Consider the following 144,179-nt stretch of genomic DNA (forward strand, 5'->3'; position numbering starts at 1 on the left):
TGCTCCCTGGCATTACTGTAGAACAAACCATAGTAAATGTTTAAAAATGTGCTCCTAAAATAAGCCCTGACTGAGCTTTGATGTCACTTTATTTAATTCACATTGGCATTGCATACACAGCTCAGTTTACCAGAGAGGATTCATTCTTTACTGAAGCATAATTACATTATCAGATATTCAGTAGAGGCCATAAACCACAAAATGGAAATTAGACTGTCAATGGCCATTTTATACTACAAGGATTATTGTATTTTAACGTTTGTGTTGTCAACCACTGTGCTGGCAATCTAGCATGTGGACCCCAATTTTCAACATCACTCTAACCTGAATAAAATTTAAATATATGAACACCAAATTGAACAATCAATAACAATCTTTTAAGCTATATGAGCTTCTGACTGGCAGCAAACTAAGCAATAGCACAGAGGCAAATCAATCAGGAAGCTCTGTTTTCCTTCCTAGTCCTGTGCATTTCAGGCTGAGGGAAACTTCTTTGGGGCAGCTTCCCAATCTCCAATATATTAAAAAAAAAAAAGAAATTTAAAAATTAAGCTCCAGCTTTCTCTCTCTTGCCCACTCAGATTTGTAAATGGAATTTATTGCACGCAGTGTCCTCTTATAGATTAAATTAATGTTATTGTAAAGAGGTTTAATGCTCAAAGATATTTATGGCTCATGCTGAGAAAGAAGCTGTACTCAGTTATGATGATTAATATAATTTTCCCAAGTTCTCACAGATGAAATTGCTCCATGTGCATATTTTGAGTACAAAACAGATAACCATAACTCTAAGAAAAGGCAGCCATGATTGTGTTATTGATGCATCATTTGGAATTAGTGAATTGCTTGTGGAGCACATGAAGTGTTTCTGCTGGATTTAGTTTCTGCTTGATGGGCAGCAGGAGAAGCAGTATTCACACCACCCCAACCTGTGTTTGTGGTTTTGATCCTAGCATAACAAAAGTTTGTGCTTATAAAGAGGTTGTTTTTATGGTCAACCACTAATAAGACAGGCTGTGATTTAAAACTTATATCCTCTGTCCAGGATGAAAACTAAATGAGATAGGATTTGACAACTTGTATCAAGGAACTGAAGATTTACCAACTCCACAGGCACACAGGTCAGAAAATGGCACAATCTCAGCACTGTTGCAGTTAAGGCTGGAAATGATCAAATTGTCTGATCACAAGAGCTCTCCAACAGCTCTGCAAGGTCAGGGGAGATTAAACTAAACATTTCCCAACACAAGAAAGATGTTGGTCTGTTGGAGCAAGACCACAGGAGGAAATGGGGATGCCCTGGAGCCAGGCTGGGAGAGTTGGGAATGTTCCCCTGGAGAAGGGAGGGATCCAGGGAGAGCTCAGAGCTCCTGAAGGGGCTCCAGGAGAGCTGGAGAGGGACTGGGGACAAGGGATGGAGGGACAGGACACAGGGAATGGCTCCACTGCCAGAGGGCAGGGATGGGTGGGATACTGGGATTTGGGAATTCCTGGCTGGGAGGGAATTGCCAGAGCAGCTGTTGCTGCCCCTGGATCCCTGGAATGTCCAAGGCCAGGCTGGATGAGCTTGGATCATCCTGGGATAGTGGAAGGTGTCCCTGCCATAGCAGGGGTGGCACTGGATGAGTTTTAAGATCCTTTCCATCCCATTCTGGGATTCCATGGATTCTCTTATCTCCATTCCTTCCCTTTTGGAGGGTCAGCCCTCACTAACAGCAAACATTACAAATGTTCATTTAACAACCTCCCTCCCATGGACTAAGCTTTACTATAATTAGATGGAAGCGCTGTGACTGTTACACACTCCAGTTCCAAACTGTGAAATTTCCTTTCAGATTTTAGCTAATCTATTTGTTGTCCTGTGAGAATAGCAAACTAGAGACTGTGAGAAAAATGAGGAAATTCTTCATATTCAATAGACCACAATAATTGAAGGCAATAATTTCTTGAAATAGAAATATGTTGATTCCTAGTATTTCCCCTTCTTCTGCCTAAGGATCTGAGCAGGTTGCTAAACTCGATAAATCAATATTAAATGTAATCTGAGTTGAAACAATTCCATAATTTAAGTTTGATGATACCATGTTATAGATATTAGGGGACTCAATATCCTTTCTGCCCAAATCACACTTTCCAACCAAAGAGGACAGAATTTGGTCTGAAAGTGTAGTGGACAATGCACAGCCACAAAGAGACTCACAAAATCAATGTCAGACAATCATGGGACTGATGTACATTTTAAAAAGGCATTAAAAAGCACCAGAAAAATTTTCTCAAAACTTTTCACACACTTCAGTTAAACCTGCTGCTTAAAAAATTTTTTTCTGTCCTTTAAGTAATATTTAATATTATAACCGCCTTTGAAATAAACATTTCTTCAAGGAAACACAAATATATTTCTCTCTCACTTCATCAGATCATTGGCCCCATGCTTCAATTTCCACAGCCCTTTTGAAAACCACACACTCCAAGTTAATTGGTTTAATCTGGTTGTGGGGATTAGCTATTTTTACCTACAGTTACATATGAAACAATTATATATGAAATATTGATTGTTCATTAATGTGGGGGATATCTCCCTTAATGTATTTTGTAAAGAGTTCATGCTCCTGGAGTATGGAAACTCTGGAGAGGTCTAGGGAATTTTTATTAGTTTTGAAAGTTGTAAATGTTATTTTAAGTTGCTCAACATCTGAAGTCAATATGAAGGTGTTGTATAGATTAAGAAAAGGCATAAAATGCATTTAAATAAAACAGCAGCATCACTGTACTCATAAATATAGGTTATATTTTTTACAGATATTCCTTTCAATTTCTGATCAGTTAAAATGAGAATATTGTAGTGTTTACAAAGACATTATCACTATTGGCTTGTCTGGGAGCTGATCTGTATTTAGGGTGCTCAAGATTGTTCATCATTCTAAATGAGAGTCAAATCATTTGGGGTATAGATTCAAATAAATATAAAAACATTTTTTAATAATGATATCAGGTAATACAAATACCAGTTTTCAAAATTTGCAGCAGTTACAGCTTCAGAAACCAAAAAAAATTCTCAACTCCCAAGTGAATTCAGTCCAAAGACTGAATATTATAGTACAGAATTGCAAACGTGGTGGATTTTAGCTCCCAGAAAGCAAGAGATGATTTGTTATAAAGTGCATTATTTGTAGCCAGTTTAAGCACTTAAAGTCATTGGTGAAGGTTGAGAACTAAGTGAGGTGTCCATACAACCATTGTTGCTTCTGGAGAGGTTTAGGTCACAATGGAATTTCTGATATTCTGTTAAAATACAGGAATTCCAATCTCAGCAGCAAAAATTCACAAAATTTGCAAAGCCAATGTGCTGTAATCATGATTTTTGAAGGAGAATAATATGAAATAGTCAAAGTTCTCCATGGTGAGTAGACCCATGTGAATCCATTCAGCCTAAAAAATAAGTAGTTCTGCTTTCCCAAATCCTGCCATCTCAGGTCCTAAATCCCCTTTAATCATAAACCCCAGACTCTCATATTGAGAACAATACACACTTGTAAAAAGGTTAAAAAGGAAAAAAAAATATTTTTTAAGAGTCTTTTAAAAAACAGGTTGAATTTCTCCAAAAGGACATTGAAAAATTTGAACAACACACATTCTTCCAAATTCTTTCATAACCTGATTGCTACAGAAATCCATGCAAAATACAAAATTATCAGGGGTCTATACATTGCATCCACCATTTTTTTCAAGAATTACTATAGATGTTAATCCAAACAAAAAAATTCCCAGAAATCTTTCTTCACTTGACAATTTATTCCAGTCTCCATCCTCCTCCCTCTTTATGATAACTCTTGTCAGCTATCATTATAAGTGAACAACACAAAGGCTTAAAGACATACCCTCTGGTTAAAAATGAAAAAAATTTAAAAAACCCCACAGCTTTCAAGTGTGAACAGGATTAATCACACATAATAATTATACAAAGTGATAACACTCATTATAAGATCACATAAACACCGTTAAACCAACAGTGGCAGTAACCTTTAGGAAGGAAAAATAAAGCCACCAAAAATAATACAAATCAAAGTTTCTGTTGGGAAGACTCACTGGCTGAGGCTTCTCTAAAAGCCTTAATGAAACAAATGTGCAGCATTTCAAAGCAAATGACAGTCACAGCTGATTTACATGGTCCACACATCTTCAAAATGCAGCATAAAAACCAGAGACAAAAATAGGGGTGGGGAAAATCCGCGGTCCCCAATCTCTCATCCCTCAGCACTCCTCAACAAGGCACAAACCTCGTTTCCTAAGCTTGTTTTCTAGATTTTCAGTGTAATTATCCAACAATTCCTACTCTCCATATTAGCAATTCTTTGTTGAGCTTCATGCAGCTCTAAACCAATGCTTTCAAAGACTTTTTTAAATTATTTTTTTTTCCTTATTGCATTAGCTGTGGCTTCAAACACATCAGCCTTTTCCTTCCAACTCCTTTGTTTTTCCTTAAGAAACTCCACTCTGTTGAAAGTTTCATTTTGATCTCAAATTATCACTCATTTTTATAATTCCCACTAAGTATCTGAGGAGCAGTTTCCAACAAATTCTTCATGGACAACCACACTTTTTTTTTTTTTTTTTTTTTTTTTTTTAAGCATGAGCAAATCCTTGTGAATTCTGGTACCAAGGAGAGGATTTGCTACTTCAAGTAAGGGTGAGCAGAAGATTTTGAGGCACTTCCACAGGGGCAGAATGTAATCCATGGGTTGGAGGATAATTCAGGCCACAAACCTGTTACAGCTTTCCCTTTCCAAGTCAACCAGTAATAGAAATTTTCTAATGGGAGGAACAATGATCTGGTTGACAGGGTGTGATCAGTCAAAAGCTGGACTTGATGATCTCAGAGGTCTTTTCAAATCCAAATAATCCTGCAAGGATCGAGGTCAGGCAAAGAGGAAAGTAGCAGAGCAACATATGAGGTATAGAAAGTTATGACGAAACATAAGAAATTTTACTCTACAGGCAGGTAAAAGATGAAATATCTGGCAATTTTTCAATCTCTAATTATATTCAAAGTGCAAACACATAAGATTATCAAGTGCTATTGAGAAGATAGGTTTCGGGCATTGAAATGGGTGTATGAAATTACTGAGAGCACAGAAAATAAGTATTCATTTAAATAAAAGCAAGATAATTAGGGATGGCAGGAAATTCTGGAGGTCATGATCAGAACTGGTTTTAGGCAATGTTCTCAGTGTGACAGAAATGAGAGAGGGCTTGAACCTGGACTGCCCAACATCACAACAAGAGGTGGAATTGATGTTGGTGAAACGAAGGGTCTGAGCTGCTGACAGAACCTCTAATGAGAATGATAGCCAAAAAAAAAAAATATCACAGAAATTCTCAGAGAAACCTTCATCCTGAAAAAAAAAATCAGAAACAAAAGCACACCTGGCCTTGTTAAATATCTGTACAAATGTAGCCCTAAAATGAAGTGGGTTTAGCCTTCATATTAATTAACAACCTGTAACAGCCACTACAAGAAAAATGACTGCAAATAGAAGAAAGGAACAGCTTGTTCATGATTTTTCTTCCTCTCCTCTTCCAAACAAGTGACATTTTGCTATTTGCCTATTGTCCAAGAAATTGTTTGGGATCATTAAATATATAAGGGGTTCAGATATCTATATTTTACCTTTCTGTCAAATATTTACACGTCATACACAGGACCTCACCAAGGAGTTGTTGTGATTAGTTGCCAAGAAGCATCAAGAATCAAACAGGATTGTTAGTGTTTAAGGGTTTTCCTGTTTATTTCTACAAACATTCAGGATAAACACTGTCAGACCAAAGTAAACTATAGAGTACACATTTTTTTCCAAAACTAATACCCTATAAAAGCCCAGGATGGTTGAAAACCACATTTCAACCAATTCATTCTGATGACTTGTACCATGCATGAAGGTTCAAGGATATTTTATAACCTTGTTATGAGACCCTGTTAATTAATTAAAATTATAATTAAAAGCCACCCTTGGTTTAGACCTAATAGTTGATGAACTTCCTCCTAAACACACCAAAAATATGGTCAACATTTGGAACTGATCAAAGTAAGTTAAAGATATGGGATACAGTTTTATGAAACAAAACCTCAACTTCAGCTTGGATTGAAAGGAAAAAACAACCCAGCACCACATATGTACAGTGTTATAAAATCTGAACCACCACGCCAAGGACTGAATTTTGAGTGACATTCAAAAGATTTTTGTTAAAGTATCCATTTGTTTCAGGCATTGGAGAACTATTTAGTCACTTAACTCTCGCTGCTGAATTTCTTTCAGATGCCAATTGACAGAGAAAATTCATTCCAACTCAAGATAAATCCCTACTACCACTGCCAAGGGTTTTCCTGCCATAGACAATTACAAGTCTAGAGGGGACTTTTTCCTTCTTGAAATTTAGCTCCTTCTGAGAAACCTATGTTCAATTAAGTACTTCATTAAACTGACAGACTGGTAAGTCTACCTTTGTGCTTTGTTTCTTCTGAAGCAAAATTAAATAACATGAAATGGAAGAAACATTCATATCTAGAGATCAAAGATAAGAATTTGTTCTCCAATTCGGTAGCTAAAGCAGCAAAATAGGGTGAAAAATACAATTTAGGCCAAATAAGAACTTATTTTATTAATTGTTTGGGGTTTTTTTAAATATTCAAAACTAAAGCATTCATTTTTAAGTGGAACAAGTGCAATTACATCTCCTGCCTTCCTGTTTGTTTTCAAATTACAGCACACTGTTACCCATGAAAGTATTGAATTCATCCCTGTTTGTCCCCTGTGCTGTGTCCTTATGTTTTAAGTGGCCAATTTATTCTGAAGCATCTGAAAATTCGCTGTGAAAAAAAGTCAATTAAAAGGGCAGAAGTGAATGAGAAATGTCATCATTTAAAACACTTAAAATCAAGTGGCAGATTAAGGATAACTCACCAAAATTGCTCAGAATTAGGTTCAGAATTTACTTTGGTGAGAATTTTTCAGATAATCACCATATTCTTGAAAAACAGGATAGTCGAAGTAATAAAAATATGGCAATGAAAAGGAGAAATATTATAATAGTCTACAAAATACAGGTAGAAACTTTGTTTGGTGAAATACATAATTTACTATATCTTCCAGTGAGGACTAATTGATGTGCAATATAAAATATAAAATTGTGGCTAAAAAACTTTGTGTCATCAAAAATTTGTAAGAAGTAATTTGAAAACAAGGTTTTGCTACTCAAAAAGTCATGTGGAGCAAGAGCCATTTTCAACATGGCAGGACAACATATTTAAATAAACATTAGGAGGTCCACAAAATTAATTTTTTCCCAGTATGGTTATGGCAGAAATGAAGACTTCAGCATTTGTGACCTGTGCTTTGCATTTGAAATATCAGAAAGAAAAAATGATAGTGCTGCATTTTGTGTTGATCTTTACATCTAAAAAACTAATCATCATGTCATAAGAAAGGATCTAGAAGAAAAATTAGGGATTTTTGCCTCATGGCATCACACCATTATTGCATCTCACAAAGGGCAGTGTGGGTTTTACTCATTAATTTGCCAATTTGTTAATAGCATGGAAAAAAATTCTCTCAAACCCAGATTCTGGAGGTTCATCTATTTTTTGGTTTGGGACGCCAATACAAGAGCAATGAATTGTTTTAGATGTTGCCAAGAGATGTCTTTGCATCCAAAGTGAGAGCCTGTGTCAGTCATGGAAAATCTCATTTTAATGTTGGTGATCTCCAGCCCAAAATGAGTCAGTATCACCACAGGATCCACACACTCTGTGCTCAAACCCCAAAACCCCATCCAAGAAGGGCCCATTCTGTGTCCTGCACTATTCCAGAATTGTCATTAACAGAGAAATTAATCTTTCTACATTTTTCTCATCGTAGAGGAAAATTGATTAGAAATGTGAGGAAAAAAACCCTGTGGACAAGGAAAGCTTAAAGCAAAAATAGGGTTCAGTCCTAAATCCCTTGTGTGCCTGGAATTCCCACTGCACTTTTCCCATCTTGGTGCTTAATAATTAGTCATTAACTCGTGTCCTGCAATGAACAGAGCTCACTCATCCCCCCTCACTTGACAAGATTGGGCTCGTGTTGATTATTTTAACAGACTAATTTAATTCAGGTTTCTGTAGTTTCTCTAGGAATTTGCCAAGCAGAAATTTATCAGATTCCATATAAATCTATGTCAGGGGGAACTTTAATGGAAATGACTACATTAAGAATTCAGGATTGGGCCCTTAATAGCTGCTATAATTTATCATCTTTTTAATACGGAGAAATCAGTAAAATGAAATATTCGAAAGACGTAAAAGTAATAACCCAATCATTTAATATGAAAGAATAACTAGACAATACTCTGAAGAACTATAGATAGCCTGACAGAAAGGCACTGAATATGAAAGACAGAAAAGCATTGGTAATAATTCCAAGGAAATTCAGGAAGTATTCCTGAAAAAAATACCTGTGAAAAGAAAACAAAACAAATCCATTCTTCTACATTCTGGTCCTTGTTTTGGAGGCCTTCAGACGTGGCTTTGGGGGCATTTTGAGGACAGAAATTGTTATCCTGACTCAGAATGTAGGAGAGAAAAGGAAGATCCTGGTCAAATGCAAAAGAAGATTAATTTCTTGGGAAAGTTTGCAATTTTGATAGGTTATGAGCAAGAAAAATGCATAAATTTGCAGTAGGTAACTATAGCTGCGTTTTCATCTCCAGTCATTATAACTCCATAAAAACATGTTTTGAAGATAATATAACCTTAATAAAAACTGGGAATGAAAGCAGAAATGTATGAAAATGAGAGGCTGTCATTTCAGTCATAATATTAAAACTAAAAACTAATTCTAATAAAAAGGAAAATAGTCTGGTTTACATTTGGTACCAAACCACTGCACTGCTTCCAACGAGGGATGTCAAATCCCTCTGGAAAGGAGATGAATATTTACAGCTTGCTTCCATCTCCAGGGAAACTGAGGCTTGGAATTTTTCCTCCAGTGGTCGTAGAGGGCAGAGGCAGAACCCTGCTGGAAGGGGAGCAGCCCAGGGCGATGGATTTTGGAATGGGCTGGTGGGAGGGGACACAGGGACATCCTGCAGGTCTGGGCACACCCTGAACAGCAGCTGGTCTCTCCCTCTTTGTGACTTAAACTCAGATTTATTTCCTTTCATTGATGATTCCCAAGAAAGAATGGAGAGCTGAGCTTCAAAGGTTGCTTGTCCCTGTGGGTTTGGTGTAATCATGGTGCTCCTGAAGCTTCTCAACACTGTAAAGACAAAAATCCCACCCCAGCTGCTGTCAGACTCTGAGAAACTTCCAGGCACCTCCAGATTTTCATTCATAAGGCGGGATATGGCCTTAAATGTCTTCAAATATGAAAAAAGGTGGCTTTTTGTAGTTATTAACAAAACAGAAGGTCGTTTAGTTATCCCTGTGCAGTGATAAGGATTTCAAGTTAAATATATTTAAATGCAACAAAAATACCTTAAATCACAGCATAGAATAGAAAGGCTCTTTTTTGGTTGTTTCTTTTTCTTTTCTGCAATGGCAAATTACCATTTGTCTTTTTTACTATTACATGATCAGTGATAAATTTATCTTTATTTACCCAAGAAAAAAATAAAAGCCCTCACCCAATTAAAAGCGTGTGTGCTTCATGCTACAGGGACAGGATGCAAACTTCCATCTGTAACTGCCAAAAAAAATGGTTGTGTACCTCTGGAGATGCTTTGCTGAACTCCAGAAACACTATTTAACAATTTAGCTAACTGATAAAAATAAAAATGCTGCTAATTCCCACTTGTAATATGCTAAATTAACTACAACAAATTTAAACAATAAGCAAGCCAGACTTTGAGCTGTTATCTGTGGCCAGTTGAGCAAAATATTTTATTTTCCATCTCTTCATAGGCATAGATTAGCTCCTAAAACCTATTCTGCAAGTGGACAGCCTGTGTGGCCTCAGAAGAGTTAAATTCTGCAGAGATTTCACCACCTGAGCTTGCTAAACTTGCCGTTTTCTGATAAAATATTCATATGCAAAACTTTTAGTTTCACACTGCACGTTTTTCTTTTTTTTTTTTTTTTTTCCTTTTTGATTTTCTTCTAAAGCTTAAAAGTTTCCTTTGGGTTGAGGTATTTCTAAAGGTGTAATGAAAGCACAACCTTGAAACAACAACAACAAAAAAAAAACAACAGAGTGTAGGATGTGCTCTGGTTGCTTCCTTCACTGCTAAAAAAATTAGCTCAAATCCCAAGATCCATCCTCAGGAGCTTAATTGCTTCAAAGAATAGGAATCTTGTCAAATTCAAGTCCAAACAAACATAATCAGTAGCTTTCAAAGCTTGTTTGACATTGAGGAGGCAGAGAAAACAACCCAGGAACCAAAGAAACGCACATCGACGGTCTGTCAAAATTTTTTGTCAGACATGATGCTATTATCAAGGCACATCAGGATGAAATAAAGTGACCTGGCTGACCAGGGGCTTACAAATGTCTTGGGAAGGGAAGGGAAAACGGTGAATCAAAAGGTAGCTTTGTTGAACGTCCCCCCAGGCCTTCTTATTGACAGGGATGACAATGGTCCCAGGATGCACCATTATCTATGACCAGCAAGCAGACATCAAATGCTACCGAGCTGTCTCTGTCAGAATAGAAAATGCTGCTCAAAATACACAGGGCTTGTTACATTTTGTTCAGCAAAGGTTTGTCAAAAGCCAGGGTCACTCTGTGTGTGCACTGCCCTGAAGGGTAATTTTAAAAGGCAAGGAGAGATGCACTTGATTCTTCAGTGTTTCTCCTGGAAGGAGACTTGGAGTCTGTGGATGACCAAAATGTTTTGAAAATCAAAGAGTGACTCAGAAAAAAAAAAAACACGAAGGAAAACAAAGTAAAGCAAAGCTAATAGATGTTCGCCACGGCCGTGTTGTTAGAAGGCAAAGCACTTTTCAAAATAAACAGGTTAGGGAATTATTCCCATATTTAGATGTTTTTTTCAATAAAAATTGAGTTGATTTCTAATACATTAGGGGTGGGTGCTACTGTAAAGGGATGACTCAAATTGTAGTGGATAAGTACACCCTCTTCAAGTATCTGTGTTGCACCATTATGCAGTTAATTGCAGGAAAAATATTTATACTGGCGAGAAAAGAATTGTTAATATGGTACCCTTTGGAAAGAAAAGAGAGAGGCTGTATATACAAACTCCAACCTCAGAAATGTTTGGGTAAACTTTGCTTTTCTGTGAACATCTGCTAAGCACACACTGAGGGACCAAAGTCCAAATGCACCCCACTAATTGACACAGAAATCTTTGTTTAAGGACTATGTGGCTAAAAAACCCCCAAATTTTAAAACAAAACAACTGCAGGGTGAAAAGAATATTTTGGTGGGGTGAAAGGAATTATTAATGCAGACATTATGGAAGTTGTCCACTTCTTCTTGCTTATGGGCCAGCTCTTCCTTTCTCATTTTGTTGTCATTTCTAGGGTACAAATTTACCAAGAGAGCAAAAAAGGAGCCATAAAATCTCCCTGGCGCTGCCCTAGAGACCAGGAAACACAAATTGACCCTCCACTGTTAATTTTATGGTCATATCCTGCCTTAAAATGTTAATTTAATGCCATCATCTGAACTTTTGTGCCATGCCCCCCAGACCTGGTGCCACGTAGGGGTCTGGGCTGCCCAGCCCTGCTGCTCATCCCCAAAATCTGAGTGTCCTGAAAGCATCGTGTTCCTCCCCCCAGGCCTCAGCTATCCAGACCCATTTCCCTGCTGGCTTCTGCTATTGATTATTGTGACTCCTCAGAGCATGTAATTGTCTTGTTTACTCTCCTTCTTAAGGAGAAATAACACAATAAAAAAAATAAAAGAAGAACCCAGTTACAGCCTTTTACTTCAGGTTTGCGACTCCGAGGTAACAGCTGATGCTCCACTGTCCATGGCCCATGATTTTCAGGACAGAAATTAGGATAATAGTCTATCAAATGCACTTTCTCTCCTCCTAGGCCAATCTCAAGATGATAGATAAGATCCTTCTGCGTCTCATGGGATGTGCTCAAACACAAAGCTATTAATTCAATGCAATGGTTTCTTTTTCCTTGCCCTGGAAGTCACAATATGCTGAGAGCAAGGCTGGCTTGGCTCTCCTCTGTTTGGAGTACTCATGAGTGCCATGAGAGGCTCTGCACACCAGGGATTTGTCCACAAGTAGTTCAGCAATTTCCTCAAAGCCTTTACTCCTCCCTCCTTGCCCTTTTCCTCCCATTTCTCACTGTTTTTGTGGACTCATCAACAAGGTCCATCAGTTGTGGTGTCCTTGGGTTAAAAAAAGCCTCTATTTTTTTTTCAGCTGTCAATTATTGATATAGACATAAATAAAGGAGGAAAAAAAAGGAAAGTAGTATCTTCCTCATCAATATATTTGCTTAAAACACCTGCATTAATATTCTTGTACATTCTAGCCCTGAAAACCAGGATTTCTTCCTGGTGACTTCTGTGCTGTAATACTCCATGGGGAATTTAGAGCTTTAAGGTATCTTTAGCATTTCAACATCAAAGCCTTCACAGAAAAAGAGTTGCCAGATGCCATCTGGAAGGAAAAGAAGGCACAAATACATCTGCAGCCCTTTTAGCCCCCCATTCAGTCCTGCATCAAACAGCTCCCTGAGACCAGAGACACTGGACCAAATCTACCTGAACAGGGTGTGGGTTCGTTGTCTTCTGGGACAGGTTTCAGATGTACCATGGAGGCAAAAGAGTTGGCAACTAAAAAATTCTATGAAATCCTATTTATTAAATAAACCCTGTTCTAGCCACCACATGATTCATTTCCATGATTTCTCACCGCGGCAACATCCTCAGTCTTCACAGTGTTTCACATTTGTTTAGAATCAAATTAAATTGGAAAATAAAAAATAAAAAATAAATAAAGGCAGTGTTGACGCTATTTAATTGTGCATCCCCAGGGTGACCAAAACAAACAACCTGAGGCTGAGGGATTTACCTCTCACATGAAGTTACTCTGTGTGGAATGAGGTAACACACACAGGTGTGAGATTCCCACCCCAAAAATCAGGAGCACGATATCACCTCAGATTGGATGCCCTCAGCAAGAAATTTGAGCAGCACCTGTGATTCTCCAATGCTTGTCTGGCCCTGAAATAACCCTCTTAATTTCTGAGCTACAGAGGGTTTACCATTAATGACAGCTACGTTCTTGCTCTAAGGACAGACACCAAGCAAACGAGGATGATTGCAGATGTTAAAGAGTAAATGTGAAAGGAAAGGAATGAGCATTAAAAAAAAAAAAAGGGAGCGAGGGAGTATTGATTCAGTGTGACTGATGTGAATGAGTTAAATGATTGACTATGAAGTGTGAATTCAAATTTACTGTGAATGGAATTTACTGTGAGTGGAACAGAGTATGCATGACCATGACTGAGTGTGACTAGGTATCATTAGGAAGAACTAAGTGAATATGAGTGGAAAGCACTGATTATCTCCCCTGTAATCTATAAATAAACAGTAGTGCAGGAAGTTTTGAAAAATGTATTTAATAAGGGATTTCCACTGCCTGAATAAACTTGCTGAGGCCAGACAGCCTGATCTGGAGGAAAATGTATCATTTTACTCAGAGGTCTGTCATGTAATAATAATACGTGAGCTCATATCTGACAGGAACAAAACAGGCCTGAATTTACAGCAAAATGGAACCTCTGGACTGATAATAAACGTCCTTCCAATTACAAATTTACCTACTCATATGATGCCAATTATCCTCTCTTCTGCTTACAGATATTTTCCTAACACACACGTATAAATTCTGAAATATGGACATTCAGGTCCAGCACATTTGGGGACCAATGCTGTCTCCTGCAGATCAATATAATAAAGTTTTATTAGCACAAAATAAATTCCCAGTGACCAAATACCTCATTTGCACCCTTGTGCAGTTACAGAGCTGAGCCTGCAGCTGCTCCAGTTTAATTCAGTGAGATCCAAGTTTACATCCCAGGATCTCAGACCTCTGAGTAAAAAGTGTCTCATCTCTTCTCAGCTGCTGCCCTTTCTCCACAAATATCTCTGCTTGCTTTCCTAAGTTTTAGTACAAATCCAAGTTTAGGCCAACAAAGTCTTTGTCCCCAAAGGTCTGTGCAAATAAATGTTGATTTTAAGGGTGGTTTAAAGCAATGACTAAATCCTAGAGGCTGGTGTAACAAACATGAGTTTTACTACTTAACTCAGCTTTTTTGCCTTAATTAGGTAATTTCTTCTCCCTAAATATTCTGCATTCCTTACCAATCAAACATTCATCAGAATTCATGGGGATTTTTGTTTCAGCCTCTCCTTTCACTGAAGAAGACAAGAGGAAAACATTGAGCTGTGTTTGGAGTAGAAAATCAATAATCAAAACCAAAAAAATTGGGAAAGAGCAGAGAAGCCATTTCAGAATTTCTTGGGGAACCTGCTCCTTTCCTCTGCTTGTGATTAATTTTCTGGGGTGCAGAAATTCCCCAGAAGTTCTTGAACCAGCTGGGGCTTAATCTCAGCCGTGCATGGGAGCATCCATGGGGTTCATTTTAAACTGATGTTCAGTGGATTTACACCCTTAGAACTTTACAGGCTTGAAGTTATCTCTGACAATCACCTGTGGCTGACAATGCGGCCCAAAGTTCTGTATGAGCTTTTATTTGCATTAAATTTTGGGTTAGGTGTATTTCCCTTCTACAAAGACTAAGACACAAGCTGTTACTATTTCACTTTTACTGCCTGACCAGTTTCAAAATGAAAAAATTATTCTTGTTTAGATCTTCTTGAGCATCAAGGAATATCTCAAAAATGTTGGAATTGTCACCCTACAATGAGCTTGTAGAATATGCAACAGAACTTAATAAAAAAAAATTCAATTAAGAAAAATTTTAAAAGGTTATGGGGTGTACCCTAACCCATTAAAACAAAGAAAATATATTTCTTGAGATCATGAAACCTCTTTCTCCCTTCTTGCTAACTCTCCTCAGGAGTCAGGTCAGAGTCAGGGTGTCTGCACAGTCTGAGCAATCCTCTCTGGATGTGCCTCTCCTCAGCAAGGCAGAAAGCATTGACAGGAAACAGTGGGGGATTTACACCCCTCGTGCCAGAGCTGCACACGTTCTGTCGATAAATGGAAGACTTAATTCTCCAGGATAGCAATCCAAGCATTTTAAAGGATTTCCTAATGAGGTAAAATTCATTAATAAGATACAGGGGGAAAAAAAAACCATAAAAAGAAAAAACCCACCTTTTTCACTTGGAATTGCTGACATGCAGAGTAAGTAAATTCCAAATTTTTCACAGAGTTATATGATAGAAGTGGGCAAGAATGAGATCATTAGGACTTTGCCCTCTTTTGCCCACTCAGTATGAAAACCTGCTTATAACAGCTATGCTGATTTACCTTTATTGCTACAAAGGGCCTGCTATTAGAGAAAAACACAAACACCCTGCATTCTGCTTCCCTGCACTGCAGAATTTCTAAGGAAAGGATGTCCCAGCTTTTCACTTTTCTGCAGAAGCAGCATTTCCAGACACAGCCAGGAAAGCACTGGCCACTCAAACAGGCTCATAATTCCTGTTTATTCTCCATGCACCTCTTGCTCCTTCCAACAGTGTTCCAAGAGCTCAGAAGATGTGTGGGGAAAAATCCAGGACCCACATCCCCCCTGGATAACCAAGGACTAACAGAATCATTCCATGGTGGGGTTAAAAGAGACCTTAAAGATCACCTAATTCCAGCTCCCAAAATACATTCCACTCCTAGTTTTAGCCTAGGAAAACAGAGGATCTCTCTGGGTTGGTTTTTTTAAAAGATTTTTCCTACCTTGAACAAAATGTCTTATTTTTGTTTTTCGAAACAAATATTTGCTGGTGGTGCAGCTCACGGAAAGGTATTGAGTGGACAATTATCCCCCAATATGCTCAAAGACCTGATTTTTCAGCTGAGCCCCTAAAGACTGAGCTAAAGGGAATATTTTCCAGTGCTTTCTTCCCTCCTACCTCCCCCTGAGTTACAAAATCAGCTGGGACCACATCTGAGCTGCACGTCACGTTGATGAGGGCAGAGGCTTCTGGTTTGCAGCAGGACAGGAGGGAAGGATGCTCTGGTAAAAGCACAGTTAGGGGCCATTTTTAGCAGTCAAACCAAATCTGACACACTCAGGGCTCTGCATTGCCTCAGCAAAGCCAGGTTGTCTGTTCACCTCACATTATAGTCCCAATTTTTAACATAGCTTCAGGTTATCCTGCTTTATTTAGCTGCCAACAGAAGGACTTTTACCATTGTGGATCAAGGCAACTGTCTCTGGAATTGATCTCATTAGCAAAGTTTCCAAAGGAAAGGAGATTAGAGAAAGCAACTGATTTTCTTGACTTGTACTGGTATTTCTGTGGCAGCCAAGCAATTTCATCTCCCTTAAAGGCATTGGTTTCAGGTCACATTTTAACTATAGTTAAGTCCTCAAATAATTCAGAAGACAATCAAGGATTAGTGACCACTCTCCCCTGCAACAAAGCAAATGTTCAGCATGGCCAAGCCGTAGCTTTTGATGAATGTCAGGTTTTCTTCTTGGGCTTTGTAAATAGCATTCAAAATAAAGAATGTTCTGGATTTCTGTGCATACTGTATCCCTCCAGGTCAGCAACTCAGGATGCACATCCAAAGATAAAATTTGCCCCTAAACTCAGCAGATGGACTCCAAAAAGTTTTCAATGTCGGAAAAGAACTGCCTTCCACTTAACAAACCTGGGATGCTAAGGAATAAGCAATTCTGTATTTTTTTGGGGATATATTTTAACATCCATTATGTTTTTAGCATAATTTAAATATCTGTTAAAAACTCTAAAGCTTTCGCAGAAAAATCCTTCAAGAAAAATGTAAAGAAATTATTTAATTTTTTGAATCAGTCAGTTCTGGCTCATTTTATTTTTTCCAAAGTTAATACCTTGTTCAGTGTCAGAGTGGGAACACCCTGGACCCACGAAGAGGAGGAAAGGCAGCGATCTCCACGTTTCCCAAGCAGAAGTTTGAGCACAGGGCATGGACAGGAGAAAATTAATGTGTCAATTCCAAGGATTCCCTGTTCCAAATCCCCTCTTTCGGAGAGAACTAAGGGGCTTAGCAATATCTACAAAGCAGCTCTGATGTGCTTCTGCCTCCTGCAAACAGCATCCCTGCAAATCCCCGGCCAGGCAGCCTCCATGCAAGGGTCCAGATTTGGCCAGCAGTCATTATTTTTGTCTCCAAATCGCAGCAAATTTTACTGAAGTCACATTCCGAGTTGAAGCTGTCATCCCCAAGGAGAAAATCACTGTGGGGTTTTTTTTTGTTCTGTATATGCACATTATATAATTCTGACTGTTGTCTCTGGGGCCTCTCTGGCAAACTTTCCACTGTTCTTTCTCTGTTAGGACTCGAAGTTATCAGAGTCAGAGTTCATTTGTACTTCTGATCACTGGTTCCACAATGTCCCCAGGGTTGGGAACTCTGCTGTGGCAGAGCAGAAACATAATTTTATAGCCCTTATACTCTAATTCATTTAATTAGGGGTTTTCTTCGATGTCTGGGTGGGGGCAGGGGGGTTGTCCTTTCATGTTTAGAGGTTTTTGTAGAAAATCTATCTCCACTCCAAAAGTCGTGGGCAAAGTTCTCCTGCAAGTGCAGATCTTGTTTGCTGTGCACCAAATTAATATTCATCACATCAGGAGCAGAATGTACCTCTCCATCTTCCCTTTGCCATTATTAGTTAGGAGGAAGAATTATTGCACATCAACCCACAAAGAAATGCACATAATTTAGATACACTAATAATGGGGGGAGAAATTAAAAGAATATGGCAGATGGGAGACCCTGACTAAATTTAAATCTAAATGGTTAAAAAGAAGTCGACTGATAAGAAGAGCTCTAATTAAGGCACATCTTGCTGCTAAAAATGTGAACTTTTACACTTATTTCATACCTCAGGCAGAGCTCAAGCAGAGGTAGATTGTATCTTCTTTAAAGAAATGAAAGAGGGGAAAAAAATATATTAATCTGCATTGTAGTAATGCTGATGTGCCCGGAGCCGAACTTCCAATTCATTGTGAGACGTTCTCTGCACAGACACAGCCCAGGCAGCTCTGCCTTGAGAAATCTTCAGTCAAACCAAGAAAAAGAGAGACAAATAATGTGTTATCTTCATCTCCCAGAGACGTGGGGAGGTTGCACGATTTCTCCAGGCGGGTGAGAGAATTCTCTGATAAATCTGAGTTTTGGGGGATTGTTTGCTCTCTGAGGTGGCGGGTACAGGTGGACGCACACAGAGTGAAACTGAATCCAAGTTTTCCATATTTTCTCCAATGTGATGTACATGGAAAAAAGGAAGAAGAGGGAGGACATCCTACCTAAATATTTAGTATTTCAAGTGTAACTATAACAGCACAGCTAAGAGCAGAAAGGAATCTTACTGTGCACTTCCTATGTCTGAACTAGGGCACATATTCTGGAGCAAACAAAATTATATTAAATGGTAACTACAATTTAGGATGCAAATCACTAAAATAATTGCTGATACCTTATTAAAAATGTAGTTTCAAAAAGGAATATTTTTAATACAGGAAACTGAAGGAAAAAAATTAAAGTCAAATACTTCATTTAACCTTACAGTGATCTTTTAACCTTCCATTTCTGTGAAAAAACAAATAACAAGAATTCAAAAGGCATCATTCAAAGTGCTACATTTATAAATTTTCTTTTCTTCTTTAAGAACCTACTTGAGAAACTCTGGTTTGATAGCTATGGGAATGAAAGAATTTTTAACAGTCCAGACATGCATGGCAATGTCTGCCACCCAAAACCTCAAGTGTGTACTCTAACGACTTCCTGCAAAAATCATCCACTAATTTACTATTAATGAGTGATAGAGTTTATACACTTAGCTAAGTGGAAAGAGATTTTTTAAGGATATTATATTCTCTTCCCTCAGTCACCATGGTATAATTACAGCCAGGAGAAGGCTTTTTAAAGCAGTTACAAATCACAGCTGGTCGTGTTTCTTGTGGTCTTCCAGGCCACAACGTCTGCAGGAAAGATAATTAGAACAGTCCAATCAAAGAATCACAGAATTATTTGGATTGAAGGGACCTTAAAGTTCATCTCCTTCCAATCTCCTGCCATGGGCAGGGAATCTTCCACTAGACCAGGTTGCTCCGATTCCCACCCAACCTTTCTTTGAACTCTTCCAAAATTTACACCAACTTAATTATCTGGAAAATGCCACAATGATATCCTGGAACTTGAGCAAGCAGCAGCTGTGATTTACTTTATTCCTGATATTTTCATGATAGAAAAATAACAAAACACAGGACAGCCCCCTCACCTTTTGCTGGCCAAACCTCTTTTGGGAGTGGTGGTAAGGTTCCTACAAAGGTTTTGGTTGTTAAATGGTGGGGGAAAGAGGAAACAAGGAAAATTGGGAAGTTCTGAATGAGGATACCATGCTAAAATTCACGTAGAAAGAAAACTTATTTTAATCTAGCAGAATCAGGGAAACTCCTCCAGGGTGCTCTCATTAAACACTCAGAACTAGAGAAATATTATGTGGGCAGGGGGAGTATCCAAGGCTTTTCTACGCCTCTCACACAACCAGAATCATAATTTGCCCAAATATCCCGACACAGAAATACCACTCATCATTTTGCCTTTGTCTGGCAAAACAGTAAGAGGAAACTGCAGAAAATGTTAACTGGAGCAATGATAAATAGACAGCTTTTTTTTTTCCCCCACATTTATCAGAGCAATGAATCTGAACAGAGAGTTTGGGGTTTCCCTTAAAACAAAGCTTTTGATGATTTTTAAATTCATTCAATAAAATAAGAGAAAATAGTTCATTTTTAATTAACTTTTTTTTCTTTTTTTTTTTTTTTCTTTTTTTTTTTTTTTTTTTAATTCTGGGTGCCCAAGTCTTATTTCTTCATTTATATAGACACATGTATATATTCCTTTATGTCCTCTACATTCATAATTAATATTTACCTTTCATTTTGCTTTATACCAAATTTCTGCCATCACTGTGAGACATGGGGAATGCACAGGCATGGAATCAAATTTTTTTTTTACCCATTCCTGTGTTACCATCACACAGCCACGTTTCAGGACACTCTGGAGCCTCACCCAGCTTTTATCCTCTCCCTGCTTGTCAGGACTCTCAGCCTTTCCAGGTCCCAGCATCAGCTCTGGTGTTGAAGCCAGAGGAAGCCAAATGGCTGATAAAACTTTTTTTTATCATCACAACTATTTCAAATCATCATTAAAGCATCTTAAACTCATTTCAGGGGGAAAATCTTTCAAGAGCTGTTTGCACTGCTGAGGTAGATCACGATCTGCCCCACAGGTTATGGAATCCCAGACTGGTTTGGGCTGGGAGGGAACATAAATATTATCCAGTTCCACCTCTGGAACAGCCCTACCCAGGCTGTGGCTCCAGCCCTGACTCAGCCAGCCAGGTGAGCCAAAAGTTGATTATTTCTACAAAATAAGCTCACCATGCTGTCCAGGGAACTCTTCCTCAACTCCTGTCAAGAAGAATGCCTCACTTTGTTATTATAAACTTGAAATATTCACAGTAAGGCGCTTACAACCAAAACCTGACAATTTAGCAGGAAGTTTTTAGATGCTTAATCATATATCTTAATAAAAAATCATACATTTCCTGACGAAGTGAGACGGATTCTGATTGCTTGTCTTTGAGGGAAGGGCCTGCTTGAGAAAATGATGTGGAGTACTCTACTATTGTACCTGTCATACACTTTTAATTAAAAATGTATTGATGCATGACTAAATTGTGCACAGTGAAAAACAGACCTATTTTAGCTCAATTGCAATAATGTCCACATAACCCAATGAAGAAGCCCATACAATTACAACAGGAAGACAGCCCTGGCATGGTTATACTTTTTCAGGTCAGATGTATATTCCATGGAACCAATCATCACAAATCAATGTGGCCTCAATCAGCACAAATGAATTTACTAATCTACTCTAAATACCTGCAATGAAGTCAGTGCACTAATCTATTGTAAATTAAATATGTGGCGAAACGAAGGAAGAATAATGATTAACATTATTTTCAGGAGTATTTCCTGACAAAGTCTGCTAACTAAGGCAATCTACACCCAATATTTGAATACAAGAACTACGTGCAAGCAGAAATAAATTGGTTACAGCCAGGAGGTTGAAATCAATGCACTGTGGACAAAAAAATGCCTCGTGAGGCCTCTGCTAAAGGAATATTTAGTTTAGAATGACAAGAGGTAAATGTGTTTAGAAGAGAAAGAGAAGGAATTCAGAATAAAAAAGTTATCACACAGCAAAGATAACACCCCTACAGCAGTGTCCCAAATTTTACCCCTAAATGCCTAATTTTAATTCATTTTTAGATTTTTTAAGACATTAAAGATATCAAGGTAGAAATAAGAGTTTTTGTTTGCACACAGGGATGTGGAGCTGCTTGAGAAAGTGTTGATAAACGTGTTTAATGAGGAAAGATTAATTATAATTCCGAGAACTGGCATCATGATTAGGATTTTGAATATTTGATTGGTGGGCTTAGCTGCTTTCTCCACCAGAGGATTTTTCTTTGAAAGCAAAGGTGCATGTTTAGGTAAATGGTTGGACTCAAAAAAAGATCTTTTCCAAACTTAACAATTCCACAATTCTATCCTAAATTCATGGAATTTTGTGCTCAGAACTGAACAAAGAAATACAAAGAAGAAAATAAATCTGAATTATTCAGATATCACAGAAACAGGAAGTCTAAAACAGTTAATTTTTTTAAAGTATTGTCAAGATAGGTAATTCCTCTTTTGCAACTAAATATTTCATTTCTGCAATCGAGATTTTATTTATATTTCTCCCTCTTTTCTCTCCTTTTCCATGGCAGAATCTGCACTGACTTTGCACTTGCATCACCCACCACGACTCTTCCAGCGACAGACAAAAATAGTTAAAAAATGCAGACAGTTTCTTGAACACTGTGGGCTGAATTTCATCAAATAAGACTCCTTGCATGTGAAAAATAGGAAAAAAAAAAAGGTATTAAATGAATCAGTCTCTGCATCACTGTTTTCATTCTTTTTGCGTTAAGTGCATAAAGATTTTTCCAGCAAAACGGCTGAAAATGCCAAACCATCGAAATCAAAACTTTACCATGGGAATAAACGCGGAAAGTTTTCATACTCAGAATCAAATTTTCACCAAACTCACAGACAGACATATGGAGAACAGGGAGAAAGAAGTGTAAAAAGACACTCTGGAAAAAACTGAAAAATTTAACTCAAATTCATCCTAAAGAGCAATTTTTAATGCACTCCTCAGTTTTCTTATTAAAATATCTTTTTATTCCTCCAGTGTAGTGCATGAAGTTTTCGGGCTGTGAGGAAGAAACAAAATTTAATTTCAGGTCTTTTAACCTCCTTTAGGAGGGAAATAGAGAATTTTTTAAATAGCAAAATTTATATTGCCCAAATTTAAATGATTTTAAAATGGCCATTTCAGAAGCTTGTACAAACTCAGCCTGAATTTTGGCGGCAGGCTGAGGAGTTATAAGTTGGATAAAATGGTTCTCCAAAGGAATTCATTCTCCAAAGGAATTCCAGTTGGGTTTATCCTCCAGAGCGACCAGAGAAGCAGCCCTGTAAGTAACATCACTCCTTGTTACAAGATCTCTGCTACAGCGAGGAACAACACCATGAATTTTAGATGTAAATCTGAATTTCATGACCTTTCAAGTCACATCCTTAAACCTCATTTGAGCAGCGTTTTCTCTTTATGAATATGCAGTTGAACTGAAGAGCCAGAACTGACACAATTTTTTTTTCCCCTCATTTTTAGGCCCTCTTCAGGTGTAAATTAGATTTTTCCAGTGTCATCCTTATTTACTTTATTCTCTGCAAAGTTAGCAATCACTCCATTATATTTTTGGTGCATTACATGAAGATGTTTCTGCCTGATAGGTAATGCTTGCACTTGAACAGAAGAGACTGAACAATTGTAAAGCTACTGAAATACAAATGAACACTAAAAAAGATCCTTGAACCCACTGGAATCACTCAATTTTAAATGCGTGCCTTATTTTTAAATTAAAAAAAAAAAAAAAAAAAAAAAAGACTGCTTTTCTATAATAAGGAAATAGAAACATAAAAATTAAAGCACAGCTTAAATAAAGAAGAACAAATAGTCTTGTAAAGAAATGCTGGATTTGTATATTATAAACTAAGTGTATAAGCCAAAAAAAATTAAAGCATATAATATAATAATTTTTAAATGTATGGTAACAGATTTTTTTTTTTTTAAGGAGTGTCACTTCTAATGATTGATTACTTTCAGGTGATTTTCCTGAAATTACTGCATAGTGTTATCTATAAACAAATCTCCCAAATATAGGTGGGTCACCCTAAAACTATAGCACAAAAATTATCTACAAATTGAGAAATTAAACTCAGGTTGTTTTCTTAAGTACACCATGTTGTAATAATAATAAGAATTTAAAAATTTTTAATCTTCAGATCACACCAAGCAGGATTGCAGGTTTCAAAGCCTGAATATATCTGGTTTTGCAAAGAAGACAGTGACAAAATGGGAATAACAGCGTTTTCCACATCCCAAAAGACACAAATTGGGGGTGTATTCCCACTTCTGCTCCTAATTCACTCGGACACTTGGAAGATCTTACCTTTCCAAAAGGTTAAAAAGAAAAAAGCAGCATTTTTAAAGTGCCTTTCCAGCCTGCCTCTTCGATTGCAAATCTCTCCTTAGTTAGGAAAATTCAGCACCAACTCTTTTTTTTTTGGAAGATTATCATATACATTGCACAGAGCATCTTCCTACTGAAAATAAATGTATGATCTGGAAAAGTAGGAGCGAAGCAGGGCTTGCAGATTATGGGGTTGGGTTTCTTTCTCTATTTCTGAAAGTAACTTACTTTAAAGTCCCTGAAACGGGGTAACATCCATCACACTCTATTTCATTAGTCTTTAAGGCAGCCTTAAATAACTGGGCCTAAAAACAGATCTTGGTTGATATGGCAAATATCTAAAAAGGATAACTCTGAAAATATCCTCTGCTGGGTTCAACTTGGATTTTGCCCAAATAAATGCAATCACCTCTCATTATGATTGAGGGGAGGAGGGAAGAAGAGAGGGGGGGAAAAGAAAAAAAAAGGAAATAAAAAAACCTCAGGAAAGCAAAGTGCAGCTCTGTTTAATCCATATAGACATGTCTACCCAAATCCCTTTGCTAATGTATATCTAATTCGGATAGGCTAACTCATCCTGGAATAATGAGAATCTGAAAATGTGGTGCATTTTTAGTATTCAAGTGTATTAATGTACTTCTATAGGGGCTTTAGCAGGGAAAAAAAATTAAAATATCTATGTATATATGTGTGTGTGTATATATATATTTAAGATACACATGCAGCTTTCTGAGCTAGGCAAGATGATTTCTCTCTAGAAATTGTGCAGTTGTGAGGTTATTTAGGAGAAATAAGTAGCTGCTGGACAAAGCCACACAATAAACAATATTTACAAGTCAGGTGGAGCTCCACAAAGGGCATTTCATCTCCCCCCTGCCCCTCGAGCATCCTGAGTACCTTGCTAATGCTGACAGCTACCACAGGGTGCTAAATTCTGCCTTTTTACAGCTGCAAACAGACCCACCGTATCTGTAGGCAAGAAATGGGAAAGAAAAGTGCTTGGAAATAAATATTTTTCTTTTAACATTCAACACAATCCTGCCTCATCCTGCCAGCTATGCGTGACAATTGCAAATCCAGCCCCAGCAGCAGAAATGTGGGGAGAAATGGGGAGGGATGGGGATTTTGTGCATTTTACAGCTGTGGCCTCCTTCCACGTGTGCTCCACTCACATCCCCACTTCCCAGCCCTCCTGCTCTGTCCCAACCAACATTAACTTCCCATGGCAAAGTCCCACAGCCCCAAATCTGCCAAACCCACACTTCAGTGCTGGAATCAGGCTGTGAAATAAGCACTGGTGTCCAGGTTATAAAGCATAACATTGAAATCCTCCCGTTTCAGGGCTTTACCCTTTATTTACACAAAGCTGAAGGAGTTTTAAAGTTTTCCTTTGAAGGAGGGACCTTGTGATTTTTTTTAGCCCCACAACAGTAAGAGTTTGGTGGGTTCTTCACACAGAACTGCATTTATCCCACGGTTAAAGCAAGATTCAGCTTCCTGCACATCCTTCCTGTGTCCTCCAGCTTGTTTCAGCCTCTCACCTTCCCAGACATGCTCCAGTCTCAGCTCAGCACAGGTTGTTGTTCACTTTAAACATCCCCTGCTTTTTCTTACCACCTACCGTTCATTTATTTCTAATCCTTTTCTTACAGCAGCACAGTACAGTAAAGAATGCATAAGGTTTGTGTTTATATATGGTTCATCAGACATTTTAACTGGATTTAAATTAGCAAATTAGTGATGGAGTGACACTTTTCCTCTCCAACCACATGGCCACAAAGTTTATACTTCCATTTTAAAACTAAGATGCATATTATTACCTGAGAATAATGATGCTTTGAAGCTCACCAAGTAGCTGATGCTATTTGCATCCCTGATTAAGGAATGGATATTCCATAATCAGATACCCAGTTCAAAGCGCCTTCTTCATACACCACTCTTATTTTTATTCATTTTATTGTGTCATTGTTTAGTTGATTTAATTCTGAGAAATGCAAGGAAATGAGTAATGTCACTGAAAGGCAGAATAAAAGTGTATTTCTAGACAAGATAGGGCAGATGACTGAAATGGGAAATTAGAATTACACAGGTTTTTCTAGATGAAAAAACACATGGAAAATGTTGTGTTCAAGGGGTCCTGTTTAATAATTTTACATCACTGTGACACAATAAAATTCTCAAGATGATTGTTGCTCCACAGTAATTATAATATCTCACCTACTTCACAAAAAAGATTTGCTTGCACTACGATACAAACTGCTTTTGATGAGCTCCAAATTATGTAGGTTATAGAAGATTTCATGAGATCCTGTAAACTAAAAGTTCCACATTCAAATGGATGTTTGGAAAACAGCACTAAAAAACTGAAGGATCTTCTCTGCAGACATTTGAGCAAACCAAACCACGGATTTGCAATAAAATTATGGTTATCCATTATTACCATCATTTTAAGTGCAGTTGCAATGGCAGATATTAGTGGTGCATCATGGAATGAAAGGTGCTGGGCACAAAAAGGTTCTGGGAGGAAAAAGGTTCCTTTTCCAGCCCCACAAAAGCAGCAGGGATGGATGGAGCTTTCCTCCATCCCTGGTAAAACTCCAAGTATATAAAACAGGGCATAAGCTCATGTCTGTGTGCAATCAGGACATAATAAATCTCACTATTAAGTTAATGCCTTTCCACAAAACTAGATTTTGGGAACAAAAAGGACAAATGGACAATTTTAAAAACCCCTTGTATATGGAGGCTTGAACACTAAGATGCAATGGCCTTAAAACTGAGCAGTGTAAATAAATGTTAGCTGCCTGACCTTTCTAAGCGACAAATATCTTTCCTAATTTAAAAATATGCTGGCACATTCCCCTTCCCAAGCTGAGCCCTCCACAAAACACCAGTTTAAAAGGTAGTTTAGTTTTTAATGGCTCAGTAACGATCTACAACCCCATGAAAACAGGGGTTTACGATGGCCTTTAGCTACAGAAACCTGAATGGCGCCGCTAGGATTTTATTTGGTTGGAAAATAAAAAAAAGCAAACACTTGCTCAAGTGATGTAAGAGACCTTCCCATCACATTTCCCTCCCTGCTTCACAGAACTGCACATTGGGTTTTTTATATGCCAATGAGTTTGGTGGTGATAAAATGCTGCCAAAAGCCAGTTTTGATGAATTGTAATAAATTCAAATGCCTCATATTACAATGAGCCTTTTTTTTTTAAGGAGAAACCTAAAGATTCATCATAATTTATACTATTTGACCCTGTGTGACTAAACAGTTATAATATTTTTAAAAAACAAAAAAAAAGTAAAAAATTCCAGCAAGTTATCCTTTTTATCGTTATTTCACAAATCTCTTACCACAAAATAAAGAATAACACATTGATGCTTGTTAAGCCATGAAACATGAATGGGAAATAAAAATTAAATTTCTTCTCCTCCAGTTCCCCCCTCCTCTTCCAAATGAAAGCACTCTGGTAAAAAAATTCATTTGCATTGTGAAAGTTTTCTAAGGGCTTGGGTAAAAGAGAGCAACCCCCAAGAGAGAAGCCTGAATTCAGAGTGGAGCTGCTGTTATTTGGGAATGGGAAGAGGATTTCCTACATGCTCAGCCTGTCAGATTTGCACTGGAGGTTTGGGAAAAGAAGCCAATTCCAAGGTAGTGACACATCCTGACTCCATCTCTTCCTGGTGGGATGCTCTGGCCCTCACTTTTAAACCATCATTTTCGAGCTCAAACCTTCTACTTTTAACAAAAACTCTAGAAAGTCTCTCCTCACTCAGAGAAATTCCACTGCCTTATTTTTTCCTGCAAATGACTCAAGTTCAGGTCTTCTAAGTGATTTTCAGACCAAGATTTTATTTCTATGCAATATCTTCCTTACCTTCCCTCTGAAATTGTGTCTCCATGAGCTGCTCTGAATATATTTGGCTTACACACACCTGTGTCTCAAGTGTTATTTATCTCAGGGAAAAAAACAATTATAAAATTGTCCATAAATTGACCCAACTCTTTCCATACTCCCCATGTCTAGAGCAGCAACACATGTGGCCAATCCAATTTCTCAGTCCAGCAGAAATGTTTCACCATCAAGATATTTAAGGAACATTAATCAATACCATGATATCATTTTTAATACCTTATTGACTGGCTATATACTAAATATGGATGAGTGTAAAGCCAAGAAGAGATTCTGTTTCAAAAAGCCCATGATGACCTGTGTAAGCACAGCCCAGGAATGATTTAGAGGGGGAGAAAAGTGTCTGATAAATAAGAGATGCTCGAAGTGGGGTGGTGTAAAGGCTAAAACCACATCAAAAACAGGGATTATTTTAATATAAAGTGTTTTCCTTCCACCTCTTGGGGTTCCTTGGCTGTTCCCTGACACAACCATGCACAGGGCACATTTTTACCTGACTTTTTGACATCTATTTATATCAATTTCCACTGGAGCTGGCTGCATCCCTCTCACTTGGGCATCCCTGTCTGGCAGCAGAACCTGTGCAGAGGTCATTAAGCAGCAAATATGTTAAATAGCCTTCAGCACACTTTCAGCATCATCTTCTAATTGCTCTTCTCTCTGTAGGTAGGTACAAACCACTTGCCTTAAAAGAGAGAGAGAGAAATCTCCTGTTTTTTAATGACTTTTATTGATAGTTTTGTTTTGCTCCTACTTTGGGCCCAGACCTCCCTATCTATGCTGGCATTTTAAAGCAGTAATTTATGTCATAGGTTGAATCACATAATAATGGCATTTTATGGTTTATCATCCTCAGCTTTCTGGGTGTGTACCTTGGAGGCAAAAGAAGCAAATTTTTATTAACACATGTTTATACATAATTGACCATTTGGGAAGTAGGAAGGAGAAATGGCTGTGATTTACATAGTTTAAGAAATGTCTTAGAGCACCTCACCCAGTCTGGAGCTCCCACTGTGACAGATGAGCAAATGCCCATGGGAGATGACAGCATGGTATTTATGGTATTTCCTTCTGAGACAATTAAGTAACATATGCCAAGACCATAGGGATTATCTCTGAGCTACACAGTATGTAACTCTAGCTGAAGAGAAATATAATATTTTAGAAATTTGACAAACCATAGGAAAAGGAAAAAAATATTCACCCGCTTTAATAATGCAGTAACTTTTCCCTGACTTAATCAGACGTTTCTTGATTATATTTTTTGGTGTAATGAAATGGTGACAAGCTGCATCCCCCACATTACACACACAAAGTACACTCTGCTGTCCCAGGATTAAAGGATTGGACAGCCCACTTGGTCTAGAACAGCACTGGATTTTACACCTACAGTAAAGAATAAAGCAAACTTTAAATTCCACACACTTTTCCTCATTAATGCTATTAATACCACTCCTAAAATTATTATTCTGTGCTTGGAAAAGCCCATGGTCCTGGGTCTTCACTGACTTTCACTGTATGCAGCCATTTATTCTTTTGTAAAGTAGATTCAAAATTACATGTAATATTCAAAACTATAATAACATTCATGATTCTCTATTATTTTATGCCAGCAAGGTATAACAGCTTATTAATGAATGCACTTACATCCTCAGTTATTCCTCAATTCCATGTACTGTGCCAACATTCTGCATCCATTGGACCAGAAGGGTATAGATGATAATATCATGCTTTTTATAAGTATTAGCAACAGTGCAACCATCCCAAGAACGCATTTTTGGGTTTTTATTTTAATAAACTTATCAACATTTTAGAATAATGACTTTTTCTTGCACTGCAATAAAAAGAATTTCTTCACAGGAGTACTTAGTGAACATCATTCTACATAGATTTGCTTGACAAGCAGTAGGAAATAACATTTGCTCACATGTTTAACGTGGAATCAGATAATGGGTGAATGACTGCAAGTGCAATCAGATCCATGGCACAGCATTTAAAAGGTCACTTGAACCACTTCAGGCACTCTCACAACTGAATTCAAAATTTCTCATGCTCAGATAAGAGAATGGAATGGGAATCAAAAGATTTCTGATTTACCAAAAGATTAGACTGCATAAAATTTCTTCACAAATATAAAAAATTATAAAAAATATTGCTTTATAGGTGCAGATTCTTTCAGTTTTATATAATTTCTAATGAACTTAAATTTTAAAAATCCTGATTGCTTTAAAAGCTGCAGCAGACACCATTTATTCAACTGTGCGCTGTTCTTCTGCAGCCCCTCATGTAACAGGATACTGGCTCATGGCTCTGAAACAATAATATGACTTTTCCCAAATTTGTAATCAAGTTTTCTGCATTGTGTGTTCAAGAGGTGATAACCTTCCAACCATTCCTGCTGAAAGAAAACTCCCAAACAGGGATTTTATGCCAATTTTTTTGTTTCACTTCACAAACCTGTGCCAAATTTATTATCTATTTTACATTTAACCCAGAGATTTCCATTAACATGGGAATAAATATCATGGGTTTTACTTCAGAAATTACCTAATGGAGAGGGAAACAAAATAAAAAGCAAAATAAAATAATACATAAATCTCAGCAGATATATTGATTTATTCCTCCAATAATTGTAAAACTCAGGTCAAAAGTATAATAAAGATATTAATTATAAAATAGCCAAGATGTCAAGGCTACTTTTTCTTTCAACAGTCCTGAGTTGAAAGCTTAAGTTCCCTCACTACAGATATCATGTGATAAGAAAATAATGCTCCAGAGGGGACATTACTGAAAGTTATGGATGGACCAGTTGGGCAACTAATAGGTCCTTAATGGCTTTCCAAAGTAGCCCATAATCTCTGGCAAAGCCATCTCTGGAGGGTCTGCATGATGTATTATGTAATAATTGTGGTGCTTCTAAATATAGTTTGTGCTGCACTGATTGCAGCACTGTCCCATCCATTTTGTGAGATTACAGTGGAATTCCTGGGGTCTGCTCCATCACCCCTGAGCCCTTCTACAGCTGTCAACGTTTGTGATTATGGAATTCTCTTTACTCCAAAGCACGTGGAGCAGCCATGATTTGGGGAGAAGGGGAATATTGACTTGGAAAAGGAAGTCTGGGCCTTTTTCTCCTGCTGCTCTTCTCGAGCTAGTTTGGATATTTGAAATAGTGACAAGAAACCAGAGGGCATTGGAAGAGCTGCAGGTCCAGACACGAGTTTATGTTTCACTGCTGCTCAGCTGTCCCTGGAGCTGAAGTTACACGTGCTCACCAGCACCTCATGGTGAAAGATGCTCACCAGCATCTCTAAGAAAGTCAAATGTTCTCAGCACATAGGAAAAACTGCACCCAGTAGTGAATTCCTCCTCAATTAATCTGATTTCACCCTTTGCTCCAAGTCTCTCTTAGCCTTTTCCAGGGAAATGCTCCTTTTTAATTTTTTTAAAATTATTTTTCTCAGGAAAAACCTTTTCCAGGGATAGGAAATGGTTTAGCACAGACCAACACCTGGTAGCAGCATCCAGCCTCTGTCACAATAGTCTTAGAATAATCCACACCTTCTGTTCCCTCCTTTTTCCCCACTCCAACAGACACTGGAGCCTCCCAGACACACAGGCAACAAATTTACAAAGAACCAGAAGTTTGGATCTGCCTCAGTCTGGCTGTTCCACCTCATGGGACTGATGTGCAATGGCCAGAGTGAAGAAAATCTTGGACAATCTGTTTTTTTTGTGCTGAACATCACTGTAAAGTAATAAATTCAGTTGCAATTGTGTCCGTTCAACTATTTTTTATACAATTATGTTGTTATAGTTTGGCCACATCACTTCCTAGATACAAGATAAAATATGAGCCATATATGTTTAATACAGAAAATTCATGTTATTGAGTAGGTTCAGTGGGTTTTGCTGTTCCCCTGCCCCAGGAACTCTTCTTTTAACATTTTGGGAATGCCATCATCAGCAGTACAAACTGGCAAAGCACCACAGCTGGATCAGAAACTGCAAATCCACCATGAAGGGGTAAATTCACGAGCTCCAGTGGCTGCTGCAGGCAGAAATCTCTGTTGGAGGCATTTGAACATCCAAAAAAAGGAGGTTCAGACAGCAGAACATCTTGTCCTGCCTCTTCTTGCATGGCTTTAGAAGGTGTGGTCTCTGAGATTGGTCACAGCACAGTAACTCACATGGAAGGTCCAGCTCTCCTCTCAATTCCAAGATATTTTCATCCCAAGCAGTGATGATGTCAAAATACAGCACAGGATTTTTTGCTTAAGTGTTTGAGGTTTTTTTTTTCCTTTTTCCAAGAATCCAGTATGGGTTGAGCACTACTGTAAAAAAAAAAATTAATAAAAATCACACGTTGCTATTACAGGAGGGAGCTTGGGATGAGTGCAATTACATCAATATTATTGTAATTAATGATTACATCATGCTTTAGAAAAGGAGCACAGAAAAGGTTGGTATTAACATGCAAGACACGGCAGAGTGATATCAATACTCATTTTACTGTTCAGGTTTTTTTTTTAAAAGCTAATAGCTGTCAAAAATACCCATTATAGGCTAGTCTATAATTTGTAGAAGTCAAGTAATACATTTTTTCTGAAGGTATAATGGATGCTCCATGGAGCAATTATTTTAGAAAGACAACTTCATCTCAGCTGTCTCATGCCAGCAGAACTATTTAAGAGCCAGAAATGCATAATTCAACATGGAAGAGCTGTCAGATTTGAGAATACCTTTAAATTATAAAAACTTAGCACCACTAGTCAGTTATAATTATAATGGAAATGTAGTTTTCTGTCGTTTTATCATAGCAAACATCTCTTAAGAAGCAATTTCGTGTGTTAAAATATTTTGGCAAAGTGACTTTTGATTCTAAAGGGATACAGATTATCCAGTTTTATACCTGAATATTTTCCTCACAAATTGAATGTAACAGCTTACATCGTACAAGATGGCAAAGCAAGAGTATTATTAAAATCCCATTGGAAATTGTTACTATGAAACAATGAGCAGCATAACTCACTAGGACAGGTCAAGTTATGCACAAAAAATATTATTTTATTACAAAATATGACAAGACAGTTTTTCAGCAGACAGTCAATTATTTTATACAGCGCACAGCCAAAACACAGAAGGCAGTTCTTCTTTTGACTTTGGCTTCTTCTAGGGACTAGAAAACCAAATTATGAATCATTAAATACCACTCAGATGGGTTTAGGATCAACAAAGTAAAATAGGATCAACAAAGTAAAATTAGGGTAATATTTAAGTGCTTTTCAATTTCTTTCCTTTTTTTTTTTTTTTTGTTTTGTTTTGTTTTGTTTTGTTTTTTGGGGGGTTTTTGGGTTTTTGTTTTGTTTTTTTGGTCCAGGCATTGCAATGCCAATTCTTTTCCCTTTAGACAGGACCAGAAAAATTCTCTTGGTTTCACTCAGAAAAAAACCCTCTTGAGTTATTACCAGGTTACATCAGATACCCAAGAAATGGTTTTTAGCATTCCCCTCCAAGAGCTGAACCCAAGCACCAAAGGGTTATTCTGGGTCATTTCCAGGGCTCAAGTTCATTTTTCTTTCTCATTTTGTTTACTGAGACCCACAGCAGGTCCCAGTCCTCCACTACAGAAGAAATCTACAGCTGTTGTATTTTTTTATTTTTTTTTTTTTGTTTTTTGCTTTTCAAGTAAATTCTCAAAAATTTTATAAACTGTACTCAGTTTGCTTTAAAATTCAGAAAATCGTTAAATTTTTTTTTTTTTTTTTTCAGTATTCACAAATAGCTCATTCTTCAACCTGTCCCTTAATTTAATGGAATTATCTTTTCAAAAATGAGCCCCCAAACCTTCACGTGGTCATTTTTAGGCTAATCAGCTTTTTTGATGATGCTGGTGCTGATGACCACCACACTTCCCAGATTTCTCCTGTTTTTTTTCTGCTCAACTCATGCATGCAGTGAGCAAAGAAGCATCTCCCCCTCATGTGGTCAGTTGGTTTTATTTCTAAATATTTGCTGAATAATTGTGTGCATTCAAGTCCACGTTTCATTTTAAACAACTCAATCATCCAAAGTGCTCACAGCAAATTTTCAGCAGGTTTGTGATGTGAAAACGTTGAATTTTAGCATTAAATATAATAATTTAGTGGTATTTCTTGGAATTTAATGCAAGTTTTTGGAATTATTCTGACAGTTAAGTTTTTTCATGAGAATAAAGGAGGGTGGGAATGATGTACTTCCTTTTTTATTTACACCTCCCAAGAGCATAAACTGAGATTACAACAAAAAGATGGAAAGTTTTCTTATCATTGTCCCTAAAGGGAGAACCAGCACATTAAAAAAGTGCTGAGAAGCAGGAGCTCGACTTCAGAAAATATCAATTTCTTGTTTCTATGGCCCCAACATGATGTAGTATTGCATAACATAATACAAATTAAGGAATTAAATTGGTTTCATTTCATCTGATTTCCTGGCAGGCTTTAATGTGTTAAGTATTTACTAAAGAGGCAATTGGGATGCATGCAGCATTCAGAATTATAATTTATTAACACATCTTCAGTAGTGGCACACATTATCTTCCACTGTCTCACCTGTAAATTTCTGGGTTAAATCAGGCTCTGTCCCAACAGCACATTCAGTCTCAAGACACACAGTGATGTTTTCAACCAGCAGATTTCCAGCACTCTGCAACATTTACCTTTATTCTGCATTTTTTTCATTAATGCACAGATGTAATTGCTTAAACAGAGCTTTAAAATTAATGCTATAAATACAAATTTGGGGTTTGCAGGACACCACACCGTAGACTTTCAATGAGTCAACAAAATTGTAAGTTTGCCACTCTCCTCTAAACAACACTCAGGCAATTTACTAATAATGAATAATAAATATATTTTAATAGCTCCTTGGTTTGCTGTGCCACAGATTTGATTTAAGTGTGGCTGGGGGCTGCCCCATCCTCTGCAGACGTGGCCAGGAAAGGATGTGAAAGGGGAAGGGTTTGGAGCCTTTGTTTCAGAGAAACTCCACGGATTTGCTTGGGAGGGAGGTTTGCATCTCAGTCCTAGGTCCATGCTGAAGGAGCACTAATAATGCAAAGCTGCTGTAACTACTAAATTTCCCATCTCATAATTAAAATTAGCAGTGTTGGGACTTCACGCCTGTGTGCTCTACAACGAGGGAAATGTTAATATTGTATGGTTTGGAGGGAAGGAAAGGAAAACTTCCTCGTTTTCAGCAGCAGCAGACACATGCCAAGAGCAAGTAGGGAGTTAGCTGGCTTCCAGTGATGTTTTTCAAAATCCAGACACATCATTCCTGATTGTTCCAATGGTTTGAGCAGCCCTACAAAACCTCTGGGTGGTGGTTGGGACCTAGATTGGCTCAGTGCACCATGAGCCAGGTAATTCTTGTGGATCTCTCCCTATAGCATTGCAATTCACTGAGGAATGGGGATGAAAAAAAAAATTAATATATTTTGACCACAGAACTACCCCAAATATTGCACTAAAAGGTGTTAGATTTTTTTTTTTCCTCCTTCATTTTACATAAAGCTCAACTCAAGGACATATTACCTCCTGCCTTCCCCTGACACCAAGTGTATTTACAGTGGGGCCTAAAAGTTTTCACTCCAGTTTCTCAGTCCAACACTCTTGAATTCAATTAATGGAGACATTCCAGCACTTACGTCAAGTTATGCTGCATATAAATGGGGATAAAAGGATTACCAGGTTATAAATCAATTGAGAGATTCAGGGATATAAATCTCAGGGACACTGGGCTTCAGCCTTAATGGAAATGCAGAATTCCATTGGCTAATCACAATTTAGATTGCTACCAGATACATCAGTGAGTTTCACTGGGTGACCTAAAAAAAATCCCCCTGGTATTGAGGAGAGGTGGGGAAATTAGAAAAAAAAAACCAAAACCTTAGAAGGTATCTCAAAAAAGTCTGTTTCCATGTCTGCAGCAAACTTGGACATAAATTGTGCTGACAAACCTGATTTCTTAGCTACATCGTTGTGGTTGCAGAAGTCATTGTTTTCACATGCTTAATGCAAAATAGGAGGATATTTTACTTAAATTAATCTCTTGGAAAAGTAGATTTTCTTATCTCACAGAAAAATAGGTGCAAAGATAAACTATGCATGTACAGAAATGCAGAACTCGTGTGACAAAGTTGTGTCATGGCCAAACTAAAAAATGTTTTACAATACATTGAGTCCCTTAAGGAACTTTAGCTTTTCAGAAATACAGCTTTTATTTAAAAAAAAAAAATTAATTAAAAAAAAAATAAATATATATATATATATCCTTGCCTTTGACAAACCAGAGATAGAGAAAGCTCCAACATGCAGCAAAGTGAATGTTCCAGGTACCCTGCTTGTTTTTTCTGGAGAGATTAATCAGGTCAAAAGGCAGAAATCTCAAACCTGGCGCTGAGGAACAGAGAAGGAGGGAGGAACAGCTGGGAAGAAATCAGAAATCTTCACTCCAGCAGCACTGGGAAGGGGGGAAGGACTTTGTGGGAACTCAGCTTTCCTCAGGGGCACGATAACTCCTGGCTGTGTTTGACAGAGAACATTTCTGCTGAGTACTGGAGGAACTTTGAGCCAAGGAGACACGATGGGAAAGGGAAGGTTGGGCTGGAGAAGTGGAAATGCAAAGGACAGTTCATACCCAAAGGGTTCCCTGGGGGTTTGTAAACACGATATGTAATTCTTAGAACCAATCAAAGACAAACAAGTCAAAAACAACTCAACTCATGCACTGATTATTAAGCTATGATACATTTTAAGCTTATCTAGCACCTAATATTATCATTAAAATGACCTAATGTTCAGCTGAGCATTGTGCTATCTTCTAGATATGAGCAGGGTAAATCTATTTTAGAGGCTTTCTTTTGTAACAAAAACATCATATTAGAAATCCTGTTGTATAAAGCACAGAGAGGCTCTTGTGGGTTTCCATAAATACTTACTGAACATCAAGATGTTCAACTGGAAATAACGAAAATGCACTGGACATTTTAATAATTTATAAAAATAATTTTTATTTTTTTTAATAGCAAATATTTAGAAGCACTTTGGTGTTATCTGACAAGGTTGGAGGCTGTTTGAAATCACCATTTCTTTCCTGCTATGCTCCACATACATATTTTAATTTAAATAGTTTAATTTAATTTATTACCTAAAATATCTCCAATGGCATGCATGGACTTCAAAATTCATGGTTTGGTACTTTTCTATGAAATGTTTCAGTTTTGATTTGGAAGGATCTTGGAAATCCATGAATTTTGAAGAAGAGAGGAAAGAGTTGCACCCTGTTTGATTTGTTCTACCCCTATAAGACCAAATCAAAAATACACTAAAAATGGAGTTACTACTATTTTTAAAATATCTTTCATAATTTATAACATCCCCTGTTCAATGTCTTCAGTGTTTACAAACAGTACAATTGATGTTATCTATTTCAGAGCTTTTGGATCCTCAGAATTTATCAAATATCTCAAATTTTCATTCATTCAGCACACAAATTTTAGTGAGTATCGTCATAAGCAAGTTTTCCTCAGATATTTAGTTCTAAGAGGAAACCCTCACCCTAAGAATACAAATTTACTTTTTAGAATTTCCCAATATTTATATTATTGCTCACATAAGCACTAATTATGGGCTAGACCAAAGACCACTGAAGTCATTCCATTGCTTTGCCCATTTATATCAAACTCTGAATATCCCAAGAGCCTCTCACAGAACAGAAAAAGTACCTTGCAGAAAAGAAAAGAGGAGGGAAAAGCATTTTCCTCAAGTTTGATTTTATCATCCTTATCATTCCAAAGCTTTTGAAAGCATAGCAGCTGTTTGTCACAAATAATACTAAAAAGAAAGGATTTGTAACTGCAATTTTTGCACTCTTTACTTACTCAGGGCCATTTACTAAAGTAAATTACAGCAAGGAGTGGTTATTGTGCTAATGCAGGAAGAATCTGCCTTTTATAACTGCAAAATTTCATAATAATGTGTTTTACAGTGTGGTCCAAACCTGATTACTCGTAGGAAGGACAATAAAGAATGAAAGCAGATGCCCATAAAAAAACCTACAATATCCATGAAAAAAAAAATTAAGAACAAAAAAACAACCCTACATTAAACATTGCATTGAATGAAGAAATAGAAGATGGAGTTCTTCAGATTTTACTTTTATAATAAAAGGGGAGACAAAAATACAGATATATTTTCTAAAAATATAAAGTTGAGGAGAAAGAGACTGAGTACCTCAATATGTATTTGCAAAGATGTAGAATTTTGTAAAAATATTTATACTTTCCCTGCTTTGCTCTTTTGGAGTGTTGCTTTTTCATGCTTCCAAAATTGTAGGGAATTTTTTAGATATATATTTAAAATTTTGTCATTATTTTTCCAATTTTTTATTTAATAAGGTTGGAAAGATTTGTGAGACAATGCAAAAACCACCAGCCCTCAAAATTAAAATAACACTAGTAATAATAAAATAAATGTTATTATTCATATTATTCATACTGTAATAAAAATGTACTAATTAAATCCAAAGAATGATCTCCTTTAAAAAAAAAATTAAAACTGACCCTCAGCAGATGAGAAACTGTCAGGATTAGGATTTAAACCTGACTCTCAGCTCTGAGCATCCCCACCAAAACTCAGCATTAAATCCTATTTCTTGGTATCATGTGGAAAGGAACTTCTTAATTTTTCAGACTGAAAGTTAAAATTTCAACACTGGAGGCAAGAGAAAAAAGTAGCAGCAAAAGAAAAAGTGTGACCACGAGCTGGATTCACAAATCCAACCCTTCTGCACTGGAAAGTTGTGTTTGAAGTGGGATCACAAACACCAAGTGAACCTGAAACCATCAAGGCTTGGTACTCCAGAGCACAGCTGGAATCCATAGTCAAAACAGATTCCCAACCTGTACCTGTAAATTAATACTTCACTCCTTTGAATCATTCCCATGCATCTTTGATTTTATTGTAACCTGATCCTCAGTAGAAAATTTTCAGTAAATTTCCTTGATTTCTGCCCATTCTGCAGCATGACAAACACACCAGAATTCAGTGCAGCCACATGCATTGGGAAAAAATTGTTTCCATTCATTTCTTTTTGTCCTATTGCAGGAACTCCTTTTTAATAGGAAAAATTCCCATCCATACATTTAGGTACATATGTCAGTGTATCTGTGTGAAGTATTAGAAAAGTAAAGAACAAATGTATTTTTGCTATAAGTTTTGTATAAGTGTATCCATATTTATTCATAGAATATAAGTATAGTTACATATCTATATCTACTTTTATATAGATGTGCATTTCTACCTCCATGTGTTCATGTATTTGCACATATGAACACGAAAATATAAATATATGTGCATTTTTATGTATCCCTCTGATCTTCTTTCCTCACCAACCACAGCCCTTTATTCAGTGAAAGTTTCCAATTGTCTGCACATTTATTTCTGGATAAAAGAAGCAGTTTGAGCTCCTGACCACCATTCTCTAACAAATAATTCTTTGTGGCTGTAATTAAGATGGCTCTGAAAGACTGCTGGGATGTCTTAGTGGTCTGGAGAGCACTCCCCCCTCCCCTGAAACAAAATCCTTTATCACATTTTTGAATTAATTATAAAAGTTAAAAATTAAATCTTTCTTGTGTCCCCCATAATAATCCTCCCAGATCAGTTTTTGTCCATATTAATGGAGAACACATCCCTAGTAAGATTTAATTTCAAACTTTTATAATTATGGTTAAAATTAAATCTTACTGTGGCTGTATTACACATTAACATGAATGAAAGCCAGCCTAGGAGGATTATCAATGGTACTCCAGCACGATTTATTTTTAACTTTTGCAATTAATTAAAATCTTTGGATAAAGATCTTGTTTTGGAGTGGGGGAGTCCCTATTAAGATGAAGCCCATGAAGTGTTTCCATTCTTGTGCAGGGTATTGAAGATGGGAAGGCAAAGGCTGGGAGCTCAGGGAGATCATCCAATAAATCATTCCTCCCTGGCAGAGCAAGACTTAGTTCTGAGCTGCCTCTGCTCTGGAGGAAATGGTAATAACACACCAAAACAGCATTTTTTGCTCCTTAAAAACACTCAGCAGCACCCAACAAGCATGGAGACAGCCTCACACCACTCACAATGCCATGAGAGGTATCATCCCATTCCAGTTCTCCTTTTTTCTCTTATTAAAAATATATTTTTAAGAGCAAAATTACTTTGCCTTGGCTGTTTTTGTGGTTTTCCCCATCAGAAATGAATTTAGGCAGCGACAGTGAATAGTAGGAGGTGTCCCTCACACTCAGCTTTCCCAGACAAAAAAGGGATGAAGCTCTCTGAGATCTTCACCTCCACAAGTGCTGAGTCCCTCAGGGTCAGGTTTTTCTCTCTCCCTGCACACAAAGGTCTCCAAACCCCCTGTGCCGCCCCAGGTGAACAAACCCCAACCTCTGTGGGAGAGGCCACGGATTCACTGGGAATGGTGGAGTTTGGAAAAGACCCTTCAGATCATCAAATCTGATCACAAACCCAACACTGCCATGTCCACCCCTGAACAGGGTCCCCAAGAGCCACCTGCTCTCCTGGTACCAGCTGGGGATGAGTAGAGCTCAAAATAAGAAGAATAAAATGTTGTTTGAGGTTTTTCCCCCCCACCTCAGAAAAAGTTTCTTCAGTCAATGGCTTCATCCTTCCACAATCAAACATCTTACACTGCTGAAAAGTTATATTGAGTCAGAAATTATTTAAATTCCTTCTGACAAGCTAACACAGAGTTGGGAATAAGGGCTTTGCAGCACTGGCTTTTATAAAATATTTTTTGTTTAGAATCAGTTTTGCCCCATCCCTGGAAGTGTCCAAGGCTGGGTTGGATGGAGTTTGGAGCAATCTGGGATAGTGGAAGGTGTCCCCTGGCAGGGGTGGAATGGGATGAGTTTAAGGTCCCTCCCAACCCAAAAACATTCTGGGATTGTCTAAAATGGGGAAAAATAAGCAGAAAGAGAAGAGAAGCTGAGAAAAGGCAAGGCCCAGAGAGAGAAATAGTCATATCCAGAGTCTGAATGAAATCTATGAAAGGGATCACACTTGGCTGGAAAGAAAACTGTCTCCTACATGATTCTTTCAGCAATCAGGAAATGGGAACTTGCCCACTCTTTGTAAATATGAAAGTATTTATACTGCATCAAAAGTATCTGATTCCACTATCGTGTTTTTCTTCTAAGACAAACCACAGAGCTGAAAAACTTTGGCTAACCTCATTCCTCCCAGTGATTTGCTTTAAGTTACATAGAAAGAATATCTCAGCTTGTGCTTCCCAGAAAACATCACCTGAAAAACAAAATATTCATGAGAAACACTGCAAGGGAAGAGTCTGATTTTAACATGCAGAGGAGGTCAGGAGGAGCAGAGAAAACATAACCTTGCACCACCTTGGAAAACCCAACAACAAAGTGCAAAGTATGAATGGCTTTTAGAAAACCAGAGGCTGAGACATCCTCACTTGTTCCTGTGTCCTTAAGGAAATAATTTTACTTTCTTTTGGTGTTGGTGTTTTCTGTAGGCATTCAGCCACCCATCAACTAAAGTTCTTCCAAAAGAAAAGTTGGAAATACTTCATTTTTGGTAATTATTGAGCACAGTATTATTGAATATATGAGTGAAAGGAAGATTATCCATAATACCAATAAATCCACATATACATATAAAATACATATATTCATAAGGATGGCTTTCCCCCTCTCTTTTCCTTCCCAAAGTGAAAGAGCATCCATATATGATATTTCCATTTAAGAACATCATACTTAGTCCTCAAATAAAATTCTGGTCAGTTCTGACACAACGAGGAATAAGCTCATCTACAAAGAAGGAGTAAAAATCACTCCAGGAAAGTTTGAACTACTCAGTGAGATTTTATTAAACAATCTCCTCCTGGTTTGCTGGTACCTCTTTGAATTATGCAGAGATGGGCACTGGGGCTTTTTTTTTGTCCCCTCTGTTACCCTGTGAGCAGTGGTCTCCCATCCAAGAGCCTTCCTTACCCACTATATTTCACTGGAACCAGTTACCTACATCTAAGCAAAATACAATTTCAAAAATAAAAATAAAACTACAAACAAGTGACTCACAGATTTTCTTCCCTTTCCTTGCTTGTTGCCCTGTGCACTCCTGACTGAAATCCATAATTATTTATTTGGGGAAGTCCTGTAAGCCATCTCATCACGAGTGCTGATGAATTTTCTGGGAATGATCTGAAATGTTTCCAGTTAAGCTCTAGACTTAACATCTCAAGAAGAAAAACTAATGTTTCTACCACATATTTTATTAAGCCCTTTAGGTCCTTTTACAAGAGAGGAAATACCAATTAACGTATAATTTAGCAGAACAAAATATTATCCCATTTCAACCAGTACCCACTTCCTTGAAGTTTATTCAAGCATTAATAACCATTTAATGCAATTTAACTACACTGAGGTATCCGTTACATTAATATCATATATCCATCAGGAAATTAGAGTTTTGTCTCTATGAATTTTGTATTACAAGAAAGTCTTTATAATTTTATTCTGCACTTTATGGTGGCTAATTTAAGTTTTAAAATGGTTCAGATAACTTCCCAGTCTCTCTCTTCTGCACTGTAATATGACTAACAAATTGTTACTGATGTTAAAAGATCATGAACACATCATTTATTAAACAGGGCTGGAGAGAGAAGTTTGAAAGAAGAGTGCATTTCCCAGATAATCCCTGTGTTTCCAGGAGCTGACATCCAGCCATGGCAACAAACTCCATGGGCTGGGATGCTCGGGACCCTGGGCACCAAAGAAGTGGAAACAAACTCAAAAAATATTCTTGGGTTGCCTCTCTCAGCCTAAAGAAATCCCCTGTCCACTCCCCAGTAATCTTTAACTTGAGCATTGGGCTGGAAGTCTAATGAAAAAGAGATTTTTCCCATCCTACCTGGTCTGGGGATCAGGGATCAGTGATGCCCATGAGAAAAGGAGTTGAGTTCAATGATAACCCAAAGCAAAACAGAAAACATTCTAAAATCCTCAAATTTGAGACAAGCTCATGTAGCTACAGCTCATCTGAAGTTTCGTTAGAGACTCAGAAAGATTTTCATTATTGCAGCATCTCTTTGTTCATCTATTTAAATCCAAAGATATTTTTACCTTTTTATTTTGTCAAAATATCAGAATATACACTTAGCACTGATGAAAACAACCAGAAATAAAGTCTGAGACAATGTAAACTGGTAATTTATTTAAAAATGGATTTTGCTGGTAAAGGTTTTAATGATATTTAGTATTTAATTCTGCATCATGGATTTTACCTGAATATTTACCCATTTTTAAAAAATTTTCCTCTTCCAGTTAAAGAGGAATGAGAACACAGATTTCTCTTTCAGGTTGGACAATTTAAACCTTTTTGTTGATGACTCCTTTTCTTAGTAAGTATCTCCTAAACTGCAATTCTTTATATATCTTTACATACATTTGTGTGTAGCAAGATGAGCAAAAAATCTTAATTCTGCCACATTATTTTATGTTTATTCTACAATATCTTCTATCTTACAAACTGTTGTGCCCTAAAGTATAACTTTTCAGAAATGCATTTTTTTTGCTCATCCATGAGTGTTTTGAGGGAAAAGTAGTTGAAAGGGAATTTAGGTGCATCCCAAGGAATTTGCCAGCTCTGCCTACACCTCTCTGCCCATTCCCACATTTCTCCATAGATCCTGCAAATCACTCCTTTGGTAATTTCAGTCACCACCTCCTTAAACCACTGGAGGGAAAAAAACAAAACCAAACCAAACAAAACAAAACAAAACAAAAAAAAATGCTTTTCGGGAACTGAGGATTAATCTAGAAAGAAAAGGGTTGTGTTCTGCCCTAATTGTATCCAAAAAGTTCTTTATGAGTTGGTTTGATGGTCAGTGCAGCTGGACTAGCTGAAAAATCAGTACAATTTCAAACATTAGGAAAAGAGACAAGATCTGTAGAATTTATCCCATTAAAAAAAAAGGAGAATTGTCCCATAAAAAGGGTTTATTGAGAGCCTGGGATGGAGGGACGTGATCAGCCCAGTGAGAAGAACCCAAAAAATGGGTTGGACCCTCTCCCCTCTGATTTCCACACAAAAACAAATTCTCAGAGCACAGATTTTAACCTTAGCTGTTGGAGGGAAAAGTCTTTGCTATAAAGCCTTTGAATGAATAGATGCTACAAAATATGCTGCTTTTTATGTCTCAACCAACAAGATAAATGTAAATAAGCTCTAAAAAGTCACCAAACACAAAATGTTGTAATGCTGCTACTCCCTGTGACTTCCCTGGAAAAAAATCTCACCCTGAGCAAGCACTGCTTCTCCTCAGCCCTTTTCCAGCACATTTTTCTGTGTCAGAAAACTACAGATTCTGTAAATATCTGAAGAGAAATTTTCCTGGGGTGCATTACTGAGTCACCTGGATGCCTAAATGAGATGGCAGAGTGTAGGAGTCCATATTAAATTGCTTTTACTGACAGCATCACTGCAGAATAAAAGATATCTGTCACACTGTTGATATGAATCTCCTCCTCATTGTGCCTTTTGGCATCTGTGCATTGTTAAAGAAGCCTGAAACTGCCTTTTCTGCAAATTCTTTCAACTCTTTAGTTCTTTTTATTTGTCCAGCAGGCTTTGGGTTTGTTAAGCTTTGCCTATTGAGGGGAAGGAAAAATAAGCCCAATGCATTTTATAATTCCAGAAATGCTCTCTGGCCAGAGGGAAGTGGCCAGACTCTTTGGTGGGAGAGTCAGCAACAACAGACAGAGCCCAGATTTGAGACTTGGAGAAATAACATCATTTAGATATCATCATTATCTTGGGTTTAATTGTTTAATTGGTGCGCATTGAGTTTCTTTCTGCAGAAGCACTGACAGACAGGTAGAAAACTTCAGCATTTGTGTGAAAAGAGTTCAAAAATACCATTTATTAGAGAAAACAGCACAGGACATGCTCAGAGACCTTGAAGTTGATATTTCTTTTATCTGTGTAACAAAGTGCTGAACAAACAAAAAATACACCACTGCAATATGCAGAGAGGAAAAACTTGCCAAACACAAAAAAAAATAAAGCAGGAACTGCCAGTATCTGTCATGTTGCAATGATGTGTGCTGGTATAAATTAATAATTCTTCTGTATTTAAATGCACCCCAGGATTAAACTTTGGTTACAGCAGAATTTTCCACTCAGGTCCTGGTTAATGAAATTATCAATACAATTAGCTTGGATAATCTCTACTTTAGTTTAGCCACCCCTAAAACAGAAAATATATTTGCCAAGCCTGGAGGAAAAAGCAGACATCAGAAACAGCACTGATGTGAAAGGAAATAAGTGACTCCCAGCATGGATTACTCTGCCTAAAATTCTTCTTTTAATGAACTTCAGCAGAATTTTAACCAATTTCTTAGTCTTGCAAAGCACACATATATAGGGTTTGTGGTTTTCCTTGTATACATATTTTTCCATCAATTCAAAATAGGAAAAAAAATAAAATATCCTGAATTCCTCATAGAAAGCTTAATAATGTTTCAATACATCAGTAATCCCACATCATACAGGAGCACTAAATCACTGTAGAAATAAGAAACTCTTTTAAATGTAATAATTAATTAATGATTCAGGCTGCAGTTCTCATTTGTTGTACCTAGTGCCATTTAATTTAATTCTAAAAGTAAAATATAATTCAGTAAATCTTTGAGGACAAAACAGATATTTTCAAAATCTTATGGATATGGCAGAATATACAATTAAAGTAAAACAAATCTACAGAAATGTAAAGCAAAAGTCTTGTCTAATAAAAATCACTACTCAAAATAGTCAGTTTGGAATATACAGTATATTGCAGTGAAGTACAGTATCATTACTTCAATTAAACATGCTTAAAAATAAAATTGTGTGCTTTTATTTTCTAAATATTCTACTGAGAAAAATACAGTTTAGAGAGACATCAATGTTTTATGACAAAGATGCATCTTGAGCACAGTTTGATATGTCACCAACTTTACAGATTTCCACTCTAATAAAATCCACTTGTGAACATCTACTAATAAAAACCCCACATGCAAGTAAATGTCAGCTCACACTGTTTTTATTTTTAAACTGGTACACCAATAAAATGAGAGGAAAGAACCCAAAGAAGGAGGGAAAAAAATTGAAAAAATATAATAAGTGTTATATAGAAAGAGACTATTATGCAGGAAAATACTTAAAATGTTTTATTATAACAACATAAATTATGTTTTTTCTTACCAGACTTGTTGAGTGACAAGTGACATGAAGTGAGACTTCAGCCTAAACTAATTTTTACTAATAACACAAACTGTAATTAATATCTGCCTTTTGTCAAGGACATTTTTTGATATTCTGATTGTATCCCACTAAAGAGACCTGGGCTGGGAAGAGTTTTGAGGTCCCCACGTCCCAGGTTGGGTTGAAAATGTGACACCACTTTTAACAATTTGATAAAAGTAAAATGCAGCCTGAATTCCTCCATAGAAGCACCCACATAATCTTCAGTGCCACTAACAGGTTTTACAGCATTCAGCTGAGGGGATAGAGAAGAAATGAAAATTCCCATCTATTACAGCAAATGAAAAGCCTGAGAGGTTAAAATGTAGTTTTCCTTAAATGTTAGCTTATCCTGGATATTTGTTATAGTATTAAAATCAAAATATAGAAAATTTACTTAATGTACACAGGAAAATAAAATTTTTAGGGACTATTTCAAAAATGATTGGCCCTACAGCTGCAGGGCTTTGTGTGTCTAATGAACAAAAAGGAATGAAAACCTGAATTTTTGTCATTAATTTCATTAATCCACCATTCGAACGTTTGTTTTAAAGACCTCATTGGATCTTACAAGAAAAATGGAAAATAAACATATTCTGCAAATGAAACAAGAAGATCACAAGTGAGACAGAGTTGTGGATCTGCCTGAAGGTTGGGGCTGCTCTTGTGTGATGCTCTGCTCCCTGACCATATTCCAAGGTAAGAATCACCTCAGAATGATCCATCTCAACCCCTGCATAAACCAGGCCCACAGTAATAATTTTCTATTTTATAGGGAAAAAAATGAAAACACAAATATGCAAAAAACAGAAACCTACATGAAAAAGCAACAAAACCTCTTAATTTCTGTAGGTTACAGCAGTGAGCTTTGATTAGAAATAGGAAATAACTCAAAGCAGAGTTGGAGAATTCCCATATTCAGCTGCTCCCGGCAACTCAATACCAATTCCTCAGTCTATCCCAAGGAATCAGATGAAACAATGAATCCCAAAACATCTTCCTTAACTGATTTACACTTCTAGACATGCAAGACTCAACAAATATTAATTGAAATTCAAGCTAAATTGATCAGAGAATGAGTTCCTAAAATGCTTTATTCACGGAGCCCGAGAGTCTGAATTTCTTTCTCCCACCATCATTATTGGAAAAAAAATTGTACTGATGGATCAGCAAAGCTGATAAGAAATCAAAGATTCACTAAGTTATTTTTTCCACTTTGGAGCACTGTGGGAGCACAAAATGACATGTTCTGATATGCAGCCCTGCAAAAGTTACAAGTTGTGAGTTCCCAAACTTTTCTACAATTGCTTTTATAATCTCTTTCTTTTAATATTCCCTTTTTAGGCTATAACTTTAAAATTCTCTCTAAGCCAATTGAGAAGCAGAAAAATAAAAAGGCAAGAAATCCAGGGATTTTACAGTAAAAGCTATAACTGTGTAAGTTTTTTTTGAGTAGTTCTTCTGCTAAAAAGCAGAAGGGAGAGAAAGCCGAAATTTGAAAGTGTTGAAGGGAAATAGGCCCTTTGTTGAATATATTTAAGAAAAAGCATTGATATGGAACTTCTCAGTGTGCTCTCTAAATTCTTTAATACCACATGGCATGATTCACAGCTTCTGTTTTCTTACCAGAGCTTTTCCAAAACTTTCCTTTCGAGACGTTGCCCGAAGTTTTCTCAGGCATGTGAATGGGATTTCTCTTGGCCTGATAATTCTGCTACACATTTTCCCCTTCCAGTATCTATTAAGCATTCTCAGGTACCAAGCAGTCCATATAATTGAGAATTTGGGTATTTCATTCTGGGTTTATGCAGGGGAAGAATTAATCCTTTAGTCACTCACACTTCACATGCATTTGTTCAGAAAGTCGGGGGTGTTTATGTTTTCTTTCCAAAGAAAAAGTGTTTCTTGGAAATCTGAGAAGTTTGTTTCCTGGGTGTTTGATTCAAAATCTTTGCCATGTTCTTCCTCACTTCCTGCAAGTTCACATAACAGATTTTTGGCTCCTTTGCAAATATTTTTTATATAATGGTGATGCACATAATCATCTGTTGGCCAGTCGCTGGAGGATTTTGACAATATCCACGCATGACCAGAGTTTTTCAGTCCCCTCATGGAGGTTTTTTTGTTCTTTGTGCCATCTCCACAGCACTGCCTCTCATTCTTCATTCCATCCATCTGGCTTCTGGTCTCCACCTCAGCATGAGGGTGGAGCTCACCTCAGAGGAGACTCTTATTGACACATAAAACAAATATTGCACCCAGAGATGTGCACTGGCACAGGTTCCCAGAGCAGCTGTGCCTGGATCCCTGGAATTGTCCAGGGCCAGGCTGGACAGGGCTTGGAGCACCCTGGGACAGTGGAGAGTGTCCCTGCACATAGCAGGGGTGGAATGGGATGAGTTTAGGATCTCTCCTAACCCAAAACAAATTATTCTACAGCTCTAGGAAGTCACAAAGTCTCCTAAGCACACAGCTGAGTTTCAGAGCTCAGTTCTATCCACAGCCCCACTCTCTGGGCTACAAGAACAGTCTTGAAGCTGCACCCCAGACTGGATAATACCCAAATATAAATTATATGGAGAACAGGCAAAAATTTCATAGAACAACCAAATCAGGCAAAATTTGGAGTTTACTGAGCACAGTAAACTGAGTTAACTGAGTTTAAACCCCCATCCCTATGTGGGGACACTCATTCCCTTCCATTTCCCAACCCCACTGTGGGAATACAATACAAAAACATTGCATTCATTGCATTCTGTTTTTCCAGAACATGCTGAGTGGGATAACTAACAATTATCACCCAGTTCATCCATATTTTTCTAAAAGGATTCTGTGTGCACACAGAGGATATGATCTATAAAATTCATGATTGCTGATCATGCAGCTTGGATCCTTCCTGCCATCACAAGCCCTAAACCACTTGTTCTCTGTAGATGAAATTTCTTAAATTTCCAGATGTCCAGGGGACCATTTGGATCTACTGTTTTCCCTACATGCTCAAACATCCAGAAATTCTGAGCAAATGTATCTAAGTCACTGAATTTCACGCTTAAAAAAATTCTAAGTGAGGAGAAAAAAAGAAAAATACAGATTTATCTGGGGAATGTTAAACATATGCAAACCCTAAACTCTTTTTTCTGTAAAAAGAGAGAGAGATAGTTAATGTTTTTACAAGACAGTGATAATCAACCCTGAAAAGAACCTTGAAAATCTCTTGTAAACACAGCACTCATCACAGAGAAATTGAGGTGGAAGGAAGAAAAATGATACAGAAAGCAGCAAAATAAGAGTGAAAAATAAACACTGTGAAGTGCCAACTTCAATATCTCGTGCTCTCGAGTTGGAGGAGAGATACTGGAGAAGTTCCTTGAATAAGACTTTTAAAATAAGCCTTTACATTTCATTTATGATTTTGCCTTAAAGAGAAGCATGAAGTTTTCTGGTGATATAAAAATTAACAGGCATCATCCATACCCAGAAAGGTAAAGAAATATGTCCTATAAATGTGTCGTGTGTCCATGGTCAGATTAAAATAAATGTACAAGTACAAGTTCAGGGTGGCACATTAATCCTAGAAAAACAGTAGTAGGTGAGGAATATCACTGCTGAAAGGTAAATGAGGAAGAGATTTTAGTCTTGGCATGGATATAAACAGATATAAACTGACTACCACTGAGTTTGGGCTGGACACCAGAAAAAAAGAGGAACATCACTCCTGAATAGCTGCTCAGTGCTCCACACCACAGGAAAAGCAGAGGAAGGAAAACACTCAACCATTTTTGATACAGAGGCTGAGGAATTTCTGAACAGGATTTTTGGATGTGAGCTGGTTTTTTGCAGTAGGCAAAAATAGAGCCTAAGCTAAGCCTGCGTCATTAGCCTACCTCAAAAATCTGTTAAAATCCTAAGGAAACACTGAAATTAATTACATTATAGCAACTGGAAGTTATTACACTTTCCTTAAGAGCAAACAGAAGTTAAGAAGGTTAAGAAACCTCACTGAGGATATAGAAAGAGACTTTTCTGTGCCTGGAGAGGCTGGGGAAGAATTTTGCAAACAACTTGAACACTGCTGACTGGACATCTTTGCATGATAAGGACCAGATGGAAAACCCAGAAGAGACTCCACGAATTCACTTGCAAATTATCACTTAGCATTAATTATGCCCAGAAATCTGCCTCGCGTTGACGTTCGCATTACCAAAAACTCCAGCGTGGAGAAATCTACGTAAAAGTTTATAATCAAAGCCATGCAAGCAAATTTAAATATTGCAGGGCTATAAACAGATTAAAGATATGATTTTATTGAAGTATTTGGGTTTGCAGTGAAACATTTCACCATTGTGCCATGTGTGGCTTTTCTGCTTAGCTGCAAACTCCAAACAGGCTGGGATAACAGAGCTCTGTGATTAACCAAACAACCAATAACCCACAAGACACAGCGACTGGCCATCATCCTTGTGTAAATAAGGAAAGCTTGTTTTTGCTCTCTAATAGCCGGCACACAACAATGAAATGCTTTTAATAAGTTCTGAAGAGGATAAGATGGGGGAATCGATGTGGTGAGTGCCCTTTGCGACGGCCGCACACCACGTCCGCGGCTGTGGCGTGACACGTTCGCATTGTTATTTGGCTGTAAACAAAATGAAAAGATCTGTCATTGAAATTTAAACAGAGAGACTGGTTGCATAAACTCCAACATTCTCAGCCCCAGTACAGTACAATCAACAGTCTGAAGAGACTGTACAGCTAAACAAAGTTTGGGGATGTTTTTGGATAGGGGAGAAAGATTAATAACCAGAAAATAACTCTTGGCTCCCGCTACAAAACTCTTAGGAATATAACTTTAAATTTGTGTAAATCCAAAGATTGATGCTCAAGCTTATGAAATAACCATTTTTCCACAGCGTGGAAATACACACTCACATGAAAACAAATCTTTTCGCTGGCCAATTTTAACAGAATATACTGCTTTTACCAAAAAAAGCAACTTAAATAAATCTGACCTATCTGTTCTCATAGATAATTGTAACTGCGGTCAGCAAACAACAAATCTTCTATAAATGGTCATCTTTCCAAATTATTCTGGCTTCAGAACAGGCTTGATTAATTGCACAAACACTGCGTGCCTCTGAATGCAATTTGTCTGTGTGGACCAGCAGAGGATGCCTGAGACATTCCCAGCGCTCACGTGCGAGAGGATTTCTCTGTTTGCTGCAGGTAAACAACATTTTGTGCTCCATCACAAGACCCTGCAGATCACTCCAGCCCCAGACAGAACTGCTGCCTTGCCCTAAATGGAAATATTGGGATAACTGGAATGAGAAGGAAGCTTGGAGAGGTCTCCTTCCCTTCTCTGACAGCATCTCGTGCTGCTGGCGGGCAGGGGGAGGTGAGCGCTCCCAGGGCTCCAGCTGGATTTCGGCAGCTGACTCAAATCCTGTGCCTGGCGTTGAGGGAGGGCTGGCCCTGGGTCATCAGGCCTTTTTCAGCAGCAGCTGACACCAGGTTTGCTCAGGCTCAGATCTGGGGCTGGTTTATAGGGATCAGCTGGGTACAGACTCCTCTGTGCTCTGAAACCCAGTGTGCCATCATCCAATAAAATAAACATACAATACTCATGAGCAGAAAGCCTCTTGTAGTCAACTTAGCTCTAGAAAGATGATAAATCACAGCCTAATCTCTGCATCACCCATCCCCATGAAGTGTTGTAGGACACCATAAATTCAGGTTGAATTTTACATGTGGCATATTGTTTATAAATGGTATTTGTTGTGCATGATTAAATCTCCTTAACTCCATCAAAAGTATGTCAGACACCAGTGACAGCTGCAATTCAGAAATCAGGATTTCTGACTCAAGGGTTAATTGGATCTCCCACTAAGGAGTTAGAGAGCAGCAGGAAAAAAACAGGAGAGGTGGATCTAGCTACACACCTCCCTCACCTTCAGGAGAAGTAAAGATCTATAGGAAAACCAGGAGAAAAAGATCTGGGAAACAGAGCTGATAAATCAGGAGCTGTGCACAAGTAAACTCCTTCCCACAAAGCACCCAACACCTCCTCTCCATAAATCCCATCCTCTGGAACAGGGAGATGACATTCAGTCTGGGGAAAATCAAAATGCCAGTGCTCAGGGGTGTGTGAGATGATGTTTGAATTGCAGAGATGAGAATTGCACACTTCTGCTGCCCCACGTGCTCCAAAACTCTCACAGGGACACCCCTTCCCCAGTTCCACCTGGTTTGCTCATCCAAAGAGAAAATGGGGTCCACATTCCCTTCTGTTTTGGCAAAGGGTTTAGCAGTGCTTGTTCTAGTTTTAAATAAAAAATGCATTGAATATTTGGAACAAGGTCCCATTTCATGCCAGCTCTAAATGCCCCAAACCAACGTTTTTGATAAATTGTGCAGCTCATGGCACACCTCTCGTTTCTCCTCTTTGCTCTACAATGCATAAAGTTGACAAAAACTTGCTGGTTTGCAGAATTTAAAACATTACACACGCACACTGCCCAGATTGACAACATGAGCTGGGATGGTGCCAGAAGAGCAGCGATGATTTATTAGGTCTGTAGCACTTAATCCAAGAAATAAAAAGGACTTGTGTGACAGATGAGCATAAATGAACTATTGGGTCAGACATCCATTTCTTAAAAAGCAAAATAAGAAAAGTCTGAAGCAAGATACTGTGTAGGGTTTATTATACATTAATGTATCAGAGCTTTGCTGGTATACTTTGAAATTTCTGGGTTTTAACCAGCTCCAAATGATTATTTTTTAAAAAACCAGACTAGCTGAAATAAATATTTACCAAATCCCATCACGTCATACTGCCCTTCCCTGGTAATATCATCATGGCTCAGAAAACATTTACAAAGAATTAGGACAGAGGCTGAAACCCTGACCCCAAGTCAATGACCAAATTCACATTGTCAGCAGAGATGAGGAGTTCCATGCTAAAGCCTTTCCTCTCCTGCAGTTTAAGCAGTGAAGGCAGAGGGAGCATTTACATCATCCTGGGCAGGATCAGAATCTGCACACGGGGCCAAAGAGCCTTTAGAGCTGAGTGGGGTCTGAGTCAACACCAGGAATAAACCAGTGCTTGAGTGCCAACATCATGTCCTACCAGAGTTTCCTTCTCAAAAAACATGCTAGCAGCCCCACCACGTGATTATTCTGTAATTCTGGGAGGTTTTAATAGGAAAGTGACTCTATTCTTTCTATGAGTTTCTCTGGCAAAGTCTTAAGCTGCTATGCTTTGAGCTTTACTCACCTGAAAAAAAAAAAAAAGAAAGGAAAAAAACCAACTTTTTTCTCTCCCATCTGTAGTATAGATAAATCATTTCCAGCACATCAATTTCCCTCCTGGCATAAAAACTTGATCACAAAGCAATAAAAAGTACAATAAATAGCCAGCTCCACTCTAACCTGTGTGGTTTGACACAGCTGAACAAGCTGTGAAAAGGAATATTGTTCCTTTAATAGAACGCCTGAAATGGTGCTCAAAACAGATTGGGCTGACAATTTTTGCAACCTTGGTGTCTCCTCCAAGATTTACAATGGCACAGCTCCCCTTTTTAGCAAATTAAACCTTGTGTCAAGGCTTAAAATTAAATCCAAACTTCTTTTCTTCTCTGTACAGAAGGAACAAATTGGCACCACATGCCAGTAGTCAAGGAGTGCTGATGGGAAACAGAGTGAAGGGAGCGCCCTCCAACCTGGAAGGCGTCACTAGTCAAAATCAACTGGGATAAACAGTCAATTCCACTTAAAGTTTGACATCTAAAGGCTTGCAAGATAGAAACATTCAGATATAAGAATTCTTCTGTACCACACGGACCTGTCTCAGTGCCAGCACTTAAACTTTCTGTGCTGTGCAAGCACTTTGTGGGAATCTGCCTTTGGTACAGTTTGATGTTGTAAGATCCCGCCTTGCCAAAGCCTTTTTAGTTTGTTCCAGAGGGAAAAAAAAAGGAAATACAAGAGAGATTCAGAGTGTATGAACATCTCTGACTTAATATCACATTGCCTGCTGTTACCAATAGAATTTTTTGTCATTATGCAGGATTCTGGTTTGTAACATTTAAAATCTTATTTGAACACATACATCAGATAAAAAGTAAATGGCATTTCTAAGAGTTGTTTTCATGGACAGAAAGGTAAGAATAGCTTTAAAAAAACCATCTAAGGCCACACTATTGTCCAGTTAAGGAAGACACATCATGTCATTATGTGATAATTCCTGAAGCAGATCCCATGTCTAATCCATCTCCAAACCCCATTGTTTGCATATAACCCTGCATTTCCCAGGTTAAGAACAAAATCCAGGCCAGGACTCAAATTTTAAGTTGTGCTCTGCTTTCCCATCACAGAAATTGCTGGGAGAAAAAAATCATTTTAAAATGTAGCAAAGAGCTTAAATACACCTAGATTTAAAAGTCCCTTTATAACTGTGTAGATGAGGGAGTGTTTGAAAGGTGACTTTATTCCCTGCTTCAAGCTTCCTATTGGTCTTCCCCTAATGTTTCTAATAAAAGTCCTTATATAAAAAATATTAACAGCAAAACATCACACCTGGTTGCAGATGAAAAGTGAAAACAGGAGTTATTTTGTCCTGGTGTGGCATATCAAAAGAAGACATTCACTGCCATGGGCAGGGACACTTCCACTGTCCCAGGCTGCTCCAAGCCCTGTCCAACTTGGCCTTGGACACTTCCAGGGATCCAGGGACAGCCACAGCTGCTCTGGGAACCTGTGCCAGGGCCTGCCCACCCTCCCAGCCAGGAATTCCATCCCAAAATCCAATCTAACCCTGCCCTCTGCAAGTGTGAGCCCAGATTAAGGCTTCAATTGAATACCAAGACAGAATTTCTCCATCAGGGATGGAATCGGCCCCGTGCACATCTGGAATATCATCCATGTCACACAATATATTTTATACAAATATATTATACAAATAGGGGCTTCTAGAAATAGCCCTGAAGTTGCAGAGTAGGAGCAACAAAACTGAACTTTAACCTGTAATGATTTGAACAATTCTCACCACCATTCCCAAAATCTGAGAGGAGCAAGCCATGCAGGCCATCAGCAGTCCCAACACCAAACCTGGCTGTGTCAGAAAGCCAATGTGAAGCCAGTTGCAAAGTCTTTTTATCTCAAATTACCAGTTTTAGAGAAAAGGGTTTAATTTGCATAGATTTTTTTGAAATATGTTGTTATAGATTGGTTATTCTGTTGCATTTTTTAAAAAGAGAAACCCACTCTATTGCAATTTAGTTAAAATGTGAAGTTGTCCAGACTGGAGAAACACAAAACCCTGCTCCACACTGACTGGAAGAAGTGATCTGCCAACTGGAAGAAGGAAATATCCCTGGCACTGACCCACGCTCTCAGGTGTGCACCAGTGGCTCTGCCAAGACAGTAATTCTCTGCTCATCATTCAATCCCTGAAAGTGCCCAAACCCTCCTAAAACCACCACACAAACTTATTTTTTCACGGGTAAATAAACATTTCTTTGGGGTAATTGCAAATGGCAGGCACAGAATTTTAAACAAGGATAAATTAAAACATGGAGCTGTGCTGGAGTTTTGCACAACTTAGCAGGAACTTTTCTTTCATACAGCATTTCTCAGCTAAAGTTTCATTTCTGTTTTGCAGTTCACCTCTATGTTTAAATAATAATTATGGTTGTGACATACAGTGACAAAAGCCAGAAAATTCAAAATTAGCAGAGACATACTCTGTCCATTGTTTGAATGTGCTCAGCTGGTTTTGCTTTACTAATACCACCAAGACAGAAATTTTCATTTCCCAAAAACACAAACTTCTGGCAAGGGGTTACAGAGTGAAATAAATCTTATTCTTGGAAGAAACTTTTGTTTGACACCTGAATAATTTCTGCTGGTCTCTCTCCTTTTCCCCCTTCCTCAAATGGAGTCTCAGAACTCCAAGCCAAAATACAGAGTCTTAGAGCTATCACAACAAAAGCTCAGCATCCAATTCCTCCTTCCAAACACAATCTCCTCTTAAAATATATCAACAAATCCATCTCCTCACTAGCCTGCAAGGATCTGGGAAGCCTTGCCACAGCAAGGACATCTCCGACATTCCAATATGCAATTGCTTGCTGAGTGGTGGGGAAGGAAAGTTATCAAAGCACAAACTTTCAGAGCTTGCTGTTTCTGTTTGGAAGTTTTAAGACAGATGCTCTTCATTTTCTCTTCTAATAGACTGGCAAATGCTAAATGCATCTGACATCAGCAGTAATAGCATACATTCCAATGGCAAATAATGAGTTTATTCTACTGTGTACCATTTTTGCCCACCTGTTTCCTCTCACAGATTACTCCATTTTTCCCCCCCCTCCTCTTCTGTATGAGAAATCCCATTTTTATATGTTTATACACACACATTATACATCTCCTGCTTTCTTTTACACTGAGCAAATACAAGAGTGTCTTATTATTCTCAGTGCTGTGAGCTGTTAAGCAAACATTTTCTTCTTCTTATACAAAAGAGCTCCAGATCTTTTTCTTTGCAATCTGAGAATAACCACAAGATTTTTATTTTTTTTTCTCCAATCCCTTCATTAAGTCACAATCCTATATTTATTGGAATTGACTGGAAATTGGCCACTGAGCTCTGCCTGTGCAGGTTTACTCTTTAGGTTTAGGGGACTAATTCCAGTATAATGCTATTGTATCTGTTGGGTTCTATCCCACAGGAATTGGGCCCACAACTTCACTAATTAATGTCTGCTCTGATAGGACACTGAATCTGCCAAAGCTTTGAAGTGGATCTGCTGAAGCCATCACCTACAGTGAGATCCCCAAAGACCAAAAGTCTTTTAAACACAAGAAAGCCAGGCTTTATTTGAATAAAATTAGAAATTTCACTTTCAAATGGAGGAAGCTCAAAGTGACTGGGGCAGGCAGGGCTGAAGCAGAAAGGTTTCTGCTCCACTGTCTCTCTCTCCATCCTTGCTCGTGGGCTTTATTTTATCTGATTCAAGTAATTTGCAGAAAATTTTGTGCAATTCAGGGAGCCCTGAGGACAAGGATCTGTCCCTGTGGCACCCAGGGACATGGACACCTCCACCACTCCACCCCACTGACCATTCCATGGGATCCCCAGGCCAACCAGCTTGCCCCCATCTCCAAAAACCCCTCTCCACTCTCTTGGCTTCTCCTGCCTCCACGGGTCTTGGGACATAGGTTTTCATATGGAAAATCAGTTTTTCTGTTTCCTTTCTTGTTCATTTTCCTCCTGGGTTTGTCCAGAGGGAGCTCTGCAGATCTCCAGCCTTGTGTGCTGCTGGCAGATCCGTCTCTCTTATCCATGGAAATCACCCAATCCCTGCAGTCTGCAAAGCCATTCCTCCCCAAAATCTCAAATTATTTCTTCCTGCCCCTTCTCACTTCTCCTCCTGTCCATTTGCAAGAGCTCTAGGTCACCCATCACTTATAGTTTATTATCAACCCCCCAAATTTCACATCTAATCCACAATTAAATCCAACTTCCACCACCTATTTGCTACAATTTCAAATCCTTGGGATTTCTCTCCTCCCCCACTGCCCCACAGTCCTCAGATGTTCTTGCAAATGGGCTATTAATTGCCAGACCATCTAGTGGGAAAACAAGAAAGCTGGCTACCCTTTGATTGCAGGGTTGTTGGGATTTGTCTGTTTGTGTTCCTACTTCTCCAAGCCTACAGGGATGTCTTTTTACCTTTGTTCCATTATTAGTTTTAACGACTGCATTATTTATTTTTGCTGCTTTTCAACCTGTGATTGTTAAAAATCCATTAAACTATAGGAGCTGAACATTTTTTTCCCCCTTCTTTATCCTCAAGAATTAACAAACAGTTTAATTAAGACAGATAAACAGAGAGATGTTGGTTCCCCTGAGAGGATTACATCCATGTCTGATATTTTCAGAAGAAGAAGGGTGTGGGGGGGAAATATTTATGAGATTTTAATTATATGCAAAGTCATAGTTATAATTTTTTCCTTTTCAACAGAATGGATTTTTCTTTCCACCTGGAGCACAGGCTCCAACCAGGGAGGGCAGAGAAGTTCCAGAGTGGAACCAGGATCAAGATTTTCCAGACACAGCTTTAGGTTTGTGTGGGTTGGCTTTAGGAAGAGGGAATTTAGTGATAGGACAAGAGGAAGTATTTTAAGCTGGAAAAAGGAAGTTTAGATAGGATATAGGGAAGAAATTTTTCCCTGTGAGGGTGGTGATACCCTGGCACAGGTTGCCCAGTGAAGCTTTGACTTTTGCACTTTTGTAGTGCTAAAGTCTGAGGAAAACATTCATTTATTTTTATACTGTGAAAACCTCTACAGCCAAAGGTATAAAACTATGTGCTAAATAACCCATAATATATTTTAATTTCCTATTTTTAATTTAAAAAAATAAATAAACCTGGACATAATCAAATGCACATTTGGAAATAAGAACAAAATTTACTTGAGTCCATTTTTAAGACCTTGTATAACAATTTTGGTCATTCTCCAATATCAATGCTACATTGAGGTAAGGCAGAAAAAGCTGAAATCAATGCTGAAAGCAACTCCTTAGTTAAAATCCCTCAAAATTTTCAACTGCAGATGAAATAACAAAAATAACCTCAAAAGTCTTCATCCATTCTAAGAAATTTATTAAATTAAACTGGATTACAGGAGATACACATTTTTCTTTGCTGCAAATTGCAAAATCGTGGTCCAGAATGCAGCTCAGAAATTAAGGAATTAAGATGTTCAAAGCAGAAACGCAAGTGTGAAATGACAAGTAGAATTTTCACATAAAAATTTAAAGTGGCAAAACCCACATTTTTGTGTTGTCTTTTGATATAATTACTGTATAAACAGCTACAGGGTCATAATTAAATCCCTTGATCTTAAAAATTATCCTTAATTTTTCACTCTGATGGAAAAAATATTCCATTATTTTAATAAGAAGAGCATGACATTATTTCTATGTGAATTTTCTGAGGAGCTCAGGATGTATTTGAAGGAAAGCCTGTGCACTCAGCTACAAAAAAACCCAAAACAAAACAAAACAAAAAAAAACTCCAAACAAACAGAAAAAGCCCCTTCAAAACACATCCCATCCAAAAAGGCCAAATTAAAAAAAAAAAAAAAAAAAAATAAACAGATAAAAAACCAACACAGCCAAAAACAGCCACAAAATAAGATTCTACCAGAAAACATTAAGACTAAAATTTTCAGACTAGCTCCTATTTCTGCACCTAAAAGAAATCCTACCTCTACCAGTCAATACTTTGTTTTGTTTCTTTTTAATTAAAAAAAAAAAAATAAATAAAAACCAAAAAAACCCCCAACATTTAATTCACAATGTGAAGCAATGTGAAGCTGCAGAAACCCAAAACTAAAGATGTATTTAAGAAATCTCACTCTTTAAAGTTCCACTGCAAGGCACAGTAACAGGGACAGTTTTTGTTTATCAGTTGAGTAACCAGGCAAGAAAAAGTTGAACTTCAACGTGAGTTCTAAAATATTGTCAGGCTGCTTGTCCATTAAAAAATAAAATTGATTGGAATCAAATTTTGATACAGTTGTGTGCAGAATGGGAACTCCTGCATGTTTGGCAGGCAGCCCACTTGTGTATGCAATGCATAAAAAGTGTAAGAATGGATTCTATACTGACTACGGGGTGCTTACTTTCCTTCAACGATAATTGTCTTAATGCCTGTTTTAATCAGTATTAACTACTAGCAATAACACGCTTTTAATTATGTTTTAAACGAGTCCTTTATTGGGCTGTTTTGGGAAGCAAATTAGTCAAAAGGAGCTGTTAATCAAAAACGTGTTACTGGCACAAAATAAATGTTCATTTAAGGAGCCATTTGAAATAAACCTGGCTCATTGACTCTGACAACCTACAAGGACACTGGGGCCTCCCGAGGATAACTCCTTCAGCTCTCTCCCAGCTATGCCTTGCTGCTCAGAAGTTATAAGTAGAAGCATTAAGCAGTTTAGGTCATTCATCAGCTAACTTTTACTACTGTACTCAAGAAAATGAGCCTCCGAGGAACTTCGCAGCAGATCTATTCCTTCATTAGCTGAGCAATATTGAGAGAGATGTTCCTGTCATTATGAAGGGAGAAATCTATTGCAGGGAATTTTGCTGGTGTCCCCTTTGTCTAGGAGCTGTCTGTGTAGATTCCAAGGTATTTAGGCTGAGAAAGTGGCGTCATTATCTGTGGACATCACTGGGATGTGTCCGTTCCCTTCTGCTGAGGGATGGCCCTGCCCGAAAATTCAGCCACACAAGGTGAAATTTTCCACCTGACACAGAGGTGTCAGGTCATAAAATCACCCTCCCAACACAACTTCAAACAGAAATTTCATTGAACCTACTCCACTGCCAGGTCTGAAAATTTAATTTTGCTGCAGCCATTTAATTTGAAGCATTTCAGTGTTAAACAAACTGAGGAGAGCTGGAGTTAGAGCAACAGCCAGGAGTTTAAAGATTGTGGTTCTTAGGCTGAAACTTTCACTTGTAAATTTTAAGGCAATCTTGCTTCATGACAAGGAAAAAAATGTAATAATTTAAAGACTGATCTGATTTGACTCACTTGGCAAGTCTTAGTTAACACCTTCAGAGGCAACTTTCACCTCCAACACCTGTAGCTTAAGCTGAAAACTCACTGAGATACCATTCCCCCACCCTGCCTGGGACACAGAGTGCTGAAACAATATTAAATGAGTTATTTTAATTTTAAAAATGGGTTTTCCTCAACCAGGAGCCCCTTCAGGACTGCACTGGAGTGAACTCTTGTTGGGGAGGCAGGTGGTTAATTAAGCATCAGCTCACAGTGTGTCCTTACAAGACTGAGCCTGGGGCTAGGAATGAACTTGCAAGAGGAGTGATTGCTGGATTCACCAAACAACCCCAAAACCTGGGCAAAGCTGTCAAAATCCATGCACACCAACAGCTCAGGGAATGCTGCAAGCCCGTGTTTGGCTTCCCAAAACCACCCACAAAATCCACTAGCAGTGCCCATGTCCAAGTTACCACAGGAAAAATGCCAACACCAGCTTCCAAAATCCCAGCCCAAAGGTACCTGGGGCCAGCAGCAAGGCAGGTGCCAGGGGTGCTGTGACACACATTTGAAATGACCTTTAAACAAGGGTTTACAGCACAAACCACCACCTTTCCTGCCAGCCCAGCAATGCCTACAGCACCTTCCACCTGAATCATTCCCTGCTTATCAGAAATTCCAGGGATGAGAACCTGCAGAGATTAATTCTCTAAGCATAAATCATCTGTCTGTGACTACAAAATGACTCCTTAAAGTTACAAAACTTGAGGCAAGTCATTACTTTATTTTCTCAGCCCCACAACAGAAAATAAAATTCTAGCTGACAGAAAGCTGAGACACAGAGAGAGAAGCTGATGGATTAAAAATAATAATAATAAAAAATTCTGGAAGTCAAAGGAAGATTTGAGTGTTTTACTGGTCAGTCCAACACTTGAAAACCCCCAGTATGACCAAAAAAAAAATCAAGTATATGAACTGACAAGAACCAGCCCTGTCCTTCCATCACCTTGCAGCAGAGAGAGAAGCTGATGGATTTAACATCCTTGAAAACAAAGGTTTACAGCATAAACCACCACCCTTCCTGCCAGCCCAGCCATTCCTTCAACATCTTCCACCTGAATCATTCCCTGCTTATCCCAACCAGAAATTCCAGGATGACTCCACACCAGCCCCTCATCAGCACATCAGGAGGGGGCAGAGAGAGGAAGAGGAGCAAAATCTGGGTGGGCAGCAAATAACTGGGGTGGAGCTGCCTTCTCCTCCTGTTTATTTTCTCATTTTGCCGCAGAAAACCCCACCTGGCAAGTACAAGTGTGCAGAAATCGTGAGCAACACGACAAACCCAAGCTGCAGACACATCTGAGGGCTTTCCAAAGCAGTAGGGAAAAAAAAAAAAATTGGCAAATCTTGACCCATAATTGCAATTTGTCCTGAGATTGGTGATTATGAAAGGTGAGTTTTTTATATCTGACTGACTGGGATTCCTTCTTCATTAGCAGAATTCCACGATGTGTTTAAGATCTCTTATGGTCTGATAAACACATCTTGATTTCATTGACTTATCTTTAATGCTTTCAGTATGTATCTAAGGGAACAAAATGTCCTTTAAACACTTAAATTAAGGGCTTTAATGCACTTGAAAAGAATGAAATAAAAATTTTACTAAGGACAGCACAGTAAAACACCTTGAGACAATTACTCTTAATGAAATACAAAGATTACCAATAGCTACTGACATCTTCCATTACAAAAGCCATTATAAATCCTCTGTCTCATGGAGAAACTTTCCCCACTTTTTGAAGATTTTCACCAGACCATAATTGCAAACCTGATTTTTATTTTATTGCCTTCAAAGCTGATTGCACTTTTTGATGGACTTCATCATGCTCCAAAAATAGCATAAATGCTTTCCAAGATGTGGGTTTAAGAAAGTTATTGGGACTGGCAACTTCTTTTTCAAATTATCATTCGTGGATCTATTTTCAACACCCTCTTTCTCAGCCCATTAAGTGTATTTCTGCAGCCTTCATGCACAAGCCACAGTAAAAGGTTCTGTCTGACCCTGCTCCAGAGATGTGATACTCTCCTGCTTCCAGTTAGCAACCAAACCACAAACGTGGTTTTGATTTCTTCTTTAAGTTTCTGGAAATGCAGAAATGTGGTCTTTTCAATATACTGTAACTGCTGTTCTTTTCTTTTCTTTTTTTTTTTAGCTTCTTCCTCACACACAATTATTCCAGTCAATATTCGCTGTATTTTGGTGTGTTTGGGCTTTCATGATTCTTGATGCAAAGTATCCTTTGGGGATCCAGCTCCTGCATTTTTTTTTTGTATTAAAAATGAACAGGGAGTAAGAAGATAACTCTCTTGGACCTGGTGAGAACCTGCAGAGATTAATTCTCTAAGCCTAAATCATCTGTCTGTGACTACAAGATGACACCTTAAAGTTACAAAACCTAAGGCAAGTCATTAATTCATTTTCCCAGCCCCACAACAGAAAATAAAATTATAGGTGACAGAAAGCTGAGACCCAGAGACAGAAGTTGATGGATTTTAAAAAAAATAATAATTATAATAACAATAATAGTAATAATAATAACAATAATAGTAATAATAATAACAATAATCTGGAAGTCAAAGGAAGATTTGACTGTTTTACTGGTCAGTCCAACACTTGAAAACTCCCAGTATGACAAAAAAAATCAAGGATATGAACTGACAAGAGCCAGCCCTGTCCTTCCATCACCTTGCAGCACTAAGTTCACCAAGTAAACTCTGAATTGCTAAAGAAAGATAATTCTAAAATCCAAGCAACCAGGACAGGTGGTACAGAAAAAGGATGCAAAAAAACCATTACAATATATAAGATTTTAATCTCTTATTTATGATTCTTCCATAAAGTTTATTATAAGTCATTATATACATCTCCAAGTATCTCATCACAAAATGACATTTACAATGTAACCATAGCAAAATAATTCTGCACAGAACAATTTGCAAAATATCACATCAAAGGTAATGTGGGAGTACAACATAATTGTAGCAATTTCACCATATTAATACTATACTGCTCATACTTTGGGCCCCCAAGCAAAATAACTTTACAGACAGAATAGGTAGGCAAAAATACTTATCTCTGTTTATATCTTTTTATCTCAGATCTGCATGGAGCAGAGTGTGAAATATATACAGTATATTCAAAATGACTAATAGGTCACACTAGTCCTTACTGTGAATTTTTTGGCACAGAATTACATAAGTGGTCCAAATCCTGCTGTACATCTAAAAATCAACTAGTCTGTAAAAAAAAATCTAAATACAAACGCCTCTAAAAGAAAAAAAAAATAATCACTGAACTGTCTCCTATTCCTATTCCATCCTAACAAATCCTTCAGTGGCATAAGAGAGACTGAAAGCAGCCCTGAAAATAATTTATTTAATGACGGGATGAAAAAAGAGAGTGAGGGGAAGATAAAAATAGCTCCGGACCAAACGCGCACGAAGCCTGACATGAAAGTTTTCTGGTAGAGCTCTCGGAGTTGGGCTGTTGCAGGGACATTCATCTAACCAAATATGAGGCCCTATGGGAGCTCTGAGGAGATTAAAAAGAAATAATGAAGGCATAATTGTGGGTTAGCTGGGAATAGTTCTTTCTCCTCCTCAGCATATGGAGAAGTGTGTCAGTCAGATGGTGCACACTGGAAGGTATAATACCTAAGGGGTTTGAGCGGCTGATGCTTCTTTATCTCTTTGTTTTGCTTTCAAATTTCTTTTTTCATCTGTTATTTTAAGAGATACCAGGGCTCGAGGTATTCTCTGTGGGTTTGTCTCGCTGCCTTTTTTTTTTTTTTTTTCCGTGTCTTCCTCAGGGTGGGAAATTGGAGAGCCACGTTAATTTATGCATTGGAAATTGTTTCCTATCTTTGCAGGTGGAGCATACCTGTTCAAACTGATCAGAATTATAAAGCTGGATATCTACAACAACTTTTTTATAAAGGAATTTTTTAAAGGACTTCTTAAAAAAACAAAACCAGCACTGTAGACCAGCACTTTTGATAGTATTCTCTCATTTGCTTTAACATCTGTTACTTCTGCAGGATTTGCTGGACATAAATTGTTCCTACTTTATTTAAACTCTTCCAGATCTATTATTTTCCACCTGACAAAACAGCTCCATCAGACAACGTGGATGGAGGGATTAAACTGATTTTAATGCCATCAAAACCAAGCCTCAATATTCACACAGGCAGCAGCTTGTCTTCAGATGAGCTCAGATGACAGCACTGAAGGCATGCACCCTGCTATAGGTGTGTGCCAGGTGAAAATTGTAAAAAACAGACTGGTAATATTAACGTGCAGATTAAATTTCAGCTTGCATGTGATAAGTTAAGCTCAGCCTAGATAAAACAACCTGCTGAAAACCAAGCACCAGTGCCTTCCTATCACCTTTTTCACTCTTAGCATTGAAACCCTAATGTAAAAGACAGGTTCAAGTCCCAAAGCAAATGCAGAAACATGAAGCAGAGTGACACATCTTGAGGCAAATTGGTCTGGAGCTACTCTGAGTCCCCTTCTGTTCCTCTCCTTTCTCCACAGGGATCAAAGCTGCTCCTGCTCTGAGACAGAGCCCCAACACCTCCTCATGTCAGCCAGCATCTCATCCTGCTGCAGCCCAGCAGATCCTCACCCCAGTGACAAGAATCTGCATTTTGGAACCAGTTTTTAGCCCTCTCACCACACAAATGGTCAGAAATTACTGGCTCAGTTTTCCCATGCAGTGCCTTGAGAACGTGGTTGTTATTAAGGAATACAAGTGCTAAAAGTGGAGCCAGCTCACCAGTTTTTCTACATTTAAAAAACCAAAAAAAATAACCCACTCTTCAAGCCAGAATATTTCAAGGGTAAGTGATCTGCTCATATTTCAGAAAGATATGGTAGGATCTGCCTCAAATCAGGCCAAATGCAACGTAAAAACAGGTCCTCACATCCAGGACGACTTCTCCAAACCTATATAATTCACCAAAAATAATTCACCAGCTCATCACCACCTCGTTACCTCTTAGATAATGGTCGAGAGAAAGGAAGATCACTTGCAAATAAGTAAATAAATAACAAAATAATAAAATAAATAATAAAATAAAATAAAAAATAATAAAGTAATAAAAAATTCCAACCTCACAAAAGCTTTAGGTTGAGAATATTTGTGTGACTTTTGAAGTAAGTCCCAAGTATGAGTACACAAGGAATTTTGCAGAGTTTTGAGGAAGAAGCTCAGGGAGTTGTAGGGGCTGAGGTGGTGGATGGGACATGGAATTAGAGGGGTTTTGGGATAAATTCATTGACAGACACACAACTGACTCCTTTTGTGGACACAGCCATGGGGTGAGGCTACAGAGCCCATGGAATTCACCAGTTTGGAAGGAATGGGGTTTAATCTTGCCCAGGGCTTGGAGGTTGATATTTGACTCCCCTTTCATGTTGAACAAGCATTTAGCCCAATTCATAACCCGGGCTGTCGTTAGCAGAGCTTCCAAAAATATATTTGAGCCCACTTATGAAAATTAAGCAGAGCAACAAAATTATTAATAATTGCTAGGAAAAAAAAAAGGCAGGAAGTAGTAGAGATTAAAAGAAGATGATGTATTAGACTGGAAAGAGCGAGTCTCCAGAAATTATCCTCATTTTTTTTTAAGTTGAAATGGGTGAAAGTATTTTACAAAAGTTGTTTTTAATGAGACATTTTCTCTACATCATATCAGGACAGAGCTGTGAACTTTTTTTAATGGAATTACTTGACAAACTGATCAGTGCCATATCACTGCCTCCAGACACAGTTCTTTTAATGATGTCCAAACTACTTAACTATTAAAATGAAATTGTGAGCCAGCACAGTAGGAAGTAGATTGAGCAAGCTGAAGATCAAAGAAGATACCATCACAGTGGCCTTTGTGTGCTCACTGTAGGTTTGCTCTAACTGAAGGGTAAAGTAGTGGTGAATTGAATTAGATTGGGTTGGTTCTGTACCAGAGCACTGAAGGCAACATAAAAGAAGGGTCAAATAAAATAGCACGAGCCTACCTTACCCTGGGCAAGATTAAAACTGAGACTGGAATGCCATCAGCCATCTCACCACTTCATCTGAGCAGTGCTGGGAACACAAACCTCAGCAATTCATTCATTTATTGTGCTGTTCTGTGCTTTCTGTGCACACACTTTACTCACAGGTAAATGAGATCCCAGAATCACAGATTAATTTGGGTGGGAAGGGACCTTAAAGCTCACCCAGCCACACCAGGGACACCTTGCACTATCCAACCCGGCCTTGGACACTTCCAGGGATGAAATTTAATGTCTACCACAAGATTTTTCTTAAAGAAAAAATAATTAAAGGAAAAAAAAATGTTACAAGATTCTCTCGTTTACAAAAGAAATTCTCGAAGTAGATGCAGAGCCACAAAATTTCCCCAGACACTTGGATACTGAAAAGGAACTGGAAAGGATAATGTTCTTCCCTCTGCTCCCATTCCCTCCTGACCTTCACAGCACAGATTTTTGGTACAGAATAAAGGTAAATCAATCAATTAAGAAATTAACTCTTTTAATGCTGTGAGCACTGCCCTGCCTTGTAGAGCTTGACTCACCTGGTACAGGCAGTGAGATTAAATCCCATGAACTGCACAGCATCTCTACACAGCCCTAATTTTGGGGAAGGCAAGCACAAAATCCAATGGGTAACAACACAAGACACCCACAACTGTTCATTAAAGAGATCTTGGTTTAAGGATTTTCTATTTGCACCTCTTTAAACAACAAATCCACTTATTTCTTGTTCCAGGTTTTTACTCTTGTACTTACTTTGCACTTGCACTTTTTAGGACTATTTCAGCTTTAAACTGTTGTTTTTTACAATCTCAGGCCGAAAAAATGAGCAGACTGCAGGAGAGACCATCAACATTTCAAGACAAAAGTGATTTATTATTTACCTTTGCACTTCATGCCACAGCCACTCCTTCTCCAGGAGCAGCACGGACATGCAAGCACACAGAGCTCGTGCTGCAATCTTAAAATTTATTTAAATGAAATGTAAATAAATTTTAAATATTAGCAAGAAGCTACAGGTGCTCAGGGAGAAGTTATTTGTATTTTATGGGATTCATTTTCTGCACAGTATGTGGAGAGAATTAGCTACAAAACTTTGTTATTACCCAGAGAAGTTGCCTGTTTAATTCTCCTTTGTTATTTAAAAGATTTACCTCTCTGTACTGTTTTAATATTTAAAATTTCAGAGTTTGAGTTTGGGCAGGGGAACAGGGAAGGGAGGAGAGTTTTGGGCTGGTTTGGATGTTTTAGATGTGTCCAGGGGGTGTTCCAGGGGTTTTGAGGGTTCATCCATCCCTGCCAGGATCCCACCGTGCAGGTGGTGAGCCTGGGCAGGTCCTTTCAGCCTGAATACATTCCTACTCTGAGTATGTGGGTTAAATCCCATGGAAAATCCTCCTTCTGAATTAAATCAGACTGAAACAATCTTCTGTTTTCTTCCCTCCATCAAAACTCAAACCTCTGCCACAAAGGACTTGCCACAAGAGGAGAGAAATTTGTGTAAGACATAATAGGTAAAGAGAAATTACTGATACAGGAACGATTAATTCTCCTTAAAAAAAGAAAACAGCAGAACAGTCAAAGAACAAGACCTGCCCATGAGCTCTCTCCTTGTGTGACTTTCTCCATTTTTTTGGTCTGGGGTGTTTAATTTTGGCGTTTTTCTCCTCCAAAGCTGAGGGGAACAGCTCATTTTGGAGCCCTGATGAATCACTTGGTTAGATGTCCAATAACAGCTGTGATCTGAGATAATACAGCTTGTGCATCAAGGAATCCTTGGATCTTCAGTGAAGGAACAGAGCCCCAAGGCACACACAACTGCACTGAAGTTTCTGTGTTCTCATCCACTTCATTATTACACAGGGAGAATTTGAATTTGCATTTCTGCAGAAGTTAAAAAAAAAAAAAAAAACAATAAAACATCACACCACATTTTTTTCTCCCCCACAAACGTCACAAGCTTTGGGTCACACCATGACTTAAAATTGTTTCATTAACAAGGATTAATTGAACACCAGGTTGATTGAATGAGTGGGCTACATCCTAAATTTCAGAATTATAAGAAGAAGTCAAGGAGCAGATTTGGGTGTCATCCTCAAAAGCAGAAAACTCTGCAACTTTGAACTCAGAGAAACTTGACTAGAATTGGATTTCACCTGCTAAAATTGCAGCAATTCCAGCTGCAGGGATATTTCCATGCTCCTCTAAAGTTTATTATCTTTTTTACCCCAACTCTAGAATATCATGTACACTCAATATATCTTCTTTTAAAGTTTAAATCTGACTTTTCCACACAACCCTTGATCCAGAATTCTTTGGTTTTGTGGCAATATAAGAAGAAAAAAAAATATTCTAGATCTAGATTTACTTTTCATTTGCCTTTTGGTATTTGTAGATATAAATGAACAGGGGTGTTTCTCTGATTCAAATTAATTTTGGTGGCCCAGTCACAAAATCCAGATCTTTTCTGCAGCACAAGATGGAGAAACAAGGAGGAAACAAAATCCAAGATTAAACTGGGAAAAAAAGTCAGTTTTCTACTCCTGCTCCCTATGATTTCTCCATGATGCAGGTGATGGACTTTTTGAAGAGATGGGTACTTCTGTAACTTAAAAAATTTAAAATATTATCACAGCTCAAGATGTCTTAGTAGTCATAACAGCAACATAAATAAAATATTAATTATACTGACAATAAGATTTTAACTACTATTAGAATCCTGGTAATTTGCCAATGGTAAAAAATACTCATGAGGTACTTCAGTCTATGTGGGGAAAGTGAACTGAAAAAATCCTCAAGCCTTGTTCAGTTTTAATTTATGCTCACTGGAGTTCTCTTTCTCTTCTATTTCTCTTTCCAAACTCTTTAATTATATTTATTAACATCTCAAATCAAAGCCCAAAGATAAAACATTTGCCAAAATCCTAATATTCATAAAAACAGAACCATGCTTTTACTCCAGATTACACCAGGAAAAAGGAGATTTTATATTCCCATTTTCTCATACTAATTCCAGAAATAAATTCTTTGCAGGACAATACACCTTGAATTTGCTTCTCTACAACAATTTCTCTGTTCACAGAGATCTTCTAAGAGTGAAACACTTGAGTCTGGAATTACCCAGATAACCTTAAAAACCCTTTTGTATGAAGATGAGGTGAAGAGCAGTGTGCAAAATCAAGTGAGAAGAGTTTTCCTTGTGGGCATTTTCAAAAAATCCTCCATTTGTATTAAAAACAAAACAAAACAAAATAAAAAACAAAAAAACAAAAAAAACAAAAAAAAAACCCAAAAAAAACCACACAACAAACCAAAACACAACTTTTGAAATAAAACAGAATTCTCAAGAAATAAACCAGAAAATAAAAATAATGTGAGCACCTCATTCTTTCTCTCCTTTTTCTGAGTAAAGCCAAATTCCCCACGTTTATCCAAAGCCACCCCTTAGCACCAGGCTAATCACCAAAACCACTGAAGGAGCAACATTAATGGGTTTTCTTAAATAAAGCAAAGAGTGGCTAAAGGCAGCTCAGCCTTGTGAAACTTTTCCATCTCCCTTTTAAGGAGAAAAACCTGGAAAAACTTTTTCCTGTCTACATTTCAGCCTGTATAACCTTGCTCACCTCACCCAGCAGCATTTTCCTCCATCCTCAGTAGCTGAGGGAAAACACAACAACCTGGCAAAACCCACCTGCCCTCCCTAAATTCAGGGCAGGAATTTTGTGCTCCTGCTTCCTGCAAAGTGCTGCATGGGATGTTGTTCAACATCTGGAATTTCAGAGTGCAGCTCCCAGGTCAGGGTTTTTAATCCTCCACCCTCTCTGTCTGGCACGCAGACTGCACATGGTCACATCTCATTGTTTCAAGGATAAAGATTGTTCAAGGCATCTGACACTACATTTCAATTATTCATCCATGGGTATTATTTATTCATCAGCTCTTGAGTTATCTTGCTTTGCTGAAGTACCTGGTTTTTATTGCTCACAGGAAAAAAAAACAAAACAACAGCAACAAAAAAAGAAACACACCCAAAAGATTCCATTTTCTTTGTTTCAGTTGAGATTTTGTGACTTTTTCAAGCAGATGATTGGGTGGCACTGATAACACCCTGTGCTGGGAGTTGCCAAGTTTTCAGTAAGTGCAGGAATTGCAAGGTGCTGCCAAGTCCTGCACTTGATTTTCAGTGACCTGGCCAAGCTCTGAATTTCTGGAGGACAATAAAGGACTCTTGGAGTCTCTTTTGAGGGCCACAGATTATATTTGGTGTTGTACCTGAGGGGTTTGATGTTTGGGAATGTGAGGGAAATGTCTCACCCAAACTGACACCAGAGTAGCAATAATTAAAACTCTTCAGTGTGGAAGTGCAGCATGCAGCAACCTCAGCCTCTTGGCAAACACTGGATGTCTTTTATATCTCCAGACCATAATTTTTTCCTCTGGGCACAGCCAGCCAGCCAAATCTGAGTTGAAAGAACCATAAAGTTGTGTTTGGGAGTGCACAAAGCTGGGAAAGACAAAATTTCACAGGTTTTGGGTCTCATGCTCTGGAATAAAAGTGCGGGTTTGAAGCTACAGTTCTTTTATTAGGGTTTCTCTGCTCTGTGACTGCACACACTTCTGGTATTTAAAATAGAGCCATGAATGGAAATATTTCTGACCAGAACTGCCACAAGGTGAAAATGACAATCACACGTTCATTTGTGTTTGAAGTGGAAGCACAAAAGGACAATTCGAAAATTTCTTCGAAGCACAACATTGTTGACATTTTCATGATGGTCATAGAGTCACTTGGGTTGGAAAAGTCTCCTAAGACCTTCAGATCCAACCCCCAGCACTGCCAAGGTCATCACAATCCACGTCCCCAAGTGCCACATCTGCATGGCTTTTAAATCCCTCCTGGGATGGGGACTCCACCTCTTCCCTGGTCGTCTCTTTTTTGTTTGACAACTCTTCCAGTGAAGAATTTTTTCTTATATTCAACCTAAACCTCCTTAAAACATTTCTAGGAGTGCAGAGTTTAAACTAAGACTTTATGAAGATTTTTTTAATAAAGGTTATACTTGAGGTGTGATACCTCCCTGCAGTGAAACCCCCAAAACTCCAAAATATATTTAAGGGAAAAGTTAAACTACGACAGGAATGATCCCACTTCCCAGTTTTGCAGACAACACACTAACAAAGCTCCTGCTCACCACGGTGGTTTTGGACCATATGACTTCACAGTAATGTTTTCAATATCAAAAAAAAAAAGGTCTGCAATGCTTAACTCACCAGTTCAGACATTTCTCTTGCAGTTAAAAGTTGGCTTGTGATGAAGGCTTCAGTCTGGGAACAATCTTTACCCACTTGAAGGGGGAAAAATCCCAACATCTTACTCCTAGGCAGTGTTGTTATGGTGGTATAAATTGCATTTTATCAGTTTCAGCTGTTTTTTTCTCTGGCCTGTACACAAAAATCTGTTTTTAAGCTGAAGTCCTTCAAGGTTTACTAACCAAATTTTGCTATCAGTTACACATGCAGCCCTATTAATGCTAATGAGCTGCTTGAATTTAAGCAAGGGTAGAATTTGATCTTTCCCCTATTATGTTGTAGGCTGTCTAGGTATTTGTCTGCTTTAACTTAAAATCTATTTAGCAATTTCTCCTCTCTAATGAGGAAGCCTTGTAAAACCAGATCACAAAATGCCAGAGGTACAACAGCACCAGGTCAGAGCTGCTTCTCCTCTCTGACAATGCCCACTGCTGGGTGCTGCCCAGAGAGAACCCAAAGAAATGAGATATTATGGAATAGTTTGCCTAGAGAAGAATATTCTTGACCTACCTCTCTCCTGGCTTGTGCTCTGAACCACGAGTTTCCCACTTTTTTACAGAGTTTTTAAAACCAGGTTCCTGTAATCAGATCTGTGAATGACAGTCCAATTTTGCAGCTGCAGAGGGGCCTGGGCAGTGTGTGCACAACAGCTCCCATTAATACCCAATTACTCCATGTATTTACAAGCCATTTACTTTGTTCAGATTGCAATTCATTCTGCAGTGGCTCCAAAGCAAAGCCTCCTCTTCGGATCAGCTCACATTACAACCCTGGCCACAGGTTTTTAATAATTTCTAATTTAAGAAAAATTAATGCCTAATTACAATGAGTTTGAACTCGAGGAGGGCTGCAGCAATTAGACCCTTTCTCTTTTCCCCTTCTCCTTGTCTCTGCCTTTCTTTCACTCACAGGCTGCCAAAAAAAAAAAAAAAGTGTTTTGACTTTAAGAGCTATGGCCAGTTATAACTTTGTACCTTGATACTTGCAATGATGCAGCATTAGCAAACATTTCTTTATTCAGTTCACAGCAAACACTTGTTCTGTGCATTAAGATGAGTGAAAAAAAATTAACTACAAAGATTTACCTGCATAATTTTATAATCTGTATAACTGTACATGATTTTATGCATTGTACATTACTGTATGTGTTATCTTTGATATCTACCAGCCTCAGTGCACAAGGTGGAGAGGATATAAGAAAAGAAAGATAATTCATAATCTCCATCACAGATTCTGGCGGGATGCAAAGTTCCCTAACCCAAACTGTTATTTCTGAGTCCCTGATTTTCTGGATGGCAGCAGGAGCTCATTGCCAGCTGCAGCTCCTCTCAGGGATGTGAGCTCCAGGCAGGGATCAGATCTGGGGCTGTTACCTGCAGCCCTGGGGAGCTGCTCCTTGCTGACATCCCTGTGCTGTGGCTCCTGATCTATTAGCACAGAAATCACTCTCCCCACCAAGGGGTCCTGGCAATTAAACACCGTTCCTAAAGCACTCAGATATTTCACAGACTGCAAATGAAGCAAATTAGGGATGACAACTCCAGGGCATCAGGTTTGAAGGGAGGCTGGCACTCAGCTCTGGGGTGAGCCTTGTGATGGATCACAGAATGTGGAGTATCTTGAGCTGGAAAGGACCCACAGGGATCACAGGAGTCCCTGCACAGGACAGCCCCAAAAATCCCACCTTGTGCCTGAGATGCTTTTCCAAAAGTTTTTTGAACTCAGCTGAAGAGCTCCCTCTCTTTGCACAGATCCCAGGGAAGACACAACAAGGTTCTGTGTCTTCAGCCTATGGCATAGAGCAGAAAATGCAAAATCTTCTTGAAATTCATCAGTCTGGGAGTATTGGAATTTGCAGCCTTCATGTTTGCAATGCTAGATTTGGTTTAATAAACAGGATCAGTGGTACACAAGTGTCTCCAGGAGAAGCAGGAATTGTGGAATGTGGTTTCTGCTCTGTCCAGCATGGAATCCTCACTCAGTCACAGCTGAACTGAGGTTGCAGCTTCTTCCTCACTGATTTATTTAAGTCTGTCCCATGTACCCAACTGCCCACTTTCACTACATGAAATTAATAACATTATCATCCTTTTTCTCAGTGGCTAAAATTGCCCAAAAACTGTGTGCAAACACAGACTCATTCTATGGTTATACACTTCTTGTTTCCTCAGAAATGGATTTATAAATTGTGTGGAAATCCTGGAAGTCTTCTGCAAAAGGGTGAAAAATACAGGAAAGGTGTAATGCAGGTCTTAAGTGATGGATGAACACATCACTGTGCTGAAAACAATCAAAAGAAATTAAAGAGATGAGTTAGAAGAACACTGAAGCTGGATGGGTTGGTGGGAATTGAAATGCTCTGGAAATAGGGTGAAAAAAACCAGATAAATGTTTAAATGGCCTTTGAATCCACAGGTAGTGCAGGCCAGGGTAAAAAGTAAAAAAAAAAAAAAAAAAAAAAAAAAATTAAAGTCACTTAATTAAAAAAGTGAATTAAGGAACTTCAACTTACAACATTGCAAGAGATTTCAGTTAGGAAAGACAAGGAGCACAAATATGAAACTTCTGCATAAAACCAGCACTTGGTTGACTTGGGCACTTCACAGAAACATGGAAATGGAATTGATAGCTTAAAATTTTAAAAGAATAAATAGAGAGAATCTGTATAAAACACCCCAAAGTGAGCAGGAATTCTGCCTCAATGGAAAAGCGCAGATTTAATTAATCCTCTACAAAACAATTTGAAATTATCACCTGAATGAAGCTGCTCTGTTTTGCAAGGTGATTAAGAAGGGATGGGCCAGCCCTGGAATCAGGGACCTGCTGAGCATCAAAAATGCTGCAGAGGAAGAAATCTGAGAATGTGAGGTTGAAGAAGCTCAAATTCTGCCAAAAAACAGCAAAATAAGACATGCCATGGGTGCTGTTCCATGGATGTTACAAATGGGCTGCATTGCCTAATGCTACAAAAATTGGGAAAGCATTTTTGATAAAGAGGACAAACCAGCATTCTTCTTTTAAAAGAATTCTTCGCTGGCCACTTCCAAGTGGGGAAGTGGTGCAAAGGAAAGCTAAATTGGGTCAGAGAGCTGGCACTTCACCCAGCTGCCTGCTCCTGCCATCCCAGCAAGGTTCTGTCTTCCTGGAGGAACAGAAAGTGAATTTTAACACCTTGAGAGTTCAAAAGGTGTGTTAGAGATTGAGCTTTGGGAAGATATGACAGCAAAATGAAATTATCCATAAATTGTAGGTATGGGTGCCAATTCTTTCAAGCTCTCTGGTCAAACCTGCATAATTTATGTATCTTGAGGATACTGAACCTGAGCTTCTATATGCCAAAAAAAATAAGGAAATTTGGCTTCAGTCTATGGGCATAAACACTGCCATGTCTTCATCTCTTGGAAGTAAACTTTATAAGCCATGATACTAACAAAAGGAGTTTGTCAAACAGGCTCCACAGTAACTTTATTTTCCAGTTTACAAATATGTGAGAGGTGAACTCAACCCAAATCTGAGAAAATCCTGATGATGGCAAGAGAGCTCTCCAGAGCCTTTGGGAAAAGCAAAAGAAGGAAAGTTCAGAGTTAGATTCTGTACATAGCTCTGTGTGTATATATACATGTCACAGATATAAACACAGACTAAAAGAATTTATTCAGTGCCTGGTGAGAGAAGTTTGAGCTTTAGTGCATTTCACTATAAAAGTTAAAAAAACTTCCTGGTTGCCATTTCTGCAGAGCAAACAGGGAAATGCCTCCTGTACATCATTCAGGTGCTGGACAGTGATTTCCTGGGGGTGGCCACAGCCCAAGAGCCTGGATTAGGATTTATGATCAATTCCAACCATCCCCAGCACTGCCAATGTCCCCAAGTGCCACATCCACATGGCTTTGAAAACCCTCCAGGGATGGGGATCCACCCCTGCCCTGAGCAGCTGTGCCAGGGCTGGACATTAGAAAATAATGGGAAAAGAGTAAAACTCCTTCAGTGGGAATGTGGACACCCTGAGCAGTTTTGATCCCCAGGGATCAAACTGTGCTGCTGGGAATTGTCTGTCCATGGAAATAGCCAACTTTACCAGCAGAAGTTATCACATTTATATCACATTTATATCACATTTATATCATGTTTATATTCATTTTAGCAAATCCAGGACTGGCCACAGACTCCTTACATATTTTATGATTTACCAGAATCTGCTTTAGTCTAAGAGACCTAATTCTTCCATTACATACATCACCCATCCTTCTGGCAGCATAATTTACATCTCAAACCGGAATAATTTTGCATACTTTTCATTTTAGCATTCTGACAACTTAAAAAAAAAGCTTTAATTCTGTGGAGTAAATTATCACAAACCTTGGAAAAAAGTCCAGGAAGTTATTAATGCTCTTTTTATGCATAGTTGTCTGTACAGTTTTGGTGTCTCTCTGCTCTCAGCTTTATGTGGTGATACATTAACAAAAGTGTCACAGAGCATATGAAATTCAAACCAACATTGGGAGGTTTGCAGGAACATTTAACACATGGCACAGAGCTTTAGTGTTTTCCCAAGGGAATCGTGCAACCTTTGTTTACTCTTGGACTTTCTTCCCCAGACCAGCTCCTAATCTTTCTGTACAAAAAAAATTTGGCTTTTACTGTTTGGTTCGTTCCCTGGACTGACACACTCAGGGCTGGAGTAACCTAAAAAGCTTCAGGAGTTTAAAAAAAAAAACATTCTTAGACAGGGAAAACCTGTGGTCCTGATTTTCTGTCCTTCTGACATCCCCAAAAGAGGATCTTTATTTAAAATGAGCCCTGAACACATAAATACTGCTGGTTCTCTAAACCTCCAGTGAGGTCTTGTTTATTCCTTGTTAATACTGTCTGAGATGAACACACTGGAAGCACTTAACCAACAACAGCAACAAACTTCTGCTATGTTCAAGCAGAAACAAACCACTCAGCTTGTCAATACACACAAGAGAGCAAATTTTCAACATTCTTGAAGGTGTTGGGGTTTGAATCATTTTAAAATAAACTCTGCCTCTTCTCCCAGAAAAAAAAAATACAGTCTTATTATTAAACTTACTGTGTGCTTCTTTATCATTTTAGTAGTATTATTTATATCTAAAACATGTAGGAATTAAGTAGATATAAAATAAGTAAATCCAGCTTGTTCTATTTTTTCTGGTAAGATACAGTCTGTGAATATACACAGGGTGCACAAAATAAATCAAACTAAAACTGTATTTAACAGTAGAATTCAAATTCATGCTAGTGTGTTACTTGGTCATATCCAGCACCAGAAAATTCCTGGAAAGATTCCACATTATTTAAGCACAGGAATGAGCAGGGATTCAGCTTTTGGTGGGGTCTAGACCCAGCTGAGTGCCCCTCATGTCCTGCCAGAGCCATGCTTTCATAAAATAGGGGCTGGAGAAGGGAAGAGAAGGGTCTGGGGAGAGCTCAGAGCCCCTTCCAGAGCCTGCAGGGGCTCCAGGAGAGCTGGAGAGGGGCTGGGGACAAGGGAGGGAGGGACAGGACACAGGGAATGGGGTTAATCTGAAACAGGGCAGGTTTGGGTTGGATTTTGGGAGGAAATTTTCCCCTGTGAGGGTGGTGAGGCTCAGGCTCAGGGTGTCCAGAGCAGCTGTGGCTGCCCCTGGATCCTTAGGAGTGTCCAAGGCCAGGCTGGAACACCCTGGGACAGTGGAAGGTGTCCCTGCCCCTGACAGGGGTGGACTGGGATGGATTTTAAGACCATTCCAGGATTGTTTGTTCTCTCTACCCTTATGTTTGTATGGAGAAAAGGGCTCCAAAATAGCAGGAAGAGAACTTCCAGACAGGGTGATTCCCTCATCTCCCACATCCCTGCTGTGCCGTTTGCGTCCAGCTCAAACCCAAGGATGCCCTGCATGAAATAAGTCCTGCACCTGTGCTGGGCAGGAGAAGGCAGGAGAAGTCCCTTTCCCACAGATCCTCCACCCTCTGGAAGCACAGAGCCTGTATGTGTGAAGGAAAAGGAAAAAAGCCTTTCTCAATGCTAGGATTTCCTCCCGATGGAAATTTTCCCCGCTGCGCTCGCAAGAGAAAGTATTTGCTGCACATCCTTCGGTGTGAGGTCATGTGCATTGAAATCCCCCAAAAATCCCCCAGAGAGGCTTCAGGAAAAAATTCTGGCACCTTTGGAAGGTGCAGCACAACCTCTTAATGGTGCTGGGCTGCTTTGGGGTGCAGGGGATGAGGAATAAAGTTTTTCCACTCCCTGATGTACAGCCCGCAGGAAGATCCCTCTAACCGTGCCCACACAATGCACCCTTGCCTTTCCTAATCCTTTTATTCCAGCTCTGAAATTTCCTCAACTGCTGCAAACTTTTTTTTTTAGGGTTTTATAATGGTAATCAGCGATTTTAGAGGGAATAAATCTCTCCCAGAGCCCGTAGCTCTGGATAAAGCATCCCCAGGAATAAGTCAGGGAGAGCGTCGGCAGTGGAGAGCACCACATTTCATGTGCTGCCACAGAAATGCTTTCTGGCTGAGGTCTAATATTAATCTATTTTGTCCCTGACATCCAGTAAAACTACAGTGTAGCAAATGCTTTTAAAACATACATATTCAATAGCAGATGCAATAAAGTATTCGGGACTGTTGGTATGAAGAAGGTTCACACACACACAAATATCTTTGAAACTCCAGTTAATCAAGGTGTCAAAGTAACTAAAGCAGTTTTACAGATTTTATTGAAAATAAATCACTTTATTATATACTGAAATATATATTATTGTTTCCCCGTGGAGTTTTACTGTCTGCCTGCCTGCATTTCTTTTTTAAATAGAGTATCTCCTGCCCTCTTTAGTCCAGTTTTTATAACTACATTTAGCAGGGAATTCAGCACTGAAGCTCATCTCAGCCTGCTCCTCCTGCCCTATGCAAATCGCCCATTATTGGCCATTTGTTGGCAGAAGAGGCTGAGAGGAAACCGAGGAGGAAATGATATCATGGCCCCAAAGCCCTGAGTTTCCTCCCTGCCCAGCTGGTTGTGGGATGAACTTACCAAAAAATGGGGAGCTGGAGGTGGCACCGACCATCCAAAGATTTACACCTTTGTGCAGGGATGCACCAAAACCATGAGGAACTCAGCCCAGGGAAGGCTCAGATGAGGAAAAGGAAATATTTGATGTGATCTAACGGACACCCTAATTGATATTTATGGACTTCCCAGGGAAACTTCTCGCTGGAGGTTTTTTAAGTCCCGTTATTGAGGAGCTGCTTTCTTTCTAAAGATGAGGTCTGGCTCAGATCAGTTGTTGTTAGACAATGCATTCCTTTAAATTCAGTGTTGCACAAAGCTCCTGCTTTGACTAATTATTTTTCCCAGCCACACTACACATTTTCCAACAGCTTATTGCTATGAAATAATCTCATTTCTATAAAGTTATCTCATCTACACAAAAAACTCCTCCATCATCTTTTTTTTTTCTAGCATTTCTCCCTACAGTTAAAAGATGTCTAATACAGTCCAAAATAAATACTTTCAGCATTTTGGACTGCTTTCTGAACTGCTAAATTTCACCCTGATAAATGCAAATTCAGCAGCACTTCTTTTAAGATTGCTTTTTTTTTTTTTCCCCAACCCAAAACCGGTTTGAAGTGGAAGCGTGGTATCTAAAATGGATTTAGAATATTAAAAAATTGCATCTGTGCTCAGGAATTTTATATATTTATGTATGTTTATGTATTTCTTATTCTGCATCAACAAAATTCAATTACATTTGCTGGTCAAGGGAGAGATGAGGACTCATCCAGGTCTCTCTCCCCTCGTTCCTGGTTCCTCAGCAGGACAAAAGAGGGACCCAGGTGATTGAAGAGAGCCAACCTGCAGCATCTGTGCTGAATTCAGAGCTTCTCTTCACCCTGGGGCACTTCTAGGTTGTATTTCATGTTTTAACACTGATCTTTACAGTTCTTTATCCATTTAAACCTCAGTAATTTTAATAGAAATCTCAAACTCTTTGGTTTCTACAGCGAAGGATTTTATCCTCACCTCCTAACCTTTAAGCCATGAATGTGCCAAAAATTATCAAGAATTATCAATTTTCCAAGTAAGTGTTTCACTGGAGTTGTAATTCATCACCAGGAAGTTCTCAAGCAATTTTGATCACAGGAAAAAAAAAAGTACATGTTTTTAAACAACGTGTACATGGCTTCTTTCCAGCTGATCAGCCCTGATAGCACATCAAATTCAAAGGCTTGTGTCCAGCTATTAGAGGAGAATTTAACAGCAAAAATGTGAGTGTGCATTCCACACTTTAAAAACTGCCTGTAATCAAAATCTAATTAGTATTCTATTTTCCTAGTGGGAAAACGGAGAGAAATGCACACAGACAGACATGGTGTTAGATATTAAGCCAAAAGATGTCTCCAGAAACCAGCCATTCATCTTTTGCCTTTTTTTTTTTCTTTTTTTTTTATTTCTCTCTTCCTTTATCACCAACATCTCGTCTCTTGAAATATAGACATCACTAAATCAAAAACACTTACCTTTTCACATCATTATAGAATTGCTCAGATTAAATAAGAGCTCTGTGCAGCTCCTCAAATCTCAGCTATGTTTTCAAACCACCAGGGAGGGCTAGTTCTTCCTGCTCACACAATTATCAAATTGTTGCCAATCTGAGCGTTCCCTGTATCAATCTCATTATTATTAAGCAGTTGAAATCACCTATGGATCTCATTACCATCACTTGGAAAAAGTCACAAGGTGACAGCTGCAATTTACTTTCAAATTATCATTGAAATAACCTTGATTTAGAGACTCTTTAAGTTGTTTTAGTGTATTTCTCATGGTAAAAAGCAGAATTTAAGGGCCTCAGAACTCTGCTCTGATTTTGTTTGCTTGTAACAGGGACATGATCATCCATCCTTTGTTTTCCTGGTGGAACTCCCGAGGTTACTGGGTGGCTCACACTGTAAAAGAAAGCGAGGTCAAATCACCAAAGATGAAGTCCTTTTGAAAAGTTAATTAGTCCCTGAAAATGCATGAGCATTAAGAAAAAAAAAAAAAAAAAAAAAAGAAAAAGAAAAAAAAAAGAAAGAAAAAGCAGTTTTAGCAGGACTTTCTCTTAGCAACTGCTCAATTTTCACCATTTCATCTTTTAAAGGTGTCTGTCAGTTTTCCAGCTATGGAAATAGTCTTAAACAGAAAAAAGAAAAAAAAATTCAATATGAATAAAATAAAAGCATAAAAATTGCCTTCCTAGTGTTTTCAGGGTAAAAAAAAAAAAAAAAAAAAAAAAGACTGCCAGAACTTGTTTATAAATTACAAGTAAACACAAAAGAGAACAATCCTTGCTGGCCATCTCCCACTCACTTTTAAGTGGATCACTCTGCAAAATATTCTGCTGTTGGGTTGATATTTTTAGAGGGAAACATTTTTGCTCAGTAATGTGGAAATAAAATAACTGCAATCACTTCCTTCCTCTGAGAAAATGACACATAACATTTTATATTTAAAATTCAATTGAGAAAGAAACTGTATTTTTTTTACCCAAAGCCTTAGAGCTGTGCATTCTATTTTTATTTTTTTCCCCCCCCGGTCTGTGCAGGCTTCTGCTGCATTTTGGATCTGAACTTAATAGAAGATGCTGCAGAAAGAAGCAGCTACAAGTAGTGACAGAGACTTATCAAACAAATATGCAAGGGGAGGACAGAGGAGATGAACAAAACAACACTCACAAGTTCAGACTGTGATTGCTGTGGATGACTGCAAACTGCCAGGGATTTTCATTCCTGTCTCTCATTAACTCCTCTTACTCCTGAAGTGGGAATTCTTTTTAAAACTGCCAGTAGGATCACTTGCTTTTTAGGCATAAATCTGCTGTGCAAATCAGTCATAAAATCACCAAAATGATCCCCACCAACGTTTGCAGTTGTTGCCATTTTTAACAGCATTTAAAGAATTGTTTTGCACCACTCCCCCTTTTATATTAAGAAAGGAAAAGTGCAGATTTTTAAGCAGATGTTCCAATCCCTGCTCTCTTACCTGAAGTATTACCTCAGTATCTACACCTTCTAATGACTCAACCCCTTCTTGCCACAAACAACTGCCTGAAACAGCTCTGACCAAAATACAAACCCCACAAATCAACACAAAAAACAATGGAATAAATTCTCCTAAAATGTGAAATGTCTCTGTCCAGGCACAAACATTTCATTAACAAACCCTTTGTATCTCCCTCTATTTATAAGTACTCACACAACTCCACGGAACAGCTCATAAATGTGGGTCTTGTAATACAAACAGCCATAAATACACAACACACAAAGGCTAAAAATGAATGGATATTAATATTTGTAATAGAAATCAGCTCTATCTTCCAAAGGCGTCCTTTGTAGCTTTCTTGCCTTTTAAATTCAGCTATTATTGAGCACAGTTTGTCTTTGAAATATGTCAGGATTATGCATTATTGAAGTACTGTACTGAGACTGTACATAAAATCAGTCACGTTCAACAAATTTCCATTTTACTTTTTCATAATTATTCCTCACTTCTATCACAGCCCCATCCTCAAGAGCTCTCTGGTTATGCCACTAAAATTAACCACATGCTACAGGTTATGTCTCCCAGGGACTTGCCATCAAGAGAAATGGAAGGTGAAGGAAGAAAGCAAAATAAAACACATTTTCTATGTGAATAATAAATGAACCAGGTTGCAAAATCAAACACTGGACAGATGAGCTAGATTTGAAAAAAAAATACTTTGTTAATTGACCAGATGCATCAGAATGGTTCATTTCTCAATGTACAGGTTTTGAAAGATGTGGGGAATGACAAAACAAGGATTTAAAACCTGTCTTAAAACTTCTGGCATGAATTGGCAACGCTTGGTGCAATAAAGAGTTAAGTCTAACAAGCAGAAAAAAAGGAATTAACTAAAGTAAGGCCCTTGTGATACAATGACACTTGCTCTATGCTCTTACAGAGAAAAACACGATGATAAAACACCACAAAGAGGAGTGTTATGAATTTTATTAATGACTAGAAGACAGTGTGCAAAACATCAAAGGTCTGTGGAAAAGATTAATGACCCCGTGTGAGACTGTTTAATTACCTCCAGCTAATTAGATTCTTGACCAAATTTTTAATATCTGCATTCCTTCTAAAGCCTAATTGAGATTCCACATTATTTATCAATCTTTCAAAAAGCCCTTAGTGTGCTGCTTTTTTTTTTTAGGGTTTTTTTTTTTTTCTCCCTTTGCACTTTGACTCCATTTATGGTCAATTATTAAATAAATAGCAAAGTAACTGTTCTCTCCAAACTGTGGATGTGGAACACTTTCTGCCTGTTTATTTTGACTGCGAGCCTATCGCTGGCATCTTTTATACATAACGAAGCACTTGGAGAAATAAACTGAGCGGCTTCACTGTAAACAGCAGCGATAATATTTTTGTTATCTGGGCTGTGCTCAGGAACTCCTCATGTGGTTTCTGTAAATCAGCCTTTGCTGCTGGCAGTTAATCCCGACTCCCGCCTTCCTTAGGCCGGGCTCAGGCGCGAGCGTTATCGCGCAAAGAGGAGAGGCCCGCCCTCGCTGCTGGGTTATTTCCCCTCTTCAGGTAGGATTACTCCAGTCCTACAAACCACCACTGTTAAGTGACTTGCCTTTTATAAGGAGATTCATGTCAGAATTGCAGGGGGTTCCTGCAATAATTATTTATTTTCTAAACCCTTCATATCTCCCTTAGTGACCACACGTGAAGTCTGACCTTGGTTTAAGGTTTGGCTTGACTTTGCTTCTGACCTTGGTTTAAGGTTTGGCTTGACTTTGCTTTAAGCTTTTCCAAAAAACTTTTACCAGTTCATTTTGGAAAAGGGAAAAAGTCAGGCAATTCAAGGTCTGTGATGGAGAACATCATTTTGTGTGACTCTGGGTAATAAAACACTTCCCAGTTCTGTGGAAACAGAGAATCTCTGCTCTCTTCCTTTAGCTATAAACCCAAGTGTCTGATTTGAAACCATTTGCTTCCAAAATATTCTTGTACATTTTATTATAAATTAGAAAAACAAAGTGTGCATGCACAAAGTGATATCTTTATATTACATGTATAAAACAAAACACTTTGGGAAAATTTCTTTGCCATTTCATATAGATTTTTTTTTCCAAATTATCCACTAGAGTTTAGCTCATAAAATCATACCACATATACAGAAATATAGGGGATAGATTAAAAGAAATATATATATTCTCTATTAAATTTGACATGTTTTATGTTGTTTGTATGAAACATTGCTGGCTGGCATAACTATTAAAATACAGATGATTTTTCCCCCTCATGTAGACATGAGTGTCTGTATGTACAGACAGACACTGAAAAATTCTACAACATTTTAATGTCTGCAACTCTAATAAATGTAGAGGGAACAGGACTTGGAGGGAGGGATCACATTTTTCATTATCGTGTTTGCAACAAGCCTTGTCCAATGGGATACAACATCCAGGCGTTATCACAAAAACATCATTTAATAATATAAAAAAGTGCATGTCAAAATGGCAAAGAATGCAAATCAATACAAAAGGATAACAAAGGAGGCACGAAAGAGACACTTAATAAATTATCTTTAATTTCTTAGGAGTGACGAAATATCTGGTTACCCACTAAATCACTCACAGGAATTCTGCAGGAATAAACTTATTTGGGATGCAGTAGTCAAAGTCACTTGATCTCTCTGATGTAATAAAAAGCTTAAAGTGCCTAAAATCTGTGTATCCAGGTATTTATTGTGTGCTCCAGCTGGTAGAGAACTGCTTCAAGCCCATTAAACACTTTACCCTTATAGGTGTGGATTGTAATAATATAATTTGTTTTGTATCAATGCACCATAAATTAGGGTCATGCTTTTAGGTTTGTTACTTGGCAAAGAAAGGATTAGAAAAAAAAAATGGCCCTGTTAAAAAGAGAACCCACTTTTTGCAAAACTGAGGGCACTTTTGATGTTTCCCCCTGGAAAAAGAGCTGAGGTTTCCTGTCTCTCCCTCCAGACCACCCTTATTTCTGAGCTGAGCAGGGTCAGTGTTTGTCTCTCCCAGCCTGCACCCACTGTCTGAGGGATTTTCTCTGTGCCTTTTACACCTGATCCACAGCTCCAGCCCCTGAAGTGTGACAGGTGAGGGATGCTCCTGTGTTTTGGCAGGACCATGATGGGTATTGGTGCTGAAGCAGCTGATCACAGACAAGATGTGATGGGATTAATTCAAATGGCAGCTCAGGCCCAGTTCTACCAAATGCTGGATGTGCTTCAAGCCAAGCATTTGATCTGGTTTTAGAGCCTTCATCAAGCCAGGGAAACTCTCTTTTAGTCCATGGGGGCATCCCCTGCCCTGCTTCCCACCAGGCATCCTCCAGCTCCAGAGATTTCCCTTCTCCCCCCTGCCCCAACCCAGGCTGCTCCAGGGAGGTTTGAACAAATCACAGCACACTCAGGCAAACTGAGCAGTTCTGTATGGAAGCACGGAATCACAGAATTATTAAGTTGGGAAGAACCCTCTAAGATCATCAAATCCAACTGTTAACACAGTTCTGCCAAATCCACCACTAACCCATGCCCCCTAAGCTCTGCCTCTCCACATTTTCAGCACTCAAATCTCCACTTGCTCCATTTATTTCCAACTGTGTGGGTGCTGCTGATGGTGCAAGAACAATTTCCAAACAAACAAACAAAACCCCACAACCACAAAGCAAACAGCAAACCAAAAGCTCAGCCCAACTTGATCCAGTGCAGAAAACTTCTGTGCTGAGGAAGAAAATTCAGGGATTGGTGCAGCATCCAGAAAAGGTAGTGCAAGGCTAAGGGGAGGGCATGAGGCAGCAGAAGCATTCACTTACTTTAAAAGATAATTTATTAGCCCAGTCTTGCCCCTGTGGCCTTTGAGAGAGCCAATAATGAGCTTATCTCCTCTGCTCTTCCACCTAGGAAAGACAGACAGATACCTCCACTGCTGATCCAAAATCTGCATCTCCCTGGGAGGGACACTCAGCCCAGAAATCTGCTCAGAGCAGAATTTCTTCATTTTTCAGCAATATTCTCACTCTCAATATTCTTACCTGAGATGCTTCATTCCATCTCACACTGGATATTTAAAGTAACAGAACAATGGAAGATGAGTAATTACACTGAAAGAACAGAGTAAGAGAAATTTTGTTGTTTGGATTTTTGTTCTGCTGAATTTTAAATAATCTGTTTTGTCCTAATCTGCTGAATTAGTGTTTGCCTTTATGCCAATATGTTCTCTCCTATCTGGAACTCTTGCATAATTTTACATCTTTCTACACCAAGCCTGCCCAAAACCAAGATCACTTCTAACTTAAAGTGCTCCTAAAAATTTGAAGTGCTCTATTAATTTTAAATTGCTCTACATCATGTCTGCTTAGAATCCCAACTGCTTTTTCACACAAAAAATATTAAACTATAAAACGCACATCTGCAACATAACAGCTACCCAGCTTTTTTTAAATTTTATTTTAAACATCAGTTTTCTCTCTTTTTCCTTTGTGTTTGAAAGAAAAAAAACGCTCTCAGAGAAAAATAATAGAACGACTCATCACACATTTTATTGTTAGCCTCCCCCTATTGAAAACCTTTTAGGTTTGTCACAGAACTAAATATATTTTATGTCTACCAATTGGTAGCACATAGTCCAGCCCATTAACCCGCTTGACCTCAATAAATTATGGTTTCCTGGCAGGAGCAGTATCCCTGGAAGACTGACACATCCCCAAACGCGCTCTGAGGGTTAACAACACTCCCCAGGATTTTTACAAGACAGCTCCTGATCCCAGACTTCTGTCTCAGGCAGCTCTTTTCGAAAATGTTCTCTTTGGTGTTTTTAGAGCCCTGACTTTATCCTCAGCAAGGGGAAGAAATGGCACGGTTTCCAGCTGAGCCCATCGCGTTATCAGTGGAACAACAAAGCGCTGGTGCTCCACCAGCACAGCTTCCCTGCGGGGCACCTTCGCCTTGGCCCTGCTGCGGGGTCACACACATGTCCCTCTGCTTCCCTTTGTCACATCAGCTTTCCACGGAGCAATCCTCTCACCTGACCCTCAGGGGTCTGTGCAATCCAGCCCTGGCTGTCTCCCACCACCCCTGTCTCCTCTTTGATGTTCATAAATGGATGTTGTTAAAAGGGACGTGTCGAGCGAGGGACAAAGGAACTCGATTTACTGGGAAGTTAGGGATGACTCTATATAAAACTGTGGTGTGCTCAGGGTAGTGGTGGCCAGGCTGATTTTTAGGACAGATTTTTAAGCTGAAGGCCTCTAGTTTCCTATACTTGCATGGCAACTCCAGCACTAACAAGTGGATTCACTGTCAAAGTCATTTTCCCAGTGCCACTGCATCTGAAGTACTTTATATTAATCTATCAGAAGGTCACTGCTCCTTTAGCCAGTGACCATAAATACACACAAATACAAAAACCCTGCTCTGAGCATGCCATGGATCAAGCTCCTCCAGATCCATATATATTTGCTACTTTGCCATGGAGATATAAAAGCAGCTGAGTGATGGGATGAAGCAGCAACCCTTCCCGGCCATGGTGCTTTATCTTGGGAGCAGCCTGGGAGGTGCTGATTATTTACACACAGTCCATCACCATAAGCTGCTCCTGGGATATTTTCCAAGCAACAGATTCACACAAAGTTCCTTGACTTTAAATCAGTGCACTCTGCTCTCCAGAGCATCTCTGCTACCAGAGCTGGGCTCCTGCTGGGGACATGGATTTTATTGGGAGGGGCAGCTCCTCTGTCACCCAGGATTAGAAGGGACATCCCTAACCAAACTAACCAAGGAGTCACCTGCCTGATTTGACAAAACTCCAGTTTCTTTTCTGAAATAATCCTAACTGCAACCTCATGAGTTTCTGCAGGAGAGCAGGATCAGTTATTGATACAGATGAGACTCCTACCTGGAAAAAAAGATGTGATTTTTTTTCTTTGGTACTGTCTTCCATCCATTTAAATAATTTCCTTTTTGCATTATCACAATGCAAATTGTATTATTGAATGCTGGTTCCTATACTACTTGAGAATCCATACAAATTCCCAGTGGGGTTGTGGCTCCTGAAGATTTCTTTGATGCTCATTTTTCCTTGGAGACAACACTATCAGGTGAAACTTTTTCAGTCCTTAACCAGACACAGGAATCTAAGGGTACTTAAATGTTTGTTTGCTCCGCTTAAAAGACAATTTCTGTGGCAAAGGCATTGATGTCTTTGTCTCAAATGGGATTAACAACTCATTATTCACTGGATGAAAACTTCCCATCAAGCTAGAGGCAGCAGCTTTCCCCTTTACCTGACTGCAAGAAATTTAAAATAAAGTGGCTCCAGCTGCCATAACAAACCACCCATCTCTATCCCATCCCCTGGGACAGGTTTCTGCCACCTGAATGTTCTCATAGTCCAAATTTCCTGGACAAGCCTTTGGTTCAATAAAATATTTGCTGGATGCACAACCTGGGGTTATATTGGGTTTTGTTAAGCAGTTTCCTAATAAAGGGCAATGCATGTTAAGCCTTCATAGTAACTCAGATATGACACAAATAATACAGCAGATAATTACAGTGCCCTTTCACTCACCTCAAATTCAAACAAAGGTTAAGCTGCCCTTTAGAAAAGTAAATATTTTGTGTAGTCAAATAAGTGTAGACACCTTTAGAAACAAGGATATATTGCCAAACTGAATGGAAAATGGCTACAATAGAATAATTTCAAAATATAAAGGATCAGAGCTGCTCAGCAGAAGCAGCAGCCAGACATCCTGGCATCATGGACAGTCCCTTACCTTACAGAATTCCCAGGCTGGTCTCCACATGTTTTCAAGAACTGTTGCTTGAAATTTCTGTCTGGTCACAGCAGATAGGAGAGAGAAATATTAAAAATAAGAAAGTGCATAATCTCCTCACCTCCTTAAGTCTGGTAAACAATTTATATCAAATTTCATACAACAGAACAATTCCATGGACCTTTAAGTAATTAAGAAACAGACACTGAGGCTTAAAAAATAAACTTCAGGGGAAATCTCCCATCGTGGCCAGGAAATGGCTCGTAGGTTTTATTTAGTTCTCATAGTCCAGGGTTCAGCTGTGAGGGAGATAAGAGCCAGGTGTGTTTTACACATTTAATTTGTTTAGTCTGAAGCTCATTCAAACAGCACTTTTCATCTCCAAGTTTGCACCCAGCATCTCAAACCTCAGTCTGGGATGCATGGGTGTCAGATACAGTCAGGGACCCACAATGACAGGGATCAGCTCTGGGGGGAGGAAATTGTCAATTATTTCTGGTGTGCCTGCTTTTGGGGGCTGCAGGGTGGTCAGGCATCCTTCTGGTGGCTGTGTTGGGATGGAATCACAGACTCACTGAGCTTGGAAAAGACCTCCAGGACCATCAAGTCCAGCTGATCATCGCTTGCACAAAACCAAAAATCCCCCTTCTACTCGTGTTTTGGGCATTTTCAGGGATGCTGGCTGCAGTAGATGGTCCAGATGACCAGCAAAAAGTCAGTGCTGTCCAGTGAACTCTCTCATACTGAAGGCAAAACCACCCTGAGGGTCACTCCCAGGGATTTAAACACAAATAACCTCTCTCTGCTGAGCAGCCCAGTGGAAAGCTGATAAATACCCAAATATATCTGATTTTCTGCTTTGAGTAGAGCGAGCCATGAGTCCCCTTTTGGGTGGGGAGGCAGCTGAGTGTGTGGGGGAGGCTGGGGGCTGCAGAGAGCTCTGATGGAAGGAGATTCATCCTCCAGGGGTGCACGGGATGAGGCTCCAAGGCTGCAGATCTGCAGCCACACCTCACATTGGCAGGGGCAGGTAGAGGCTCTGTAAAGTGCACAAAGATGTTAAAAAATTTGGTTCTTAGTATTTTGAACTTCTACCACCTCTGGCAATAAGGGGGTTTCAAGATATTTGGTCAAGAATCACTTTATACATAAAAAACAAGGGGTTAATTTGTGGCAGCGACATTCCCAGTGCTCCAGGACATGGCAAACCAGTAGAAAACAGGTAAAATATCCATTATTGCCACTGCAGTGTTGACTAAGCTGACTTCCAGGCTCTGCTTGAGTATCCCAATCCTTTTGGTGTAAGTCACATCCAACTTCAACTGTACTTTCATTTTGACAGGTATTAATCCTGCCCTTCTCTGTTTGATCCACTAAAAAAAAAAATAAAATCAATGAATTTACACCCTGTTACTTATTCATGAACAAGTTGTGCCCCTGAATTTTAACATGCTATGCCTTAAACCACCAGCTGTATATCTGCTTTATGTGATGCTCCTACATAAGCTGGCAGTCCATCAATTTAGTGTCCATACATTTCTTTGAGAGCTATATTATAATTAGAGCTTAGGTTAATACTATTCCGTAACCATAAAGCAGACGTAAAATAATTATAACTCATTTAGTGAAATTAGAAAAAGAGCAATTATTAGGCTCCCATTGTGAGGCGTTGCTGTGAGGGACAGATAATCTATCTGCAAGATGTACTTCAAGAACACCATTTTGAAAGAAATAAAGTAGATAAATTACTGTTTTGTTTGGGTTTAAGAAAACTTAGGCCCATAAATACAAGTTCAACAAACATAAAGGATGTGTGCAAGGGAAGTGAAAGTTCTACTGCAAGAAGAGAGATTAAAGTTGATTATTTAGATGAAGCTTTCCTGACAAGGCCTCTGAGGATGTTGGGAAGCTCGATCTGTTAAGATTTTCAGGGCATTAAATAGCACAGAGATGTGGACAAAGGCCCATAAAGTTCCAGCTAAACATGAGGATGTGCATGGATGGAGAGGAGGGAGTGGGACCAACAATGCTGACGTGAGCCTCAGCACTGGGAGTGCTTTACTTTCCACAGAACTTCCACATGGTTTGGCTTGGAAAGGAATTTAAACCCCATCTCACTCCTTCCACTAGACCAGGATTCTCCAAGCCCTGTCCAACCTGGCCTTGGACAATTCCAGGGATTTCTGACAACTTCAAGTAGGATTGATGTATCAGGATTTCTCATTCTCCAAGCTCCTGGTATGGTGAGATATCCATTTTTTATGGGAAGAAATCACTTTTTGCTGGGAGCACACCTTCCATCCTGAAATAAAGCTCAGGACTGTATTGAGCCAACAATTTACTCACTTTTACCTTCTCTGATAGGAGACTAAGCAAAATTTCTGATGAATCAGCAACTAAAATGATGCCTTTTCCTGACAGACTCTTGCCCAGCTCACACAGAGGAAAAATCCCCAGTGTTGTTATTTCCAAGCCTTAAAGGACAGAACCTGCAAATAAAAGGATATTTTTCCTCTCCCCTTTCAGTGCAGGATCTTTGCATGTCCAAACTGTGACTTAGATCTTTGGTCCTATGGTTTATTTTTTTTCCTTTTTGCACACTCTTAGTAATAGAAAAGTACATATTAAACTCAAAGAGAATAAGTTTAGGTTGGATATTGGGAAGAAATTCCTCCCTATGAGGATGGGGAAGTCTTGGCAGAAGTTTCTCAGAGAAGCTGTGGCTGCCCCTGGATCCCTGGAAATGTCCAAGGCCAGGCTGGACAAAGTTTGAAGCAACCAAGGCAGGAGATGGAACTGGATGAGTTTCAAGTTCCAACCAAATCATTCCAGGGTTCTGTTACTGATCAATCTATTTCATTTATAAGGAAGTTTGATTTTTGTCCACCCCAAAAGACAAATGATTCCTCAAGGATTCCCGTGAGAAGAAGAGGATCTGAATAAAAATCCTGCTCATGGTACTCAGAGCCCAACCCAAAAACCAGAGCAAGACCCAATCACAGGGAAATCAAAATGTGTAAAACACATTGTGGTGGCAGAGCTAAACACAACAGAGCACAGAAAGGCTCCTGCTAACTGCTAGCATTAAAAACCACAATGAATTAAACACCAAATGGCTTTAAAGTGCCTGTAATTTATTCAAAGCAACTCTACACTGATATTTCTCGTTTCTTTTGGGGTCAGTGCATTTTATGATTTGTATTTTCAGTCATCTCTCTACAGTAGAGAGAAACAGAAGGAAGCCTCTACTATCAAGCTGATTTCAAAAGCTGGAGGTAAAAACATCAAATGTCACACAATATGGCAAAAATATATCAAACTCTATGAAATTCTTTGTTTCTGCAGTATAATTTCTCTGGAAAGCTTTTGAACTTTCAAAGAATCCTATCAATTCCTTCCTGCTTAATTTATAGCAATGTGAGGGATCAATCAGCCATCAAAGCTATTTTGTATAACAGGAAAAAGAAGTGGAAAAGCACCTACAAAACACTTTTTTTTTAAATGCATGTGTTATTCCATGATTTCTAAGTCAAACCTCGTTTATTGGTTTGTGTTGTAACACAGTTCCTCGTTAAATGAACCCTTGGAAACAGAAGTGTGGTGGGGGAAATTTGACACTCCCAACATTTGTAAAAGTTGTGCTGGGTTCCTGTTAAAATACTGGGAACTGCTGGAGCTGAAGGAATGGGGGAACCACCCCACTTCATCACTAATTTTACTTTCCAAGTGACTGGAAAATTCTCCAATGCTTCCTGTTAAACAACACAAAAGACAAGTTCAGAGACCTGGTACCTCTGACAGTTGTGAAAGACAGGAAAAAAAATGAATGACATTCTCCAGAGGATATTTTTCTGTCACTTAAGCAGTTTACATATTTCTCTATTTTTACTGTATTTTTCTTTTTCTGATCACCAGGGATCGTATGTGAGTTTGGGGTCATTAGGGCTCTGTCTAGTGCCAGACACATTCTGCTACAGTCAGATTTTTATGATGACAGCATGAAATTTTTGGAATGCACTGGTGAGTTGTGGGACTATTGTTGGACTGTCATTAAAAAGAAAAAAAAAGAAAATATATATCTTTGCTTTCTTGTACCACAAGCAAGCCTTTGGCTTTAAATTTTGCAAAGTACAGATGATTTCTTAGATTCAAAAAGTAGCAAATTTAATAATTAGTATTCAAAAACATATTGGACTGATTATTTCCATCAAGAGGAGGAGAATATTTTTTTCAGGGTTAAGAGACAGAGAACAAGAGCAGGGAAAACACAAAATATAAAAAAAAGACAATGAAGAATTTGACATTTTTATTTAATTATTTCTTTCCCTCTGTCTCCTTCCCCTTTCTTTTCAGTGTTTCAATCTGTTCTCCCCATCCTTGGGGAGCACTGCTTGAACCTGCATTTGTGAATTATAAGCTCTCTGTACTGTACATAGCAGTTGTTAAGGATCAACTGATTAACCATTTTATCAAAGATTTAGAGGACTCATTCCAATTTTTACAACTCCATGTGGTTTTTAAATATTGTAATGTTTTCAACCAATATGTTTTCCATCTCCCAGCTGTAAAACAATACCTATTGGCTGGGGGGGAGGGAATTTATTTTTGTACAGTTTTGGTATAATACAATTTTTTTGCACGCTGCTAACAGCATCTTCTGGGAAAGAGTAAAAAAAACCTCAAGATGAAATATTGTTCTGCTCATTCCTTGCTCATTCACTTGGGCCACTGAAATACTGAGGTCCAAACATTTGTTATCACACTGAACTACCTGGGAAGGGGCAGATAATGGGATTCACAAATTCACCTGTTTTGTTGGCTTAGCAAACCCTTTAAATTTTTTTATGTATTTAATATCCTGTGTATTTTTAACCCGAGAAAGGGAGGGCTCACACAAAACCTCTCAAACTCACAAGATTTGTCTGTGTGGGCAATGAAAACTGTTTTATTGAGCTGTGAGTTTGTATCAAGGCTCTAAGGACAGGGCATGGCTGGAATTTGTGCCCCTCTGCAGCTTTTAGCAGCAGCATTTCATCTTGGGGTTTTCTCTTTATTCAAAAAGTTGCAAAACAAAAGGTACAAATTGACCTGAAGAGCTGGTGAGTAAAGTTAACACCAGTGTATTGCCTCGGGGTGATGCTCTGGGCACCTCAGCTTCTGTTTTCTAATGGCCCTGAAAGAAAATTCCTTCCTCCAGGAACTTCAGCTGTGTTTTCCTAAATTCCTAAGGGCTGCCTTTGAGTCGCAAATTCTGGATCTTTACTCTTTCAGCTGATGTCACTGTGAACATTAAAGGCTTTATCCCATCATTCTCCTTCCCTGGATTCAGCTGCACAAAGAATTTACAGAATTGCCTGTTTGTCACCACCCCCATCACTGATAACGCCGAAATATTGTGATCATATTATCACAACATAGCAGCTAATACAATAAGAACATAATGATTGTAATTCTAATTTTAGCTAATGTTATTTACTGTAATATAGCAACGCTCTAACAAGTAGAATAACAAAAATAACACTTAAGGTCCTGAGCAGGAACAAACATGCTGCTTGGGCTAATGTACAATGTACACTTAACTATTGACTTCACAATAAAATCTAAATACTATCAAAGAGCACCAATTTGCCTCACAGGAACTAACCAGGCAGGACAAATTTAAATTGTTTTATCCTGCTCTCTTTGTGAGCTGAGCTAAATTCGTATTTCCCACAGAGCAGGGATGTGGGCACACACTGCAGAGCCAGCAGTGCCTAATTCAGGGCTCTGAATTAGGAGGGAATTTCTGCATGGCCTGATAGACCCTTCTCCATTAACACTGGAGTATCTTCATTTCACTAGAAACACAAACAAAATTAAGGCACAATCCAAGACACGGGTGTCCTGGGTTACAATACAGGGTGTGACAAAAGGTGTCTGTTCTGTCACCATCTGCTGAGGGTGGGGCAGTGATCCTGATCTCTGTGGGAGATATTCTGCTAATGGGCATCCATTGAAACCAGGCAGGGCATTGTTCTTTATCTCATGGGATATCTCCTGTTCATGGCCATGGTTTATAAACCAGCTGGGGCAGTGTTCTTTATCTCCATGGGATATCTCCTGTTCATGGCCATGGTTTATAAACCAGCTGGGGCAGTGTTCTTTATCTCATGGGATATCTCCTGTTCATGGCCATGGTTTATAAACCAGCTGGGGCAGTGTTCTTTATCTCATGGGATATCTCCTGTTCATGGCCATGGTTTATAAACCAGCTGGGGCAGTGTTCTTTATCTCCATGGGATATCTCCTGTTCATGGCCATGGTTTATAAACCAGCTGGGGCAGTGTTCTTTAACTCCATGGGATATCTCCTGTTCATGGCCATGGTTTATAAACCAGCTGGGGCAGTGTTCTTTATCTTTTCACAACCCATCCTTCCTCCAGCCAGTCATTTTCTGCTCATGGCCATTGAGTCCCACTGTGGCACTGATAAAATTACTGCATCCCATTGGGAGTTGCTCCAGCCAGGGGGAAGAGCCCAACATTTCTTACCAAGATAAAAACAGAGGTTTTGGGACACTAAGGGAGCCCCTTTCTCCACTGGACTCCAGAGGAAAACCGGATTTCTCCACATCACCACTGGAGCTCCGGAGGGAAACTGCACCTTGTACAGGAGCACTGCTCCAGCTGAGCCACATCTGTCACTGCAGGAGGATGCAGCCACCATGGGATGGGACTGCTGCCAACACCCTGCCTGACGGGTGTCAGGCTGTACTCTGACTGTGTCAGGGTTTGGGGTTTGTTCTTTGTAGTGCTGTATTTCTATTTTAATTCCCTAGTAAAGAACTGTTATTCCTAATTCCCATATCTTTGCCTGAGAGCCCCTTGATTTCAAAATTATAATAATTTGGAGGGAGGGGGTTTACATTCTCCATTTCAAAGAGAAGCTCCTGCCTTTCTCAGCAGACACCTGTCCTCCAGACTAGGACAATGGGCACTAATTAAGACATGGTCAAACCAATGCTCGGATCTGGGATTCTGTGATCCCACCCTTCTGGAAATTGCTTGGAGCTGAATTCTCCTCCTTTGCTCCTCAGAGAACCCCCTAAGGAACATTCCAGACCTGGGACATCCAGTCAGGGTGCAGGAGCCACATTCAGACCCAACCCTGAACCAAGGCAGGGCTCTGCAATTTTTGGTGTAACTCACATTTCCTCTCATCTCCACCTGGTACCTGGAAACTCTTCCAGCTGAAACTTCTTTAAAACTGGTGTTAAGTGGTAATTTAAGTCCTGACTAAAAGCCTTTGCACAAATAATATACAATAAACTCTACAAAGCACTTCCTAGGAAGAGAATGGAATTTTACAATTATTGTATTTCTAAGGGAAGAGTTTGGATCTGAAAAATTCTGGCACTTGGACTTCCAAGACACTTTGAGATTTCCCTTTTTCTTCTATTGAAACAATGACATTTGCTTCCTAATATCATATTTCTGCAAGGGGAGCTGGGAGGTTTCCTGCAGGTACTGATTCAGAGGGCAGCATAGAGGAAAAAAGAAATAATAAATAATTTGCAGATTTATTTGCAGAGCCATCTAAATATAATAGTTTATTAATAGCTGTGAATCTTATAGGATCTGTGTCAAACCTTTCATGCCAGGATCTCTTCATTCTTCCTGTGATACTCTGCAACTTCTTATCCCAATAGTATTTCTCCCAGCCCTCACCATCATGTTAAATTTCCCATTATAGAAACACAAATTGCACAATCAATGCATTTTTAAATTTTTTAGTTGAAACTGTAATGATATTTTTCAGATAATAAATCTGCTTTCCTGTGAAAAAAAAATTTCATGTGAAATTTTCTTCCTGTAACAAATTTCTTTTGCCTGTAATATCCCAAAGAGTTTATAGCACACCAGTTTTCAGTGATGTGCTGTTCCCAACATTGTTGCACTGGCAAGAATTCCACAATATTTTAATTATTTGACTGCTACAGGTTTTAAAAAAAATAGCACAAGGCTCTTAACTGAAAGAAGAACAGGAAACTTCAGTTTTATTCCCAGTTTTCCTTGACTTTTTCTGGAAGTCTTGGTCCATTCCATATCCTGCCTTACCTTTTAGCTGTTTCACATGGATCCCATCTCTTTTTATTGGACTCTTGATGCCCACTGATGTTTTATGCATAATGATGCTCAAGTTTAATTGAGCTGTAAGCTTCAGTTTAATTATGAGCCTTCATGATACCTTCAGCACTTTTTCTTCTCTGATTACTGTAACTGGTTCTCTCCAACCCCTTTAAAATCCTTAATCTATTAAACCACTTGTAGACAAGTCATTTTTAGGAGAAAGTCTAATTACTCTGTTGCAATTATCTTAATGCATCCTCGGTATTTAGAGAAAAAAAAATAACCTGAGTGAAATGCACTTTGTGGACTATTTCAAACATTCCCATTTAATGATCTGAGTCACACTGCGTGTCTTCTGTGCTTAAAATGAATTTATGTGGAGAAAGTGACACTGTAAGTCCTCATCTCTTTGGTTAAATTTCTGATCATTAAAATTTCCCACAGATTTTAGAGATGTGACCATCAGACTTGGTGGGCAATTCTTCTTTCAATGCATGAAATTCTCATTCATTCAGCTTCAGAGACAAAAAAATAGAGGTAAAAATTGAAAAAAAAAAAATTTACATGTGTATTAAATGTATTCCCAAAAGCAGCAACCATGAACCTTTCAATAGATCAGCTTTTCCAAAAATCTGATGGATTTTCATGGAGTTACAATGAAGAAAATTAAAATTATTCATGTTTGAACAAAATAATGTTTGTACTCATATTTACAACTTTTATAGAACCAGATTTTCTAGAAACAAAGACATTTGATCCAGTCAGTTCTTTCAAGTATAAATTCTTTCTATACTTTCTATACTTATAATTTTATATATTGCATGTAGAGCCCCTTTGTGCTCACTATAATAATTAGTACCCGTATAAAATATATTTCCTCACAGTTTTGAGCAGGATCCTGGGTGTTTCAAACACTGTGAAGTGCTAATTTGCAAGAAATGTTTATAGTTTTTAAGGCAATATTTTATCAATTTTGATTTACCTGTAAAAAATTAGCATTTTATAATAAACGTCTTACAATTGAAAAAAAAAAAAAAGTAAAGTAAAATAAATAGAAACTAGTGTGACCTAAGTGCTTTTAGATCCAAATCTGATGGAGTGCTCCTGACCCTGAGATTCCTGCATAGCTAAAATACCTTAAAATGCTTCCTGAGAGTTTGAAAATTAGTCTCAAAATTATACACATATTATTCAAATATTATTATTTTTGAACACATATTATTCAACACATATTATTAAAAAACCCAAATAGATGCATGACCTTGAAATTTTTTGTAATTATTTTATATGTCCTCTTAAAAATTTCATACATTTTATAGCTATAAATTAAACTATATATTTACTACAAATATAAATGTATTAACTATATAACTAGTAATTAAAACCTAAAATAAAAAGGAATTCACAGTAAAAACCAAAACACAAAATGTGTGTGAGAGACGAGGGAGCTGTACATTGTTTGTGTTCAGTCAGAGCTGAAAACCAAATAAAATCTAAGCTCTCTATATTCCTGTGCCTTTATATTGTTTGTGTTAATAATGCTCCATCATTTACATTGGCATATGCATTGTGAGCTTGGACAAATAAAAATAAATTCATTTTTGAAATTAGGTGGACAAGGTTCAGTATTAATGCTGACTTGTCTCTCCCCAGCTCCAATTTCCTCACTTCTTGTACAAGCACAGCCTTAAAGTAACACAAGTTGCATGCCTGGAATTGGACTTTATTTAGGATATTCCTCCCCTCTTCAGGATTTGTCGCTTGTTCCCTAATTTATAGACTTGTTTTCTGCAACAGGGATCTTGATGGGGTTTTTCTCCTCATTTCTTCACTCGATGGCCACGTAATTATCTGCCTGTTTGGTTAAATTCCTGAATTTGGGATCAAATAAATTTCTTGCCTATAAATGAGCATATCAAGTACAAGGAACATATCAATTCCAAATCAGTGATTTGTCTTTTTGCATTAACAGGCTACTTTCTCCAAAGGCATGGCTTTGCATTTTGCACTTCGCCAAGTGCAAGACTGAGCTTGCAGTTCTGGGGATTGCTCTCCCTCAAATCCTGCAGGATTTGCTGAAACAATCCTTATGGAGGACAACTCTGGTTGCCTAAGGAAATGCAGAATACAGAAGTTTGCAGCTTATCAGCGAGTCCTGATTACAGTTGGTTCTTTATTTTAAAAAAGGGCTGAGAAATTTCCTTGTTCTTTCTGCTTCTATTTTAAATTTTCCCCTTTTTTTCTTTTTTTTTTTTTTTTCTCTATTTTCTTTGTCATTTAAGCTTTCTGCAACTTCAACACTGTCATTCAAACTACTGGCCAAACGTCTCCAGAGAGTGTTCACGTGTTAATGATAAACATATTTTAAATCTATAAAACTCCTTGACCAGCAATCTGATTTTATACCAGGGAGGAGAGAGAGACACATCATTTCCCATTCACAACACAAATGCTCCACATTTTTCTCTGCTCCTTCAAAGCATGCTTCCCATAATACATTTATAGTGTTGGTGTTTAGGCAGTTTCCATAACACAGGCCACTAAATCTCGTGGTGGGGCAATGCCGAGCCCAGAACAATCGCGCCGACAATCCTCAAAAGCAGGAGCGCTTTTCTGCCAAAAAACCACTCGCAGCTGCCTCCTCATTTCCTGGGGAAGTCAAGGTGTTCCCCTGGACCTACTTTCCAGCTCTGTGATTATGTGAGCCTCGTGGTGTTGCTCTGTAATATATGCAGATCAATTCAGCCTCGTTAGCATCGCCCCGGCCTCGCTGCTGCAGTCTGGTGCCAGCCTCATCTGCGAGGGTGGGCAGCTCTGGGCGGCTGGATGTGCCAGCAGCCACAGCTGCTCTCCCTCTGCTCCTTCCCCTCCAGCAGGGCACTCCTTCTCCAGGGCTGGTGCTGCTCTCTGGGCGCCCATTTTCCCAATTTCCATCCCCATTGGGATGTGCGGAGTTGGCCGCGGCTTTCCCGCTGCGCGCCCCTCGCTCCTTCCCAAAGCGTTTGCCTGGCTGGTATCGCACCACTCCCGGTTAATAAGCTTCCCCCCACCTGAATTTCCAGCTTTATCCCTTTGTCCACACTCCAAAATGCACCCTGGAGTAGCCAATGGGATGTGCACTCTGGTTTCTGGTACCTCAAGAACCAGCTCCAGCACACAAAGAGCTGCAATCTGAATATTGCAACTTCCAGCACGCAAAAAGAAATCAGTGTTCAGGCACTAAGATGGTATCAGAGCTCAAATAAAACACTTCTATGCTGCCAAAACCTTCTCTTGGCTTTTTGTCTGGCCCAGGTCTTTCCTTTCTGTACAGGGAGTTCACATCCATGGTTATTCCATCTTCTGCCCTTCTATTTACTGCTTGGAGGTCACACACCTGGGAAAGGTTTACAAAGGTGTTTGTGAAATTTTTTGAAGAATTTTTTCTCTGAGGAATTGACTTACTAAACTAAATCCTTCTCAGTTATCTCCTGCAAAGGTTAAACTGAGGCAAAATTGAAAGTTCAGTCACTATTAGAGAAATGGTATAAATTACTGCAAATATTGGTAAATAGAAATGCATTCAAATTCAGAGCAGAAACACAACACAGTTTTCTAATAATTAATCACAGGAACAATTCACACACATCACGTTCACTTCAGGACTTTATATCAAATTTAACACTATTTTTCTGAGAGGATTTTCTTTAGTTCACCAGGAGGTGATACATGATGCAGAAATGGGTGAGCCCTGCAACTTGATGCTACAGAAAATCAGCCTGGAGTTTTGCAAAAATTCACTGCGCTATTACAAATATATTCTCTGCACATGAAAATACCTTTCTGTTCAAAGCTGTGTTGAGCTTCACTCCACCAGCATGAGGGGTGGTTGATACACCTGGAATGTGATATGCCTTTATCTCCAGTAATATTTTGCCAAAAATGTGGGTTTTGAATCAGTACATTAATCTGAGTGATTCCAACTATCAGTAGATTGTAATTTTGATGGAATACGAGTAATTTATCTAAAACCTGTGGTGAAAAAAAAAATTAATCACTGGTTAATTGTATGTTTAGCTGGCTGAAAATAGAGCCAACATTTACCAGAAATTGTTTTCCTACTGGACAGTGACAGAATCTGGTGACCATGGGTCAAACCATCACGAAGCAGAAGAAAATTCAAGCTGTGAATATTTCAGCTGAACCTGACCATTGTGTTTTCTTCCCAGCTGCACCACAAATTTGGGGATGATGGCAGTCATGGTTCTCTACCTTTGGCTATAGAAAACCCTGAGTGGAATTCATCCTCACTGTGTCCCAGAGCAGCTTCTCTGCTTCTCATGCCTTGTGTGAAGCACAGACATCTCAATTTGAAAGGTGCAAATTTTGTATTAGAGCAAAGTACAATTAAAAAAATATTTCTCTGTTTCAGTATCAAAACTGTGAAAACTGGTAATTAGGCAAAATCCAAGCCATTTGTATATTTGGGGTCAGTAGGGACTATATCCACAACCTTTCCAACACAAAAAAAAAAAATTGTGTAGACAAAAGCATTTTATTCAAGACTAGATTCTCCTGAGCAATATACACTCCATAATTTCCCAGGGAAATATTTACTTAAAAACTCACAGGGAAAATATATTTCATGGGGAAAAGGCTGCTGAATTTAAGTAGCATGGCAAAATACAATGTTTTGACTGGCATTCTACAGTTATTTTTTCATAACTTTTAATAATGTGTTTCACTTCTGGTTTATTCAATAAACAGCTCAATCACTTGATACTGAAATCACTCTTGAAATTTATTTCCTTCTATCAGGCATACGAAGCAGTTTGTTATTTATAGGATGAATGATATTATTGTAGGGTTTTCCATGGATGTTGACTGCCCACTACTGACTGATTGCCTGACCTGGGGAACAACAAGATTACTGTGACTTATTTTAAGAGAGTTCTACCAAGAAATTAGGAGACTTTACAGAGAAAAAGTGAGAAAACAAATCTAAATGAGTGGATTTCACTCGAGAACTCGTTTCAATCTACTTGATGGGGCTTGGAGGGGTGGGGGCTGGTTTGCTTTGGTGTTTTATAGAAAGGGTCAGAAGTATTTAAAAAATACTAATTTGGTTATTTCTCTCTGCCCATGTCTATGAATGCCCTCTGACAAAAGATCTCTGGAGATCAGGGTCTGACCTGCAGCCCAGGACCTTTCAGCACTCCCAAATTCTCTCAGTCCAAGCTGATGACAGACACTTCTGCTGCTGGTCAGGATCCCCTCGGTGTAAATCTTTTACCTCATCAGGAAAAAAATTCCCTTTTAGAGATCCTTCACTGGAGGATGCACCAGCTGTTGTCAGGAGCTCTCCCTGGAAGAGTTCACATCATACAACAGCTCCAAACCCTCATTTCAGCTCCAGCAGCCAAAGGCAAAAAAAAAAAAAAAAAAAAAAAAAAAAGCAGAAGTTTTGTTTGTTTTTATCCAGGGAAAATCAGGACATGTCTCTGACATTGAGATATGTGCCTGACATTCCAGAGAAATCCAGAAACCGTCGTGTTTCCACTTGGAGTAAAAGCTTTGTCTTTGCATAGCTGCTCTTGTATTGGAGGGGTTATTTCAGATCCCTAATTTTATTTTTAGGACCTGTAAAGTTACACATGTCATAAGCTATAATCACTCTGAGTGTGCTTACAGTAAATTCATGCCAAAGAATGGATGCAATAAGGGAAACTGATCCCACAGAACCCAGGGAAAGAAGAAAGAAATTACAAGAAAATTAAACAACAACACTGTTAGAGAGAGAAAAATAAATTACAAAAGCCTTGTAGAATTCTATTATCTTTCCTTCTGGAAATATCTCTGCTCATGTCTAATCTTTCTCATAATAGTTTTGTATTGGTAGATCTCAATCATTTGTTAACACCCTGGTGCAATCAAATCCTTTTTCCCCTCTGTTGTTCTGTGTTGAGAAATTCCAGTTCCTAGGACATTTCTTCCACTAGCAGCTAAATTTCAGCAGTGCTAAATTTAATTTCATATAAACTGGTTCAGCATGGTCTATTTATTCCTGTAGATCTCAAATTTGAACTGGTTATGTTTTCAAATTTTATGTGTAAAAAGAAAATTTGTTTTGTTTTGTTTTGTTTTGGAAAGATCATTCATTAAAATATTACATAAAATGTTTAAGTGTTTGATAATCTCCTTGAATTTTCTTTCAGCCTGTCTGTTCTCCTTTTATTGCACTCCAGCTTATATTTACTACAGCTGGTCCAACAGATATTGCATAATTCTCTGAATTTTTCTATCAGTTTCTAAATGGTATCCTCTGAAATTATTCATTTAAATGATTCAAGTTGTAAATATTAGATTTGACTTAGAGGTTTCAGTTCCTGAAAAACATAACTGTTAGACCACAAAATCCAGACTATAGGTTGTATATATTGTAAATAAACTAAAGAGATACAAGCAAATATACAAATTCATACCAAATTAACATCTGAATTAATACAATCAGAGTTTTTTAAGAGGTTATAAAATTGCCAGAGGAAAATATTGAAATTTCTTTGGGTCAAGCTCCAAAGGGTACAGAACCACAGTGAATTTTGTGCTAGAAATACTTCATGTGTCCATTGTACGACTCTTTTGCAGTCTGAGTGATGCAGTTTATATTAAGGAAATCTAAAACCACTCCTGATCTCCAAAGCTGAGCCCCATTTTAATCCCATCCATGATAGACACTGCTGGAACTTTTCTTTAAAAATTCTTAAAATCACTGCAGTTCACCACTGGCCCCAGTTTACTCTGGAATTTTAAAAATATACATAAATCTACCATATACAAGGATTTTTAAATTTATTATCATTTTAATTCTATAGATCATTTTTATAGAAGCAGACTGCAACTTATGATGCTGCAACTGCAGAGGAAGAATTCCAGATAAAGGTCTGGAATATTTCCCTTTTCAGTGAGTAAAGAATGATGCCTCTTTCCATCAGTGCCTTTGCAGTTGCAGGTGTTTGCAACACTTTGACTCATAAAATAAAGTTTTGGTATTAGAGAACAGGTAATTTTTTACAAAATGAAAAAAAAAATTGACCTTTTCTGCTTCAGCAAATGACAGTTTCTGACACTGATGGAAATTTTCCAATCTTCTCTCATGCAAACAGGAAAAGAAAAAAAAAAATTATTCCCATTTGGGCAAGTTTGTCTTGTTAGTTCCAATTGCAGAGAGAAGCACTAATCTTTGGCTGTGCATGAGCATCATAAACTGCCTGAGGGACTGGCAGGAAGGGGCAGAAAAAAACAACAGCTACAGCCATTTTCACATCAGAACACAGCTGTAAGGAGAGATAATAATGATACCCTCCTTATGCATAACATCCCCGTGTTTGGAGCACTTGGGGAAGATTTTATTCTTCTCTGGAGGGTGACTGCCCACAAATCAAGCTGCAGATTATGTTGAGAAGGGGCTGTCTGCTCTTCCAAATTGGACATCTCCCTCTTGCAGGTGAACAGGGCGGAAAAAGGAGACACAGAACAGAGAAAATCAAGATTTGGGTCCTAAAGAGCACTGAATGTGAGGGGTGTAAAGGGAGCTTTTCTCTGCTCTTCTGGTCTTTATGATTTTTCTGTAATGACTGAATTGGCTGAATTCCACTCTGGGAGCACATCCTCACTGCTCTGACACATCCAGTATCCCAAACCCAAGAGGCCAAGGTTTGTCTGTTTGCCTCACAGGAAGTCAAAACTCTTTATCAATAACATCAAGCTGTAAAATTAAATTTTCATTAAAAGCACACCCAGTTTTTCCATGCTAGGAGTTAGGGGTTTTTTTAAATTTAAACTGAGAAATTTCAAGATAAAACTATAAAATTATTGTGTGTATCACCAGGGCAGCTCCTGTGGATCTCAGCTGAATCCATACCCAGAACACTTTGGGGTTTTGGGGCCAGAAAAGCCAGAAATTGTATTTATCCCAGATGAATCCACTCCAGTGGCTCACCAAGTCCCACCACACTGCACCACTTTTCCATAGCCCAGGGCAGGACAAAGGGAGTTCACAAAGGGAGTTCATGGTGGGGTTGGATTTCTGGAAACAACAGGTTACCCAAAAGTTCAAGTGCCCTTGTTGAACAGCACTCCCAGGGAATACTGAGGCCCTCATAAAATTGCTTTTTACAGGCAGGATGGATCTCCCTCAGTCACTGATTGCACACCTTGGATAACTGTTCCCATTTCAAGTCTCTCAGTAGATATTCTTGTGATACTTTTATTTTTTCCCAACAACTTCAACGTTCTTCATTAATCATTTGGATGCATCTGGCATCCACACCAAGATGTCAAACAAAACAGAAACCATTTTTGCTATGCACAGAACTCCCTGGATTTCCTCACTTCATTATTTAACTGTTGGTTATGTTTCCTCTCATGCAACTGTTTTTTGTTTTCAGAGCAAAGCTGGTCACTGCACTTTGCATTGAATAAACACAAGCCTATCTGCTGCTTCAAAATGCTGGAGATTTATTTTTAAAAATAAATAAATAAATTAAAAACCCCACCAAGTTTAACTTCATTTTTTTTAATAAAACCCAGTTTCTTCTCATCTTCATATGATAATAAACTTTCCTAATATTTTCCATTGAAGATTAATACACTTCTCTAGAAAGTTATATCTAATTTATGTGACTTTAAGGGTCATGCTTTAATAACAATGATGAAACACGATTATTACTTCCTAATGCTGAAATTACAGTTTTTACATTGTAAATTTTTCCTGCTATGCGCCCTGTGGCACTAACATTTTTATCACTCCATGTGTTTCTAGTTTTAAAACCTTTACCCCTGCTGTTTGAAAAATATTTCTCATTTTCGTCCCCTATGGAGTACAGAAATCCCTAAAGGCAAACCATTAGTGATCTTTCTGCCTTTTCCCAAACACTTATTATGATCACCAGTGTTGCTTCCACTGCCTCATTGGCTTTTGGTAAAGTATGCAAATGAGATGTTCAAAATACACACTTTTTGCAACTGTGCAAGTTCATACTGATTTATAAAATGGGAAGGCTATTAAAGTGACTGAAAATGTCAGCAAGATTTATGCATGGGTGACAAATTGTATTGGAAATGTTCATTTTTAACGTGCTGGCCTGGGTTCCTTCTCTTTTTTAAAAAGTATTGGATGTGATACACTTGCTTTAAGGCCATTTGCCCCTCCCATCTCCCCATTTGTTTTAAATAGACTCTGACAGTGGCTTTTTGACCAGGAAAATAAACAAAACTCTTCACATTGATTGTTTTGATCATGGAAAGCAGGAATCATTTCTCTTTTTTACTTGTGTTTATCCATGAAAATATTTAGGAAAGCGCTTTCACCTTTCCTTTGGGATGAAGCACTCATGGCCCAGACAGCTCCTTCCAGGAAAAAATACCATTAAGACCATTTAAAAAATCAACATGTGCCATCTACAAATAGAACAGCTACTAAATTTGCCAAACATGGGTAAGGCAGACACGGGATTGTAAGAAAACCAGCAAAGAACCCCTGTGCTATAACTGCATGATAAAAAAAAATAGGTTATAAATCAATGAAAACACTGCAGTGCACTTCACAATAGCAAGGAAATGATGGAGGAATTTATGAGGGCTCATTTCAATTTCTGCACTGAAGGAAAAAGGAGCCTTGCCACTGATGTTAAAGAGAAAAGGTTTAGGCCCATAGTCACACATCATATTATCAAATATGTACAGTCTGAATTGGTGTAAAGAAAGAAAATCAACAAACTATTGAATGTCTAGAAACACTTATACATAATCTCAGAGGTATCATGAGAAATACTGCTCTGATACCAACATATTTATAACTTCTGTCAACATGAACCATATTATGTGAGGGTTTTACACACTTTAAAGCATAGCATGTGCTAACAACACCAATATTAAGGGAGAGAAGCTGTGCTTTTGTGATTATTTTCTTCTGTTCCTGTGCACTCGGTTTGGTGCAAATCCCACTCCTGTGAAAGCTTAAACCAGGGCCTGGGTTTGTTCAGAAATCCCAGTGCACAGGGTTTGAGCCCCCCAGCCCTGTGCTCGAGGTATTTAAGAGCCTCCTGACAACAGACACCAGAGTTTCACCAGCATTTGGGGGCACATAAATGCCAGCAGAGCTTTTAATGACCTGTTCCTCACTCGTTTTTGTTTTCAAAGCTGTACAGGAGTGAACATACCCCCAGAGTTCAGTGCTGTGATCATTTGGGTACCCACAGCAACTACAGATGCAGTCTCCCTCTTCCCAAACTCAAAATGCTTTAAAAGTTATTCTTCAATCCTTTGCATTGAAAAATTCAATACTGAGAACTTAATTCTACTTTTTATATTCAGATCAGTCAGTACCAGTACCATTATTGCTCTGATTTTCCTAATTAGTTCATTAAGTTGCATAATAATTGGTTTACTGCCACCCACTTTTTATGATGCTAGAACTGTGAAAATAAAATTGATTTAGGGCCTTATTCTGATCTATTATGCTTATTCACTCCCATATCCTGGTGCTTGCTGCAGGTTTTTTTCCCCTTCATCTCTCAAAGTCTGCATATTTTTCCCTGGTTTCACTTAAAATGCAGCCCATATTCCAGTTTTATATAGGTGGGTTTCAGATGTGCATTTGACAAGTATAAACAAATAACCAAAGCATTGCCAATGGAAAACATCTGTCTCTCACCTTAGGAGGTCAAGATAAAACTCAGTGTGTGACACGCAACGTATGAATTTGAATTTATTTCCATTGTGCTAATGACATATATCAATGCCTTGACAGAAGTAGCTGGCATATTATATTAATGGGGCTCTGTCCTAAAAGTGACACTGGAATATCCAGACAAAAGCATGAAATGAATGAGAAGAGAGCAACTCTTTGTTGCTACCTTGAGTAGTGGCTCAGTGTGTGAAACCCTGTCCTCCTACTACTTAACTATGTGGTTGTAAAAATGTCTATTCAATGCAGATGCCTGGTGCAATAGAGGGGGGAGAGAGAAAGAATTCAGGCTTGGATTTGGGAAAAAAAAAATTAACATGATTCCAAGATTTGCCCAGTGCTGGATTTATATGGATTCATTTAATTTCATTTGTGTGGACTCACTTCTTTCTGGTCCTGGTCCTAGGTAGCCACAGCCAGAGCAGAGCAGCCACACAGCCCCAAAGGATACAGGAGATGTGCCCAGATAAAACCTAAAACTGGTTATGGACATCAGTACTGGAAGGGAATGGGAGAGAAGAGGAAAAGCAGAGGAGTCAACAGGTGAAATAAATTGCTCTTCCATCATTTCTGTTGCTTTCCCAATAATGGAAATGCAAAAAGGAATGTTTCATCTCTTCATCCATAGAAACCCAGAATGGTTTGGGTTGGAAAGGACCTTAAAACTCATCTCATTCCACCCCCTGCCATGGCAGGGACACCTTCCACTGTCCCAGGTTACTCCAAGTCCCATCCAGCCTGGTCTGGAACTGGGTGGAAAATGCACAGCAAAAGCTAAATAAATAAATAAATAAATAAATAAATAAACAGATAAATAAACAGATAAATAAATAAATAACTAAAGATAAATAAATAAATAAATAAATAAATAAATAAATAAATAAATTTCTTTTAAAAATTATATATAAATATATATATTTGCTTATGACTTGTTCCACACCTTGGACCAGTGGTCCAATCCATCAGCCCAGTCCCAACCTGCAGTGGAAGGATGAATAAAACAGAATTGGAAAACTGCTACCAGAGGTTTTCATGAGGTTATTTTGCTGCTCTTGGCTTGCTTTTTTATTTTTGGCTGTCGACTTTGCAGCTTTTGGAAATGGAATTTTTCAGCCACTACGTGAACCTGGTTTTCCCTCCAACAGCAGCCAGGAGCTGACCCCTGTGCATGTGCTTCAAAAGTTAAAAGTTTATTGAGATTGCAGACAGTTTAAATGTTATTGGGGGTGCAATATGGTGCATTACACTCCCGTGCTGACCAGATGGCTGCCTTAAACCAACGCCATCCCTTGTGCCACCAACGCTTCCAAATGAAGCCACACCAGTTTGGAGGTGGTGAGCCCTCCCTGCCAGAAATGCCATTTTCCTCCCAGGTTCCAATCCACAATCACTGCATTAATTGCTCTGGAGCATTGAATCCCAAAACTTTTCTGCCAATTGACTGCTGTCCACCCACCCTCAAAATTTCTCACAGGCAACAAAACACTCGTTTCATCAGGAATTCTGTTAAAAGCACTTGTGAAAACACAGTTGGCTCATTTTGACAGGAACCAGTTCTTAAAGCATCTCGATCAGGATGATTTCAGATTATACTTTGGGACACTTAATGGCTTAAAATTTGAGGTTTAGATTATTGGGAAGGAATTGTTCCCTGTGAGGGTGGTGAGGCCCTGGCACAGGGTGCCCAGAGAAGATGTGGATGCACCTGGAAGTGTCCAAGGCCAGGCTGGATGAGGCTTGAGGAATCCTGGGATAGTGGAAGGTGCCCATGGAACTGGTGAACTTTAAGGTCTCTTCAACCCCAAACTTTTCTGGGATTCTACAAACCACCATCAAAGCCGTTTTATACACACATGACAAACCTGAAACACAATTTTTAAGGAAAGAGATTCTGGCACTGTGCTAAATTTATGACCAAATTCTGGAATTTCTCTCTGTGCTGAGGGATATTCATCATGCCATAGAAATACTACAGTTTTCCAGAAAAGGGCTGTGGAAGCAAGGATCAGTTCTCACCATGCAATATTCTCCTTCCATTAATCCATTTTCCCTATTTTCCCTGAATATGACCTCATTTGATGAATGTTTTGTCTCAATGTAAATATTTTCTAACAGTGCAATAAAAAAATTCATTACAAAAGTGATTGAGATGTTTTGGGTAGTTTTGCTAAAAAGAGATGATTTGCACATTTTTTTTCCAACTGTACACTTGAAGGGAACTGATGTGAAGTTAGTGGTATAATAAAAATGTAAATAAAATTCATTATAGTTCATAGATTTCCTGATATCATCTTTATTGACTCAATATTACTGAAATACATAAAAATAAATATAAAAATTATTTTGAGAGTACATCAGAACACCTTATTTTATCATCATAAAATAATAATGGAAAATCCCTTCAGGAAAAAAAAAATAAAAGAAAAAAGACATTTACAACACATGAATTTTCTTATGTTTTGCACAAGTTACATAAAATTAAACGTATATAATTAATGTTCCACTGTTTATGAGCATCACTGCTTTGCTCTTGCTGCATACAATGTCTCAAAGCCAAGATATAAAATAGACCCCTTGGAGCCAATTTCCCTGCAGGATCACAACATTTTTTATGGTTTCTTGTAACCATCTAAATCTCACCACTTGAGTGGTGTTTGTCGATGAATCTTTTAGCTTAATTACAAGATGTCGTGCATGCTCTGTGACCTGTGTTTGAGGTCAAGGAACATTTATATCTCACTGGAGCAAATGGAGCTGTTAGCACTGAAATGCAGCATTCCCTGTTCCGGCTGGGGCTGGCAGACGTCAGAGATCGTTTGGAATTCTCGTTGCATATTGTAATTTACTCCTGGGCTGTAAGTCAGAGCTGATAAGTGTGTCTCAGATTTAGGGACTGGGATTTTTTATTTTTTTTTGAGTATCATCCATGGGATGACAGAAAAATTTGGGAGCAGGGTCAGCTCTATGGTCCAGCCGTGTTGCTGAGCACTTGATCCTCTCATGCCCTGCAAACCTCCAGGGGTGGAAATGGCTGCTCTGGAAAAACTCCTTCCCTGCTTGATACCCTCGTGGGGAAAAGTTCTTCCTCCTGTGCAGTGGGAAACTCCACCTTTTTGAGCAGTGCTGGTTGTGCCTCATCCTCCTGCCCCACACAAAGTTCTGAGCCAAGGGAGGTGGTCACAGCCACATCCCTGCTCCGACTGCCCAGGATCATAGAGGAACCTGTGGCCACCTCAGCTCACTGATAAAGATGTTATCACAAAAAAAAAAAAAGCCTCAGAGAACCCTGCAGGTTTTATCACCCCTCCCAGACACCCTGGGGTTACAGCTCCATCAACTGCTGCCCTGTCTGAGCCTGCTCATCCAACCAGTTATGCATGGGTTGGGTTGGTTTGGTTCCAGCTCCAGTTGAAAAAACACCAACTCCTTCCTAGTCCATATTTGTTGAATGCAGATCCACGTACTAAACCCTGATAGGATAACAACTGTTAGGAAATTTCGGTGAGAAATTCAAAGTTCAACTTTTCTGTCTTCATAAATAGAACAAGAAGCTTTTACTGCCTGGATAAATTTGAGGCTCTGAATACAAACATTATAAACTCCAGTACCCATTCTATGGGTTGCATCATATGGGAAAAGTGTGGTCATGTGAGCACAAACAGGTTTGGAAACTGGGGAATTGAATCCTAGTTCTGTTTTTAACTTTAATTAGTCATTGTGTGGTCAGTTGAGAAACTAATCTCTGGCCAGGCTCTGAGGACATAATCATGGAATTATTTAGGTTGAAAAAGCCCTCCAAGACCATGGAGTCCAAACTGTGCCCAGCCCAGAGCACTGAGCCATGTCCAAACATTCCTTGGACACTGCCAGGATGGGGATTCCAAACCTCCCTGGGCAGCCCCTTCCAAGGCTTAACCTCTCACTCATTAACACAGACTCTGACTGAGAGCAAAGTGACATTTTTAGGTAGTCTGGGCTCAGCCACCACCACTATCCATGGTCACATCCCTGCTCCACAGCCTCTGCTTCCCTGGACATCACAAAACAATTCCCCAAAAGTCACCACTCTTGGATTGGCAGTGAAGACTCAGAATAATTTTCTCCAGAATTATTCTAAATAAACTCCAAAATTCAAGAACAACACTCTCCCTATTGCTAAAACCTCAGTACAGCTGTAACATTTAACCCAGCCTTGTAATTATCTCTGGGTACAATTGAAAGAGTCTGACACCAAATCCAGGAATAAACATTTTGCTTTTCTACAATGGATAAACAGGCATCTTTCTCTGTGCATTCCTCACTGGATATTCAAGCCTCTGCCAACTTGATTACACAATTCTTAACTAAATATTTGCCAATTGCAGCTGCAATACTAAGTGGTGCTGCTTGAAAATTCCTTTAGCAAAAAGAAGAAAAACATCATTACAGCACTTTTATTTTTAGTGGCTTTTCTTTTAATGGAAAAAAAAAATCCCTTTAAGTGTATTAGATAGCATGTTGTAATGAATAAGAACTTAAAAATATATATCTACCAATAATTTTATATTTATTGCACTTAATTTAACAAATTATTGCACAAACTACATAGGCAGCAGTTTTGCTGTGAAATTATTATACTTAAATGAACTTTTGACAATGTATTAATTACAAGGACATGACCACATTTATTCTGCTGATCCGGTAATTACATGCATTAAAGAAATATTTATTCAGAAACCACGTTGTGTACTTCAAAACAGCCTTTTATTGCCAGGCTACATTTCTTGTATGCAAACTGCCTTCTTGCCATTTATGAGCCCTTTTCAAACTTTTACAGAGGGCAGAAAGAGGGCCAGAAATGCTGAGTAAACTCTGGGCTGAAACTTTCTCAGCATGTTTAAAAGGACCAGAGCTCTCCATCAGACACAGAACTCAGGCTAGATGGAGAGGTTGGGGAAAATCTGTACAGATTTATCCTGCCTGGGCATTACTGTGCTGTTTTATGGGGAGGAGAAATAGGTTCAATAATTTGCATTTGAGTCAGCACAAATTAATTTTTGTTTTCTAGCTATGAAAGTCATGCAACCCAGCATACCTGTCATTGTGATCCTAAAAGTCCACAGCATTTTCCATGCTACAAATGTGGATATCCCTGATAATAAAGAGTTGTCATCATAACGTTCCTGAGCACTCAATGAGCACAGGTGAAACTGAAAAGACAAATCAACCCCTGGATTTTGTTGGCAGTTTGTGGTGCAGCACTATGAGTTTCATTCAGCATCAAAACCTGTGAATGCCTAAAATAAAAAACACAAAGACTGAACACCAAAGGTCTTATCTCCAAAATTGAATCCAATTTTCCTTCTTAGCTATTGCACATAAGCACTCAAATTTTCAATTTTTTTATTAACTTTTAAGGCTATCCATTTCTGTTGCATTTGACAGCCAGTGCAAAAATTTGAAATATTCTCACTTGCCTCACAAGTTCTCCATTAAGAAACAGAGAACATCTTCACAAAAGGAGAATGTTTGTCTAAATACAACCAACAAATTTCTGTCCTTTTCTCTCAATGGATATTTCATAATGCCAGGAAACATTTATGGAGTCCTCTAGTAACGAGCTGGTCTTGACTGTGAGCAGCAGCCAAAGGTTAGAGCCACCTGATAAAAAACTGCATGTTGAAAAAAATCTTATTTTGCTCTGCAGTTGTTCTTAACTCTTATTATATAAACCAGGATTGCTCATAGCATGTCATTGCTTTCATTTTTAATGAAAACTTTTAGTGCAAGTGAGGGAAGGGTAAAATTTGGAATTTTGAATGAATAGCCTTAATTTTCATAATCACCCCAGCCAAAAGGAACAATTTGTAATAAAGGATGTAACCCATTATAAATTGTCTCCCACTATGAAAACAACAAAGCAAAGCACTAAGGGAAACAGGCACAGTGGCCCAAATATTCTTAAATGTGGGTTTAAGTTCATTCATGGTTTAAATCACTAAATTAATACATAAGGACCTCTCCTACTCATATGAAAATATTTACTCTTTTGAATTGGAAGTGTCCAAAGAAAAACTGGGTGTGACAAAGGTGGGATTTGGTCACAGGTTGGACTCAATGACCTTGGAGGGCTTTTCCAGCCTCAGTGATTCAGTGATTCTGTGACTAGTTTGTGCCACTTTTTCCCAGTTTTTAGATATTTAGAGTGGCTGTCATGTACCTGCAATGCCTGGAGAGGTACCTGTGGATGAGGACTGTCCTTGTTCCTCATCACTTGACCAACTGGACAAACTTTTTTTTTTTTTCTTTTTTTTTTTTTGTCTTAAGAGGAATCAACAATGTCAAACATGTTTTGTTTAAGGCTCCTTGGACAGGAAAAGAATGTCATGGTGTGATTTCAGATCTTTCCACTGCTATAACAAACAGCAATTTTGGGTATAGGATAACTGCAGCAAGGTGGAAGCTGCTGAAGGTTATGCAAATGCAGGGAATTAGAATTCTATCTCAATGTCATTACATGTGTCTACTTAGATGCACATTTTCTGCTATGTTTAAGTTAAACAAAACACTAAATGACTGTGTAGTATGACATCTCATTAATATGTTTCTATTCACATCTGTGCCTTTAGTATTAAAAAAATAGGCTGTTCCAGTGATAAGAGATTAAGTCCTTTAATTAGAAACAAATGACAAATCACTGTTAACCCCATGTGATGCTTTCTCAAACTTCCATCAAATATTCCCCTTAAAACATTATTAAGCACAAGTTCAGCAGATCTACTTCCTAGAAAGTGCTATTTAACAAAACCCAGGCAGGATGTTAATACTGAGGCTGAATTACAGGTTGCCAGAGCATTTCCTGCAAGGGGATTGACAGGGGATCATTTTGTTATGGGGCCACCTCCAGCGTGTTGTGACAACCAGTCATTACACCTCTGAGCACAGCACTCAGCTGTAGGTTTCTACAGGATGCAAATAGCTCCAAATGGGTTCAATTTAGAGACAGCAGATAATGTATCATTCACTTCTTTAAGGTAGAAGCTTTTAATTTTCAAGGAAAAAGAAAGAGGAGTACATTTCAGTCTCTGGGAATAAAGATCTGCTTAACAAAGCCCGCCAGAAAAAAAAAAAAAAATTCGAGAGTAGCAATAACTATTATAAAAATAAAAAGCTTAACTTGCTTTTCCCACTTGTCTCGGAGCCCCACAGGCTGTGTTAGCCCAGCATCCCTATTTACTTAGGATGCCACACAACTGCTCATTTCAAACCTCTGCTTTGCAACTGGTGACAAATACTGGGGAGTAAGATTTCCTATTTGCATAGCAACCCTTTCATCTCGAGTAGTCCCAACAGATTTTGCCAAGTACCCACACAGAAGATCAAAATGGAGAGCAATAATTATTGACGACAACTAATTCGTGGTACAGGCACGGCAAGAGTTGAAAAATTCAGGTTTACCAAAACAACAACAAAATAAGGTGACAGAAGGTGTCCAACCTGCCCAAAAATGGCATCCTTTAGGAATCACAAGAAAGAATTTGCTAGTTCAAAGCACAAACATAGCCCCAGGTGTTGTAAGATTGCACATTTTTAAAAGTGCTGACTGTGTTGGAAATGAAGACAAAACTCCAGGTATGTAAAAAGCAACAGGCTCACAAAGGTTTTAATGAATCTTATGCCTTTCTGTCATCTTGCTCTTGCCAGAAAGCTCCAAACACAAAATTTAAACTATAGTGCTAGAGTTTCTCAAAGTCCACTTCTTATATATTATATATACATATTTTATATATTATATATATATATATCTTATCTTATATATCTTATATATATATATGTATATATCTATATATCTTATATCTTATATATATATATATATAAGTAATAACAGGACAGGCAATTTGGTTTAATGCTGATTTTTTAAAAATGAAATATGGATACCTACTGAAAGACAGGTCAGGGGCAAATAAAAGCCATTTTCCACAACTACCTGTCCATCACAGCATTTAGCCAGCACTCCATGCAACTTTAAGGATTTCTCTGTGTTATTTAGGTTTTGGGGTTTTTTTTCTTATCCACAACACTGTGATTTAACAAAAATGAAAGTCAACATCTGACCAAGCCAGACAGAACATGTTTGTGTACTAGAAAAAATGGCCCAAGATGCAAATATGGGTGTTCTTCTGCAATCTTACTGTAAATAGAGTGCAAAAGGGAGGTACTTGCTAGTATATCATTTCATGTGATTTATTTAAGAGCTGGAAATTTGGTACTTTTCTTTGTCTTCAAAGTAAAGGAAGGAATATGCAAATCAAAAGCCAGAGCAAATTAAAGGTACTTTGTAATTGACATTTTAATTATCTTGTTTGGATATTATTCATTTTATTTATTCTCCTAAATGCAAACAATTCTGGACCACTGTATAAATATTATCTCCACTGGAAGCCGTCAGTACCTCTAATAAAAACGTACACTTGCTTGGCTACCAAATCCAATTAAACTTATTCTAAACATACTGTGCTCGTTGTAACAATGTATTTCTGAATAACACACAAAAGACTTTGGAAAGAGGGGACAGTTTAAACCAGGCCAGTGAAAAGACGTAATTAGAGCTGTGTGGGCTTGGCAAAACCATCTCGACAAACAAGCCCGAGGTTACTTCTGCCAAAGCCCTCCAGGCTCACTGAGGTTTCATTACAGTGAGGAGGGCTTAATTCTGCTAAGTATCAGATATAATAGGATGTAATCAAATATAAAATAACAATAATTTTAAAAAGAAAAAGAAAAAAAAAAAAGACAAATGGGAAAGAAGAAACCGAGCCCTCCTCAATGTCAGTTAAAATACAAATCCTTGTGTTCACTGTCTGTGTTACAAGTGGGTTCAGACAGTGCAGGTTTGTTTGGGAAGAAGAAAACCTGAAGATGAATTAGTAGGATTAACACAAGCAATTTATTTTCTGGAAACTCTTTGTCTGAGCTTGGGCTTTGCCCACAAACCTTTCAGGGAGTTTTGTGTCTCTTGATTACCAAACGCTCAGGACTTTGCACGCGGGGCAGTCGTAATTGCTCGTGGTGGTTTCATCTTCAAGGGGGTGAACTGCTCTAAAAAGGGGCTTGTAAACAACTCCTCCAGCTTTGATTACCTTGGACAAGAGACCAGAGAACGTTTTTGAAGGGTCTCAAAAGATTCAGAGTTTCAGAGGGAAGTGAGAAGTGCTTGGTGTCCTTACACAGCAGACGAGGACATTCCTGTTCTCCACCGAGCAGGAACACTCACACCTGTGTGCAAGCAGCACCCCCAGCACTGAGCAGCAATCTTGGAAACTAGACTGTCCCTGTAAAACCTGGATTCCGGCAATTATCCTTTAGAAATGTCCCAGCCTGGATCCTCACACCTGGCCAAAGCAGGACCCTTTATCTTGTTTGGTCCACGTGGCTAAATCAATGTTCCCAAAATGAAGCACAAGGTGCCATAGCTGATCTCCCCTGTGCCCAGATGTTGATTCACAGCTGTTCTGGTCCTTGTCTTGCTCCCAATAATACCCACAACAAAGTGGTCCTGTTTGGGAGCAGCCTCTGCACATCCCCAGTGCCTTTAGCTCTGCATCAACCCTGCCAGGATGGGAAAGGATCAACCATGGCACCACCCTCTACCTCTTGGAAAAAAGACATTTTCCAACATCTGACAGGGTGTAAAAGCAGCTCTAAGAGTTGTTACTGCCCCCTCTGCCTTGCCATTATTACCAGGAGCTCTGAAATGCTGCACACCCTGAGCACACCCTGTGTCACACATCTTGGTGGACAAAGTCTCCATCAAATTAATTTCATTTCTCAAGGAACAGACTCTTCCCACATCAACTGTTAGCCAGAAACAACCAAAGTTCTCCAGTTCAATCTGCTAAAATTAGGCTTGAAAGCTGATATTGTGAACATGAGACAGGAGCTGGAAAGGTGGAATATTCTCTCACACCCACTCAGCTGGGTGGGTGCTGTGTGAAGCTCTTTAAGGGTGCATGGGAAACATCACACCCCTTCCATTTGGATGCCTAAATATAGATCTGGGAACCAGTTTTGGCTTAGGCTTCAGCTGGAAATTAAAGAGCTAAACCAGTTGTTAAACCACAACCTCAGTAAGCTGGGGAAGAAAATAAGGGGAAAAGGAAAAAAAAATAGAATCCTGAGTGATGCTGTTGTAGAGATCAGGAAATCAGGAATCAGTGGGTTTATAGCAATTTCCTCCATTCATTCCACATTTAGGATCAAGCAGCCACTGGTGAATGTGTGACCAGTGCCAGCCCACAGCCCTGACTCCCCATGATGCACTGGATGGAAATTTGGTGGGGAAAAATATCCCAGGTACCTCCATCCTCCCAAAAAACACCAGGAAAAGCAGGTCTGAAGCCATGCCAGCACCGAGTTTTGCCCAAAATGTGATCTTTATACACATTCCTGTGGGACAGAGGAATCACTTCCCACCCTTCAGAGCCCACAGGATATTTGGTCATCAGGGACATGTCAGAAAGGCATTCTGTGATCACAGAAATCACTGTGGACAGCCAAAATAATAACAGTAATAAGAATATTTAGGTATTTTCATCTTCAAAGAACTTTTAAACCATCTGCTAACAGATCTCCCAAGCTACTGGTTAAAGAAGACAATAATTATAACCCTGCTGACACTCAGGGGTGGCAGAGATTCCTGGGGGGATTGAGGATGCCATTCCAGTCACACCCAGGCCATGTGGCTGCCATTTCACATTTCCATTGCCAGGTTCCGTGGAGCCACGTGGTTTGTCCCATCATACCAAGAAAAAGTGCAGGAGACAACATTTTGGTGCTCTCAGACCTCCCTCATCCTCCATCCCAGCAGGAAACACCACATTTGGGAAAGTGTCATAATTTTGAGGGAACAGAGGAGAATTCAAGAATATATTTTTATTATTTTTTAATGTGTTTTGTCTTTAAAGTTGAATCAGTGCCCTCTGCTCATGAAAGAAAATTGGCAAATTAGAGTCACAACCTGCCTGTGAATGTATTTTAAATTTTATTATAACAGCTCCATGCAGTCCCAGCCTTCCCTGTAAAGCTAATTAATAGCTTAGGGTTTACAAACATCTTTATCTGCCTATCTCAAAACCAACCATTTTTTTCTAGGGAAAGCAGTGCCACTGAAAATCTGGACAACCCCACCTGCAAGGAATTCAAGGATGTCTCTCAAGCATTCTGTGCCAATGTAAGGTCAACAAACCACTGTGAGAGCACACATTTGTGTACAGAAATGTTAATTTTAGTTCTAAACACAATTTTTTAGACCTGAATCTTAAACCTCTTGAATTCAGAGGAAATATCTGCCTGGAAACAAAGTCTCCAACAGGGAGATTGCTCCCAACCATCACCTTTTCCAGTTCTGATGTGGCTCCATCACCTCCCCTTAGAGTTCAGCTCCCATCCTGGCACATAAAATAACCTGATTTAAAAAAAATATAACAATATTAATAAATAAAATTGTTCAAATAACTCGAGTTCTGGAGACACTTTGATTTTATAGAAGGTTGTAGTCCAAAGCCACAGCCCAATAAGAACCTGAAATCCCAGGGGGGAAACTCTATTTAACCCCCAGTTCAACTTCTAATGAAAGGAAACATAGAAATGTAGCTATAATTCAAGATATCGTATGGAAGTCTGTTCAAAGTTTTTTCAAAAATATAAATTACAAGAGATTATTGATTTTTAAAAAGCTTACTTCAACAATCAGCTTTCTATCTCATTCTATTTCACTCTCTCTCGTTTATTCATTTCCTTATGTAAAAGAATTTAACCAAAGGAAACTAGCATTTTAATTCAATTTCTCCTATAAAATATATAATTTTATTTTGTCATAATGGCTGCTTTTATTTCCAGAGTCAGATTTTATTTAAATTTCAGTCCATTAGGAACAAAACTTGCCATTTTCTGATAAACAAAATCAGCAGGGAAGCCTCTTCAAACTAGGAATGTATTTTCTATCAACCTTTGTTCTAGCTGGTCTAAATGACAGGTATATTCCACTTTTCCTGCGTTTAGTTTTAAAGATTCTATGGGGAGAAGGGCGAATAAAGAGAGTGACATTTTTAACAACAAAACTAGCAATCAGAAAAGCAGCCCAATGACAGGCATGTGGAAGAAATGGGGGGAAAAAAATAAAAATAAAAAAATATCTAATCCATCGCTTCGGACCACCAAAGAGGACTAATATGAGTCATTAACAGAAAACCGTTAATTTTCCTCCCTGTGACTGTTGTTTGTAGAAGTGCTCAAACCTTTGAGGTTCAGTCATTTAACTGTTTCTTGGGAGGCTGGAAAAGAGACTCCAAGGAATTCTTTAAAAGGAAAAGAAGGAGGGGAAAAAAACTCTAAAAAAATAAATGTAGATGTAGAGTTGGTTAAAAAAAAAATACAGATTATTGCTTAAAGCTGCTCTCAGTGCAGCCAAAAATCCAATGGGGAGATGACAGAAAACAACATTCTGCCATGTCATGTTTTAGTCACACCATGGCCAAAGTCAGCATTCTCCCAAAGTGTGGAAATTTAGATCCCTGGCCCAATCCAGCTGGCTTTTCCTCAGAATTCCCTTCCAGTCCAGTGTTTGGCTTGGAAGGAGGTGACAATCTTGAGGGCAGAGTGACGTAAAACTGCCTCTGCAATGAGAGCTTTGAATAGCCATTACCATTAAAAATGTTGATTGGGTCCATGGAATTCCTCAACCAAGCCTGGAGTGATACAACTGCTTTTGGGGTCTTCTAAAAATTGTTTTCCTCACAACACAGCACAGAGAGACCCTCTGGCCAGTAGAAAACAGCAAACATCACAGATTGAAGAGTGGCAGCAGTGCTTTAATGCCCAGATTGGGTTTGGAAGGTTCTTCCAAGAGCTTTGCTGAAGGGAAGGAATGGTTGGGTGCTGTGACCCAAGGTCTGGCATTCTTGTTCCACAGTGACAAGCCAGCTTGGAGCAGTGACACTGAATGGTTCCACAGCAAAAGCTGAGCAGAGAAACTGCACCAGGCTGTTTCCAGCAGAAATCCCCACTCTTACTTAATGACTCCAGTTCTAAAGTCTTTAATCCACTGTTGGGGAAGAAAATAATTTAAATCCATTGTGAGCAGGTCTAGGAAGTTGGATGGTGCAGGCAGGACCTTGTCACTGCAGACCAGAGCAGATTGGGGCAGCAAACAGAGCTTTAGAATCATTTAGGTTGGAAAAGACCTCTAAGATCATTGAACCCAACCATGATTTCCCAGAATCTTTAAGGAAAAGACCTCTAAGACCATTGAGTTTAACCATGATTTGTAACTGCTGGAGGAGCCAAGGAGAGCAGCACTTAGGTGTTTTGGTGATACCAAAAATGCTTCCAGACCTCCAAGCAATGTTTCTCCTGGGAAATATTATAAAGGAATATTGCAGATTGAGTTTATGGCCTCTAAACCAGTTTCCTTCAGGTTTTGGGAAGTGGTTGAGCCCCTCTGCAGGGCATCACTCACATTTTCACTGTGGAAGGGAGAAAGGCAGCTGGATGAATCCACACCATACTCAGCACCTGGAGCAGTCCCCAAATCCCAGGTCTGACTGTGTGGGAGCTCCTTCAGTAGCTCCTGGAACATTTTCTAAAATCTCTTCTCCAGCACTGACCTTTCTGGTTGAAAAAGTCCAGATTCCTCTGAGCTTTGTTTTGTTTGTTACTAATTCTGACGTGAGGATTCACAGGGTATTCCAAAAGGGGAGTAAAGCGAAGGAGTTATTGCAGCCCTAAGAGACTTAAAGGATTATTTCCTTGTAAAATACAAATGACAGTTTTCCTGTAATGTTTCTTCTCCATAATGCACATGTTAATCCGTAATTTCCTTTGCCAGATGCAGTGTAATCCTCCTCCTGCAGACACCACAGCACAACTGCTGTTGAGAAAACAGCAGCAAGAGGAGTTCATCCATTCTAAGATGGTAAAAAACAACTTCACCAACCAAATTTTTGGGTTCTCCTTGCAGCAGGCATCCAGCCTGCTACAGAAAGATGCAGCTCTGCATTCAGAGCTCATTTCTCCATAAAAAAATAGCAAAATTGGTGCCTGATTTCAACCAAATTCCTTCTTTAAGGTGTAACAGGAGTCACCCAAAGGTTGTTTTGCAACAAACCCCAAATAAAGTACAGAAATTTCCATGAATGGGTCACAATTCACTCACTTATCAGTTGCTTTTTTGCCATTTTTAAGGATTCCTCATGCAAAGTAGAATTTTTCTTAATCTTATGCAGGTTCAGTAAATTAATTTAGAAACAACATCTTTAAAGTCTTTAAGTAGAAAAGCAAATCCAACGTGTTAAGGAACAAATCTACCACACCCTATTAATAAGTAAAAAAAGGATCTGGATGGATTTGTAGAAAGGAGAGAGAAAAGGCTACAAAAACACCCAAAACTCCATTTTCAGTGCATTGTGGGTTGTTTTCATTAAGCTTCTGTAGATGATTTGGTATTATTTCCTCAAAATTATTATTCCTCATCCACTGTGCTATGCTGAGTTCCTCTCCCAGCTGTAAAAGAAGGAATAATTACCTTCCTCATTAGTTCTACCTGCAGCAGGAGTGCCAATTAATCTGGTGATGATGTGGAGAGTTTGGGGCATTACAGAGCATGAACCCCTCATGCTGTTTTATGGCTGGCCTGGGGTTTCCCCATCTCCTCACTGTGCAGGTCTTTCAGTGCTATTCACCCTTGTCAAAGGTACTGAGAAATACTAAAATCCCACTGCTTTTTCTAAATATTTCCAGAGATTCAACAGTGACATTTCAATTTGTGCATGAGCTGATCCACAAACACTCAGTGATAGCAGAGCCAAGGACTGCAAAGTGCATTAAAACCATCCAGGTGTTTGTATCCACTCAGGTAAGGAGTGAAAGGTGCAGAGACACAAATTACAAACATTTCAGTGCCATCCAAGTGCCAGGTCCAGCAGTACCTATTCCATCTCTCCAGCCACAACACCCCCAAAACTGCACAAAGAAACCTTGGCTGTATTTTTTGCATTCAGTCTTTCCAAATCATTCCTGCTGGTTCCTTCACAGATTCCCCCCCAAGTGTGGGAGAGACCAGAGAGATGCTCAGAGATTTTAGATTTGATTAATTAAGGGATGTGGAATAGTTGCAAGAGCAGGAATGTGGTACCAAACCCACACTCAGCATCTCCCTCTGCCCCAAACGTGGCATTGGCAGGACCCCCCACCCACCCTCAGATTTGGGGACAAAGTCAGGGAGATATGGACAGGAATTTGTGGCATTTCATACATCCAACAGCTGAAGGTGATACAAATAATGTCATTTTGTGCTTACAGTCAGTTTACAGTTATCCAAGAGATCCTGGAGAGCCCAATATTCCCACTCCATCTTCACCAAACACACCCGAGCCATGCACCCTGCCAAACCCTCATCTCAAATAATTAAAGTGTAAGAAGGAATGCGAAGACACTGCATTGTCTAAAGCATGAAATTCCACAGTTCTCCAAGATTAATGTCCCATCCCTGCAACTTGGTTGTTCTTGGCTTAAGTATTCAACATAATGCTGCTCATTACAGGGAGCAGTGACATCTCTATCCAAGGGGGAAATACGGTTCAAGTCAGCTTTCGTGTTTAAATATTAGTAGTAAATTCAAATTCAATTTCACATGATCAGTGTATGTGACACTAACTACATCAAGGTAGACTTGGGGATTTCTCAGCTCTGTATTGAAGAGAATTACATGACTGAAAACTAATTAGGGAAGCACATAAAGTGAATTTATTTAGTATTCTCTTGTATGTAGTTAACTTCAAGTAATGTATCAAATTTCCCACAGAAAAAAAAAATGTGGCTACATAACACTGAACAAAATGCATCAGAAATCAGATCTAGCAAATTATCCTTATTTTCTCTTCTTTTAAAACTGAAAATGTTTAAGCTGTAATGAAAAAATTATAATAGTAGGGATTTTTCCTCCGGAGAAGGAAGAGTGCTTTGGGTACCGCATCTCATGTGGGGAATTAGAAACAGCTGAAAGAAGAAAGAGCAGTCAAATGTTATTTGTCTCTCTGACCAAACAGCACCTGAATTTTGCTTCCTGAGGCCCTGGGGTGCATTTCTGGCAGCAGTGCCCTGCCCAGAGCAGGAGCAGAGCCCGGCAGCTGCTCCGTGAGCATCGCTGTGGCACTGGCACCCATATGGAGCAGGGCTGTTCAGAACTAATGTGTGCCAAAAAAACACTCCTAAATCTTCTCTCTCATCCCTCACACACTTTCCTGCTGGTTATAAAAAGCTTTAGGATGAACCCAGCTCCCCCAGCTTCTCCTGTCACACTCTCCATCACTTTCTCCCTCTCCTCTCCTTTTGCATCTCCCTTCCCTTCCTCCTCCTCCTCTTCCTCTGATCCCTCCACCCTCCAGGTCTCCTGCCAGCCAGGCTGAGCCCAGCCCTGGTGACAACACTTTATACCTCCAAACACCCAATGAATGTTTTATCACGCTTTTGCTGCGTGTTATAAATGATAAATAATGACAATAGATGTCTCACCAAGTATTTATCTCCTATTGTCAGGCTTTGAGCACAGCATTAAGTCTAAGTGCTGGTGAGGCTGGGTATTAACAAAGCCATTTGTGATAAATGGAGCAGCCTTGGAGGGTCACTGACACTTTGACAAGCTTTCCATAGGCACTTCTCCCTGTAATGTTTTTTGCTCTTTTGTTTTTACCACCCAATTGAAGTAATCGCGTTCTAAGAACAATAATAAAATATGTTATTAATTGGGAATAAACAAATAAAGCTGACTCTCCTGAAGGCACTGAAATAAGAGGGTGATGTGGCTGCAAAGGCAAAGGGATCCTTTCCTTTCAGTATACCTGAAAAAGCAGAACAAATAACAATATCACAAAGCCATATGATGAGTTATTGATGAATGATTGGTGATTAAGCTCAAAGAGACCTTAAGGATCACATCCAAAAAGTCTTTGCACTGGAACCAGGTAGTTCCTTCAGCTTCAGCCTGGGTTTGTGGTTCTCTCCTGAGGGCAAAGCTCCTTTTGCACCATAATATCTCAAAATAATAAAAATTATATCTCGAATAGGAGCTTCACAGCACTCTGCTTATTGACACATTCCAGTGGCATTTGTGGCTAAAAGCTGCCTTTTATTCCCCGTGTTCCTGTTTATCACACTGTGCACAAGGACACAGAAAATGGAATATTGAACTCATCTTTTGGGTGGGAAGCCTCCAGCCTGCAGCCATTGCCTCCTGCATCAAGGCAGCATTGCCCCAAATTTGAGCTCTGCTTTTTGCATTCAGGTTCAGCCATCAAGCCAGCCCAGGCCAGCTTTAAAACAAAGGGGCAAGAAGAGCTTTCCTCATACAGAACCAGGGCTGGAGGAGGAGAGGAAGGCTCAGAAGAGGCTGCTGGGCAGCTCCAGGGCTGGAACTCTGCCTCCAAACCCCACAAGTCAGACCAGGCAAATCCTGTCCCTGGGGATAATCTATTTTGGACTTAGGCACGCTCAAGGAAGACTAAAGTGATGAGTAAACAGATTTTTGAGGATGCAGTTTTAAGCTGTGTTGACTGTGGAGAGGGGGGTCCATCCTCTGGCATCAGGGGAGGAATTTGCCCACAGTTGGGAAGTCAAACCCTGCTCCTGCCAGCCCAGGAATGTCCTTCAGGGCCTTTGTGTCCCAGAAGCTGGGCTGTCTCACTCAAGGAGCACGTTTCTTGAAGGACAGAAGGCTGAAGTTTGGAAAAAAAAAAAAAAAAAAAAGAAAAAAGCAGAACTTTCCAGCTTTTTTTTACATGAATTTTTGGTAAATGGATTGCTGCTAAATGCCCAGGATTTTTCCAAAATTAGGCCACCATCAGCCTTAAATGGCCACTCTTGGTACAAGATGCAGGAATGCAATCATTAGATTCAATAAAAATGGGAAAACCTAAAGTTAAATAGAAAAACTGATGGCCAAAAACAGATGGGGAACAAAACAGAGAACTTTGATTATAAAACCAAAACAAAGCCCTGATTTTAATACAAACATTTAGCAGGTCTCTCAAATAGAGCTCAACAGCTAATTGCTTATCTGGTAACTTAAATCTATAAGCTTGTGCAACATATAAACACAAAATCAAAAGGACCTAATTTTCTTTCTAGCACTGGAAATGTGCATGAGGGATCTTTTTTCTCTCCCTCACAAATTAATGGGGTTAATATATGTGAAATAATATTCAACTAATACTTTTCTTTAGGCAAACAAAACATTTGGCAAGGATTTGGGGGATGGTTTTTGGTTATTTGGGTTTTTTTCTTTTAGATTCATAGTCTGTGTCTTAGATATGAAAGAGCAAGACAAATTTTCTGCAGTGGACAAAAATTTAGGGATGTGAAGGGATTGTTGGGGTGTCAGAGCAGAACCAGGAGTGAACTTCCACGATCCTTGTGGGTCCCTTCCAGTTCCAGAATATTCTATGATTCCCTCCTTTCATTTAAAAAAAAAAAAAAAGTGGTCAAATCCTGAAAATTTCATGCTCCCAAAGCCTTTAGGATGTGGAACTCACCCACTAGTGATGGTTCCATGTACAAGGTGTCAGGAGAAGGAAAAGTTTCCTGTATCCCACACCTTTCCAAGCCAAAGACCAAGCTCTGCTGTGAAGACCCTTTTTCCTTTTTCAGTTTAAATTAAAAATAATTGTTTCAAAATGTCTTTGTGAAGATGTTTTGAATGCCGCCTGATTCAGCATTGAGGTTTTTTTATAGAAACAACAGATTTAGGATAAAAGAACCTTCACAGCTTCAAAATTGTCCTTTCCATATAGCACACAGAGAGGGAGGATGATGTTGGATCCTATTTTTCATGGCAAAGCCTAACACAAAAAAAAAAAAAAATCACAACCACAGAAACCAATCCCAAATTTCAGAACTAATTTCTAATTATTATATTTGATTGTGGCTTGAATATTCACCCAGCTCAAGTACTGGGTGAAAAATATAAAAACATTTTTACATAATATTTTATCCAGTAATTCTTCCCCTGCCTATAAAACTGATGCTAAGTGAGTTGGGTGAGCCCAAGGGGAAGGATCAGCAGTGATAAGTTTGTACATAGATGGGTGGTAGCTGCAAAGAATTTGCTCTGTGTGTCCACTTCAAAAAGGATAAATAGGAACAGGCTGGAACTGCTGAGGAGGAGATTTTGATTAGACATTAACAAAAAAAAAGAGATTGTGGAAACTCCATCAGTGGAGATGTAAAGAGCCAGTTAGACAAGGATCTGTCATGAAGGATTTGGGCACAGCTGATCCTGCCTCCAAGCCCTATTTCCTATAATATCTGTGCTCTTCCCTCTCTACTTGACTTTTTTCTTCCCATGAAAGAATATTTTCCTGTTTTTACATCACCTGTAAATGATACACGTTCAGTACTCCTATTTTTCACTTTTTCCTGAAACTTTAGGCATCTAGAATTCACTAAGTGTTTTAAAGCAAGTACAGCCTTCAGGAAAGCAAAATCATGGTTTCTCTTTTTGCCTATTTTCATTTAACAAATAGCACACATTCAAATAAACATTTATCAATATGAAACACAAGTGACAAATTAAAAACTGGGTGAAAACTAAATAGAATGAGTAAATTACACTGAAATTCTAAACCAAACTGTCACCAGGCATCTCAATGCCTGAAGAGTAAACTTTCCCTCCTCTGATATTTCAGATGATGATGGGGGAAAAATAAAATAAAATAAAAAAATCTTGCTAAGAAACATTCCCCCTGTCCTGATTTAAACCAAAGATTAAAAGGAAGATGAGAAGATGTAGAGATGTAGATGAAGTCGTTTTGGTCAAAGAACAAACAACTCATAATTCTCACAGAGATTAAATGTGGATTTATCTCCAGGATCTGTTGCTTTTTATCAGAGCAGCCTTGGAAGGAAGAGACGAGAGGAACTGCAATGCAAACTGAAAACTACCCAGGAAATTTTCCTGAGTTTTGAAATAGTTTGAACGACGTTCTCGGGGCATTTCCAGAAATAGAAATGCCCAGTGCTCAAGTACAGCAAGGAAAGCAAATATCCCTGCTGCAGCAAAATCAAAAATAGGCCTGGAGCTTTCAAACCCTCCCATCATCATTTCTTTAACCTTGTCCCTCCTGCCCCTTCGAGTTCTGTGTCCCTGCAATGCACCCCAAGTGTTGCACCAGGAGGAATTAAAGGCAATTCAATTAAAGGCACTCCCTCAGATCACTCTCCATCCTTCCTTTCCAAAGCATTTCTTTATTTGAGATTTTTTTTTTTCCTGTTTGCCCAACACATTCCATTTTTCAGTGTTGCTGGACATTGTTTCCTCCCTAGTCTTTCCCACCCATTATTAATTTTTTTTTATAATTGTGAGTTTTTTTCCTATACAGGCCATTATATTTAGATTTCCTCTGTTATTTCTATACACGCACACACCATATAATCTGTCTTCTTCCCACCTTCCTCAAACCATCTTCCTACTGCAAACACTCCAATCTACTGGAACTTTTATTAAGAAATCAAGGCAATTTCTTCTGGTTTTTGTACCACGCTGAACAACAAAAGCTACATGTCAGAACTGATTAACTAAATCAAAATCTGATGGATAAATCAGAAAAATGTCTTAGGTTTTGGCTTTAATATCTTTTTTTACTCCCCGTTGCAGCCTCTGCTTCAGGAACTGCTTCTTGGAGGCCACTACCCTTGAGATGTAAAATTCTACCGATTAAACTGAAGTTTGGAAAAAGTTAAGCTGCTAATTTGGTCTCTAATCACCTAACACAAAAATCCCAGTGTTTTGTAATGACATCATGCATAATCATAAGGCAGAATGGGAAGCCATCTGTTTTGCACCATTTCCCTTTGTCTTATTAATCAGAACTTATTTCTGTATCTCACTTTTTCTACACTGTGGAGATAATTCAATATATGGAACCCCTTCTTTTTTAAATCCAGGATTTATCTGACCCTCAGGTTTTCACAATTCTATCACCTCACAATAAAGCCAGCACGAAATTAGTTCTGCTTACTTGTTGTATTATTTTAGATATGTGATTAAGTAGTAAATAATTCCTATAACTCATCAAAAAAAGAATCAGTTATGGTCTATTAATACTTCAACCATAAAAGTAAAAAAAATTATTTTTTTAACATTTTTTTTCCTCAAAAATTTTAAGGATCAAAATTATTCTCATGAGCAAAATTAATTTAATGCTTATGTACACCATTCACTGTTGGTGCTGCTTTGCTCAACCTCTCTTAATACCAAATACTCCAGATCCTGAATGCATCTAGGAAGAGAAATACCTGATTCCAGAGTGTTTTTAGGATATTTGAGGTGACCATTCAAGATTTTTTCCCTTCAGAACCTTCTTGGTGCCCAAACCCCTCAGACAGCACCTGTAGGGACTCAATCCTTCCTAGCAGAGGGAAAAACACCCCATGTGATATTTCTAAACTAAAATGTTGTTACAGCTTGAGAAATAACCTTATTTATTATAAATTTACTTCCATGGGATGTATCCCCACCCACAAACAGGAATACCCCTGCAGCACAAACTCTTGGGGGTACAAACTGTGCCCACATCTCAACTGGAAATCACCCAGCACATCTCAGCATTTCCCCAAAACAAAACAATAACAATAATTATTCTGCAGGCTGCAGAATGTGCTTCTCCAGCATAAAGCATCTGGTTTCACAGTTCATCAGGAGTTTCTTTTCCTCTTATGGCTTTGAGGATAACTTTTTAGGTCCTGCTTAGAGCCAGCATTAATTGGTATTTCCAAAGTCCCAGTCCGAAGCTGCAGCAGCCACTCACCGTGGTGGCTTTATCAAATTCAGCCCCTCTCTGCCAGTTCTCCTGACAGTTCCCTCCATGGGATGTTTTTTTTAAACTTGTGGGGTTGTTTTTCAGTTTACCTTTTTAACTATTTCCTTTCTATCCCCTTTACAGGCTGCTCAGCTTTCTGTGCTGAGCTGTGAATTCCTGGAGTTTCAATTCAGGCCTCTCTTCCCTCCTTTATTTAGGGATCAATAATGCAGAGAATCAGAGAAAAATTTGGGTTGGAAGGGACCTTAATACCCATCAAACCCTCCTTTAGAGCAGGGCTGTCTCCCACTTATCCACTGCCTCATATAATTTATATTAATGAATTAATTGGGGTGGGGTTAATTCCAGGCTGGGAATTTCACTGAAAGCAGCATAAGCACAGGCTCCCACCCCAAAATCTCCTGTTTGACTCTGGCAGAGGTGGAACTCATCTGCATTTTTCAACAAGGTCCAGACAGCCTTTACAGAAGGGCAGCTTTTAAACTAGGCTTTAACTCAGAACAATTTGGAATGTAAAATTCCCCCATGGCCTGGCAGGGCACCTGGGAGATGCTGAGGACCAACCCGGAATTAGCAGAAATTCCCTGAGCATCCCCAGCCCAAATCCTGCTTCCCCAGGCCAGAGTCTCTCACCACTCTGGAAAACCTGGGTGGGTAAATTCCTGCTCCTCCAGAAAGTTCAGAGAGTGGTTTTGTCTTGGGTTTGTTGCACTGTCCCTCTCCCCACCAATTCCTCAGGGCTTCCTGATGGAGCACAAAGTCTCCTGGAAGCTCTCTCTGGAAACCAATCCCTTCTTCCAAAATAATCTGGATTTTCTACAAATTACCATTCCCATCTTTACTGATCACTCCCCCAGTTCTTGTGTGATCTGCAAGTATTAAAAGTTTTGTTTTTTGTTTTTTTTTTTTTTCCAGGTCATTACTCATTCCATGGAAACAAGTTGGGCCATGGCTGGATCTCCATGAGATGTTGCTGAAAACATCTCCATCACTTTTTGCAATTAGTTTGCCACTTTTAAATCTGCTTTATAGGGGCCACAGTCATTTTTTATGTCCTAATTTCTTTTACTGAAATGTTGTGCAGCACTAAGTCAAGGGTAGGATTTTCAGGACACTGTGGCAGCTCCAGAAGCTTTATCAGCCCCTTTAGCTCAGATCTTTGCTCCCAAAGCCTGAAATCTTGGAGCCAGCTGCCTGCCAAACTTTCTCTTAATTCTCTAATTTTATCTAAATTAATCCTATCTCTAAAAGAATTAATATCTGTAATTTTTATTATGACCAGTGCCAATACCTAAGCAGTTCAGCCAGTGTCTTAAACACAAATAGAATGAGGGATGACTAAATAGAAAAAGCTAAGATTCATCAAAATAAATATGACTTATTTTGATAAATATAACTTATCAAAACAAATCACATTTACCAAAATAAGTCACATTTATCCAAATAAGTAATATTTACCAAAATTCAGGTGTGGAGTAAACTGCTGATTTGCTGTTTTTCCCCTTTTTCATTGTGCTTGGTTTAGGTGTTGTGGGGTTTTTATTAAATACACTCCCCTGGCACAAACTATTCTCTGTTGGGAAATGATCCTTCCCCCAAGAAAATAATTTAAGCTCTTCTCTTAGAACAAAACCACTGTAAATCCATCTTTGAAAAGGGCGTCTTCAAGTTAATTATTAATTTTGACTTGGTTAAAGAGTAGAAAGTCTCTTCCAGGCAGATTTTTTAATTCAATCAGGCAATTAAAGGTAAGATTTCTCCCTTCTAGGATTCTCTAAAGGGTTTAGGTTGTTAATTCATTTCAACAAGTCTCTGACTAGCAAGGAAAGCCTTTTAATTGTGATTTACTGGCTTGCCTAGCAGTGGATGTCCCAATAAAAGCTGGAGGAAGGAGGGAGCACAGAACCTCAACCAGGCAGTTTCTCCTAACCACAGCTTCCTATTTTTTCTTTTAATTCTTTGTATAATTAATTACATATTAAACCTGCCCAGGACTCAGAGGATGCTTTAACCAGAAATGCTGCAGCCTGAAAGTCTGGTGATGGTGAATATTCCCTATGGAATTGGATGGCTCCATGGTAGAGGCACTCAGGAACAGTTAAAATTTACATTCTCCTGTATATTTAAAGGGCTTTGTTTGAATTAATGAGCTTTAGCTTCCAACCTTTGAGAGCTGCACATCAGTTCTGGAGACTTACAGGAAGACTTACATATTTTTATGTATATTAAATATATAAGTATATGCAAATATAACAGCTTCATGTACCAGATTCCATCGTCATTCTGTTTTCCCCCTATTTTTCTATGATTGTATTTTTCTCAATTAAGGAAAAAAAGTTAATTACATGTTATAACTAAGAAAAGTAAATATTTTCACCCAAAATCTCTATGTCTGATACCTATTTCCAAGAGGCAGCAGGTGTCCCCAGCCACTCCAGAGTTCCAGAATTCCATCCATCCTGCCCAATATTTGTGTGTGGCCTCTGGACCTGAGTCAGTTCCCTCTCCTTGCTCAGCCAAGGATGGATCATTAGACTTGCAGCAATTAGATTTTATTTTAAATCAGCAAAATGGAGATTTCCTGCAATCCCATTTACAACATTCTTGGAGAAAATAGGTACAATTTCCAATCTCAGCCTCCCTTCTGCTCCATTGTTATACAAAATGGGCACCAAAAGCTACACATAACTATAAAATGATTATGATTTATCTGGGTATTTTGTTCCTTTAATCTATTAGGCCAATTGTCCTAATTTAGCTAAGTAATTCTGTTAATTTAACTTTGGGGTTAATCTTGCTTTAAGAACACTTTTTGCTGAACAGGAAGACTGCTCAGCTGGTGCACTTTCTTTTTTAGACCTGAATGTAACCTTTTTAAAAAAAAAACAACCAAAAAACAACAAAAGTTTCTAGCATACCATGTGATCAATAGATACAAGTACCTTCATTTTTTAAATTAGTCTAAGGCTATTTTCCTTTTACTGTTGTATAAACAGGGAATTGAAGGGTAAAATAGTTAAAACTTAATGCTATAGTGCTAATGTGGCTTTTAAATCACGTCAGCAGCAATCACTGCATTATAATTAACAATTTATTGAACCAGCAATAAAATGAACATCACATTACTTCTTAAAGCAGCAGAATAAAATGGCTAATAAATAGCATAAGCCAGACAAATTGCAGAGTAATAGAAATTTTCTTAAGATTTATAGTGTGCAGAAAGATGGATGTGCTATTAGTAGGAGCTCCAATACTTGACAAAATTCTTTTTGCAAAGACATAGTTACCAGGCATGTCAGAGTTCACAAGTCTAAGTGGTTTATCCAAATTTCAGCTCACTGCTATTACAGTGGGAAATACTCATTACAAGGCTTTGTAACTGCAAGCAATGTGTACATTTGCCAACATTCAAACTGCTACTGCCAAAAAGATACTAAAATATTTTATAAACTGTCAAATAACAAGTCTGCTCGCTTAATCTGAGTCTATTTTCTACTTCACAGGAGGGAAAACCTCCCAGGCCTGATCCTGGAGTCTCCGCTCGGGCAAAACTTCCCTCGGATTTGGCTTTTCTGAGTTTCCACGAGTTTTGCCCCTATGGAAAGGGCTGGGTTGGGCCTGGAGAGAGGAGGAAAAGTAATTGTGGAGGGGACATGGATGGAGGGGAGCTGAAGCTCTGTGGAATAGCTCGTTTCTCCAGGGCTGGGGTGACGGGAACAAGAACCGCGCGGCGCTTTCAGCGTTCCCGCTGCTCCCTGGTGTTGTGATTCCTCATGTCAAGAGCGTCTCTCTTATGTTCTGCTTTCTGCATAACAGATGCAGCTTTACGTGGTGTGTCACAACATGGAGCATCAACTGGAAGGAGTCTAAAAGAATCTTTTTTTTTTTTCCTCCAATTTTCTTTGGGGGGAAAAAAATTTAAAAAAATTAAAAACCCACTCTGCTTTTGACTGAGAAGTGGTGAGGGAGTTTGTCATGCAGAGTTTCCTTCAGCCACTGTGAGGAGAGGACTTTCACTCTTTTATTTCAAATTGAGATACATCCAGCAACTACCTCATGTTGAAATTTCAGGTTTATTTGACGTACAAAGCTTGAAATCGAGTTAATCCCAGCAGTAATTAGCTGTTAGACAATGGGGGCTGAGGAGAACATGAACATCTTTAATAATGCAGCACTCCCTGAGCCTTGAAGATAAATTACCATTCACTGGCTGCTTGAAGGTGATGTTGATGACGTGGTGAGATTGTTATTCTACCATTTCCCCCCGCCAAAAAAGCTAATTTCCTAATGACTGTGCTTTTCCAACAGGGAATCCTGCTGGGAACATCTTCAGCCTCTTCTCTGGGAGACCACAGAGGGAAGCTGAGCACACAAGGAAGGGAATTCCTGGATTTTCACCATCCTACAGTCATGACTGCTGGGGTTCCAGTTCCATGAGGGGTTGGGAACAGATGGATTTTGGGGTCCATTCCAACCCAAGCCATTCTGTGCTGCCCGTGGATTTTGAGAACATTGAATGAATAAAGAATAAATAACAAGGAATAAAGAAGAATAAAGAAGAATAAAGAAGAATAAAGAATAAAGACAAAAGAATAAAGACAAAAGAAGAAAGAATAAAGAAAGAATAAAGAATAAAGACAAAAGAATAAAGAATAAAGAATAAAGACAAAAGAATAAAGAATAAAGAATAAAGAATAAAGAATAAAGAATAAAGACAAAAGAATAAAGAATAAAGAATAAAGAATAAAGAATAAAGAATAAAGAATAAAGAATAAAGAATAAAGAATAAAGAGCTGGACTCACCCAGCTCCCTGACTACATGAGTGAGCACCAGCCTGGCTCCACTGGTGTCGTTATTGACACAATCTGAGATGGGGAGTTTGGTCTCCACAGACCAGCCAGGGTTTTCCTAAGCTGCATTCAACAGAACAAGGTATTTTTGCCTTTATTAATGAACTCCTCTAATAGGGAATCCCCAAACAAACAGCAGCAATTGCCTCCTTGAGACCTGTAAACTTATCCCCACCCTTCATTCCTGGCAAGAGTCACATTTCCTGTTCATCCCACATCCACATCTTGGCTCTGAAAAGGTTGGATTTGGATTTGGATTTGGATTTGGATTTGGATTTGGATTTGGATTTGGATTTGGATTTGGTTGCTTCTTTGAACAGCAACAACCCAAACTCTGGCCTGAAGATGAGGAAAACCCAAAAGAACACAAAAATTCCAAAGATGCAGATTGAGCCTCAGGTACCAACAGGACTAAAGAGCATTAAACTGATTCCAGACCTGCTGGGGTTTAAGGCCACAGCACAAAATTCAGAAGGACCTGATAATATTCCTCATTTCTGCAGAGTGGTGGGGTATGGATCTTCATTCAAAAGAGGAGAGAGTACTGCCAACCCCAAGAGAACACTCAGCTGAGAACCAGACAAGCAGAAAGAGGCATCACCCCCTTGGACAGCAGACAGGAATAAACCCCACAGGGATGGGGCTTTCCCTAATAATATTCCAGCTGATATTCACTGATAGCAGCAGGTTTTTTTGGCAGAAAAATACAAATACTTGTTGGCAAACCAGAAGGCAACAGGAATTAAATGGTGTCCAGGAACACCCCAGGCCTGTTAACCAATAGGAAAGATTCCATCTTTATGAGAGAATTAGAAATACTTAAGTGTTCTATAAATAAATGGGTAACCTCTGTTTATTTGTTGGGTTTTTAAAATTTTCTTTGTAGAATAACTTTTATGTGCGAAAAACCAGCAGCCTGACAAGGTATGTAGATTTTGGGGCATGAAAATGTGAAGTAAAATGCTGTATTTTAGATAATAACTAAAAGAAATTAAATGAAGCAAGAATTTATAATAAAGAATTTTGTTACCCTGGAATATGTTCCACAAAACTCTCTCAAACTGGTCAAACCAACACTTTAAGTGCCACAAGTACTTTCTAAAGACCACCAAATTTTTTATTTAAAAAATTTATTTAAAGCTCATGCCCAGAGCTGTGCCTTGGCCATCATATATTTATTTTTTTGGCCACAGAGGAGTAAAAACAAAGGAAATGCAGAATTTTTTGTGACTGGCTTTTACATTTTAGCCACACCTGCATGGATGGGCATCACAAACCTCAGGGAAAATGCACAGGTTTTCCAAAGATACTCCCTACAACCTGTAGGATTTTTTGGTCTGCTCCAGAAAGCAAAGCTGATTTCTCCAAGAGCAGCACACCTCAGAAATTCACTTTGAAAGGGTATTTCTGCTAGATGAGCATGTCCAGGAAAACCTCTTGGAGTTCACATTAAATGGCTGTACAGAGCATCAGAACAGCAAACATCAAATAACAGGAAATTGTCCCACAGAATATGAGGATCATGAAGCCAGTCCAAGGAGAGCTCTGGGGAGATGAAGATAAAACCTCACTGAGATTTTTCCAAGTTCCACTGAGGTAGAACAAATACCAAATACTGGAATACCATAACACCCAAAATGTGAAAACATTTCTCATTTCATGTAAAAACCTACATTTCTCTTCCCATTAAAGTCAAAGGCTCTACCCAAGCTGCAATTTCTAGTAAAAAATATATTTGAGGACTAGGATTTCCAAATTCAGCATGGAAGAGTTTAAATTATTATGAATTGGCTTTGTTTCTGGAGCAGCACACACTGGCCTGACAAGTTCCTAGTAAAGGGGCACACAGGATTTTGGGATCAAAAAAAGCTATTGAACAACTGCCTTAAAAATTCTAGGTCTTCTGTAGATGAAAGTAAATAAGTGGGACATGAGGGAAGGAGAGGAATCAGCTAAAATATTTATTTAAAAAAAAAAAAGTTTGAGCTAAAAAACTTGTATTTTTTTTTTAAAAATCACCAAATCTTTGAAAGAGTGAGAGGAGAGCTGCTCAAGTGATACTGACTTATAAAAAGTTTCATTAAATCTGCTGAACTAATTTTAAAAACTTGACCAAGGTCTGTCAGAGTTTTACAGTTTAGGCACTCCAGGTATTTCTGGTGGTAGCAAATTTTCCTTCTGCTGCCATCTTGTGCCCCAGGATCTCAGTCTATCCCAAAAGGAAAAGGAAAAAGAATCTTTATTAAGTTTCCCTGACCACTTCAGGAAGGTGGGAAAGGCTTTAAGGGAGGATTTGAAAGAAAATACTGACTTTGAAAGTTAAGGGACGCTCCTCCCAGGTTAATTCTGTATGGGCAGGAACAAAAAAAAAAATCTGTCTTTTTTCGGGACAGCAGCAGAACTGTGACCAGAGGGCTCTAACCTGATATTAATGATCAGCCTGACCAGTGAAAGTCTCTTTTCTTTCTCTGTCCTGGCAGGTTTGGTATAAAATCAATGTCTCTTGTGAAAGGAATATTGTATTTTTGGCCACTTGCTTCCAAAAACCAAAAATCTTCCAAATCCTCCATGCTTAGAGCCTGGACCATCTGATTTTTGAGAGACCACAAGGATGGGTCACATCCCTGAGGAATCTCCATGCACCTGATGCCAGTTTATGGTTCATGTGGAGAGTGTAAAAGTTTTCACAACTCTTCCCTGTGGTTTTGATTAATAAAATCAGAAGAAAAAAAAATAAAATAAAATTAAAAAAAAAAAAAAAAAAAACAGAATTAAAAAAACCCAGGATTTTTCTGCTTGCACATCAAAATCAACAGAATGGTTTGGGTTGAAGGGACCTTAAAATCCTTCTTGTTCCACCCCCTTTCTATGGGCAGGGACACCTTTCACTATCCCAGGTTGCTCCAAACCCTGTCCAACCTGACCTTGAACATTTCCAGGTGTTTAATGTCTATCAGAAATACTCTTAAAGAAAAACTAAGCAAAGAAAAAGATGCTACAAGATTCCCTCATTTCCAAATGAAATTTGGAAAGAAGTGCATGAAATAGTCACAAACCCACAAATACTTGCAAGAATCCAATTGCCTGTAATCTCTGACCCAGGGCACAGATTTTTGGTGCAGAATAATCAGTGGAATTAAGAAATGAACTCTTTTGGAAACAGAAGAGATGCATTGATCACTGCCCTTCCTGAGAGGGGTTTTACTCCACTCTAAATCCCCAACTTTTTGTCTCTGGTTTTGAAAAGCCAGGAATAGCTGGATGTATCCTAACCCAAACCATTTTAATAAGCATGTAAAGAAATTTTTGTTGGTTCTACGCCCCAGTTATGGTACAGGAATATCAAACTGCAAAATCTCACCCAGAGGTTTCCTGTTGGAGCCAGGGATGGATAAAATCACTGGGGGAACACACCCACCCCACCAGAACTCCAAATCATTTTTCCCATTGCCCACACACATATATGACATAAAGGAAATTTAAAAACTTGTCCCAGATTTAAAATATTGATCCTTCTATCAATTTAAACTATTGAAGGATAGGTTTAGTGTAACAATCATGAAGTGTGGTGTTTGCTTTCCATAGGATTTCACAGGAAACTGAATTGCAAGGCTCAGTGATTTTTCATTGAGAAACATCAGAGAAGTACAACAGGAAAGGGTTCTGGGCAGGAATACAGCACAGAAATAAAGAATTTAACAAGGTTATTCAAAGTAAAAATATCCAGAATTCAGAAGTGAGAAGGAATAGCAAACACCCACAATTCTTCAGCACTGCAGGTGGGGAGCATCTCTAAAATTCCAGGGAAAAAATACATGGAAGCATAAAAATGAACACAAAAATCCAGTATTATCCTCATTTATGCCCCTGATTACACCTTCTTCTGTGAGTACAAAAAGGAGGACAGGTCCTCATACCCAACAGCACAAACAGAGCAATGCCACACCTGAATCCAGGCAAAAAACTCTGGGAAAAGGAACAGAGTAAAATGCAGTGGCACTGGTTCCTCCCTGGTGAGCTGTGCAGGTGAAGCCAGTACAGCTCCCAGGTGAGGCTGTGGTGCCTTCCCAGGCCTGAAAAAAGGATTAAATGGGGAAAAATGGCATGGACACTAACAGAGGGGGGCTCAGAAAGACACCACATTTCAGGAACTCTTGTCAGTCACATTTCATTACCAAGTCGTCATAGAATCCAGGCCATGTGCTACATCTTGGATTCAGGATTTTAATTTACTTTAATTATCTGTCTGCATTACATCCTGTTTACAGGGCACACCACCTTGAGAGGCGACATTTCTGTAAAGAAAGGAAGCATCAGCCCTTGGGTTTGGAAATTTCTTGTACACGGTTTTTATCACATTAAAATGTGACAACTTCCTCAGCTGGACAGAGCAGGGAGCAGGAGCAGCAGTTTAGGGACAGCTCTGGGATCTTCTGAAGCACAACCACACCTGCAGGCTGTGGGACACAGGTGTGCATATTCCAGAGGGGATCCAGCATGGGACTGCTCCAGGAGGTTTTAGGGAATGGTTTGGGTTGGAAAGGACCTCAAAGCCCATCCAGTGCCACTCCTGCCATGGCAGGGACACCTCCCACTGTCCCAGGCTGCTTTAGGTCTCATCCAGCCTGGCCTTGGACACTTCCAGGGATCCAGGGGCAGCCACAGCTCCTCTGGGAATTCCAGCCCAGCCAGGAATTCCCAATATCCCAATACCCCAATATCCCAATATCCCAATACCTCAATATCCCAATACCTCAATATCCCAGTATCACAATATCCCAATATCTCAATTCCCAATATCCCAATACCCATCCCTGCCCTCTGGCAGTGCAGCCATTCCCTGTGTCCTGTCCCTCCATCCCTTGTCCCCAGTCCCTCTCCAGCTCTCCTGGAGCCCCTCTGGACCCTGGAATGTTCTGGAAGCTCTCCCTGGATCCTTCCTTTCTCCAGGGGAACATTCCCAGCTCTCCCAGCCTGGCTCCAGCCCTGGGATCATCTCCCTGCCCTCCTCTGGACCTGCTCCAGCTGCTCCACTAAAACAAAGGTGAAGAGTAAAGACAAAAATTCTGAGCGAGCTGCCACTGATTTAAAATGGGATTTCAGTGGACATTGGGCTGGAAAATGCAGCACTTTGTGTCCAGGCCCAGCTTTGGCTCAGTCCAGAAAGGCTCCAGGCTCTGCTCCTGTCACATCCCACAGAGCCATCCGTCCTGGAATGCATCTGGGAACACACTGATACTTCAGGAGGGGATCCGTGAGCATTTTAATTCTGTTAAGACCAGAATAATGATAAACAAGGATAATACTTACAAAAATTTGGCCTCCCAAAAGAGTCCTAGAAATCCTAATTTACTGGTTGGGAGCTGGTAAAACAGAAATACAGTAACTTAATAATCTGAGCATAGCAGTTTTCAGTAAGGAAAATTAACTAATTCATTATCACTTCTAATTTGCTGAGGCATAGCTGCCATATTTGTAAAATCAGCAGGTTCAGAAAAAAAGCAAGTTTTTAATGAATGTTCTTTTTCTCCCCTTCCCAGATCCATAAATGATACAATTACTTAGCTCCCTCTAGTGCCAATTCCTAAAATAAATTTCCCGCTAATGACTGCACTCACCAATGTAATCATCGGAGCAAATTAAAAATTCACTTGGCAATAATTAACTAGTGAACTCTCAAAGGATGGAGTAAATTGCCATGAACCAAAGCAGAATTCAACTGGTGTCACAATTACAAAGAAAGGTCAAACGTAGGCTTTCTGCAATAACAAAAATCTGCCATCCATGGGCAGAGATTGTGGGGTTTGAACAATTGAGGCACACGTGCCAAGGAGGAGCAGCAGGAGGGAGCAGGGACACCACCAGGAGCAGCTCCAGATTCCAACCCCATCATTAAAGTTGGTTTGGTTTTTTTTTCATTTTCATTGTAATGTTCATTTTTTCAAGGCTTGGTAATTTAACATTCAAAAGATGCTCCGTGCTGAAATAGGACACCTGGAATGATATTGAAATTAATAATATTTTTATTTTGCTTATGCTATTTTATTAATCTTAATTATTAAAATTCAATAGTACAACCCCTCTCTTCTTTATATATAATAATATTAATATTATTAATAATAATAGCAACAAATGTATTCGTAGTAATAACAGTACATCCAGAGGAATCCCTGTGCTCATCCAGATGAAGGAGGAAAAAGACACAGCAGGGACAGGAAGATTTCTCAACCTTTATTTCTGCTGGGACTATGCTCTAAATTAAAATAACCCTGAAAAAAACCCTAAAACCAGGTAATTTGTAAGAACATTTGTGGGTTTCTTACCATTGTGGGGTGGTTGTTCTTTGCCCTATGTCTGGATTTCTTTCCTTTGCTTCCATACACAAAACACTTCAAGCCAAAGGATTTTCTGTGCAGGACAAATGTTGCAGTCACCTTTTACTTAGAGTTTTAATCCAGTGGCCATTCTGCAAAGCCAGGTGTGAAAAGTAGGCCAGGCTTAACTTGGAGGAGATGCCACAACCACAAAAGCCTTGTAGAAGCTCCCATTGAATGGGCAGCTTTGGGATAAAGCATCTGATGGAACTGCCAGAGGGCTGGGTTAGGTGGGATATTGGGGGGAATTTTTAGAGTGAAGGTGCTGAGACCCTGGCACAGCTTTCCAGAGCAGCTGTGGCTGCGCCTGGATCCCTGGGAGTGTCCAGGGCCAGGCTTGGAGCACCCTGGGATGTGGAAGGGGTGGGAATGGGATAAACTTTAGGGTTCCTTCCAACCCAACCCATTCTGGGGTTTTGTGGTGATTAAAACCATTCCCAGCCATCAGCTCCTGTCCCTTTTCCAGGCTGTCCCAGCTGCATTTCTCTGCTGCTTTGGGAAGAGCAGCCCCTGTGAAAGGAGCTGGGATTATTTCTGAAAGGACACTCAGCTCTCTGGGAACACCCCCAGGCTCTTCTGGGGAAACTGCAGCAAACATTTGTATTTTTAACAATTCCAAACCAAGACCTTGTTTAGGATGTGAAGGACAGGGCAGAGCTCCACTGCCAAGTGATCTGACCCAACTTCAGTCTGCAGGAAAAGTGAATCTCAGGTAATAGAAATGGATTTTAACATTTCAGTCAAATGTTTCTAAAGTTATGTGATCATCTGGAAATTTTTAGGGCATGGTAAGATGGAAAGCAAGGCAAGGAAAGAAAAGGCAAGGCTGCATAATCAATGGAAAAACATGGAAATTTAATTAAAAAAAAATTTTAGATAAATTCCATTTTAGTCAAAACCCACAGAAATACATTTTCAACCTCCAGAGAAATATCTCACACCAAACAGCCTGAAGGTGTTACTGACAAATGAAAATTATTTTAGTTATGTATTTTCCACATTGTATTTTTGTTTGTGTGACTATAACACTTAATGGACTAATATTTGTAATAATTATTACATATATTTGTAGCATTACATATTAAATATTAAATATTTTATTTTTCCAAGTATTTAAGGCAAGGTTGGACAAGGTTTGGAGCAACCAACCCCAACCACTTAGGATTATGTGATGCAACAATCCTATATTATTATTATTATTATTATTATTATTATTATTAAAATAAGTCACACATTTCAATGGTTTCTTTCTCTGGCCCATATTTTCATAAAATAAAAAAGCAAAATCCACCCATATCCCTGTCATGGGATCAGTGCTCCCAATAACCCAAACTGAGGGACTGTTGCGCAGAATTTTGTTAAAAAGGAAGGTGAATCATCCAGCAGGAATTTCTAAACCCCATCCCACTTTTCCCAATGCTGAAACAGCACCTGCAGCTTGGTATAAATATAATCCCAAATTAACACACCATGGAATTATTGGGATTTATTTGCTTGAGGAAGGAATAATGGGAATTGTGCAGATTGCAGAAGGCAACCAACCTCCACCAGCCAGAGCAAAACCTAAACTGGACTCAGCTGTGGAACAGCAGCACAGGTTTGAGTTTATTCCCAAACTGTTGATTATTTCAAGATTTGGAGCACATGTTTCCCTTCCACATCATTACAAGACGAGTGGCCCAGTATCATTTTTAAAGGCATTACAGAATTTTCCATGGATTTTAGTGGCTTTAAAGGCAGAGTAACTCTACTGCTGTGTGTAGTAAACACAGATCAAAGGTGCTTTTAGGAATTATAACATCATCATCTGCTGACTGGAGCTGTTTTAAAAGCTCTGCCTCCATTCAGAGGTTCCCAATCCCTCTCCTCCTGCTGCTGCCCCATCCCTGGGTTGGGATAAACTTCCTGAGATCTCCTGGGATCCTTTGCCTGCCAAATATCAAGCACGAGGGGCTCCTAAGTCTGCCCAAATCAAATCATTAAATCACTCAAATCATTAAATATCCCTTGATTTAATAGATTTAATAGAGGTCTGTCTCCACTTTGTTCAACTGAAAACCATCCCCTAAAAACGAGTGCTTAGGAGCACCACAACATCAGCAGCTGGCAATTTCTGGATATGGGACTACCTAAAAAAGCACTGGATTTTTTTTTTTAAGGCAGCTTCTTCAGGCAAAGGGAAGTGGCTGCAGGATTTAATTTGCTCTGCTTTGATTTCTTGTTTCTTTAAACTTTTGCCAGAGGTGATGGGAATGCCAGATGCACATTTTTTTGGTGTACTGTAAAATCCAAATAAACACAAATAGCATATGCTTGGGTTTGGTGTTTCCCCTATTTTGTTTCCCCCTGTGGAAAAAGCAGTGAGTAGGAAAATAGGTAATTCCAGTCTGTCATGAGAGCAGCCACAATGAGGATTCAGTAAATCTCTCTTAAAGAATCACTTACAGAGGGATTGGGAGATGAAGAGACATTTTCCTGCACATGAAGAGATTTGTAATCAGCGGTTTTCTTTTGTGCTGCAGTTGTTGCTTCCAAAATTACATTTACTGGAGCACCGGAGTTTAATGTTTCAGACTGAAAAAACAAACAGGAATGAGCAGAAACAAACAGAGTGGAATTCTCAGATGCTCAGCTTCCTTGCAAAGGTTCCTCTATGGCTCACTTGAATTCACTAAGAACTCAAAAATAACTTTTGAAAAGCTTTGAGACAGTGGTCTGAAGTTTGACATTCATTCACTGTACAGGAAAATGAGATTATTTTCATATAACCTTCATAAACACTGTCCAGGATACCTTAAAATCAATATTTGTGAAGCATAATATTTAAAAAACAGCAGTTATAATTAGAGCATGAGTTCATTATATCTGCATGTACAGCTTAAATTCCTTAAATTCTGGAAATGTTTTTAAGCATAGCCTGAAGAATTCAAAGTTTAAGTCTACAAGAAATTTCTGCTTACTGGAAAGGAAATCAAATGTGGGTTTGATTAATTGATGTAGTCACATATTAAAAACTTTTGCTTCTTATCCCATTAAAAGTAACACTAATGAGCAATGGCTGTGACCTTCAAGGGGAAAGCCACGTGTGCCTCAACCCCTCAGTATTTACCACCCAAATTTAATCTTTATAATGGACACCTTAAAAGGAATCTGATAGAAAATACTAAGAGCTGCTCCAAAAGTAAAACACTTAAGGAAGATTTTGATTAATGCCTTGTGATTAATCAATTGATTAATACAGTTTTCAATACAGATGTGAGGACAGTGTCTACTTTAATCAACCCTCCTGAACATGGTGAAGACAAATGATGCATTTTTTGTCGATTGAAAAAACAAAGCCCTTTTTAGCAGTTATGTAAATTACAAGTCAGGCCTTCCTTACAGTGCCCAGATTTTCCCTTTTA

This window comes from Catharus ustulatus, chromosome 7 (genome assembly GCF_009819885.2).
Source record: "Catharus ustulatus isolate bCatUst1 chromosome 7, bCatUst1.pri.v2, whole genome shotgun sequence".
Lineage (NCBI taxonomy): Eukaryota > Metazoa > Chordata > Aves > Passeriformes > Turdidae > Catharus > Catharus ustulatus.